Source organism: Gavia stellata, chromosome 3 (genome assembly GCF_030936135.1).
Source record: "Gavia stellata isolate bGavSte3 chromosome 3, bGavSte3.hap2, whole genome shotgun sequence".
Taxonomy (NCBI): domain Eukaryota; kingdom Metazoa; phylum Chordata; class Aves; order Gaviiformes; family Gaviidae; genus Gavia; species Gavia stellata.
Window position 1 is genome coordinate 103,405,475 of NC_082596.1, and position 141,876 is coordinate 103,547,350.

The 141,876-nt window shown below is 45.4% G+C and overlaps 4 protein-coding genes across 6 annotated transcripts; 2 read left to right on the forward strand and 2 right to left on the reverse strand.

Annotated features, from left to right (window-relative positions):
• The first annotated feature begins 1,864 nt into the window (after positions 1-1,864).
• Positions 1,865-10,782, forward strand: TXNL4A (thioredoxin like 4A). 2 transcript variants are annotated; one of them, XM_059815462.1, is made up of 4 exons: positions 1,865-1,903; positions 2,117-2,290; positions 9,450-9,553; positions 10,266-10,782. In XM_059815462.1, exons 2-4 carry the CDS (start codon positions 2,138-2,140, stop codon positions 10,435-10,437), a joined length of 429 nt encoding a protein of 142 aa, XP_059671445.1. In that variant the 5' UTR covers positions 1,865-1,903; positions 2,117-2,137; the 3' UTR covers positions 10,438-10,782. The 2 variants fall into 2 exon arrangements, with proteins under 2 accessions (XP_059671445.1, XP_059671446.1); XM_059815463.1 differs by lacking the exons at positions 1,865-1,903; positions 2,117-2,290 and adding an exon at positions 3,452-3,507.
• A 2,246-nt stretch (positions 10,783-13,028) lies between these two features.
• Positions 13,029-15,843, reverse strand: HSBP1L1 (heat shock factor binding protein 1 like 1). Its single transcript, XM_059815711.1, has 4 exons — positions 15,799-15,843; positions 15,458-15,524; positions 14,420-14,514; positions 13,029-13,398 (listed from the first exon to the last, which is right to left on the reverse strand). The coding sequence occupies exons 1-4, from the start codon at positions 15,841-15,843 to the stop codon at positions 13,393-13,395; spliced, it is 213 nt and encodes a 70-aa protein (XP_059671694.1). The 3' UTR covers positions 13,029-13,392.
• A 15,443-nt stretch (positions 15,844-31,286) lies between these two features.
• On the forward strand, positions 31,287-99,436 carry SLC66A2 (solute carrier family 66 member 2). 2 transcript variants are annotated; one of them, XM_059836304.1, is made up of 5 exons: positions 31,287-31,489; positions 41,215-41,348; positions 45,606-45,659; positions 75,736-75,952; positions 96,270-99,436. In XM_059836304.1, the coding sequence occupies exons 1-5, from the start codon at positions 31,287-31,289 to the stop codon at positions 96,475-96,477; spliced, it is 816 nt and encodes a 271-aa protein (XP_059692287.1). In that variant the 3' UTR covers positions 96,478-99,436. The 2 variants fall into 2 exon arrangements, with proteins under 2 accessions (XP_059692287.1, XP_059692288.1); XM_059836305.1 differs by lacking the exon at positions 45,606-45,659.
• Positions 99,437-105,111: 5,675 nt separating this feature from the next.
• KCNG2 (potassium voltage-gated channel modifier subfamily G member 2) lies at positions 105,112-130,595 on the reverse strand. Its single transcript, XM_059815512.1, has 2 exons — positions 129,840-130,595; positions 105,112-105,970 (listed from the first exon to the last, which is right to left on the reverse strand). The coding sequence occupies exons 1-2, from the start codon at positions 130,593-130,595 to the stop codon at positions 105,158-105,160; spliced, it is 1,569 nt and encodes a 522-aa protein (XP_059671495.1). The 3' UTR covers positions 105,112-105,157.
• Positions 130,596-141,876: the final 11,281 nt, after the last annotated feature.

Below are 141,876 nucleotides of genomic sequence, written 5' to 3' on the forward strand. Positions count from 1 at the left end.
TTGGAGAGCTCCGCAATTCTGGGGCAAAGCAATCCCAGGCAAATGTTCCCCGCAGCCCTAGCTCAAGCTGGTGTGGATTTTTTACAGTGGAAAATACACTTTTCTCCCTGTCTGCTGCAAGCTAACCTTTCAAATGACTGTACGGTGTGAAATCACATCTGTGCCTTTCAGGAAGCAAAAAGATTGGCCCGGGATGCCCTATTTCACTGGCCAGCTCGATTCTGAAACCTAACACTGAAGCGTCCTGGTTTCACTGCTCATCACTTCAACAGAAACGTCTATCTGCTGTGTTCAAGTACTGGCATTTTGGCTACGAGAGGTGAGGGAGTAACGGTACCAAAGTGCAACTTCTGCCAGCGCAGCTCCCACGGCCAGGGCAAGTGCTGGGTGCAGGGTGTATCGGAAAGAAACGTGTGTGTATCGGATGGACATGCAGTTGTCAGCCAGGTGGTCCAAACACACCTGTATTTTCATATAGCACTCAAGCCACAACTAGCACTAGCTTGAGCATGAAGATGTTCATTGCTGCGGCTTAATACATTGACAAAATCTTCCATAACCAAGGGGTGCATGCAGCTGTGCTCTCTGTTGCAGAATCACAGAAGGACAGAATGAGAGGGGTTGGAAGGGACCTCTGGAGATCACCTAGTCCAACCCCCGCCAGAGCAGGGTCCCCCAGAGCAGGTTGCACAGGAATGCGTCCCGGCGAGTGCTGAGTATCTCCAGAGAAGGAGACTCCACAGCCTCTCTGGGCAGCCTGTTCCAGGGCTCTGCCACCCTCAGAGGAAAGAAGTTCCTCCTCATGTGGAGATGGAACTTCCTATGACCAAGCTTGTGCCCATGATCTCTCGTCCTGTCACTGGGCACCACTGAAAAAAGACTGGCCCCATCCTCCTGGTGCCCACCCCTTCGGTATTTATAAGCATTGATAAGATCCCCCTCAGTCTTCTCTTCTCCAGACTACAAAGCCCCAAGTCCCTCAGCCCTTCCTCATAAGACAGATGTTCCAGTCCCCTCATCACCTTTGTAGCCCTTTGCTGTACCCTCTCCAGCAGTTCCCTGTCCTCCTTGGACCGGGGAGCCCAGAACTGGACCCAGCACTCCAGACGCGGCCTTTTACCAAGGTATCCCCTTGATCAAATCCAGTGGAGGCACAGGAAGTTTTTTAACATCTGTAGAGTGGTCAGCAGCAGAGATTCGGAGATTCAGGCTGCGGTGACCTCCGTTTCACCCTCCTGTGCCACCCAGCAGCACTGCTCAGGCTGGCTGTGCCGACCACCGCGGCACAGCTCCACGTCCCACTTGGGAAGGGAGATGCCCGTGGCCCTGGCCAGCAGAGTGGGAGCACAACCTGCCTGCCCAGTCGGGTGCGCCTGGCTCCTCGGGCAGCAGGGACACCCCCACAGGGCCACCTGCCATTTTGGTTGCCCTCTTGGCCGTGGCCCAGGAGCCAGGCCCCAGCCCAGGCCCCCTCGCTTGGGGCTGGCTCTGCAGCGGGTGGGATGGGGGCACAGAGACCCCTGAGAGCACAAGGTCTCTGTGGCCCTGGGCACGGCTGCCCGGCCCCTGCCCTGATGCAGGGGGCCCTCACAGGCCCCGCCATGTCACGCCTCGGCGACGAGCAGTGACATCCCAACCCGGCCTCGGCCACCTCGGCCCCTCTCCCCGCTTGGTACGGTCCAAGCCGTTCTTCCGCCCTTCCCCGCCCGCCTTCACACTTGGTATGGTCCAAGACGCCTCCCCCGCCCCTTCGGCGCCCCTGCCCCGCCCACTGAGGGAAGCCCCGCCCCCTCCGCGGGGCGGAAGCGCGTTTCCCGGCCGCGCGGACGTATTGCCTCACTTCCGCTCCCCCTCGCGCCGTCGCTGCGTCGCCCCGTTTTGCCGAGAGAAGGACGCCCACGGGGTACGGCGGGGACGGGGCGGGCTCGGGCAGGGGGGCTCGGCGGGTCGTCCCTGGTGCCCGCAAGGCCCCGGTGGCATCGCTGCGCCACGGCAGGCCGCGGCCGTTAGCGGCTTGGGCCTGCGGGGTGGGGCTGGCGGCGGAGGGGGGGGCTGGCGGCGCCGTGCGAAGGCAGGCCGGGCCCTCAGCTCCCGGGTGGTTGCTGTCGTCCCGCAGGCCCGCCACCCGCCCGTCAGGATGTCGTACATGCTGCCGCACTTGCACAACGGCTGGCAGGTGGACCAGGCCATCCTCTCGGAAGAGGACCGAGTCGTGGTCATCCGCTTTGGGCACGACTGGGACCCGACCTGCATGAAGATGGATGAAGTCTTGTACAGCATAGCCGAGAAGGTAGGCCGTGCCGTGAGACGGTCCCGGTCTGCACGCAGTGTTTCAGCTGGCTTACGCAAAGCCTTAGGCAGGTTGTAACTCAGTTTCTGAAGAGGTATTGCTGCTTTAGGAGGCAGCGAGAAAGCCGTTTGGTTCGCTTTCACGAGTGTCTCCTAAAGTCATCGGCGATGCTGATGTTTGCAGTGTTTAAGGGGGGGAAAAGAGTGTTGCAAGTTCTGAAATCAAATCGCTGCCTGTTGATAAACCATCATCTAACGAATGTCAGCGTTCAAGCAGAACCAAGTGCTTGGTAGTAGGACTGCTGTGGCTGTAGGTAGTGCAGCACTGTCACTTTACATTCAGAACGTATAGTAGCCTCAGATTGCCATTTGAATAACTCAAGAAGTTACTTTCATTTTGACTTTTAAAAATGGTAAGATCCTAAAATGTACAGGACGGTGTTGATTAACATATCTAATTTTCTGCTTGGAGACAGATAGCATTCCATTGAGTTGTGTGGCCTGAAGTAAATTGCAGGAGCCAAACGCTGAAGCGCTTTTTAGATGGAAACTGAATGCCTGCTGACAGCTGGTCACTCACTGAAGAAAGACAGATACTGAAAAAAAATTAGACTGTTAACAGATACAATCAGCTGTAATTTATCTTTTTATGTATTTGGTAAAGGTTTTGCATAGTGATAGATGTAGAAAATTGACAGCTCTTCTTCAGCTGAACCACAGAGAAAATGAAGCAAAAAAAATCTGAACCAGAAGTGGTAACTTGGGTAGCAAAAGGAGTCAGTTATCTTCATGTAAAATTGTATGCATACTGCATAACTTGATACAGAGGTCTTGGTGTGATCTTTCTCTTTTAATGTTATATTTAAATAAATGGACTTCCATCTCTAAAATCCCTCCAGTGAAAGATCTATACCTATAGCTATAGCCAAATGTTAAGAGGTAAAGAATACCATAAGGAATTGCGACATGGTGTAATTTAGTAATTTTGTGTTTAACTTGGTGGGAGTGTCTTATGCTCAGATACTGTTAGTATCGACTTTTGGCAGGATGCTTCGCAATTTGGCAGATGTATTGGCAGTTAGGGGTGACTGGGGAAAGAAAGAACAATGTAACTTCTTATTTAAAAATCTCCCTCTGCAGAAATGGCAGATTAAAGGGGGAGATCCTTCCTCATCCTCTTGCTTACAAGCCATGTTTGGATCTCTGCTGTTTTAAAGAGTGAGTAAAAGTTCCAATCGTATAGGTGTTTATACTAGAGAATAATACGGAATGTTAACATGCTGTAATTGCACGCTACATTTGAAGAAAATGTAGCTGTATTTTACATTTGATACCATGGTGCAATATTATTTTAGTCTGCAGCGTTTTTTTGGGTAGCAGTAATATTTATTTGTGCTTTATAATAGGAAAACAGGATTTTTTCGGTTTGAATCCTTTTGGGGGGAAAAAAGAAACTAGAACGCTATATGAAAATACAAAGCAGATTGTTGTCACTGAAATGTACTCCACTTACAGTTGACCCTTTTTTTTTCCCCAGTGTTACATGAACAAGAAGAAAGGTTTCACCGAGTTTCAAAACAAAAAATGATTCTAAGATGTTAGATTTTTTGCTTTGTAAGGGTTTCAACCAAACATCTAAGAATTGAGTTTCATAAAACTCCTCTGGAACACCTTTTTTAAAAATACACTTTTTTTTTTTTTAAAAGGAGGCTTACAATTATAAAACCCCATCCTCTGAAATACAGGGCTTTGGCTGCTATATGACTTTAATACCCCTTTTTAAAGAAATATTTTTAAACCATAATTTATTTAGGACTGATTACTGTAAATCAGATAACCTCTTGTGAAACCAGGTCACTTTAACCAATAGGTGTATTGGGTCAATGTGGGTGTAGGGAGGATTGTTCAAATGTTTTGCATTTATTTAACCATAATTAGAAGTGTGAATAGCTGTGGCTTTTGCTCAAATGTTAGTTGTGCCTCTGCCTTTCTGTTAAGGTTACATGAAAAGTGAGAGAGGAGAAGAAGGGGGGTGGGGGTGGGCAGGGAAAGAGGGAGCTGTAAAAAAACATACTGGTATTATAGTTACTGGTGTTTGTGATTAAAGTTGAGCAAAGCTCATCTATTTACTCCTGTCTATAGTTTTCAAAATTGTTAGCTGTAAGTATTGCTCTCAACAGTATGATGTCTTTCTCTTTTCCCCTATAAATTTAATCACCTAAACTTAGAGCATAATTAACAAGAAAAAAATTGAAATAAGCGTTGACAGCGCAGACCTTAAAGTTTGTCCTTGGCTGTGTTTGCAGCCTTTTCAGTTCAGTAATGCGAGTCTGCTAGCTGCCTTCAACTTGAATGATTTGTTGCAAAAGCTAGTCTCAGTTCCTGTTGTGTTTTTTTTTTTTTCCCCCTGGGATTTTCTTGTCCATAAAGACGTCTATAGATAAAAAACATTGTCTAGAAACTGGTTAGGAAGATGAGAAGATGGAATCTTAGGTCTTGTCTCAGATTGCCTTAGGTATTTGCTGTGTGCACTTTGGGCCATCAGGTAATGCGTGGCTGTGAGATTTGCTTCTTAAAGGGATCTGAAATCTTAACAAAAAAAAAAAAAAGAGTATTACTTACCCCTAACAGAAATTTAAAGAAACTTCGTGGTTATTGCCATTCTTCCTAGTCAACGACCATACTGCTGTGGCAATCTCATGTTGTAGGAGTGCATTAACTTTTTTTGACTGACATTGTTTATGAAGAAAGGCAGGAGGGAGAACATTGGAGGACAAATGAGATGTATTGCATCTGGCATACGATTTTTCCTACATCTGTGTTTCCTATTTACCAGCTAAGTGTGTGATTTTGATCAAGATAGGATACAGAATCTATATCTGATGGTATGTCCTCTGCTTTATATTCTTGAGCCGTTCCATTTAAAGATTTAACAGTAGTCCACCCAAGCGGATACAGTTGTGTGAAGAATTAAAATAGCCTGTAACTGTGGCTAGGCAATAACGTACTTCAGGTTTTTGCATATGCGTGTTGAGTAATGTAGACTAATCTGTGAAGCTACGGTAATTAAGAAGAAAAAAAACACCAAACCAAACCCAATCGAAATTGAAGCCCAACCCATGAAAATAAGTCTGATAAAATTTTGAATCCATGCTGCTGTTTTAGTTTCCTGCTCCATCTAGTCCCCATGGACAGCAGCTACAATGGCCTGGTAAAACAGAGAAAGTTTTGAACTGACAGGTGGATAAAGGAAGTCAGAGTGTCAGAAATAAATACATTCAAAAGTTAGTATCTGTCTTGTTCTTACGCTGAAATTGTTTTTATCTCCAGGTGTTGAGCAAGTGTGGAGCTCTCCAAAAGGAGGTCTATCACCAGAGGTTGGGGTTTTTCTCAGAAAGCAGCTGATTTACTGCAACAAATCTACTATATTTTAGTGTATGTTAGGAGGTTAAGTAGCACAGAATCACTAAGGTTGGAAAAGACCTGTAAGACCATCAAGTCCAACCATCAACCCAACACCACCATGCCCATTAAACCATGTCCCACAGTGCCACGTCCACACGTTCCTTCAATACCTTCAGTGATGGTGACTTCACCACCTCCCTGGGCAGCCTGTTCCAGTGCTTGACCAGTAGTACTTTCAGAATAAATTTGTGTTATTATGTGTTCAACTTCTAAAATCAACTTCTAAAATACCAGAAGGGGTTTTGCATATTGTCTGGATAGTAAAATTTTTGTTCACATTAACAACCTCAGTGTAGTCTCAATTGTTACAACTGCAACTGCCTTTAGTGTGGTTTTCTTGCTCAGAGTTGGTTTTAATTCTTGTTCTGAGGTCTCCATACTGTATCCCCAGTTACAACTCAAAAGTCAGAAAGAAAACTTCTTATCAACAACTGCCTTGAAGTGATAGCAAAGCTTGTTCTATATAGGAGTGTAGTTTTGAACAGACAACTGCCTGGGGGATGGATTCACGTCCCAATGGATAGGGATAGGTTAAGCTGTGGTTTGTCTCCGCAGACTTACTAGCTCAAGTACATAGATCAGCTCCTGCATCCGTACCAGCCTGAATCCAGAAATGCTTCAATTGCTTTTGCTTAAAATGAAGCCTAAGGTAAAGCCTTGTGAATTAGAGCTGGCTGTGTGTGAAGCCAGCTCAGATGCTGCTCTGTACTGCTGTGAAGCGGGCTCTGTACTGCTGTATCTTGGCTCCAATATTGTGTCTGAGCCAGTATGTGCTTCTTCAGGCTGTAAGACTGGTCAGTGCTGTGCAGAGAGAGACATTTGAGTAGTTCTGCAGGGCTTGTCTTGTGTTGAAATAAAATGCCTCTTGGTGCCAAGCCTGCCCAGCCTGGCATGGCCACTGAACGGTAGATATTATGGCCGCTGCAGTGCTTCTACATCACCCTTTCCGTATTTAGCCTCTTACCCGTGTTTTTATCTAGTTCATTCTTAGGCCTGAATCCCAGCCTCCTGCTGCTATGTATGTTGGAGTGTTGCATGGCAAGGCCCATGTCATGGGCAACCTTGGCAGCCAGTGTCCAAAGTCTGCAAAACACATCCTTATTCAATGCACTTGCAAGCTAAGTGGTTTTGGAGTGGTAATCTTGTCAGATTTGAAAGCAAGCAAGGGGGAAAGAACAGACCCGCTTTTAAAGTTCTGAATTCAAATTTGAGAGTCCATATCCACCTTTGAGGTCTGCCTTGGACTTCATACAAGCTTTTGAGCAGATGATTGTCATCAGTTTCACTTCTATAAAAGTAGGTAGCTGTGCATTTACTCCCATGTAGGAGAGAAGGAAGATTCAGTTAATGGCTGAGATACTTGGATTGCAGTGATAACTTGCATATATGCTGTGCAGAGGTGATTTGAATGATCCAGTCCATTTGAGTAAGATATGTGTAATAACTTATTTAAGACTTGAGTAGTATGTGAGTTTCAGAAGACAAGCTGATGCATTCATTAACTCTGGTTCTCTTTTCTAAAATCTTAGGCTGTTAATGTTCATTGCTAGTGACAAGCATTTCTTGTTCTGCAACAGCTCAACTAAATTAAATGTATATAATGTAAAACTAACTTTAAAAGTTTTGTTTTTCCAGTACTATGTGAACTACATAGTTCTTGGAAGTAAAATTTTGGTTTAGCAGTGCTTTTGTAGTGGTCTTCTGGTGCGGCATATAATCTCCTTGGACTAGTCTTTCAGTGAACAAAGCAGGTCCTAAGAATGTTGTATTAATGCTTGGTTTAACTTAAAATAATTTTCTAATCTCCAAATTAAATACTTGTTCAAAGATTATGTTTAGTTTGTTGGAATTGCCAAAGGTGGTGTAGAAATTTCCCCACACGGCGAAGCTGTGCTGCTGATGCTGAAAATGTCAGTAGGATGGAAGAAGAAATGATAGGAGAGAATGAAAATGGCTCTTCGGGTTTTGGTTTTGGTTTTTTTGGGTGTTTTGTTTTGTTTTTTTAAAAAAACCCAAACCAACAAACAACTGTCTTTTGCCTCCTAAGGCTAACCAGGGAGTAACTTCAGTCTCTTCTCAGCTAAATTGTTGACTCTGAACATCCCATTAAATTTCTTAGAACTCTTTCACATAAAATTGAAATGGGCACGAATGATCACTTCAGAGGGTGTTGAGAGTTTGATATTATGACTAATTTGGGTTTTCGAGGCTTTACATCTTGCCTATTTTGGAACATGGCTTAAATGGGATGTTTTCATTAGATTATTGACAGAGTCTAGGATTATAACTAGCTCCATAAAAGCACAGTAAAAACTATTCAAATGCTGTTTCACTCCAGAAGAGGTGTTACTTTCTTTGCTACTAATACTTATTTACGTCTTTGAATTGTGATTATTTTTTTATAATTTAGAAACTGTGTTGAAGCAGAAGTCCATCCAAATTTATTTACCATGTGCTTCTGTTTTATTGTAAACAAACCACCTCCATACTTTCCCAATTAAAGTGCCTGCTAGGATATTTAAGTACAGGGTACACCATATATAATATTTTTCTGGTACAGTCTAATCCTGTTCTATGGACTAAAATAAAACATCTTTACATCAAGCAGAAATTATACGTTTGATAGCAGAATTAACAAGTGGGAAGTACTGTGACAAACAGTAAGTTTGTCATAAACCTTAGACCACGTGTGACCTCAGACTGGTAATTTTGTATAGTCAAATGGGAAGGACCGAAATTGTATTTGTATGTAGGTAAAGATGGGGGGGCAAGGTTGTGTGTTCATGGTATAATGCATGAGTATTTGATAATATACCTTAAAGGTTTGTGTAATTTAGATGCCTACTGACTTATATTTTAATGCGCATGTGTGCGTGTTAATTTCTACTGTACATGTATGAGCTAAATTTAGAAACTAAAACTTCCCCTAATTCCACTTAAGGTTAAATATGCTACATCTAGGAAACAAAAATGTGACATGGTTTTCTTTCAGAAATGAAGACATTAACTATGACATTAAAGAGGAGGGATTCTTGTGCATTTAATTCAGTAACTCTGCAAAATGAAAGCCTATTTTACCAGAATTGCCCAGAGAATAGTTTCTCGTCAAGGTCTTTTTTTCATTATCGGTTAAATTTTTAAGCTCCTGTTTTACTTTACACCTCTCAAAAAGGCCGTCAGTTTTTATTACTAAATTAACAGATTTATTTTCATTTAACGAGCCTTGTTAAACAAATTAGATGGTTTAGAGGGCAAAAAATGCTTGGAGGCAGGTACCAGGGCCTTTTAGAGCGTTAATTTTCTTAAGTCCATAAGCAGCTGATGACAGAGGCAAAATGTGTCAGCTTGGCTTGCACAGAGCAGTTAGTCTGCTTGTTTGGAGCTGTGTGGGTCACTGTGAGGTCTCAGTTGTCTGTGAAGGGCATTTGTTTCTCTGGATGTTCATTTAGCGTAGTAACTTTCCAGTTGATGCTGGATGTGAAATGAGCGTCTTGGCTATATTTAAAAATACTGTCCATGTTAATTGGTCGTTGTGGTTAAAAATACTGGCAAGACTTTGATGTGATTTTAAGACTTAATATTTTGGAAAATAAATATTGCAATAATGAAAGCTTATGCCTTTTAATCGGTAAGACAAATAATCAAAGGCTTGGTAATATATATTGCTTTTATATTTCCTTTTTTTTTCTGTTTAGGTAAAAAACTTTGCTGTTATTTATCTCGTGGATATCACTGAAGTACCAGACTTCAACAAGATGTACGAGTTGTACGATCCCTGTACTGTCATGTTTTTCTTCAGGTACATGATGGTTCTAGAATGTAACTCAGTTAAATTTTTTGTGTGTCTCAGCAGCGTCTCAGTAGATCATTTCTAAATGCGTATCAGCATACTGATGCTTATATTTTCATTGCTCTACAAGAGAGTAAACTGATTAAATAGGGAAATGGCTTGTTTTCCAATTAGCCTAGTAACAGTGTTTTGATAATAGAGTACAAATTAGTGATAGTGAAAACTGGTTTTGCTATGCATTGTTTTTTAGTTTTAAATCTGAAACTCCCTGTATAGAATACTGCAGTAATGCGGCAGTCAAGCTTGTCAAACTTGCTTTAAAGATATACCTGAAGCATTAAGGTTTTTTGGAGCTAAGGCATCTACTTTGATGAGATAAAATGTGCTACTGACAAGCGTGGTACTCTTCTCTGGTGTTAGACAGTAGTGGGAAGGAAATATAAACAATGAGGAATACGCTGAAGGCTAATTGCACTGAGTAGCAATCTCGGGGGCATGTTTGCAGTCTGTGTTCTAGCTTTAGAAATAGGTGGTAGAATGTCAACTTGAGTGACAGGAGTGGATACTCTATCTTGGAGGCTTATTTTGCAAGCCTGCTTATGTTATAAGGGCTTCTTCAGAATCCTACAAAGCCTTGTTGTGGGGGATATAAAGTTTATTTCTGAATTATAATACCATATTAACTTGTCTGTTTGTTTTTTTTTTTTCTCTCCCTTTAAAGGAACAAACACATCATGATTGATTTAGGTACAGGTAATAACAACAAGATCAACTGGGCAATGGAAGATAAGCAAGAGATGATTGACATAATAGAAACTGTTTACAGAGGAGCCCGCAAAGGTCGAGGTTTGGTGGTATCGCCGAAAGATTATTCCACTAAATACAGATACTGACATTTCTTTGGGGCTGCCTTTTTTTTAACCCTGTGTCCACTTAAATTTATTCTTGTGTATGTGTGTACATATATATATATATTAAACGAGAAAGACCTACCAAGCCTTCAACTTTGAGTATATTTTGAATTATTTAAACAGTTTGGATTCCGTTTGGAAAAGTAAAAGACTCGAAGTCTGGAACTGTCCAACTGCAGTAATACTGTAGATGAATTTTGGATTGTTTTTTTATTTTTATTTTTTAAAGACTTTACGCTGTGTCATCCTTTGGGTATGATGTATTTTTGTACATAAAAAGCCTGTTTGCAGAAAAACACTTCAACTGTTATTGTTTGCTTTTGTTACAGAAATATGTGGGGAAACTATATTATAGCTTTTTTAAAAGAATAAAATGAGTTTCACTTATTTAGCTGAATTTTCTTTAGCTAATTAAATTTGAGAATGAAAATGAAAACAAATGTAATTGGATGCAAAGTCATAATTTTGAAGATGAAGGCTTATCACTTCTGTCAGGATTTCCTTGCACAGTATCTTGGTCTTCTGTGTCCACTAAAAATTGGAAGAAAGCACTAAGGTGCATTTATTCACATTTAGCAGAACTCGGAGAAAACATCTTCTATGACTTTCCTCCACCCTGACTTAATTGACTTGTGGTGATGGACTTCTTTTTCACGGTGATTATGCATACAGTAGTCAGCTTGACATACTTGGTAGATTCTGCAGTGCCAAAGGGTAATTGCAGTTCTGGAGCCGGTTGCATAGTCAGCAGCTGAAGAAAGGATGAGCTACGCTTTCTCTCATTTGACCTCCATTTTGTCTAATGGTATACTAAAATGCATATATACTCATGAAACTTGGATTGGGTTCCACTGTGGCCTGGCTTTTGAGGTTGCTGTTTGCATTTCTGATAACTTTTGTTCTGCAGTAATGGAACCAGGGTGGTGTGGGTTTTTTTGTTTTGTTTTTAAACTGATACACGCGTATTTACAGGATTAAGAAAAAACAAGCCAGACTATGCAGAAAGGAGATACCTGTCCTTTTGGTCTAGTTTGTTACAAGACAAAGCGGAATATGCTTTTTTTACCATCTGTGTGTTTTAGAGGATTTAGAATGAGTTGAGAAAGTAAAATTAAATTAACCTGGTTTACAGTGGTTATTAATTATGGAATCATTTCTGTTGGAAGGGACTACTGGAGGTCTAGTCCAACCTCCCAAAGTAGGTCCCGCTTGATCAGGTTGCCTAGGACTGCCCAGCGTTGAGTGTCTCTAGGGATAGTGAGTCTTCAACCTTTCTGCAAAGCCTGTTCTGCTTGAGCACCCTCATAGCTGAGGGTGCATCTAGCTGGAATTTCCTGTGTTCCAGCTTGTGTCTATTAACTTTCTTGTGTAGAACACCTGCAACAAGAGTCTGTCTGTTCTCCATGCTCAACCACGGGGTAGCTGTAGCCAGAAGGAAAGGCGTAGTCTCTTCTTAAGACTGAACTGCCAGAATTCTCTCAAACCCTCGTATGCTTTGTACTCTACAATATCTTGGTGGCTCTCTGTTTAACTGCCTCATAACAATATATTGCTTTGAGCTGGGGAGCACCAGAATTGACATAGTACTCTGGCTGTGGTCTCATAGGAGTTGAATAGAGGGGAATGACCCCCGGCTCTACTTGTGCTAACGCTGAGCAGAATGTGGCTGCAGCCCTTGTCACCGGGGCACCCTGCTGACTCTCCTTCCCCTTGTCCACCAAACCCCGCTCTGTCCCTGCAAAGCTGCACGCCAGCCAGCCCCCCACGGCTGCGCCGCGGCATAAGCTTACCCTGTCCCAGAGGTGAGGCTGGGCGCTTGCCTTTGGACTTTGTGAGGTTCCTGTTGGCCCAGTTCTCCAGCCTGTCCTCTAGCGAAGCAGCCTCTCCCCCCAGTTTGACGTTGCTTGCAGCGCTACATCGATTACAGCATTGATTGGAATGATTTCTTGATATCGATGAAGAATCTGTAAGAGATGGTGTTAACACCTGCCAAAGTTTTAAAAGGCGTATTCATCCTTCATTAGCTGCGGTATTCTACTTACCTGGTAATGCTTCAATTTCTGCATTCGTTGTGAGAGATTCCCGTAAAGTTTCAAAGTCTTTCCTGCCAGAAGTGCCAATGTTTTGGTGTACAAGAACCTTAAAGTTAGTGCACGTGTCCCGTTTTCTTTGACTCAGCCACGCTCAGGACCTGTTTGGTGACTAGAATTCCTGTCTATCTCAAAGTGTTTAGGCTCTTTCATTAAAACTGTTAATGTCAAAGAACCGAAACTGGCACAGCATGCAGACGTGGATGACATTATCTGTGCAGCTTTGGGCTTGTGGAAAGAGTAACTACTGCCCAGCTGTAATATCTGCAAACACTGCCATTTCTTTTGGTGCAGAACAGTTGATGTTCACTGGACCTACGAAGTTTTGCAAAGGCACCTTTGTAATAACATCAAATAAGGTAAGGTGCCTTTTGTAATGTAAAACATTGACAGCATCAAAATGGCATATGCAAATGGGGAAGTTTTGTCATAGAAGGATCTTGTTACTCTGAGAACTTTTAAGTTAAAAAGGCAACAAAGAAATATGATGAAGATTTTAATATTTTTAAAATAAATGAAATACATTTTCATACATTGGAAAAGTTTGTGACTGGGTAAGTTCACTGTATGGGATGTAGTTTTCTGTCCAAAATAGTGGTTTTGCCTCCCCTCAAACCAGCAATTCTTTCCCAGTTACAGGAGATAGTGTCCCATTTAGATGAATAAACCCAGCTTTCCACTTTTTTTCCTGGGGCAATAGTTAAGAAATAAAAACAGATTCTGTTGTGACATGATGCAAGCGTGTTTGTTTTCACTGGCGCTTTTTGTGACTAGTGATGCTGATGGTAAACTCCCAGGTTCGGTGTGGTGCTGTTCTCCCTTTATCTTTCTTGATCGCATCCTCGTTTCAGTGCTGCAAAGAAACAGTGAATAAGTAGGTTAGTGGTTTAATTATTCATGAATGTGATTCAGCGTAAAAATAGTAACATCTCTGTAGAGTTAAATACATCTTCATGGATTGTCTTTCTGTATTTCTGAAAACTAGCTTACCACAAAAAAGGCATCAGAACAAATAGATGCTTAAAGTACTTCAATATTACTTACAGACGTTCCTGTCTTTCAGCGGGTAAGCAGTCTCTAAGTGAAAAAAATAATTGATGTGTCTCAGTTTGAATCGGGAAAGCGTGTAACAACAGGAAGAAGACATCACCCACACCCACAGAACACGGAAGCAGCGCTGTCTTGTAAATACTAAGAACTCGTAAATACTAAGAACACCAACTAAGGCTCCCATCGGGGTGGGGGGGTGGCATTTGCAACAGAGCGCGATATAAAACCCTGCACACAATCCTGAACTGCAGCATGTTTTTATATTACAGAGTGTTTGACAATAACACTAAAGTCGTCCTTGCGCTTTCCATCCCCATCTCACTGCTGCGAGAACAAACAACTGCCGTGCTTGGGGCGAGTGTCTTTAAGAGGTGTGCTCTGAGCCACGCTGGGAAGTGGAAGCGGGTTGAAAAGCAGCTGTACGTAAATTTACACCAGCGCGAATCCTCAGTCAGCCAGGTGAGCATACGCAAGGGACAGGAATGGTGGGCACGGTGCTTTAAGCCGCACAGGTTTTACGACAAAGGTACAGCCTCAGTTTACGTATTTGAGGTAAGTTCGCATGACCCCCTCGTGTGTGGCGCTCGGCTGAAACAGCCACATCAAGCTACAGTTTCTCTGTTGAAAAAGTGGTAGCATTCTTTGGCTCTTGGCACAAAGAAATCCAAGGTCATTTTAAATACTTGAAAAAAAGAATCTCAGTATACTTTAAAATCGACAGACATGCAGGTATGATAAATATATAAACAATATTTTCACACTAGGTGCTGCCCATAGTTCAAAACTAAGTGCAAATACATAGAGTAAAAATTAAGTTTCTTTACTTTCAACTCGTTGTCAGTGTTTTCTATCCCAGCCTCTGTCATCAGGTCAGCAACATGCTTCTCGAGGTCATCAATGCGCTCGCCCATTTCTTCCAGTAAAAAGTTAAAGATAACTTATTTATAAATAATATAATTTGATAGGTTTTTTTCCTTCCGTGAGAGTAACAAGAAGCTTTCTTCCAGATGTCTCAGCCTCTTTCTTACTCATGTTTAACGCAAGATGAAGCATGCACAAAGTCCTACTGTTACAAGACAATCCCACGTTCTCTTGCGACAGAGAAGCATTCAGGGTCTAAATATTTTCAAATAAATACCTTCCTGCCTGCCCATGAGTGAACTGGAGTATTTTCTGTGCGAGATTGCTTTCTTTCTGAGGAACTATTTTAGGTGATACCCTACAGCCAACCTCCGCAATCAGAACATGAGCGCTGCCGCAACATTGTTCTTCTCTTACGCCAAAGCCTCCTGAAAGGGCGAGTTTCAGAAAAAATGGGAAGTGTAATAAATTCTCAAATTTAGAAAGTGGAGGTAGTTTCTGTAAATACCCCTTCAGCTCTTAATTTGTCTTTCTGAGGGCTCACCTTCCCACGCTCCGGAGGCTCACCGCTGCTTTTAAAGCAGCAACACGCAGCGGTACGCTGATTTAAGTGGCATTTTTGAAGGTGGTTGCTTTGGTAATGTACCTTCAGCATCTTTACACATAATTTGTTGCTTATTTTACGTGAAAGCACGAATTGCCGCACAGAGACTAGCTCGCTGGGAGTTGATACTTTTAGTAAAGCCTTTTCTAGGATTTCCTTCTTAGTAAAGGGGGAAATAAACGGGCTTGAGGGGCGCGGGGGGGGGCAATTCGGTTGTCTTTACATCACAGGCGTTTAACAACGTCAATCCTTAAGTTTAGCGGGATGTTTAGGAAGAAAGCGCGTCCCCGGGTTAACAAGCGAAGTCCCTCCCCGCAGGGGACACCGGGCCCGGCCCGGCCCGGCGGAGCAGGCCGCCTCTCCCGCGCAGCAGTCACCCGCGGTCGAAAGAGGATATTGCTCAGCGTTATCTTTTCAGTCAGGGCTTGAAAACTCTCCTGCAGCTGATGCAGCAGATTTTCCGCCTGGGGGGAGGGAAAAAAAAAAAAAAACACCAGAGAGAAAGCAGAGCGCGGGAGCCCCGGGCGGCGGCCCAGCGAGCCGCGGCGCAGGGCCCGGCCCCAGGCCCGCCTCCCCCCGCGCCCCTCCGCTCGGCACCACGGGGGGACCCTCCGGTGAGGCGGACCCGCTGCGGTCCCCCCGCTACCGGGCAGGCGGCCGCCCGGGCGGAGCCCCCCGCGGTCAGGGTGCCCCCGCTCCCCCCCCCCCCCCCCCCGCCGCAGCCAGCCCCGCGCTCACCAGCCGCGAGAGGTCCCCGGCGCCCGGCGGGCCCGCGGCCGCCATCGCCCCCGGCTCGGCGGGGCGGGCAGGGGAGGGCCCCGCCCGCTCTCCCGGAGCCGCCGGCTGTGAGGGGGGGGGCTCCGAGGGGAGGGGGTGCGCCGTTAGATGCCGTCCAGCGGTGGAACTCTTGGTTTTCCGAAGGCACTGTCGCCTGCAGGGCGGTAACTAGAAAGGGCTGTTGAGGTTTGGCCTTCAGGGGTCTTCCGACCTCGTAGGAGAGAAGCGACAAAGCGCCCGATGACAAATGCTTGTCTTCCGCCAAGGCCCAAGGGTTGGGTTTCTTCCTTTCTTAAGGTTTGCTTCCTTTTCCCCATGTAATTACTTTTGCAATACGGAGCGGTAAAAAATACCGAGCTCGTAGAAGTTCCTTGCACCAGGACGTCTCAACGGACAAGACGGAAGGCACTGGCAAGAATTGGGTGTTGCCTCTTGCAGTCGTGCTGGCGTGTAGCTCATCCCTGCGGCTTTCAGCTTTGTAGCACGAAAAGCTCCTGGTGCCTCTGTTGCAGAGGTGTCTTCTTGTCTCCGCAGATGTCCTGGGCGCTGTAACTGCTGCCTGGTGTATATGAAGACATTTCCTATTTACCGTGCCTCTACGGTTAGGAGAGTATCCCTGTTGGGCAATAGCTTTCCTTAGTCTATTCCTTTATAGATATGCCAAACACTAACAGTGCTTTCATCCATAACAAGTTTCTCTCCTGAGTTAGCAGTGACCTCAAATGCTGGCAAGATAATCGCTTGCAAGCCTACCACTTAGACTCTTTCTTAATAAACGTAATTGTTTTCCTTCTTCACCTTCCCCACCTCATTTAGGAAGGCGTGTTAATCTCCGTGGTGAGATTCTGGCATCAAAGCAAACCTCCGCGTTGCTGCCTGCTTCCCACAATTGTGGCTTCTCTGCGCATCCTTATCTTCCCACTCTTGCGGATTCTCCTCTTTGCCTTTCTCGGAGAAAGAAAAGTCAAGCAAGTTTTGCGGAGCGTGAGGGCTCTACCAGTGTTACTGCTCTAAAAAGCTTCTAGGTAGAACAATCTGAACAATAAGGTAAAACAATCTGAACAATAATAGGCATCTAGATATGCTTTGCATTTGTAGATAGCCACTAGCTTTTTCATTCTGTTGCATAAATAATAAGAAAGAACTGTTGCTTCTTACCTCTTTATTCATTGCTAATAAATCTCCTTTTCTTTAGGGCTGGGTAGTAGAGCTGTACTATTTTTGCATTTTTACTCCTGGTAACAGCCATTGTCTTCCTGGTTTTCCCTCCTGCCAGAACAGCTACATAAGCGTCCCTCTTAGGCAGCAGTATTTTCCCTGGAAGCCGCTGAAGTGGCTCTGTCTGCCTGTGTCCAGGTATCTTGACACAGGTATCAGTGTCCAGGACTCTATGACTTTTCATAGAGTTCTGTATTGGCAGGGAAGAGCTTGCGGGGGTAAAGAAACAGCTGGAAATGTGGAGGAGGAAGCATTGGGTGCCGTGATCATGAAATGATAGTTTTTGGCAGAAAAAGACCTGGGGGTATTGATCGACAGCCAGCTGAATATGAGACGGCAGTGTGCCCAGGTGGCCAAGAAGGCCAACGGCATCCTGGTCTGTATCAGAAATGGTGTGGGCAGCAGGAGTAGGGAGGTGATCGTGCCTCTGTACTCGGCTCTGGTGAGGCCGCACCTCGAATCCTGTGTTCAGTTTTGGGCCCCTCACTACAAGAAGGACATTGAGGTGCTGGAGCGTGTCCAGAGAAGGGCGACGGAGCTGGTGAGGGGTCTGGAGCACAAGTCTTGTGAGGAGTGGCTGAGGGAGCTGGGGTTGTTCAGTCTGGAGAAGAGGAGGCTGAGGGGAGACCTCATCGCTCTCTACAACTACCTGAAAGGGGGTTGTGGTGAGGTGGGTGTTTGTCTCTTCTCCCAAGTGATAAGTGATAGGACAAGAGGAAATGGCCTCAAGTTGCACCAGGGAAGGTTTGGATTGGATATTAGGAAAAACTTCTTCACTGAAAGGGTTGTCAAACCCTGGAAGGGGCTGCCCAGGGAGGTGGTGGAGTCACCATCCCTGGAGGTGTTTAAAAGACATGTGAATGAGGTGCTTAGGGACATGGTTTAGTGGTGGGCTTGGCAGTGTTAGGTCAACGGTTGGACTTGATGATCTTAAAGGTCTTTTCCAATCCAAACGGTTCTATCGTTCTATGATTATACAGCCAACGAGTTTGCAAGAATTGCACTAAATCTTTGTAGCGCTGCGTTTTAGCAATGGCCAGGTTAGAGTTCAACCGAAAACAAGCATGACTTGGTAAAGGCTTTTGGTAAATAGCTCCTCTTGTTTGCAAGGGGTCAGGACGAAAAAACACGGTATCCAGCTGGCCCAGCAATGGAGGAAGGGCAGTTAAAGTGTGAAGGAGACTGAAGGAAATATTTCACCATGCATTTCCTCCTCCAAAGGGCTAGTTCTTTTACTTTGTGGCCTCCACAGCTGATTTGAATGGCTCTCCCAGTTCAAATCTTGAGCTGAATTAGGCCCATAGTCCACAGCTGGGTTTATGGAGTAAAAATGGAAGTGTCTGTAAAGCCAAAAATGGTCATGGAAAAGCTCCAAAGTTCAGAAAACCTAAGAACAAACAGCAAGACCAAAAAGACTTTGTTTAACAATTAATTTATTTAAAATAGAACTGGCACTCTCGGCTTTGCCCTGCTGTCCTCTATTCTCTCCCTCCTCAGAGGGCTCGGTTTTTCAGAGTTGAGCCGTTACATACATTTCCAGGGTCTGAAATCTGGGGATGTAAGATGAGCCATATTTTAAAAGCAGTAATCCATGTTAGGCATGCATCCGTGGACTACGGGTAGCTGAGCAAAAATATTTTGGTGGTGGTGGTGGTTTCAAAAGCAGAGGTTTAGCTGAGAACCAGTAAACAACCAGTGCTACCAGTGCTCATGAGAGTATTTACTGCAATAAGTAAAGAATACTTCATTTACTAAAAGGGTATGAAGAAGTTCACGTTGGCAATGAATACAAAAACAGGTCTTGAGGGGGTTAGAGAGAGGAACAAAAGAGAAGGTTTGAAAACACAAATTCATTTTCCATGCTGAAATGTGCTCTGTGCTACTTTCTTTCAGTAAAAAGCTTAGACTTCAGTCACTTTCAAGTTAAGTATGTCCTCTTGCTGTGAAGCACATGAAGTAAAAATAAAAAATAGGGTGACCTAGAGGCTGGGGAGCCATCTGCTTCTATCCGATTTCAGAGTTGCAGGCCTGTGCTGTGAACTCTTCGCATTGCGTTTTGATGCTGAAATGGTATCCAAAGCGTGTTTCTCTTGCTCTTTCCTAGCAAAATTCCAGTCCCTCCAATGCTGGAAACAGAAGTCAGGGTAGCAGGATAGGAAATAAAAGCATGTTTAAACATTTATAGTCCTAAGCTCCAAGTTCAATGCCACTACTATACGATGCCATGCAGTAAAAGCCTGCGGCGCGGAGCGATAAAGGAATTGTTTTGCAGAAATGCATTACTCTTGTTGTTTGGATGTTACATAAAGTCCCTGCCCTCTCCTCTTTGCTGACAAACGAGTTTTTATATACCAGGGGTCAGGAATCCTCCGGTCATGTACTCCAAGCATGTTTGGCTCAGGGTCGCTTTTGGAATGGAGGCGAGGACAGAGAGAGGGCATCTCAAAAACAAAGCCGAATATTATGTGTGTGGTAAGAAAGAAAAGAGGAAATTTAGTCATGGCAGGAGACAAGAAGGCAAGTATTCCTGGGCCGCCATAGCAGCTTGTCTGGCTGTAGATCAGAAGGCAGGATGCAAGTCACACTGCAGATTTTTGGGTTTTGCTTTTTTTTTTTCCTTCCTGGCAGAGGCATGGTCAATTGTAAAAGTTTTCTCTGAAGAGAAAAGGGCTTGGTACAAGCTAGCTCTTGCACCACAGTCAGGGTATTTCTGCTACCAAATTGTAGGGTTGGGTCTCTGAGTCATGTGCTTGGTCTTTCCCTCTGTCTTAGGAAGCGTCTCTTGTGTCACTTTGCAGTCACTTTGCAGTCGTTGTTTAGAGTGACACAGTGTGCACAAAAAGCTGTCTGGCTTTGCTAGGTCATCAGCTTTTATATGCTGAAATCCTAAGTGGTGCTGATGTTTCTTGCAAGCAAACTATTAACATTTACCTGTTTCTCTTGACTCAGCATAGTGTAGTTCACTGAAAGCTTGTTCCACGGGAATACTTACTGGTGAAGACATCGCTTTTCTTTCATCTGGTAACATCAGTAGAAGTAGCAAGTGGCTGTTATTTAAAAGCATGGAAAGATGCGGTGAGTGAAATGCCAATGCTTCAGGCGTGGGGAAAAGGCAAAAGGCATTCGTGTCAATGGTGTCTGACAACTGCAGTGCTTCTTTGAAAGCCAAGTCATTTGAGGTGAATATTAAAAGCTTGGGTGTTTGTGCATGGTTCAAATTTCAGGCTCTGTATCTTTGAAGAGAAAAGGGTAATTCCAGCGGTCGGGAAACCTGATCCCTGATGGAGGTCTTCTGCCTTCAGGGAAAGCGTTGCTTTTTGGGACTGCTGCTCACAAATCCCCTTGTTGTGAAAGTCGTTCAGTCAGCCCCTTTCTGCAAGTTTCTCCAGAAAGAAAACCGACAGGGTTAAATACGTTCTTTGTCAGAAGTTCCCTGTGTGTCCTATGGACATCACGTATCACTACGTAGCTGTAACAGAGAGCAGGGTACAGTTTTCCCTGTAAGTGTTCTGTGTGTGGGATAAATGTAGGAGCAGCAGAAAGCCTGCTCCAGATGCTTTGACTACAGAGGCTGGCGTGGTGGCATCCTTTGGCTCTCTGAAGAGTCATCTGTAATTTCTGGCTGTGTGAAATTACCTGTCTAGCTGCTGTTGACTGAATTATGATGTGGCGATCCAGAAATCTCTATCTCTGTTTCCGAGGCATGGCTGGTAGGAGACGCTACTTCCCATGCTGCTTTCTGCTCCAGCCTTGTTCCTACTGTCTTCGGACAATGAGGGTGGAGGAGTGTTCATCCAGCAGTTCCTCTCCTGAAAGGCTGCAGGAGGGAGCTGAAGGTGCTTGTCCCGAGTGGAAAAGGGAGTGGGGTCCGTTTCTCCGGCCTCGTGGCCCACTGGTAGCACGCTTGACACTGGATCTGGAGGCTGCGTTCAAACCACCCCGCAGCCTTGCTCCTTACGCTGGGTGTCATACGTGCACAGTGGAGCTTTCTTGAAGAAGACGCAGCGTGGCTCTGCCAGCCTCCGCTGTGAGGGCAAGACACGGCAGCCTCTGCAGCACAAGGGCGGTGATCCAACCCCACGTGTTCAGATGCCGCAGCCTCGTGTGGCTCTCTTCCAGGTACCTCACGGTCCAGAGCAGCATGTGTGCTTTGTACACAGAGATTAAACGTGGCGGGAAGGGGCGGGTGATGGAAAGAGTACTTTTCTACAAAATTTGATAAAAGAACCTGTGCTGAAGAGGCTGGAAGCTGGGCGAAGGAGGGAATGGTTCTTCTCAAGACACACATTTTGCTTTTCCCAAAGCTGTAAAGAACCGTGGCTAAAGTTCCCTTTGAGCAAACTGCGGCTATGTTCATGCTTCCTTGCAGCTTCAGAGATAACTTATCCCAAAGAAGACAACTGGAGTGTTTTCCTGGTACAGGCAGTTTAAATTCCCCTTGAATTACTGGAAAGCACTTACTACGGCTGCAGAAAGCATGGGTGAGTTTGGGCAAATATGGGGAATAACACTGGGGAACATCAGGCGTTGGATAAACGATACGTACTCTAACAGTAAGGTTTGAATCAGTGAACAATGACGGTAATATAAAAACCAAAGGGTGGAAATCTGATTCTTTGGCTGGTTTTGATGGGAGAAAAAGCTTGCGCTTCCTTGTCTGAAACAAAGATCCTTTGCAAATGTGCTTTTAAGACTGAAACCTTTACTGACAGTGGCCTACTTGCTTTCTTCTGTGAGACATTTCACAGAATCACAGAATCATTAAGGTTGGAAAAGACCTGTAAGATCAACAAGTCCAACCATCAACCCAACACCACCATGCCCACTAAACCATGTCCCGCAGTGCCACGTCCACACGTTCCTTGAACACCTCCAGTGATGGTGACTCCACCACCTCCCTGGGCAGCCTGTTCCAGTGCTTCACCGCTCCCTCAGCAAAGAAATTTTTCCTAATATCCAGCCTGAACCTCCTCTGGCACAACTTGAGGCCATTTCCTCTTGTCTTATCACTTGTCACTTGGGAGAAGAGACAAACACCCACCTCTCTACAACTTCCTTTCAGGTAGCTGTAGAGAGTGATACAGTCTCCCCTCAGCCTCCTCCAGACTAAACAACCCCAGTTCTCTCAACTGCTCCTCATAAGTCTTGTTCCCCAGACCCCTCACCAGCTTCGTTGCTTTCTTTGGACACGCTCCAGCACCTCAATGTCCTTCTTGGAGTGAGGGGCCCAAAACTAAACCAGTGCCAAGTACAGGGGCACGATCTCCTCCCTACTCCTGATGCCCACACCATTTCTGATACAGGCCAGGATGGCGTTGGCCTTCTTGGCCACCTGGGCACACTGCTGGCTCATGTTCAGCTGGCTGCCGATCAACACCCCCAGGTCCTTTTCCGCCGGGCAGCTTTCCAGCCACTCATCCGCAAGCCTGGAGCGTTGCATGGGGTTGTTGTGACCCAAGTGCAGGACCCAGCGCTTGGCCTTGTTGAACCTCATACAATTTTTTTTCATCAGAGAGTAGGGTGCTAAGAGTAGGACAGGTATTTTATGCAGTTTGGCTGCTGTGGGAGGCCTTCCCAGCCCTACTCTGTTTCATGCTTCACGTGGCGTTTGCCAGCAGGAGTCTTGTGGGTGTGTGTTCCAAGCACGCCTGGCAAAAGGCGTCTGAAGTGTCAAGGACATAGAGGGACCGGAGCGTGCCAAGGGACGCTGCCAGCATAGACAGGAGAGTGCTGGAGGCTTGGCCCCCCATAGCCAGGGGAAGGGGCGCAGTGGCAGGGCCTCGTGGTGCATCAGCAGTGCGTCTGACTCCAGATCAGAAGGTTGGGGGTCCCCCGAGGCTGCTCCCGCTTTTGGTGCTGGCTGGAGGGGCTCAGAGGAGGTTCAGCTTCTCTCTGGGATAAATGTGTTATTCGAAAAGGAGCTATAACTGCAGCTCCTCGGGGTTTCAGAAAAATCAGACTGCAACTTGCCGGGTAAGGTTATGGAGAGGCTCATCTTGAGGGCGCTCACGGGACATGTGCAGGATACCCAAGGGATCAGGCCCAGCCAGCACGGGTTCATGAAAGGCAGGTCCTGCTTGACCAACCTGATCTTCTTCTATGACCAGGTGACCCGCCGAGTGGATGAGGGGAAGGCTGTTGATGTTGTCTACCTGGACTTCAGCAAAGCCTTTGACACTGTTCCCCACAGTATTCTCCTAAAGAAGCTGGCGGCCCGTGGTTTAGACAGGTACACTCTTCGCTGGGTAAAAAACTGGCTGGACGGCCGAGCCCAGAGAGTTGTAGTGAATGGGGTGAAATCCAGCTGGCGGCCGGTCACAAGCGGAGTCCCCCAGGGCTCAGTTTTGGGACCGGTCTTGTTTAATGTCTTTATTGATGATCTGGATGAGGGGATAGAGTGCTCCCTCAGCAAGTTTGCAGACGACACCAAGTTGGGAGGGAGTGTTGATCTGCTTGAGGGTAGGAAGGCTCTGCAGAGGGATCTGGACAGGCTGGATCGATGGGCTGAGGCCAATTGTATGAGGTTCAACAAGGCCAAGTGCCGGGTTCTACACTTTGGTCACAACAACCCCACGCAACGCTACAGGCTTGGGGACGAGTGGCTGGAAAGCTCCCCCGCAGAAAAGGACCTGGGGGTGTCGATCGACAGCCGGCTGAATATGAGCCAGCAGTGTGCCCAGGTGGCCAAGAAGGCCAACGGCATCCTGGCCTGTATCAGAAATGTGTGGGCAGCAGGAGTAGGGAGGTGATCATGCCTCTGTACTTGGCTCTGGTGAGGCCGCACCTCGAATGCTGTGTTCAGTTTTGGGCCCCTCACTACAAGAAGGACATTGAGGTGCTGGAGCGTGTCCAGAGAAGGGCGACAGAACTGGTGAGGGGTCTGGAGCACAAGTCTTGTGAGGAGTGGCTGAGGGAGCTGGGGTTGTTCAGTCTGGAGAAGAGGAGGCTGAGGGGAGACCTCATCGCTCTCTACAACTACCTGAAAGGGGGTTGTGGTGAGGTGGGTGTTGGTCTCTTCTCCCAAGTGACAAGCGACAGGACTAGAGGAAATGGCCTCAAGTTGCGCCAGGGGAGGTTCAGGCTGGATATTAGGAAAAAGTTCTTTACTGAGAGAGTAGTGAAACATTGGAATAGGCTGCCCAGGGAGGTGGTGGAGTCACCCTCCCTGGAGGTGTTCAAGGAGCGTGTGGATGTGGCATTGTGGGATGTAGCTTGATGGGCATGGTGCTGTGTGGTGTTGGGTGGGTTGGTTTTTGGTGTGTTGTGGTTTGTTGTTGTTGTGTGTGGGTTTTGTTTTTTTTTTTTTTAGGTTGGACTTGATGATCTTACAGGTCTTTTCCAACCGTAGTGATTCTGTGATTCTGTGATTCTGTCTGTCTCATCTAGATTATTGTCTTGGACTCAATTGTTACTCATGCAATAAAGTTGTTTTTTTGGGTTTTTTTCCCCTTGCTGCACTCTTTGCTCCTGCTAAGGGCAGTGTAAATTTGTTTTGTTCTGTTATGTGTAGAAGACATTCTTATGTGTAACACGGATGCTGAGCTTATCTCAAGAGAAGTGCGTAAATGCCACCAGAAGCACTTTGTCCTTGTCCTGCAACAGAGAAAGAAAAAATAGTTTGGGTGCTGTAATACTACTGACTCCAGACCACGTGGTGGTATTTTGAGTCATGCTGAAGCTATAGTTTCTCTGTCATTTTTATTTTCTCTCTCTGCTTCCAGGCTGCTCCACAGCTTCATCAAGAGGGAGAGAAAATGCGTCAGAGAAGGCTAGGGAGAGTTTTGGTGAGACTGAAGACACTGCACTTGCACCCTCACTCGTTCTTCAGAGAGAAAGCCAGTTCAAGGATTTCCCAAATTGCATTTCATTCCCAGTGCTGGATCTGGCTGGGATGGAGTTAACTTTCTCCATAGCCAGCCCATCTGGTGCCGTGTTTGATTTGTGACCAGAACAGTGGTGAGGATAGCACACCAGCGTTTCAGCTATCGCTGAACAGTGCTTGCACAGCTTCATGGCCTTCATGGATCCTCACTCTGCCCCCCCAGCAAATAGACGGGCTGGGCAAGGGGGTGAGAGGGGAAACAGCCAGAACAGCTGACCCCAACTGACCAAAGGGACATGTCAGACTGTGTAGCGTCATGCTCAGCAATAAAAACGGGCTGAGGGGGGGTTGTTTCTTCCAAAGTAGCTGTTGCTCGGAGACTGGCTGGGCATTGGTCTGCTGGTGGCTGCTGGTGAGTGATTGCCTTTGCATCACTTATTTTTGTTCTTTTTCTTCACTAAACTGACTTTATCTTGAACTGTGAGGTTTTTATTCTCAGTCTCACCCTTCTGATTCTCTCCCTCATTCTGCTGGGGGGGAGCGAGCAAGCGACTGGGTGGGGGCTTCGCTGCTGATTGGGGTCAACCTACCACACTCCCTCTTTCCCATCTCACTCCCTGGTATCAGCAGCTTCTTGCTGAACGCCATGATCCCGTAATTAGTAAGTATTCTGCCACGGGGAGGGGTGAAATGCGGGAGAGAAGGAGACGGCGCAGGGCTCTTCCTGCATCTCGACAAGAAAGGTCCAACGAAAAATCCAACAGAATAAAAAGAGGAATATCAATAGTGAGTAAACCTTATGTCCCTTCTGATGCTGGGCACCATGCATTGGTTCAGCACAGCACGGAGCCTGCATGGATTTTCCCATGGCACGCTGTGCAGATCCCGTCTGTGGAGATGTTCCTCGTTTCTGGTCCTTCGAGCTATTATATATTTTCTTGCGAGAAAACAACTCTACTCCTAAAGTCTGTTGACGTGAGAACTTCTGGCTGCGCTGTTGGACACGGGCAAGGACGCGCGGGTGGCACGGCAAGGGATGCCGAGCGGGAGCTGCCTGCAGCCACCTCTGCTGCAGCTGGCTGGCTGAGGTGGCCCTGCAGCCACAGGCCATGGTGTATGAAGAGCATGTGGGGAAGAAACGGTTGTAGTCAGCTGGACCTGTTTGACAGAAGAACAGGCTGTGGGTTAAGCAGTCCCAGTTCAACTTCTTGCCTGTGTGATATGTTGTTTATTTCTCCACTCACCTGAACTTTGCCCGTTGTTTCAAAGCTGTAATGGTTTGAAGAAGGGTTCACATATCTCTGCCAGCTGTCAGGTTAATTCCTGCTTCTCTGGCATGTTTGATTTGGGGCTTTTTCTTCATTCGTCTGTGGAGATGGAGCAGTCCAAGTACAGAGAGGAGTCCAATCAGCTCAGCTTGCCTGGTCCTGGTTCCCACTCCCCCAGTGCAGAGCGTGCCACCGCTCTCCAGAGATGGGCTTGCAGGCTGGGCACGTTTGTCAGAGGTCCCCTGTGGAAGAGGAGAGGGAGCTCCTTTGCATGCTGGTGGGTGCTCCACCCATGCTTACACCCACTGTTCTGTGGTTACCAAGACCAGTGCATAAGGAGAAAGAAGTGAAGATGTGCAATGAAACAGTGTCTCCTCTTTACGCTAGCGTGAGTCTGTCCATCAGTTGCAAAAACAGGGGCTCTTTAGTGTTTGAAGGGGCCAGGAGGTGGCTTTTGCCACCCGTTGCAGTGGGGTTGCTTTGGAAAATCAAGAGTGGATAGAAGAGGACAGCTGATTTAGTGAGAATACATCTTGGTAGGAATGGCCAATTTCAAGGTACTTAAGACCCATTTACTTGTTTTATGAACAGTACAGTGAATATTTTCTTAATCTCACCGTGACTATAGTTGTAGAATGAGATATAACGTGATAATCAAAGGGAATTTGGTTACTGTGGGAGTTCACATAATCCTTATGACAACATTTATTGTGCAGTGTGTTCAAGGAGTGACTTAGAGCTTATCTGCACCATGTCTTTAGCCTATGTCTTGCAGGGACTTCCTATGCTTGCTTGAGTGCAACAGTATTTCTCTAATGTAGAATATAAAATATTTTTAATACTCATCCTCCAAAATCAATTGACAGAACAACAGAAGTCTGGTTAGACTTGCAGCAATCTGCTATTTTTGCTACTGCAGTAACTACAAGTGAAGCACCAACAGCCCCCCTCCTCCTGTAAAAAGCTGCAAAGAAGTAGCTACGGCTTCAGTCTCGAAACTGGTCCAGCTGGGGTGGTTGATTCCTGTGTCCTGTTGTCCCTAGTGTCCTTCTGCTGGGAATATGGCTGCATGGAGCCAGTTGTAGAAACAAGCCTCTGCTTACTCTTCTAATTCAGTGAACCTATTTGCAAAACAAAACCTTATATCACAATTTTACCGCCTCTACCAATGTTAAAATCCCTTTGAAACCATCCCATGTCCGTTCACCACTTTCAGCTTGCTTCAACTCTATCCAAAGATACTATAGGAACATTTCTTAACAGGTATAATTTCCATCAGATTTCTTAATCAGGAATAAATCAAAGTTCTTGTTATGACTGGAGGTTTAGGGACTACGCTGTCACCAAAATGTTAACTGCTAGGAGCTAGTTCGTGAGTAGGTGGCTAGAGCTGCTCACGTACTCAATTTCAATTCTCGTACAGCAGTTGTCATAGAAAGATTAATGTTCGTCTCCAAAGACCTGCCTGGTGTGAAACGTGCTGCCTGCTTCTGTTTTCTGAATGGGAGATGCAGTTCTAGCACAGGGAGATTTTTTTTCAAAGGGGGAATTTTGCCAGTCTGTGGGGAAAAATGAAGGCACCTGTTCTTTTTCTCCTCACTCAAAACCAGAGGATTGCTGTCTGGCAGTGAAGTAGTACTGTTTCTATGGCAGGCTCTGCTTTTACAGCAAGGAAGCGGTCCTTTGAGCTCCCTCTCAGTTACTAACTACCAGCCAAAGAAAACTAGTTTGAGGTCGAGCCTCACCAGGCTGAGCATTCTCCGCTGGCCGTACTCAGACCTGCAGGTTGCGGAACTTTTCCTTGATGAGGCAAGGCTCTCTTCCATCGCCTGTTGTCTCCCGAGCAATTTTCTCCAGGGGACCATCTTACTGGAGTCTTGCTGGGTCTGTTGCGGTTGGATGTTCTGTGTGCTGGACTGTACATTACGCTGGAGTCAGGGAGCACGGAGGATGGCACCGCTGCCAAGGAAAGTTGCTTCCGGCTGCTGAGAGTATTTCGAGGCCTGACCGGTCCCTCCCTGGCACTGGCACAAGTTTTTTTGCCGCTAGGCTGAGGAGTTGAAGCCAACCTGTCCTTCCTCCCCCCCTGCCAGTGTCTGGCATCAGCAGGAGGTTTAGCTTACAGCAACGGATTAACTCCTGAACAAGTAGGACATTTTTCGGTGACCAAAACTGAACTACAGTCACACAGCAACGTGCTGTAATTCAGCCTTTGTACCCTTAGAATTTCAAGTAAGAGTAAACAACCTACGTTAAGGCAGCGGTCTGTTTCCAGTTGAGTACTTTAGAATCTTAATATTGTATGCAATTTGTTGTCACATAGACTTAAAAGTGTCCTGGAATTATTCCGGAAGCTAACCGGGAGAACTGGTGTCAGCCTGGGCAGTTTCTTCCATGTAGGTATCCGTTACTTCAAAATCCCTATTTTCTCAAGATAATTTCTCAATGTTTTCTCGAAACACTTGTATTTACACGAACAAAAGCTGGCTTCCTAATCTGGGCTACTCTTATTTTCAGCCTGAGGCTTGTTTAGACCTTTGTGCTCAAGGAAAAATAACGTGGCAAGGGCTCCCAAGAAAAGTTTGGGAAGAAGTTGGCCTAACTGCACGGTTGTAACAATGCACAAGTGATACGTGGAGTATGAGCCATTAAATAATAGCATATGTTTTAAATTATGTGGTTTATACATAATTTGATTGTTATACTCTCTCTGAATGAGTCAAATGCTCTGAAATCAAGAACTTCAGGCTCCTCATCCAAAAATCAGAACTGAAGACTTGCACTGTGTATTTTTAACTTTAACAATCAAACTTTCAGGCCTGTGGAATGAAGTAGAGCTTCATTTGAGTAGCAGAGCTGCTACTTCCCTGGAGGAAAGGGGAGTCCTGACGTCACCTCATCTATGTGGGAGAGTGTTTTGGATGTTTGTGTGATGGCACCCCAAAAATGGCCTTTGAAAAACACGCTCTGCAGTAACGTGCAGGTTCATGGGCGTGGAATGGTTGCAGTTGAGTAAGGTGTTGCTACACAGGAAATAAAGAAAAGGCTTCAGAAGCCCTGAAATCAACATTTCTTTCTATTTTTAATTCAGCTCCTTTCCATTCAAGACTCATGATAAACATTTACAGTTGCCAACACACGACATGAAATAGTACCTCGTTCATTTGCAGGAAAACCCAACTCATCTCTCACCTGATGGATGGTCAGCAGGCGCAGACGCAAGGAAGGAGGCAACATGTCCGTGACGGTGTTATGGGGAACCCATGGAACAAGTGTCGAAGACGGCTGTGCAGCCACTGGTAAGGTTAAACTGATGACCCATACTTTTTAGGATTGCTGAAGTTGGCCACCACCTCAAGCAGCTGTCTGAGGATGCAGTGTCACAGAAGGACAGAATGAGAGGGGCTGGAAGGGACCTCTGGAGATCACCTAGTCCAACCCCCGCCAGAGCAGGGTCCCCCAGAGCAGGTTGCACAGGAATGCGTCCCGGCGAGTGCTGAGTATCTCCAGAGAAGGAGACTCCACAGCCTCTCTGGGCAGCCTGTTCCAGGGCTCTGCCACCCTCAGAGGAAAGAAGTTCCTCCTCATGTTGAGATGCAACTTCCTATGACCAAGTTTGTGCCCGTGACCTCTCGTCCTGTCACTGGGCACCACTGAAAAAAGACTGGCCCCATCCTCCTGGCGCCCACCCCTTCATATTTATAAGTGTTGATAAGATCCCCCTCAGTCTTCTCTTCTCCAGACTACAAAGCCCCAAGTCCCTCAGCCTTTCTTCACAAGACAGATGTTCCAGTCCCCTCATCACCTTTGTAGCCCTTTGCTGTACCCTCTCCAGCAGTTCCCTGTCCTTCTTGGACCGGGGAGCCCAGAACTGGACCCAGCACTCCAGACGCGGCCTTTTCCCAAGGTATCTCCCTCATCAAATGAGGGTCATCTAGTTAAGGGGCGACTGTGACCCTGCGAGCCACTGAAACGTCATTGTCGTGAGGCGTGACGGAGCTTCTCGCAGCTCCTCGGGAAAGGCCCGAGGCGGGGGGCCGCCGGCGCCTGAGGACAGCGGCCGGAGAGGGAAGGGGCCGCCGGCGCCGCCTCTTTTCCGGAGGAGCTGAGCACCCTCCGCCCTCCCGGGGCGAGCGGGCCGCCCGCGTTGCCTGTGCGGAGAGCCGCAGCGCTCCCGCCGTCAGGCACTACCGCCCCAGGTAGCGGCGGCGGGGCCGGTACCGCCGGCGGGCAGCCTCCCCGGTGACACGGCGCCGGCAGCGCCTGGTCCGCGGGGCTTGGCAGAGCGACGGCCCCGCTCGCCGCCGCCTCCCGCCCCGCCGGGAGTGGGGGGAGGAGGGGGGCACCGCCGCCGCCTCCCGCCCCGCCGAATGCTGCGGGGCCGCGCGCGCGCTGGGACCCGGCGGCGGCGGCGGCGCCGCGCGCGCGGAATCGGCGGGGCGGCCCCGTCGCTCATTGGCGGAGGCGCGGCTGGTCATCGTGGCGTCACGGGCCGCCCGGGGCCCGCCGCTGCCGCCGGCCCGTGCCCCCAGTGGCGGAGCGGCGGCGGGCGGAGGGGGATGGCGGCGGCCGGAGCTCGGGAAGCAGGTGGGGAGGCGGGCGCGGCGGCGGGCAGACGGACGTGCCTGTTCGCGTGGCTGCGGATGCGCGGGGCGCGGCGGGGAGCCGCCGGCGGGTGAGGGAGGCAGGGCGGGCCGGCCCCTCCGAGAGGCGACCCGGCAGCCGGCGGGGCGCCCGGCGGCGGAGGGGCCGCGTGCCCGTGCCCTGCCTGCCCCCCGCGCCTCAGCCCGGCGCCCCGGCCTTTGGCGGCAGGTCTCCTCGGCGGGGGCGGCTGCCGCCTCCGGGCCGGGCCGGGGCCGGGGTTCCCCCTGCGTGAGGGCGGGGGCGGCCCGCGGCGGGGCGGCGGCTGAGGCGCGCGAGCGGGCGGCCGGCCGGGAGCGGGCGGAGCAGCCCGCGGCGGAGCCCGGCTGACGCCCCGTCCCCCCGTCCCCCCCTCACCAGGTGCCGGCCCTGCGAGAGAGGGCGCCGGCAGGCTGCCGCATCCCGCCCGCGGCTGAAGCCGCCCTCCGCCGGAGCCCTGCCGCGGCCGGCGAGCCCTCAGCGTGACCGCCCCCGGGGCAGCCTCCCCGCTCCCCGCCGTCATGGAGGCGGGTGGCTTGGAGTGGCTGCTGGGCCCGATGCAGCGGCTGGTGTCGTGGGGCGCCGCGGCGGCCATGGTGTTCGGCGGCGTGGTGCCCTACATCCCCCAGTACCGAGACATCCGGCGGACGCAGAACGCGGAGGGCTTTTCCACCTACGTCTGCCTGGTCTTGCTGGTGGCAAACATTTTGCGGATACTTTTTTGGTAAGTCGGTTTCGTGTCTGTGTGCGCGCGTCTGCCCAGTCCTCGAGGTGCTTGCTTGCTAGTCGTAAAGCTTTGATTCGGAGTATTTGAGGAAATAACGGGGTTTACATACTTCTTCCCCTCTCTGGAAGATCGAAGCGCTGTCTTCCCGTAAGCGAGGGAATCTGCGCTGAGTAAAATCAACCGGGCTCAGGAGCGCTGCCTGTTCCCCATCCAGATCTGGTTAGCAGTGCTGTGCTGTTCGAGATGCAACTTTTTAACCTGTAAAGAAAAGAGGTTTAGTCCAAGTCAGGTCTTTTTTCTTGCTGACTGTATTTTACGCTTCCCTTGCCTCTCTAGCTCCGTTCTCAGAGCGAAGGCCCCGGTCCCACACGCTTGTTGTACCATCTAGTTGATATTAACGTCATCGGGACACTTGCCGTATGTTCTTGCATTTTCCCGGGATGCCAACTGGCGTCAGAGGGGGTTCACTTCTAGAGCTCCATGCACGACTACAGACAAAAGTATTCATTCTTTGATAAGCAGGCAAAAGGTGGGCTATCTTCCAAAGCAAATTCTTTCTGTTTTCAACACCACTTTCAGTATTTAAAAGCAAGTTTGTTGCTATATTTAGGTCTTGCGCTGTTGGACAGAGAAAATGTTATTAGGGCGTGATTTCCGTGAATGAATTTTATTAACTTATATTCCTCGTTACTTCATATAATACAGATGCTACAACACTGGGAATGTGCTTGAGAAAAGATGAAATAGTCTGGGAAATTACTGCAACTAAGAACAGTTATCCTAATAATATTTTGACTACAAAATACTGCTTTGTGGTCCACAAAGAACTGATAGGTAACAGGCTACATCCTTTTGTTGGTTCCTGGTTTCTTTTTAAAGCTCCTCTGACTCTTTAAGGAGCTTTCTGGATTCTTCTACAGCAAAATGCAACACGTAAGTGCTGTGCTGGAGTGAAGAAAACAGGGGACCCTCTCTTGGGACCACGGCTGGCAGTCAGACTGAGGGGTCATCACTAGATCAGAGCTACTTGTTGCATTGGACCTATGTTTTCCTGGAGAGAAGAATGTGGAGCCAGCTGTTGGAGAAAGCAGAGAGCGGAAGGGAAGTAGAGGAACTGGTGGTGGTCGGGAAGAAGTGAAAAGCCCAAGTTGACAGTTTGAGAACTAGAAATTGTCTAAATTTTTGTTTCACTGGAGGAAGTTGAAATACACAAATCATTTGCACCTGAATGGAGATGCTGGCAGTTTCTAGGTAATCCAGGCGAGTGCATCTGTTAAATGAGACTTGGGCTATCAAAGAACTGAAAGGTCTTTAATTTGAATTGATTTTAAGTATATCTAGTTAAGAGATGCGTAAAAGAATAAATACTACAAGTAATGAAAAGTTATAATGTATGTCAATGTTAAAAGATTCGTCAACACTTCAAAAGAGAGAGAATGCAGTTATATTGATAAGATTATGTAATTTTTTACTGTGAGTTTTCAGGCCACATAATAGCATCCCTCCCTGACACATAGTAGCTCTGTGTAGGCTCTGGTCATCTTGGAGCTCGGTGATGGCATGGAATGGCGTCACACAGCCCGCGCGTAAGTGTATCTGGCTAGAGGGGGAGTGTAAGGCACGCTGCTGGCTTGTGGGAAAGCCGCTGCTACGGGGAAGTGTTGCAGGCATGAGCCTGCAGAAACCTTTCTGTCTCTGCTTAGAATGAATCGTCTCTTTCTAGTTCTATTGAACCAAAAGACAGAAAAGAAGACTTGCATAATGATAATTCAGTGTTCCCTGACCGAGAATGTTTTGCTTCTCTACCTGTAAAGATCAAGCATCCCTGGTAGTTCGTTACAAACACCAGTAAGTCATGAAAGCAGCATTGAGGGTGGACATTATCACTGGGCATATGGATGGTTAAAGGAAGACAGCAGAGCAAGAGCCTCTGATTTCTGTGAACGTCTTTAAAATGCACCCATAGAGCAGCCTGGCAATTCAATTTTTGCGTTAGTTGTTTAATGTCACCTATGGCTGATGTATCATCTGGGACACAGCACGCTGGATAATTTGACATACACAATTAAACCAATTCTGCTGTTTATGTAATATTCATTGGAGGGAATTAGATGGTTTTTGTTTATTTTGTTTTAAACTTATTAAATAATTTGATCCATTCTTGTGCCAGAACAGAACTGTACCTACAAGTAACTTTGTTTTGTGTATAATTTTACCCCAGTATGACTTTCAAAGTACCAGTTGATAAGATTACTGCTCCTTCCCTTTAGCAAACCACTCTAGATTTTATCCAAGTCTCTCTTCTGAAAACTTTACTGACATGTAGCTGCTGTTTCCAATTGCTTTTTGTTTCTCTTCATTACCCCTAGTTATTAAGCGTATGATTTGTGCCAGATTCAGCCCTCCTGACTTCCCCTCCACCCTGATCCAAAAAATAAGTACTTAAAGTGGTAGGCCTTAAAAACTTTCAAGTTCTAATAGTGTTGCTTTTCGGGCCTTTATTATTTCTTAGGTAGGCTTGTGGTGGAATTTTTTTTTTTTTTTAAAACTTCAAGGACATTTCTGTAATTAATTTCTGGTGTTACTTCCAGATTTTCCCCGAATTTCATATATTCTTGAACTTGAGGCTCACAGAATGGAATGTTACGTATTTCAGATGCGTAGGCAGCAGGAGCAAGACGGTTCCTGACTCTTACGCCATGTTTCTTCTGTATTTTCACTCTTGAGTAGTGCTGGTCTTTCTGTATCTCTGTTGCTCGTAACAGACCCAGTCCCACCTTTCCCCTGTGGCTCTACTATACTTCGTTCGTCTCAGCTGTGGGGGCAATTCCCTCATTTCCTATTTGTGAATTGGCAGATTCCACATGTTCCTAGACCTGTCCTTAGTTATCTCAGAGTATTTTTTGGGTTTTGCAGTGGGTGAAGTTTGACCTTTCGTCTCTGCTCCAAATAGAATATTTGCTTCCTAATCTGCTTGGCATGTTTTATGTGTCAACAGAGTTGCAGCTGGTGTATTTGCACTGTGACAGTAGCCAATGAATGCGGTACTACTGAGATCAAGGATAACGATCCTGTTTCCAGTTACCTGTTTTCACAATTTCTCTCCCTCCAATTACGCTGTCTCCAATGGTATGCCATCTTTTAAAGTCAAGAGGACTCAGTGCAATGCCTCTCCTCCTTGTCTTCCTCCCACCTAAGCCCTTAGTTTCAGGGTGTGCTCAGAGAACTTCTGTTCACCAGTGATGACAGTAACACATTATCCATTAAGTCATTTTTCGTGCTTCTCTGTTTCACAATGTCTCAAAATGTCATCTTTAAAGAGACATTTCTGCTTTCACTTATGCGTGTTTGGCCTTGCTGTGTTCCAACAATGAGTTATATGCCAGAACTTTGTGGAAAAGCAGCGGGAGAGGACTGGTCTGCAAGAATGAAAGCTGTGTATGGATAGCAATGGGCATGATTCCACTTCGCTTTGCTTATGCATGCATGGCTTTTGTTTAGGAAAAAGAAAGTGGAAGTTTGACTGTGCAAACTTATGGTTCGGTGTGTTGACTGTATGTGAAGTCTTCGGTGCTTTTAAAGAGGATTCTGAAAAAAAAATTTTTGAAAAGTAGACAGTCTGTGCTCACAGCATCACACAATGCGGTCTCCATTTACCAGTGTGAAAAGTAGATTTCTGTGCTGTGACTGGAGTTGATAGCAAGTTAGCTTTATTTTTAATAATAATATATCATTATAATTTTATATAATGCTTCAAAGCAGCGTTTATTTTGGGGTGCCAGCGTAGCTGCTGGTCGTGACTTACGATTGGTATCAGCTACTCCTTTGTTCCAGTCCTTCTGCCATTGTCAGTACTGCTTGTGCTGCCTGTCTTCTCCAGACCCCGCAGGTCATTGTTTCTCGCTCTCTGCTCAGTTCAACTTCTAGACTGGTCAGCCTGGAGAAGGTCTGTGCAGTGGGTAAAGAGGAAGAGGCGGTGCAAAACTCAACGCATTTGTAATTCTGGTACATATGAAGATGTATGGCATGCTCCAAAAAATCTGATACCAATTTTTTTCCCCTCTGCATTTTTTAATAAAACACTTCATTACCACTTTTGTTAGCTCATGGCTTACTGTGCTTGCTAGAGTTAGCTCTGATTTCTTGTTCAAGACTGGTTGTTAAAACATCCAAGGGGTACCCCAAGTCTTACTGCTGCTTGAGCTTTGGTGTGGTTAATCACCTCGTTAAGCTGTCCTAGGCTGTTTTGACGTTGCGGGCTGGCTTCAGAGCGCACCGTGGCACTTGAACCCAGTTGTGACCAAGACGGACACATCTTCATTCACGTGGCCTGCAGTCTGCCAGCTGATTAGCTTTGCATTGTCATGATCAAGAATAGGAACAAGAAGGTGGGCGAGAGTTGTGTAATCATTTGGGGGTGGAGGATGCAGAAAAACTTACTTGTGAGCTCTCCCTCTCTTCCCCCTCTCTCTCTTCCCCTTTTCTTTTTCTAGAACAGAGCTTATGATGAGATAAATTATGGGGTTTTTTAATATTAAATTCAGAATAAATAACTAGAGGAAAGGGAACTGCAGATTTCTTAGAAGTCATCAGTAGGCATTTTTGTTTGTATCTTGAGTAAGTTCAGCCAAAAGTACTTATGCTCCCTGCTATTCCCAGAGGTTTTTGGACTTTTTTTCAGTTTTGCAGTCCATAAAATGTTTTATGTAGTAGTATAATATGGTTTGTATATTTTCCAGGGAGACAATATTCTTTCCAAAGGTTTTGAGATGCAATTCTGTGGGCCACTGGCCTAAACCTCATACAGCAACACCGTAGAAATCCAGACAACAGAAAATAAAACCGTCCAATTTTGGAGTTATTCTCACAAAATAGTTGCCTCTAAGACAAACTGTGGAAACAAGTTCTGACAGTCAGGGAAAAGATGAAAACTATGGAGTGTGTTGTTTTTGAGCAAAGGTGACCCTCTACCCATTCCACATCAGTTCACCTGAAACAAAGCAGGTTCTGAAAACTGTAACGTTGGTAGAACTGGGTGGGAATTCTCAGTGCTGGACCGAGCCAGTGGAATAAGCTTCCTATTATGAGTAGAGGTTTACCGAGACGCGTATGCAGCTGGATGTCATTTATAAGCAAATGTTGGACTTGCTGTTTTCTGGGGTAGATTCCTACGTATTTATTTATTCTGCTGTAACACCTACAGTGCTACTTGTGGATCAGGTCCCTGCTGTCAGGTGTTGCTTTGGCTTCAGATAGTGGGCCAGTGATGTCTGTTTGTAGGACTTGCTGTGAGAAGGAGAAACTTTTGCTTTTGAGAGTTCTGTTACTAAAATGAATCTTGCCAGCTTTTACCATGTGGGGAAGGTGGGATGATGCTATAAACCAAGCTGACAGAGTGACTACAACTTTGAAAGATTGCGTTACATATGGCCTGCTGGTGGAATCTTGCTCAGACATTGAGAGCAGAAGTGTTATGCAATTCCTCCTCCTGTTTATAAATGCCGGAGAGCAAGGATAAAACGCCCCGCTCTTTTGTACAAAAAGAAAAGGTAAAGTAGGATTTTCTTATGCCCACGTGAGAAGCTTGTTTTGGGTGCTCCATAAAGTCCTGGAAGACTTTATGTCAAGGAGAAACTCATATCAAGAGATCCTGTTGTAAAACGAGTTTGTTTCTTGTTCTTCCTGCTGATGAAATTCTGTAATTGTATGGGCTGTCTTTCAATCCAGCTGCCGTGTTGCTACCCCAGGCTGTCTGTCATGGCCCTGGTGGGGCGTGCAGCAGCCCGCGGGCTTTCCATCTTGCCTAGAATCTGTAACTTCCCAAAGAACTGGAAGAGTCGACCCAGAGCGGCGAGGCCTGTGGTAACCTTGGTGGTTTCCGCTCTTGCGGTGAGCGGAACCGCCTCTGTGAGCCGAGGCGGTGCCGTGTTGGGTCTGCCCGTGGAGGGGCGAGCGCCCTGGGCCAGCAGCCAGCGGGTGGAAGCTGAAACGGCCTCCAGGAGTGAGGGGGAAACAGGGCGGCCAGGGCGATGGTCGTTGGGTTGCACCAACAGCAGTTGGTTTCTTTTCAGAGACATCTTAGGAAAGGAGATAAGCAAACCTTTTGTGTTTGGGCTTCTTTTACACAATTGGCATTTGCTGTTTTGAGTAGGCCCGGGACTGGAATAGCAGGATTATTGCAGCAGGATTGAGTCATACTGATGGAATTACCTAGTTTTCTCCATGACTGGTTAGTCTCTGCTCTGGCTTGAATGTTCACCTCTCTTGTCTTCATGACCCTGAACATGCATTAATAGTTTTAAGGCTGTTGAGATACTAATAAAATGTAAGCCCCCCCCATCGCCCTTTATTTGCATGTTTGACTCATAGAGGAAAAAAGAGTTCTTTTGTTTTTACAGTATTAAGTAAACAGTGAAAAACTCTTTCTCTCTTTGTAGTCTGCATATGAAGTCTGAGTTCCCTGAATACTCCAACTGTCACGGTTGTTCACTTTGTCACATAGCATCGCAGTCGGGGGGTGGAAATGCAGAGTAATGATGGTGACTCCCTCATCCTCAGGACTTCAGAGTTGCTCTTTTCTATGAACCCGTTCTAGTATACTAAGGCTCTTCATCTTTCTCTAATAATCTACTTTAATGTTCCTCCCCTCCCGGCTCCTGCTTTGGCAAAGATAGGAATCACCTCTGCAAGGCAGCAGGTAAACAGAAGACAGAACAGCACGCTCTCCCTGCAGGGCTTGTGGCTTGCAGTGCTCCTAGCCCAAGCTGGCATGAGGAGTCTTAAACTGGCTTAGTGTTGCTTTGGCAGGCCCTAATATCGATGTGACGTAGAGTAAGCAGCTTGGAGTGGTGTTTGTTTCCGTGATCCTGAGCAAAATGAGTGTTCTGGCTTTAATCTAAAGCTTCAAGAACCCGACAGCGGTCCTTGACACTGGTATTCCCTTCAGTCTTGTTGTCACGGCAGTGTGGTGTAGGCCCTGTCCTGTTTGCTCTGCCTGTTGGTCTCTGTGGCAGCTGTTCCGTTCCCTGTAGATGTCACCTAGCTTAGAGGGTTGTGTTGCCTGTGAGACTCAGTTTGGGGACATGTATTCCACGTGAGTACTTATGTTGCGTAACCCTTGTCTTTGGCTGGAGGGTCGTAAAAAAACAAACAACAAAAAAAAAATCTACGGGTGTTGTGCATTGTTTGAAGTCCCTATAAGAATTTTTAAATTTCCAGTTTACCTCCCTTGTGTGTTGTGAGTTCTGTTTTATTTTTTTTCTCTGATTTTTAAGGGGTAGAGGATCTGCAGCCATGCTTCCAGTCTCATTTCCAGTAGGGTTGTGGTGAGGGCACACTGTTATGATCAGAGAGCAGGTGGCTATGCTTATGTGTGTGTAGTGGGTGGATGTTTATACTGCAAGCAATACTTTTGTGAGGCGCCCATTACTGAATGGCCAATAATCTCATCAGCAGGGAGAAACTAACCTTGCAGCGACCTGTGCTGGATTTACCATCGTAATAGCTTCTGGTTTACTGTGCTGCTAGCTCAGCCTCTCTTAAATGCATTACTATATTTTTACACGCAAATGCGTTTGTAATTGGAGATGGTTTTTCTAAGCCTGGCTTAAACAGTTTCAACTGTTCTGCAAATCTAAGTAAGTCTTTCCCATTTGTGTGTTTTCTCATTCCCTGAATAAGAGACAAATATAACAGCAGTGAATTCCAGTAGTTCAGGGGAACTTGGCCACAGTCAGCAACACAGGCTGAATGAGCTTTGGGATCATGAGCATGGGGCATAGGCTGCGCCCAACTTTTGTTCTTCTCCCCTGCATTTTTTCCTAGTGCAGTGAAAGCCTTATCCAGAGAGCACTCTGCCTGTGATTACATGCATCAGTTGTGTTCCTTATTTCCTTCCTCACAGCATCCTCCAAATTTCTTACGATAATAGCTCTAGTGTGGCCCACCACAAATCCATCGATGGTAGAAAGAAGGGGGGGACTAAGATACACGCAACTGCTCTTCTTCCAGTAGCTACTGGTGGTGGCTCTGGCAGTGGTGTGGAGGCTCAAGGTGTTGTCGTACTTTTCCTTAGCTGTGTGCCATTAGGCAGGAGATACTTGGCCATTTTCATTGGTGTGGGCTGCTTGGCTGTTCTGCACAAGAAGATTTCCAAGGAAGCTAGTCAAGGACTTCCCAATCTCTCTCCTGTTCCTTATATGTTGACTCATAAGAAAAGATCTCTCTCTGGTGAAATGGCTATAGTGGAAATGCAGTATTGTGTGAGAGAGCGTGACGGTGAACCTAGTTGGTTTTTACTAACGCGGAGCTCTGCTATGAAAGTAGCTGAAGCATAAGAAACTATATTTTGCCAGGGTGCTGTAAAACAGGAGCTGTCAAGAAGAGGGCAGTGGTTGCCATGCCTGTGAGGCTGAGGTCTCCAGCAGCACTGAGAATGTGCTGTGCTCTGAGAATGGCCTTAGTAACTGTGCTGTGGGGGAATTTCGAAAGCCTGTGTGCCTCACGGTGCAAGCTGAAGGAGTTAGGGAGCATAGCAATGTGTTTTCACCAAACCCCTTCTTCAGCATCTCTGGTCTTCAAGGGATAAAACGTGGCAGAACTAAGCACAGAGAAGCATCTCACTGATGTCGGAGCCTTCCTATTGTAAATCTAATGTACTTTGAGGGCTGCATACGAAAAGCGTCCACCCTTTACCCCTAATGCGCTTACTGAGAGCGTCTGGTGGGGCTTGCTGAGCTTCCATCAAGTAATGCAGGAAGAGGAGCTTGGAGCATCACCGGCCTTCACTGAAGGGTCTCATTTTCCTGTGGCAGAACCTTGTGCCATCACGTAAGAGTAAGCTCTTCAGTCAAGATGGGCTGCAATCCAAGGCCACCTCTCTGTGTCACGTGCAGGAAGGGCTCAGTAGTCCCCACCAAGCATCATCTGGGAGCAAGCAAAAATTAAATTGGGGGAAGGGGAGAGGGTGGGAGAGGATGAATTATGTATGTTCGGTTTCCGCATCTTTTGGACTTCCTTACTTCCCCCAGCCTTGGTACAAATTGGGTACAAATTGATGAATTGATTGGTGTGTTCTGCAGACCTGGTCTTTCCACTCAGGTGTCTAGAGGCAGACAAGGCATACAAAGCATAATACCTTTTTCCCCCCCCTTCTTTTTTCCTGTAGGAAGATGTTACATTAAACCTGGCAAGCTAATAGCTGTGGGTATCTATTTCTTTATAGGGCAAGTGCTATAGGTCTTTATGACTTCTCTCTCAATTCTTCGTTTTTAAGGTGGTAAGTTTTGCACAGAAGTCCTTGTGAAATCTACGGAGTGTGTATGTGGAGAGCACACGTAGCTGGTGTTAATGCAGCATAACTCTATGGTCTCTGTACTGCCTTGAGCGCTCAATGAATCTGCTTCTCCTTTCACAATAATAGGTTTGCTGCTGGCTTTGGAAACAAAGACTTAAGCTTCTGGTTTCAGAATTTCTAGGATCAATCCACAGGGATGTTGTAATAAGGTTCTCAGATACTCCTGCAAGGGGATTGTGACTCTGAGCTACTGTATGTGCATCTAGAATTGGCTGGTGACTTTCTCTTCCTCAGCCTTTCATACTTGTTACTGTTAGGATTTCCTTTCTCAGGTGCTTAGATAGGATCAAAGAATGAAAATAACTGAGTACAACACTTGTCATCTTTGAGATGTTTTATTAATTTTATTTTCTTGGTTCTTTTTCAGGTTTGGAAGGCGTTTTGAATCCCCTCTTTTGTGGCAAAGCATTATCATGATCATCACTATGTTACTGATGCTGAAACTGTGCACTGAAGTACGTGTGTCCAACGAGCTGAACATAAAACGCCGCTCTTTTGCAGGTTAGTGACACAAACTGGCTTTTGCAGGGTAAATATTTTTGAAAGCATGGTGCGCTGTATTTTGGACAAGAGTTCTGTCTGAATTGCAATCCAGTCTCCTTTCTTGATAATTCAGCGTAGCACTTCCTGAACTTCTTTTTTTGAAACTGCTTTTTTTCCCAGCTAAATATGTAAAGCTGTAATTTTATTTCAGATGAGTCTTCATTCAGTCTGGAAAACAGAGTTCTTAATATTTCACACCATGCCCTGAATATAGAGCTGGCTGTTATGCCATTGTGCTAGCCTGGATTTTTTTTAAGATCTTGGCCAGAATAAGAAGTTATTTTCTTCAGCTGTACTTCCTACCAAGTTCTTTGGTATGATCATATGCTATTATCTGAAATTTTATTTTGCAATTGCAAACAGTTGCTTTTCTACATAACTTATTTTCTACTTACTGAGTTATTTGCTGTCAAAATAGGAGGTGCTGTCATACCATAGTTGCAAAACGATGTCTTTTTGTATACCATTTCCTTGGGCTTTAATGTGGGATTAGTTGGGATTTATGGGAATTTTCACATATTTTTTATTTTGGTTAATTGTGTATTTTTAGGCATTGATAATTTCAGTTGGGGCCAGGATATCATTCTTCATTTACTGAAATGTACAAGCTTTGTGGAAAGTGCCTGCTATTTTTCCCAGATCAGAAATGTGAGACGGGTAGTTTTTGTGTTTCTCTGTGTTGACTTTGACTTACAACATTTTATGTTACAGCTTGTTACCAACAAGAACAGAATTAATGCTGTCAGCTTTTTGTCAGTTGTTTTGCCAATATGGATGTATAATTTATTCTCTCCATCTGTTCTCTTCCCTCACTCCCTAATAATTGAGGGTCTGATGCAGTTCCAGATCTCCACAGCCATCATTAGAAGGCAGCAGCTACTGGCTGTGTGGTAGGGTAATTTATCTAATAGCTATGGAAGCAACTTCCATTCCCGCTCATTGTGGCGTGTAGTGTGAAACTATTCAGGGAAGTGAATTCACGTGGAAGAGGAGCTGCACACAAGCTGCTGTGTTCACAAGGGTTGTTAGTCTGGCAGGATGAGTGACTTAAAAACTACTTTCAGCCAGATTTAGCAGCAGTTAAAATCCAGGAAGCATTTGGGAGAGGCTTGTATGCTTTCTCCCTCCTTTGCTCTCTGTGCTAGCGTTTTGTGAAGTGGCAGAAAGGTTTCTCTGTTTGCCCTTTCTGAGAGGAAGTTATCCTCTTGCACATTTACACGCACCCCCTTGCAGGCTCCTTTGGTAACCTTTGGACAAAAAGGGACGCTATTCAGTTTAGTATATAGCCCTCTTTAAACAACTCTCCCTGAAAGACATACAGTCTCCTAAGGGATAATCAGTCCTTCCCTTGCCAGGCAATGGAAACTCCTCAAGATTGCATTGTGTCATTTGATCCTTTTTCCTGAAACTCAGCTTGTCGTGTGTTTAATTAGCTAGAGAGATTGATTTTACCTGCTTGTGGAGCTTAATTATTTGTTTTCATCAAAAGGCTTGCATCCTCCCGCAAACTTTGAGAACAGCTAAAATCTTTTTCTTACTTGTGATTTGGTTTTTAGTAAGGCCAACTAAAATGCGATGGCTCAGAATAAACATATAAAAGCATACAAAGCTTATTTCAAGCGAGGCAGAAAGATAGGTTTGTATTTCAAGCACAATGTGAGTAGGAGCGAGATCCACGTTTCTAATCCTACGCCTAATCTTATCTCTTAAGTTTTATGGTGATCTGGGCAAGCTGATAGATCTGTGTACTTACTTTCTTTCCTCATAGCTTACTGGGGCAGTGAAAAGCTAGGTTTGAAGTCAGTGTTTTTGATTAACTTTGCAGAATCCTGAGGGGAAGGTGCACATTTTCTGTGTAATAATATGATTTATTATTTTTCACATGGCTGGTCTTCAGTTGAAACTTTTTTCTTCTTTAATTTCTCTCCTCCCTCTGAATGTTTCTGCAAAATAATCCAAAATATTTAGAAAGTGAATAGAATAGAATATTTCAGTGGAAGGGAGTTTGCTGTTTTCTTCCATTACTGTTAAATGCGGTATTTTCCCCGCAGTCACATTAGTATATGTTTACCAGTGTTTTGAATTATGTGGGAGTTGCCTTTTTTTCCTTTTGTTTATATTATTCTCACAGATAAGGTCCCTTAAGTAATAACTAGTTCAGAAGGAATCTACTTAAAATTTCTTGAAGCATTAAGGACCAGTCTCTCCTAATCCTGACAAGCTTGTTCTGTATGCTGTAGCCTGTTTTGTGGTGTTACGGGGTTAAAATACGTAGTAATAGCAATTCAGAACATAGACATAAAGCCATTCAGTTAAAACGCTTGTACTTTTCATTTAGAGGGTAACTATCATAGCATGAAAAATACAGTCTCCCTGGAGTCTTTCCAGTAATGTCTGATTATTTCTTGTAGGCTCTCTATATAGAACTTATTAGGAGAACTCACGTAATCTTCTATTTTTTTCTCTCAGTTACTTCTCAATTATGGGATTCCTCCCCCACCCTTTTTAGTCTTGCAAAGTGACAGTAAGTTGAAAGTGGTGGAGCCCATCTTGTGCTGCTGCTGCCTTCTCTGACTTTTTGTTCTGGATACATAAACTTTATCCTTCAGTTATATGTGTTGATTGAAGACAGAGTAAGTCCTCTTTATGTATCCATCTCTTTTATTATTTTTTAAACTTGGACTGTATAGCCTGTTTTTAACTGTTCTGAACTGGGAAAAAAGCCCAAAACAAATAACCAAGAAAACAACAAAAAAACTCCAACTTTATTTTAAAACCTGCGATGATAGGACAGTTCTCTCCTGCATATGAATACTTTGAAAGCTTTGTGAAGGTATTGTCAGATGCAATCAGCAGGCATGAACAATACATGAGTACCTCCTCATCTTTTATCCTTTGTTTAACACCACTTTAATTGCATCTTGACTGCTTTAATGTAGATTTCCTGGTACCATTGTTGTGGTAACAAAAGCTCTCCTTATTCATTGCCCACTTTTAAATTGGTGTCTGCGCAGCCATACAGATGCTGTCTTGTTGGCTCAGTACAGAAAAGCTCAAGGTTCAGTGGTAGTTTCTTCTGTTACAGTTGTTTAAAGCGCTGTAGTTTCTGGGGCATGATGGTGTTGCCATGCTAGAGAGTTAAGTATTGAAAAGCAAAATGTGCATGTGCCATGTCTTGACTCGAGAATCAAGAGGAGGCTGAAGCAAGGTGCTCACAGATACAGACAGCTAAAAACATCTGGTCACTCTTGAAAACGTTGGCAGGCCGGAGCAGTATTCTTGGAGAGATAGACACTCTACGAAGAACCCACTTTTTCTTTCCCCAAATAAGCCTTCCATCTCTCTCCAATAAATAAGCAATTTCAGTTATGCCCAAGACAGTGTGACAGATTTTGAGCACCCTGAATGTATGAACTATACTGAAAACCAGCGTTTGTTAAAAACGGGCTCTTAGACATCTCTTCTTATTATAGTACAGCCTGGGCTCCTGAAGTAGAACGTGGGCTCTTGTGTTTTTACATGAAGATGATTTGCTCTGGTCATTCATCCAGTTTTGTCTTCCTTCCAACTGCTGGTTGTCTTAACCTGCTTTATAACTTGTATCTTATTATAGCACTCTGATCCCTTGAAGAGCTCTGGTTTTGGCACTGGAAAGCACTCTTGTGTAATACATGGCTTTCAACTGGCAGAGGAAGGCTAGATTTAGCATGCAGAATGGTTGCAGATGGGGTCTACGCTGTCCCTCTTGATATGATTGTCTTAAGTTCAGGTTTCTTGAGACTATTTTAGAACAGCATTTTCCACAGGAGTCAAGGCAACTGTATTATACATACATATCTACACACTCAATGTTGCTGAGGTAACAACTTGTTTTCTCTGATCATGAAAAGTATATAAAGTAAGAGTTAAGCTGTCTGTTTTACTGTTTTTAAGTCTTCATTTTCTCCCACTAGGTACATTGCTGTTGGGTTGTGCATTGAGACTTTTCTGGGACCTCTACTGCTTGACCCTATCTTAACATCATGGGGTGGGAGCCTTATAGAAAGCATGGAGACTAAAATTTCTGGCATGTTTTGTTTTGGCTATTATTTTTTTTGTAAGCAAAATGTACTAACTGACTAAACTGTAACTAAAAGACCCACTGTTGCATTTAATCATACAAGTCTGTTTGTCTTTCCTTCCTTTTTTTTTTTCCCTCAACTGTTTTTTGTCTAGCTGCAGATAGTAAGGATGAAGAAATCAAAGCACCTCCCAAGAGATCCTATCTGGGTATGTACTGTACAAACCCATTCTGCATGAAATTGTCCTCTCAACTACGTATTTCATGCTTTGCTACTTTTTGTAACCATTTTTAGAAATGATTGCATGATCATTTCTATAGAGAATGTTTGCATTACCTTTTCTTGACGTACTAAAACCTGGTGCATGATTTTTTTTTTTTAATTTTCCCCTCCCCACTTTTAACTTTCATAGAGGAAAAGATGCTTTCAGCTCTATTTCAGAAACCAGTTTTCTGAAGACAGTTGAATTCACCGCATTGTATGTCTCAATGATATCTTCCTTTTTCCTTCCCCAAGCTAGACAAGCAAAATATTACATGATACAGGGATCCATCTCTTCAGACTCATATTCCTCCTCTTCCAGCTCTGACTCTGGAGAAAACTATGAAAAATACAGGAGTATCTTTCAGCATTGTTCAGAATGCTAGATAAGAAATTTCCCACAACACTTCACATTCAAGAAAAATGCCTGCATCCTTATGAAACTTTCTGGCTTGTTGGTCTCTTTCATTAGAACAGCCTCAAAATTGTTATTTGGGAATTAGTAACACTTAAGGTGAGAGCTTCCAATCTTCAGTTTCAGAGCTGGAATCTGTGTATTTAATTTGCCTAAGGAAGAGGAAATATTAGGTGCAAACCAGCTTTGCAGTATTTTCAACTCTTAGTAGTTTGGAAAGACATTTTTAGTCAAGTCATGGTAATTTTGTTTTAAATTAGTTGGGGTATCGCAGTAAGGAAGTTATACCGACTAGAGAGACAGAAGTTCCCCAAAGTCAACTTTTAGAGTGATTTTAACTGAACTGATTCAGAATCTCACATTGACACTAGTTATGTTCTGTTGCAATTCTCAAGTTAGTAAGGGGTCAACTGAAATCATAATCATTTACATAATCATTTACAGGGTAAAGAAGAATATTACTGGTGCAAAAGGAGAGTCTCTACTTCTATGTTTGTCAACACACACAGTTAATTACACTGGAGTTACCTCTGAGAAACACTGCCAAAGAGTAATATTAACCTGAGCGCTTTCTTGAAGCCACAAGACCATTCCTGCTAAGGTTAAATAGACTCTCTTTTAATGATTCATCTCTGGATTTCCCCTTTCAGATTTAGGGGCAAAATGCACGCTTTGGGAAATTTACCTTTTTTGGTCTGATACCAGTATTTTGCAAAGCACCTTTTCCTTTTGTGTTTTCAAAACATTTTTTTCCGGACTTGGTATCAAACTATTTTGTTTTTCTGTTTGTCTTTAATTCTAGGTTGTAGTCATTCTCGCTGGCTTGCAACACTAACCAGTGGAATGTAAACTTCAAGCAGTCCTATCTTCCTTGTGCCTATATTCCTGTTGTCTTACTAGTATTCAGCAATGCTTTATTTACAGTGTCAGGGCTAGAAACAGCTGTCCGTGCTCATAGTTATGATGAGTGGATTGTTTAAAAATGCTTCAAGTGGTTAAAATTAAACAGGAATAAGTAATTTAATGTGACCTTTTACTCACTTCAGATTTTTTTTCCTTGTTTTTTTTTTTTTGGTTAAAAAGTCATTTGCTTGGCAGTTTAGCTTAAAAAGTTGAGGTTTGTAGAAAAAAAGCACCATACCTCTTAATCCAGCTGATTTAAGTCTGAAACATTTGGTTAACAAATGTTACTTGAAAATAATTTTGGAATTGCTTAGCAAAATGGGATGAATCGAATTATCACTAAGGAACAGGACAGTCTTACACTACTGCTCAGAAGTTTGAAGACTGGGGCGGGGGGGGCAAGTCTGTTGAAATGTGGTAATTCTTACTGGTGTAAACAAGTTAGAAACGTTTTGAGGTGTTTGTGTGTAGTATACAGGCAGAGGTATGTCCTGGTGGTTTAAAGAGTGGGATGCATGGTACTTTACGTCGCAGCGTAAGTCATACTTCAATTTACAGAGGGCTTAACTGAGCTATGTCCTGCAGTGCTGTGTTCTGCTACAGCTCTGGGGAAGCTCACTTAGAGGTTAGGTGAGGGGAGTATTTGCCATATGTTCACGTGGCAGTGCATTCTCACAGCATCTTTCAATGAGGTTTGATTAAACCTTTGTTCAAGAAGAAGTTTTTAGGCTTCAGAAACCCATTATATTACTTCCTTTTTCCAGTTACGTAGCAAACACTCTGTATATTGCATTTGTAATTGAAGATTTGCTATCCGTGAACACTATTTTGTCGTAGAACTGTTGAACCATTGATCTGAAAACATACTGGTCTGCCAATGAATTTCAGGTGAACTTGTTAGATAAATACCGAGGCATTTGTTTGATGCCTCTCTTTGAATAGGAACTGAGCTCCTGCTGTGCTCCCTGGGATTGCCTTTAGGTATGTTTTATTGTCAGTAATCCAACAAACCACTTAATGCTACTGTTTTTCTACACGTTATCTGAAAAAGCCTTTATCTGGCACGTGACTCTGAAAACTGACTTTCTAGCAGTCAGTGCTGAGGGGAGTTGAGGGTGCGGGGAAATGTTGCTGCAGTTCCACGGACATAAATAAAATATAATTTAGAGTATGGTTGGGTCCCAGACTGTAGGGTTTCCTGATTTCATATGGAAATAACATTATTCCCCTCTTTTTCTAGGTAAAGGAAAGATTAAAAAAGATTAAGTAGCTCCAGTTGTGAAGCAATAATGCTTTATTTCTGTTGTTTTCTAATGCAAGTATCTAGTTCTACCTAGTGCCCGCTAGCACTTGATGGCTACCGCTGAGGCTGAGCAAAGCTGCAGTTGAGTGATGTTTTTTTTTTGTACTTGATGAGGTGTATTAGAACAAATGTGGATAAATGTCTTAATCTGTTACACTGAAATACAAGTTTCCTATATATATATTTTGAGCTCTGTGAGTGTTGGAAATTGTTGGGGCAGAAGTAACAAAACACTAAACACGGCACTGCTCCAAAGAGGGTGTATCTTTTGAAGTGGTATAGAGTGGTCTCACTGGTGTGGCAGGCGAGTCTGAAAGTGAATGTGACTTGTTTGATATATTGGTTTGTTTTTTTTCCAAGTAGATGTTTAAACATTTTGAAGGACACCTCTGGTAGATCACAAGGGTTTTCCTTCCTTCTCTGAAGTTGGTTTTGAAACTTGTCGTGTTACTGAACCCTGAACCTTGCTTTTAGCCCAAACAAAAAGTTTCCCAAGTAACATTAAGTTTTAGAACTGTAGTAATAAAATGACAAAAACTTAGATTCACCAAATACCTGTTGCAAAAGTATTTAAAACTACCTTTTTTTTCAGACGTGTAAAATGTCTGTGTCGTTAACTTCACAGCGTTCATATCTGCATAATAATGAAGAGAAAATAGTAATGTGAATTAAGCAGGTGCAGTCATCTGCTACATGGTTTCCACTGGCAGTGTGACAGCCTGGTAAATAACTCGCACTTTCACCTCTTTTGTCCTCGCTCTTTACTTAACTCAGGGCATCCGCTGGTTTGTGATGAATTAAGTGTTGGCATACTCTAGAACAGCACTAATACATTACATGTGCTGTGAAGGATGTAAACTTTATTTAATCGGCTCTCTGGCTCCCTCTGTTCAGAGAGTTTGGGCTGTTTGGGTTCAGCAGGGGCATCCGGCTTGCAAACATGCAGGCGTGCGTGCTGTGATTTTCCACGGGTGCTCCGTAAATAATGTGCACAATGTGCTTCTCTGTCCAGGCCTCGACACCCTGAGCAGAGCCGAAGGCAGAGGAGAGACACAGTCTCCCTTGGCCGGTTGTGGGCAGCACTTTGGTTTCACTGAAAGTACGTGACACTCACACCATGCTCTCTCGTAGTTGAATTCCCTGTACCGCTGCTGTGCGGTTAAATAGATAGCAGAAGCACAGTTGTTGCTGGGGTGCAGCTGCCGCCACCTCTGTCTGTGCATAACTGCGCGTGGATGTGAAGGGGTTTAGATCCCTTCTCCCCAGGGTTATATGTGTCCTTCTTAAACTAATTTCAAAGTGCTTTTGTTGATCTTTTGGGGAGGGTGTCCAGGAGAGGGGGTTATAATGGTGTGTCTGTGTGAAACTAGGATGCCAAAAGGATTTAATGGAGTTCTAGTTGTCAAGGAATTTGCATCTGCTTTGCCTGAGGAAATGGCACCTGGCTGCATCCACACGTTAGTGGTAGTTCTGTGTGTGGTGGGAACAGTTATTTCTCCTTGTCTTTCTCTGCATCAATATTTAGACCTTTTCAGGAGACAAAATAAGAAATGGAGAGTCTAAGGACGAAGTGGCAATTTTTAATTTGTTCTAAGTAAATACTTAAGTTGACAACTGTACAATCCTTGAGGTTTTTTTTATTACATAATTTTGGTTTCTTCTTAGTTGATGTTGCAGATGAAACAAACAGAAGTCTGAAAGATAATTTGTCTATCCATGTATGGGTCTGTGTTGGAGGTCTAAGTTACTATACAGGCATTTCTGAATAATTCAGTCCAAATAGAACACTATTGATTTTTTTTTTAAAGGAACTTACACATCTTTTGCCTGCTGAATGGGTAACTTTTTTTTTTAACTACAGATGCAGAAAGAGAGAGGGAATAGTTTCATTAAAAAGGTTGTCCTTTTATTTTCATTGGGAATTTACATTTCCTGAACCACTGCAAAACCAAGACTAAAATACTTTTCTTTCGGAAAACTTGGGAAAAATGGATTTGGGCCAGTTTGTTTTCTAGGGCCAATGTTATGTTTCTCAGTAGACACTCTCTCTCAAGCTTCAAAGTTCCATTTAGTATAAATCTTTCTTCAGCTCCTCAGGCTAATGGGCCTCGAAGGAAAAGTCGTACTGTGGCCTTTTCTGTCCTGTTGAAAAGTGCTGGAAGTTATTCAGGAGGAGGGCATACCTTTTTGCAGGTGTATCTAGTGTTATTCAGAAGTTATAAAAGGAAAGAATACGTTTATCTACTTAAATTCTATATGCCAGAGAGACATTGTCCTTTTAGGAGAGACAGCTGGGAAGGGAGGAACTTAAATAATAGTTTGTGATTGTTGAGGCCTCTGTGCAGCTGTGATTCCCCCCCTCCGGTAGTTTGCCGTTTCCTTAAGGTGAGAGATGCAGAAACACGCACACCCCACAGCGAGGTGGTGGGACGAGGCCGCTGTGTTTGCTGCATGCCTGTGTGCTTGTTCCAGAGTGGAACACAGAGCTCCATGTGAAAGCACGTTCCTGGCCGCAGTGTAGTATTGGCTTTTCTTTTATCCCCTGATTTCCCCATGCCGGCAGCAGCCGGGCCACGTGGTTGTGTGTGGGAGCAAGGAGGGGAGAGGGAGACTTGTAATAAATCTGTCCACAGGCTTAGAGATGTTGTGGTGAGGGATCCAGGTGGGCAGGTCTCTCTGGGAATGCATGGCATGTAGCAGGTTTATACGTGAGAGACAAGTGGTGAGATGGATGAGAGTAAAGGTGATCACCAGCGTTTCTTTTCATGGGAGACATGGATGAACTCAGCAGTGGAAGGGGAAGAGACTGACATTACCTGCATGAGTGATACATAAAGTATGAGGCAATAGCTTCCAAGTCTTAAGCCGATTTCAAATGTATTGCTCTGTTCATGAACTACAGATGTAACATCAGTAGTTGTAGTAAAGCCACAGGGAATAACACGCCTGTCCCTGTGTTGTGGGCTTACCCTGGTAGGCAGCTCAGCCCCACACAGCTGCTCGCGTACTCCCCCTCAGTGGGATGGAGAGGAGAATCGGAAGGGTAAAAGTGAGAAAACTCATGGGTTGAGATAAAGAGAGTTCAGTAGGTGAAGCAGAAGCTGCGTGTACAGGCAAAGCAAAATAAGGAATTCATTCACTACTTCCCATTGGCAGGCAAATGTTCAGCCATTTCCAGGAAAGCAGGGCTTCACTGTAACAGTTACTTGGGAAGACCAACTCCACAAATCCAAACATCCCCCCTTCCTCCTCCTGAGCATGCTGCTTACGCTTTTTGTGATCACTTGATGAACATCTGCAGAAAGGCCATTTTTCTAGACTGATTAAATACCAATATTACGCTGAGTAGTCATTTTTTAGACATCCAGGAATTCTTGCCTCAAATGGTTTGTCTTGAGTTTCCCCTTGGAGAAAGGTAAGGTGATGGAATGTGGTTTATGTCCAAAGAAAAGCTGGTTCTTTCCAGAGACCAAGAAATGCCAAGGACTCCTGTCTTCACCCTGCTTTCTGGTTTATTAGTATGTGTGGTCTATGGAGAGCCTGTTACTTCATGCCAGCACATGGGTCCTTCTTTTCAAGCTGCAGTCTTACATTGTTTGTCAGCACAGTCCTTGCTGACTTCATACGGGGTCTGACTGTTATCCAAAAGTGGAATGACATGTATCTGCCAGATAAATAGCTCTTTTGACTGCTGACCTGCTGTTCTCTTTGTGTAGGTAACATAATTCAGGGAGGAGAGGGGTCTTGTTTGGGTGGTAGCGCTTAATCCTATTTCCAGAAGTTTGATGAGCACAGTGATGGTTGAACAGGTTCCTGCTGACTTCAGGCTTTGGATTGGAACGTACATACTTTATCTTCTTTTAAGATGAGACTAAGATTGGTAGGCAGAGAGGTAATGTCCTTCAACAGACTACTTGGGGAAAAAATGTTTTCAGCTGTGCAAGCTGTTGTGCAGGTCTGAAACAGAAGCAGTGAGTTTCAAGCTCCATTCAGTTTGGAAGCTACTTTTCTCCAAGTTTAACTGGTTTATTTTATCAGTTAGGCCAGTTAAGTGGGAAGAGTAGTTGTCACCTGTCAGGTCATTGTCCCCTGTGGAATGGAGAATGGGATAAACACCTGCCATGGAGTGTGGATGGGTCAGTTGCATTTCAGGTAATATTTTTAGCATGCAACAAAGCCAACAGTTCTAGAGTTTCTATAATTTTTGATAACCATTGATGAATTCTAGTTTCTAGGCTTGTCATTTGCCAACTTGACAGAAAAAATTTCTTCCTTGAAGCTTCCACTCAGAGATCAGAGATGGCAGCTTTGACAATGAAAACCTTATTTGGCTGGTAAGGTTTCTCTCCTTTGAGTTTGTATGTGGGAGTTGGTGTATAGTGGTTGTTTCATATTAGCCACAAGTTTTCCACCAGGCCATTTGATATACTGAATGAAATATTTTACATTCGGTGATAAGTGTAATTAGCATCCCTGGACTTTGAGGTCATTGTAAAATGTTCTTTTCAAAAGGCTTGGAAAAACTGGAGCTGCCACCCACAACTTCTTTTGGTTCGTAAACCGAAACCTCCAAAGCCTTAAGGGCTGAAGGGGTTATTCTTATCTCATGCATAATGTGGGCAATAACATTTTGCTGATACGTTATTGTGGTGCACACAGTAACTGGTAGTCAAACTGGTTCATCATCATAGTTTAAAAATCTACCCATTCTTGATCTGAAAGGGCCAAAGTACCACTTGGTAAAGTGAAATGTCCTCCGATTTTGAATTTTAACGGGTTAGCTTTGAACAGGAGACTGGACTAGATGTCCTGCATAGGGCTCTTCCAATCCAAGCTACTGTGGGATTGTAAGTAAAATACTCTGCCAATGGTTTACTGTGAGACCACCACATGCAATTTGGAAAGACAGTCCTTCTGTTCCTTTTACTCACTTTTCCATTTCAGAATAGGATATATATTATATTAGCTAATGAAGAATACTTCTACAATAGTCAGAAATACGCGTATGTTCTTAATTTTGTCAGCTGTATCAGCTTTGTAACGTTTTGCATCGCACATGTTAATTAATCTGGCTCCTGTCATTGGTGGTAGTCAAACAATATACATCATCTCTCTCCCTAAAACAGGGAGTTGAGAAGGAGGTGTTACACGTGTTTACTAGTGATCAGGGTGGGGAACTTGGAGGATGGTGTTACATTTTGGGGGCTACCACATTTTAAAATTATTTAGCTCCCTTAAAGTTTTCAGGCTGCAGGCAGTAGGAAAAACAACCAGCCAGAGACTTGTAAAATCTCTACTGAGCCAGAATGGTTTCAGTAAGACGTTATTTGGTGGTAGAGCAGTATGTTCAGACCTGAGTTAGGGGCCTTCTAACCCCTCCTTTTGCACCAGCCTTGCTCCTGCTTTTGAATGGCTTCAACATGAAAATGGAAGCAGGTCATTCTTTTTATTTACTGCTAATGCAGTTTACAGTGCTTGTGTTTCTAATTTGAAATGATCTGCCAGGTTGAGTGTAGCATGTGCAGGGCCCATGCCTATTCTGAAAGCCTACTTGCTACAAGGAGAAAGAGCTGGGAGAAGGTGGTTGGATGGGGATGGACAGGCAGGGCATGGATGCAGGTTAGGTGGAGCGAGCGAGGCTTGTACAGCGAGGAGGCCTTTCCTTTGCCATGCAGCATGAAGCGCACGCTGCTGTGCTTGGGGGAGCTGGGAAGGAGGAGTGTTCCCTCAGCCTCTCCCTATTAAAAAAAGGTGGGCAGGGAACAGAAAAAGTCCTTATCTGCTATCAGGAAATTCTAGTTTTATCTTAAATGGAGGGAAAAAAGCCCTTTAATGCTGGGAGAAGAGAGGGAGGTGGTAAAGGTGGCTCTCCAGCTTGGCATGAGCAGTAGCACCAAGAGGTGTGACAGGAGGCAAGGCTCAGCGCTGTGTTTCTGGAGAGTGCTGCTCGGGGTTCTCAGTGGCTCTGACTGCTGGTGCCCCTGCCCAGCCCTTTGGCAGTCGCTGTGAGACCTGTCACCCAGCTGTAGTCTTGTGGAAAGAAGATGACTTAGGTTCTGTTGGAAGAACTGTGTGGTGGCAGAAATATTCCTTCTGGCACGAATACCGATTCTAGTCGGTAGTGTGGTGGGGAAATAAACCGGTGAATAAAATGTGAATTTTGCGTGTATTTTAACTGGAGGAAGGAGAGCTCATTGCAACATCTAGCCACATGAGGGTGCTCCTGGGTTTCCATATCTTGCCTGCTGAGCAACTCAACTGGAACCTGGGAGAGGAGTCCGATACTGCTTTTAGGGCTCCCGTGGTAACTGTAGAAATAACGGATAAACAGAGATGTTGAAAAAAATCTTTTCCTTCGTGGTGGGAGCCAGAATAATGAGTTGCTTTAATAACATCAGTGGTGAAATATCTAAATGTTCAAATCGATTTGTCTGCCCATCCTGCAGATCAGACATGTATTCAGCAAAGCTGCTGCTGCAGTTTGGTAGATGTGAGAAGCTTTTGCAGTTGCCTACTTCTTGAGCATGCCATATGCCGTTGTATGCTCGGTCATGTCTAGACCCACATGGTGAGATTTGTTCTTTAAACAAGGTCAAGGAATAATTTGGCTTGGAAGGGACCTCTGAGGTTATTTGGTCCATTTCTCTGCTTGAAGCAGGTCCAATTAGATGAGGTTGCTCAGGGCCATGTCCAGGTGAGTTGTGAGTGTCTCCAAAGATGGAGATTCCACAACCTCTCTGGCACCTGTGCCAGTATGTGATCATCCTCATGGTGATAAAGTTTTTCTTCCATCTAACTGGAATTTCCCTTGTTGTAACTCATGTCTGTTTCCTCCTGTCCTGTCATCATGTGCGTTCAAGAAGACCCTGCCTCCATCTTCTCTATGCTCTCACCTTAGATAGCTGTAGGCAGCAAGAAGCCTTTGCTTCTTAAAGCTGAACAAACTTGGTTCTCTTCGCCTCTTCATGTATGCCCTGTAGCCCTTTAATCATCCTGTTGGCCCACCAGTGGGCTCGTTCCAGTAGGTCAATGTCTTTCTTGAACTTGGGAGCCCTAAACTGAACACCTGCACTGCTCCAGGCTTGGGGACAAGTGGCTGGGAAGCTGCCCGGCAGAAAAGGACCTGGGGGTGTCGATTGACAGCCGGCTGAAGATGAGCCAGCAGTGTGCCCAGGTGGCCAAGAAGGCCAATGGCATCCTGGCCTGTATCAGAAACAGTGTGACCATCAGGAGTAGGGAGGGGATCGTGCCCCTGTACTCGGCACTGGTGAGGCTGCACCTCGAATGCTGTGTTCAGTTTTGGGCCCCTCACTACAAGAAGGACATTGAGGTGCTGGAGCGTGTCCAGAGAGGGGCAACGAAGCTGGTGAGGGGTCTGGAGCACAAGTCTTGTGAGGAACGGCTGAGGGAGCTGGGGTTGTTCAGTCTGGAGAAGAGGAGGCTGAGGGGAGACCTCATCGCTCTCTACCACTACCTGAAAGGGGGTTGTGGGGAGGTGGGTGTTGGTCTCTTCTCCCAAGTGACTAGCGATAGGACAAGAGGGAATGGCCTCAAGTTGCGCCAGGGGAGGTTTAGGCTGGATAATAGGAAAAATGTCTTTCCTGAGAGAGTGGTGAAGCACTGGAAGAGGCTGCCCAGGGAGGTGGTGGAGTCACCATCCCTGGAGGTGTTCAAGGAACGTGTGGACGTGGCGCTGCGGGACATGGTTTAGTGGGCATGGTGGGGTTGGGTTGGTGGTTGGACTTGTTGATCTTACAGGTCTTTTCCAACCTTAACGATCCTCTGATTCTGTGACCTGACTCCAGGTACAGTCTTGCGGGTATGGAATAGAGAGGAATAAAGACTTCCCTCCATCTGCTGGCCACAGGTTTGCTCAACTGTACAGCCCAGTAAGTGATCGGCTGCCTTTGCTGGGAGGATGCACCGCTGACTTGTGCTCAAATTGTCTGCCAGGCTACCCTCCACTGGTCTACAAAGCGGCTCTCTAGGGAGTCAGCCCCCTGCACCCATACTGTGATCTGGGGTTACTCCTTCCCAGCTGTGTGATAACCCTGAACTTCATGGTATTCGTGTCAGCCCATGTCTCCAGACTAAGATCCCTTTGAATAGCAGTGCTGTCCCTCGGTTTATCATGCAGTCACCCTAATTTGGTATCATTCATGTTAAAGTGTTGGGCTTAGTAGTGATCACTGTAGGCTGCCTTGTAACTGGTCATAAATTGTATGTTTTTTCTTTGAGAGGAAAAATTCTTTGAGCCTGGTGATCCAGCCAATTTTCTACCCTTTTTATTGTCCACTTACCAGCTGATATTTTGCTAATAAAGATACTGTAAGAGACTGTCAACAGCCTTGCTAAAGGCACTGTAAACAGTATCCACTGCTCTCCTCTTGTCCTTAAAGCCAGTCATCTCATAATAGAAGGCAATCAGGTTGGTCCGGTGCAGTTTGCCCTTGGTAAATCTGTGCCGGCTGTTCCTAGTCACTTCTTGTCCTTCATGGCTTGGAAATTACTTCCACGATGACTTCTTCCATAACCATCCCAGGGATGAGGTTAGGCTGGCTGGCCTGTAGTTCCCTGAATCCTCCTCCTTGAAAATAGGTGCGATCTGTTTTTTTTCTTTTTTTTTCTTTTTTTTTTCCTTTTCTTCCCCCACTCCCAGTCATAGAGAACGTCTCCCAGTCACTGTGACCTTTCAGAGATGATAGAGCAGCTTTGCAAAGACATCAGCCTGCACCCGCAACAGCCTCTTCCCATCTGTGTCCCATGACTTGCATAAATCCATCCATTTAGGTGCTCCCAAACTCACCTTCCTGTTCTGTGGGTGTTGCGTCACTCCCTCGACTTCGCTAGCAGGGCAGGCAGACCTTGCCAACGAAAGCACGTTACGGCATTATTAATGCAAGAAGGCAATGGATAAGTTTAAAGCCATGGTGAGAATTAGTTGTCTAGCTTTCATCGTGATACCCTATTTTGCTGCTTGTCTGATGTCTTTTAGATTCTGTAAGCAAAACAGGTGAGAAAAGAAACGATTTTCTAGATGATGGCCAAGTTGCAAAAGCTGTAAGTAATGAGACATTTAAAAGGTAACTCAACTCCCCACAGACTTCAGAATAAACTTTCAAGCTGAGGCGGTTTTGGTTGTTAGTACAGATGCATTGATAGTTCACTTTTAAGTGGTTTGTAACTCTGGATGACATGGTGTGTGCTTAAAGAAGCACTGTTGCCCAGTGCTGCCTGCTCAGACATAATGAATTGTCTAGACAGCTTGCTAGGGAAAAAAATTCTGGCTGCAGCACATTTTTAGGATCTTGTTATAGATTCTGGCACATCCACATTTTGTAGATTAGATGTGTTTTTAAAGAATGTTATCTTTGCACTTATGTAAGTGGTGTAGAATGAACAGTTCAACACCTGAATCCATCATCAGAGTCAACGTATCGAGAGTTATGTCCTGTACAGGAGATGGGGGCATAGCTTGCACCTAGTTTCTGCTGCTGACTCTTGTGCGTGGACTCTATATGACAGACAAACGTGCTGTCACTCTGGAAAGCTGCTCCTTTCATACGTTGAGGCCCTGCGGGCATCATTTGCTCAGGACTTTAGCTTCTGTTTACAGTTTGGTTTAGTCTGTTGGAAATGAGCCTACTGAGATAACCATACCCACTGCAGGATACAGACTGGGAGGAATGGACAATGAGGTGACCCAGAGTCTAATACTCAGAAGTGCTGAGCTGGGTGGCAGCTCTCACTTGGTCCCAATTAAAACGGCGTTACAAGGGGCTGGTGTGACAGTAGGGTGTCTGAGCTGACATAATATGTTCTGTGAACTCTATCTGGAGGTGATGCTCAAGGTAGAACCTGACTGTTGCACTCAGCCAGATTTATTTTTTCACTATGTTTTATGTCCTATATGTTTTATTAACTTTCTTTTATTTAAAGTGCACTGGGAATATGAAGTTACTAGTTTCTACTAAGCTAGAAATAGGGAATATATTTAATAAGTCTATGTTTCTGAAGCTGTTATTTGTAACTAATGACATGTTAACAAGACATTTCCTTATGCTGGCTATTGAAAGGCACTTATCACTGGAGCATCAGTGCTTTGCCATTTTCATTGCTGTATCAAGGGAAAACAAAATAAAACCTTTTCTCTTTAGAAGCAAATGTCATGCTTTTAACCTGTAATGCACTACGCTGACCATCCTTGACTAAAACCCATTAGGGATAGCTTTATTTTACTGAAAGATTCCCACCTTCCCCCCACTCCACACTCCCGCTTTGCAAGCAGCGGTGCACCAAAGGTACATGTATTGGAACGCAGTTTGCAAGCCCTAGATGGACGTTTCAAGTGGGAAAGAAGAAAGATCTTTGCTACGCTCCAGTTAGCCTGTCTCCCTGGGCTGTTCGCTTTTGGGAGATGACACAGGAAATTCCATTTTATATCCCAGCTCTGAAGCAGGAAAGCGAAGCAGTGGAACCTAGGGGCTCCATATCTGTATCCCATGGGAGTGCTGAGCAAGGATGAATCAGGGCAGGGGGCTTTGGTGCTCCTGCTTTCCTGTATGTTCTTGATCCCCTGTTGCCGTCACAGAAAGGATGCACGCACTCGGCTCTGTTTTGCCCTCACCCCCCATTTCGTTTGTGTCTGCCTCTGCCCCTGAACGCTTTTATCCTTGTAAAGACTGGAGTGGAAGCAGCCCAGTTATATGGGCTATAAGCCGGTGTCATGGCGCTCACATGGGATATGAGAGGCTGAGGTGGAGGTTCCTGCTCACGCAGGTGATTCGGAGTGTATCAGTCTGAGCAAAGCGGCTCTGATGGCCCCCCGGGATGCCAGGCTGCGGATGCCCGGCTGCGGGCAGGAGAGAGGGGCCCCGGTGGGAGCCTGAAGCAAGCACGCTAGCCCTTAGGCTCTTTAGGTGCTCAGGTTCTGTCTTTGAATACGCATATCTGAAAGAGTGCGATTTCCTCCTGACTTGGAATGGAGAAACGTCTGAAATCGCGGTGTTTCCCATAAAAGAAAAAGACTTCTGGTCTGGTTCTGCCCTTGACTCCCTGAGTTGTCCACAGAAGCTGAAGGCAGACCGGTCCCTCTCCAGCGATTGCAGTGGGATTGAGTCCCTGGCTCAGGCTGGGGGATCGCACTGGAGAGTCTGGTGAGATGAGTACTTCTCCCTGTGGTGGTGAGGTCAGCGCTGTATCGTGGAAAACTTCGCTCTGCCTTACTAAGTTTTACTTACTAATTTTCTTTTGTGACAGTAAGTTCAGAGTTGCCTTTATTTATGTTTATTTTTTGAGCCATTTTTTATGAACCCGCAGGCGCAAGGCATGCTGAAGAACAAAAGCCAAACCAAGCACCCCTCTGCTGTGCATGCCAAATTGTCGCTTCTGATGTTTGGCAGTTGTCAGGTGCCCAAAGAACGACTTACAAATGCTGAAGAGAAGAAATTTATTTATGAATTATTTGTTGGTTCTGTTGCTGTGTGTTGGGAAGACGGGCATCGTTACGGAGAACGGCGTAGACCTTGGCATTTAGTGCGGAGGCTATTTGATGGGAATGCTGCAGTAGCACAGGCTTGGCCTAGGTATAGAAGGTAATAACCGAACACTCCTGCTCTGTTGTACTTTTGACAATATAAGAAATTTATTTCTTCTGAACATGGTGTTTTATGTGTCTTTCTCCTGTGCCCATACTCTATCTCATCTTCGCCGAGGCATGATAATCAACTTTCAAAGATTGGCAGTACATCACTTTTCCCCCTCCCCTTGCTTGACACTTTTTAACATTGCGTGAACCCTAAATCCATTGTTTCAGAAGAGGTGATTACGTTAGATATTGGGGCAAATTATTTAGACATTTAGTGGTGCGACAGCGCGGAGTGTTCAGCAGCGCTGGCTTACAGCCGCATTCCAGATCGCAGCCTGGACTGCTGGAGGGTCATACAGCACATTGCGTCAAGGGAGAGGCAGGATTAAGGTGGAAGGATTTTTTTTGTGAGCCATATCGGTTCCTGAATTCACTTCAGAGTCTTGTCCCACAAACAGTTGTTCCTGCTTTAAGGCCCAAGCCATCTCCCTTTGACTTTCGAAGACTCTAGTTCATTGAAGCTGGGATGAGGAAGTCTTATATTGTAAAAGATTTTTTCCTTTTTCTTTGTGAGGGCGGTTGGGTTTGGAGCTGCCTTTGCCAATCATGATTTAAGTTATCAAGCAAGAAATATGGGAATAAAACGAGTTATTTTATATCTTTCATTTACTTTACTACAGAAAGCTTGGTTCACATGGTGATGTATGTAGCAATATAGTCATTATGCTGAAGTAGGTTTTGTTGCTGATGAAGGAAATGTAATACCCATACATTTTAGTACTGATACACCATAATGTGTGATCCATTCAAATTACATTTTTTTTATCATGTTAAAAATACATTAAATGGTCATGTATTAGATTGCTTTTACTTGTAACTTATATCAAGCTGGTTTTGGTTGAAAATTGATTTCAAATAGAAATGTGGAATAACTTATTTAAATTTAAAAAATGTAAATAAACTGCAGTGTTTGTACTGAATGTCCATTTTGCAGAAACATGCTTTTTAAACAAACCAAATAAAGCAGGTATTATTTTTAGATAGATTTTTAGTAAAATTCATTTACTCGTTTTTCCCCTGGTCATCTCATCCTTTTATTTTTGCAGTCATTATTCAAAGACACAGAACAAAGCAGGTGTTACTCAGCTCCCACTGAGTTTCTCATTGTTTGAATAAAAGAGATGTTTTTACTTTTTCAGTTTCGCTTAATAAAAAATTGTTCTTGCAGAAGCAGACAAAAAGCTTTCTAAGCTCTGGTTCCAGTGCGTCAGTGAGTAATTCTTTACATCTAGTATTTGACTCGTTAAAGCTATGCAGTAGATGCTCAGTGATTTAAATTATATTAATAGATTGACAAGCATAGGCCTCATTAGAAGTGCGCATAATCACATTTTAAAATTTTAATTTGTTTTATTTTTCAGAGTAAATGCTTTTAACTTCAAAACTTTATCTTGTTAATAAAACAATTATATACTGTCTCTGTCTACATGAGGAGATAACAGTACTGAGCGAGGTTGGGGAAGAAAGGATGTAACTTAGCTGTTCATGAGAAGGTGCTTCTGTATCCTCTTGGATCAACAGCAGAAAAGGTGCGATTTTTCATTGAATCCTAAATTTACAGTGAGGGTCAGGGTGTACGCAGTCTCCCGCCAGACACTCACATAGCTAGTAATGACCGTGTTAACTACCTTGTGGAGGGACCTATACCACCAGTGTTCCTGAAGTTACGAACGTCTCCTTTCATATGCGTTTATTATGTGCCCTACTTTCTCTTTGCTCTGCTCTGTGATCAGTATGCATTACATCTACTGCGTCGGGATCCTATGTTCCCTCCCATGGGTAGGGGAAAAAAATCCAAACCCCAGAATTCAGTTCTGGCAGATTTTTTACTTGCATTGTACATTTAAAAAAAACGGGTCTTGTTCATCCTGGATGATTCCATGGAGACGTAGAAACTAGTGAAAGGAAGACAGATCCTGAGTGTTTCAGGGAAACATTTTTTTATTTTTAATAGCTGCTTAAAGCTGTCTTTTTTACTATTACTCATTGCAACTCAAAAGCCTGATGAGAACCTGGGAGATGCAACATTTTAAATATTCAGAAGATGGCTGTTTCTTTGCTTAAGGTATATGAGTTTCAGGATTTTTTTCCCATCAAAATCAGGACCAATACTGCTGTTTCTAAAATACATAGGCTGCTTTGGTTTTTGTGCACACTTCAGTAGCCTTTGCAAGCTTGCTGCATTTTTTGTGTGTGCATGTGCGCGTAGTTAATCTTTAAAATTTGAAGTCTATCTTTATATTTGTGATAATAAAAATTCTGCCATTCCCTCCTTACTTAATGGACTTTTGAATAGGTTGCTTTGTAAATGTCACAAACTGTGCAGTTGTTGCTAAGTAAATTTTTTTTCCCCCTCCTTATGTGTAGCCTTTGAAAAGAAGCGGTTGCTGATCTTGAAAGTCTCTGCTTCCTCTTGCCCACATTTTTTTGTCCATTTATACAAACCACCAAAAACTTGGAATGACTCCTTGCTTGCATTAAGGTTTTACACTGCTGCCCTTTCTTGTCTTTGCACCCCATGGCATGCAAAATTCAGGAGCAGTTATTTCAGAAAATTTCTTTTGCCTTAAATTTTTGACTGTGTCTTCAGAGACACATTTACTCCCTCGTGCCTTTCTTCACCCCCTGTTGGGAACAGGTTGTAGTAGAAGAACAAGTAACTGTGTACTCGGGGAATAGAGCAAACTTAGTATCAAAATGGCCTAAAATAATCTTATTCACAAGTTCCTCATTAAATTTCTGTGTGCAGTGGATGTCAAAGAACTGCTCAGTCTTTGAAGAAGTTTACTATTTCTGCACAGAAGAACACAGATTTAATGAGGAATTTGTGGATAGGACTGTTGTTGGGGAGTGCGTTGTTTATGGTTCCCCTGTCATCGTTCTCCGCTTCTGAGCACGGGATGCGTAAGGGACGCAGCAATGGAGGGCAAACCCCTCTATCACTCGGCCACGAAAAAAAGGACCGTACCCTGTAGTGGCAAGGTCATCTCGCTGCTGGACGCTGCCGGCACACTGTTCTGCCTCTTTTGGTGCAGAGTTTTTTTGTCGTCCTTTTTAAAACTGATTATAAAGGGGCATAACAGCCAAAGTCTTCTGCCTCCAGCAGCAGCTGGGTGCCAGGGTGTTCGGCAGCAATGCCAGCCGAAGATATTCCCAATCATCTTTTTTTCCCCCACTCATTCTTGCCCCCTCCATTGTACTGACAGAATGGTCTGTGGGATTATGTTTTGAAGCGAATAAGGGAACAGATCTGGCTTAAAATGCAGGCTTGTTCTTTTTTTTTGTGTAAAATCTTAAAAAAAAAAAGAAAAGCCCACGTTTTGTGGCTTCAATGAGAAATGCTTCAGGGAGCTAAACATTTGTCCTGCTGTAGCTTGAGGGGGATGAGAGGGGCTTAAACTTCTATTGGGAAGTGTGAACAATTTGTGAATGCATACCTGTGTCACCGCCAAACTCTTCATGACAGAGCAACTTACTTAAATCTGCTACCATGACGTTTCTTTCCAGATTTTGAAGAGACGTTGTCTATGGAGCATTAAACTGCAGACACAAGGGGTTCAGAAACTCTGTGGTGTTCAGAACTGCGTCTTCCATAACGACCACTGCTTGTGTCGAAGCGGGGATTTATCTGTGGTCAAACTAAACAGCTGGGAAGTTGAAGGGGAAATTCTGTTTCAGGGTAGCTCTGTCTTGCTTGGCTCCTCCAGTTACAAGTGCCGTAATCAGTAAGGCAGTCTGCGAGCACTCAAGTGAAACTCTGTACTAGTCTCACTCCCTATAAATTCTTCCTGCTAATGCAATGAAGTCATTTGTGTGGAAATTCCTCTGGTTTGGTCACCGTATACAGTAATTTAGATCTGTGCAGACGTGTAAGTAGAGTGAGTTTTGGTTTAAAGGTTGTGAGAGAACACTGCAGGCATGCAGGATCTGGAAAACCTTCTGCTACCAGAAGTCCTTTTATTTTCCCTTTCCCTAGAAAGTCATATGGAGATTGAAATTATTCCCAGCTTCATCAACCTACATTTTTTAAAAAAAAGTGGATGAATTTCCATAGTTAACTTTACAAATGCCAGTGTGCTTAAATGATGTTTAGGGTAGCTAATGAGACGTTATAAGTTGAGATTTTTCTGCTACGACTGGCCAGAAATTTGTGAATTGTTTGTTGGGGATAAGGGTTGTTACTGGTGAATGGTCACATCTTCACAAACACAGACACATAAATTATTTCAATGAATTTTTTTGATCAAAATTGTTCGTCTGGAAAGGGCAGAATTTATGCTGAGAGGAGATGCTTCCTGACCTGACTGGGCAATAGCCTCGTGACTGGGTGCTCCCTCAGGACATGGAGAAACCTAGGTGGCAGGTCCTTAATTCAAATCAGAGATGTTAAAAATTTGAACCTACTTCCCAAATCCCATCTGCATGTTTGCCTCTCTCTTCATCCTCCCCCAGATTTTCCAAAGTGTTGCTTTTGTTCCAGCATAGAACAAAAACCCAGAAATACCAATTTCTATTTTTTTTTTTTCAAAACAGGATTCTTGTTCACCAGCTTCCCCTATTATTCTGAACTACAATAGATACTTGAAAGGAAGCCCTATGAAATAGAGTAGATTGTGCAGTCATTTTGAGATATTAGCATCTTTGTAACGCAGTTCAGATAGTTAAAGAAAACACGTCTGACGTCTTCGTGTGTGTAGCAGGGACTGGGCAGATGAGAGAGGCAAATGAAAAAAAGAGCAGAAAGCTTCCTACAATTTCCTACATGCTTGTGATGATTTTGAAGCATTAAACCATCGATACTAAACCAGGTCGTTCTGAGGTTAACTGAGGCAATTGCCAAAAGGTGTTTAGCAGGCCACATGACATTATTTTAGCAAAGGAGGCAGCTGCGCCAGGTGTTATTCTGTTTGGATGCTAAATTAGTAGGGCCAGTTTGGGGGCTAGAATTTGTCTTGGCTGGTGGTGGGTTACCTAGGAAACAAGGATTAAACTTTCCCCCAAAATATCCTAAATGAGGAGAGGAGTTTCTATTTTAGGAAGAGTGTTTAGCTTTGTGTTGTATACGTGCTTACACATGCATGTATGCGTGCCTGACTTCAGTATCTGGGGAAAAAAAAATAATCACATAAATGCTTTCTTTTTGTGCTGTCTTCGCAATAGAGGCAATAAGGTCTCAGGTACGTCAAGCTCAGAGAATGCTGAAAAGGAGGGGGATCATTTATCTTTAGGTAAGTTACTGGCTATTCAGCATTTTCTGCAGAGATCTGCAGTTCAAAAGGAGGGGTGAAGTATTACCTGACGGTTACTTCCAGAGTTTCTGGGAGTAACTTGCTGTCTTATAGGTGCGCCCTGGCATTGCAATACCTGGCATGGTGGTGTGTGAGGTAGCCTGCATCTGAGCTAATGCACAGCTTGGTTTTGTAATATTTAGAAGAACTTTAATTGCAGTCTTCGAATGAGGAAGAGTATGGTAAGTGCATATTGTTTCTAATGCTGTAGTAGTCTTAATATGTTCTGAGACTTAAGCTTCAAAGAATAAGTTTCAGTACTATTCAACATAAATTCAACTGTTTTCCTAGAGAGTCTATAACTCCAACTACAAGAATCTGGAGCCACGGCTGCTTGCTCTGCAGTGCTTTACTTACTCCATTTTAGTCTTTTGTCTGGAGGCCTTTGTGTACTGCCTGGTAAGGCTGTGGGTGATAGCTTAGATAAACCATGCTGAGGATAGTGTAAAATATTGTTAAAACCATTGTAAAAATAGTAACTTGGTACTACGCGTTCTTCTTGCTGTGACATTCTCATCATCCCTGCTTAGCTTGCTGTCAGAAGAAGAAGTCTCTTTCTATCGTTAGCGTAGGAAGGCGTATCTAGCCAAAAGAAGAGCGAGCTTGGCTCTAATCTGCCGCCTCCATCATTAGCGCAGTTGGGAGCAAAGGCCGTACTTCAGAGCTGTGCTTGCCGGTGAAGGGTTAGAGGATTTATTTCTTTAGTTTGACTTGCTTTGGGATTTTTGATGCTCTTGGCATAGGAGGTGAGCAGAGTCGGGAGTGTTTGTAGTGAAAGCGTTGGCTGCCCAGAGTCATCAAAACTGTGCTGTGGCACTCCCTGGGCTTCCCATTTCACTCCCGTGCTGCTCCTTGGGAGGAGGGCTTCCTCCTGAAGTCGTGCTCTCTCTGTCTCACGTGGTTTCTAAAGCTGTTTATGCAGCTCACACTCCACCTTTCAAACACATAGCTTATTTTCCGTAGCACTAATTCCTTTGGGCCACAGCTGCCTCATTCCAGTGGCTTTCCTAGCCCCGTGATCTGCCTAGTCATTAGGCTGTTCTCCTTCATCTGTCATCTTGTAGGTCAGCTAGTAGCTGCTTTTGCCAGCTGTTGAGACAATCTCATGGAGACAGTGACTAAGAAGAATGGTCAATACATTGGAATAGAAAGAGGAGAGACTTCTGTACTGAACAGGCAGAAGTAGAGAATTTCAGTAGGGCTGTTACTGAGGACGCCAATCTTCACAGAGGAAATACAGTCCCGTAACTACATTGATTTAGATACAGCTAGGCTTAAGTGCCTTGTCCTAGGAGCAATATTGGTATGTATCTGTGGTGGTGGGTGTCTGTCTTTTTTCTTCTGCTAATCTTAATGGCCTGCTCTAGGAGTACAGGCCTGGTGTTTTCTCTCAGCTGGACTTGGGAAGAAAACAAGAGTTTGGATGGCACACATTGCACAAGGTAAATTGGTAGGGGGTTGCAGGTGTACCCCCTGCGAGATTGCCTTGAAAGCGTCTACTGCCTGGAGAACTCCGAGAAATGTCCTTTCTTTGGAAGAGACTAATCCAGAGTACGCTTCTGCAGGCTTTTTTTTTGGTGGGGGGAGCGGGGAAGGAGTTTGCTTCTGGCTCACCCAAAATTAGTTCTGCAGTAGCATGCAGAGGTGGCTGGGCTGCTCCGCGTGGATTTCCCAGCTCAGCCGGCATTCGCCAGCAGCCTCTGAGCCCAACAGTGGGAGCCTTGTTCACAGATACCATACTTGCTAAAACTTCCTCTGTATTAGAACAAAACCCCTTTGTTCTCCCCTGCTTTTGCAATTTTCCTTTCTTTTTAACGCTTGTAACGTTAGCAGATGTACTGTGAGGAAGAGGTATGTATGTGCATGCAAGCATATTTAGGTGTATGTATAAACACACACACAAATTAAAATTTTGGCAGGGGCTGGTAGCAGAGCAGTGCAAGTGATGTAAACAATTCTGCGTCCTTTTGTAAGACAATGGAAAATGCCAAAGATGAGTTGAAGGTCAACCTAATTTTGTGGGTTTATATAACTGCATTTTTCTCTAAAATGTTTTTTTGTCTTTACTGGGAGACTCCCATAAACTGAAGCTGTGTCCAAAGCAAATTACACTGCGGATAGCACAGCAAAGGCTGTCAGCTGCACAGGAGGTGCCCAGGGTATGAATATTTTGGTTTAGGTTTTCATTCTTAACTTGTCCCGTGTATTGTTAGCAGCAGGGGTAAAACTTCCAGACTAAGTGTAACTTTTTAATTGCTGTTCTTTAAGGTTCACAAAATGGTCAATAGAGCTGTTATTGCTAATTAGCTGTGGTCAAGACCACTGTGCTACGTGGTATTCAAAGGTTTCCCTTAAACTGAAGGCTGTAAAATCAGGAAAGTAGCAAATTAATGGGAAGGGCAGGGTGTTACGAAATAGAGTGTGGATTGTTTGACTTTTTTGTGTATATCAGTGCATTTCTGTGTGATTTTTTTTTTTTTTTTTTTTAAGTAGTTGTAACTAACATGTGTCTTTCAACCTCACAATTACTGATTCCCTTTGGTGAGGAGGTAGAGTGGACCTCATAGGACCTGGAGGGCAGAGCAGTTGCTGATGCTTGGAGGTATGTTGTGCTGGGGGACGGTATGGAAGATGAGTGAGAAGCCCTGAGGCAGGGACAGTGCTGGAAAAATTTCAGCCCACTTACGTATAATTTTTTTAAGGAGGAGGAAGAAGAGTGGGTAATAACCCTGATGGTGGGGAACTTGATGTGGCAAAACAGAGACCCAGCAGAAGAGATTTTAGAAGCTGGTGACACCACATAAGATGAGACAAAGAAAACCGAGGCAAGTACTTGCCTTCAAACTAGAGGAGATGGCTGAGGGAGACAGGGATAATGTTGATGTAGAGGAGGTCTCATCAGACTTGAGCTTCTAATCTCAGGTGTTCAACAGTCCTTCACCAAGTACCAAAACCTCCAGTGAGCTTTTAAAAACAAAGGTTCTTTGTATGAATCTTCAAGGTTTATTTGGGTCAGGCTTTCAGCCCTTTTCTCTGCAATTAAGATGTGACATTTTTCCTCCCTCACGCGAAAATCTACTGGTTACTTTTCGTTAATTAAAGGACTTTGTGCTGGGACTTTAAGGAGAGTCAAATACTAAGAAGATTGGCTCTATCGAAACTCTGACAGCAGTCTAGATGTGGCTGAGAACGACACTGTCTGGGCCAAAGGATGTAAAATACAGGTTTAATTAAATGACAGTAATTTGTTTAGTATAGGCTGGGTGGTAGTTTCAGAAGGTTCAAGACCCTCTGGAATATTTATTCCCATTTTAGACGTGCTAGGAAGGAAGAAGTGACAGTGTTTGGGTTCTACCCAGCGTGAAGGCCAGATGACAATGGGCTGTAGACGGGAATGTTTTAAGGTAAAGGCACATGGAGGGGTGCTCAGGTACTGTGGTGACAGGGCTGTGCAGGTAGTTAAAAGCACACAGAGTTGCAGAAATTCCTAGGTCACAGGCCTGAAGGAATGGAGGCGAGAACGGTGATATTAGTATCTTCATAGAGACTATGCAAGGTGGTGGATGCCTTCCTTTTTTTTTCAAAAGAAGAGTGGTTTGGATCAGAGCCAGAAGTTTTTGGTGCTAAGCTCTCATTTCTTCTCTTGTACCATGAGTGAAACATAACAAGTCTCTTTTCACTCCCAGTGAGTGTAAAAGAAATGCTGGCTTCAGACAGCGTTTTACAGGTTTCTATCACTTAAAAAAGGAAGAAAGAAAATCTAAATGTATCAGTTCTCACTCACTGTCTCTAATGCTGCTTCCTTCTTTCCAGAAGGAAAGAAGAAAGTGCCTGGCTGGATATGTAGTTGATGAGAGTGAGAGAAGAAGTTATGGATCGCCCAGTAACAGGCATGCAGAGCCTTCCTGCTCTTGTCACCCCAGTTATTTCACGGGTGCCCTGTGGGGTACGCAGGAATTTCAGAGCAGAGGATGGGAGAAACCTACTTGCTGGCTGGGAGCTGCTCAGAACGGGCGAGGTGGGGACTGCCAGCCAGCGTGCTTCCCTGTAATCACAGAATCATTAAGGTTGGAAAAGATCTGTAAGGTCGTCAAGATCATCAACCAACACCACCATGCCCATTAAACCATGTCCCACAATGCCTCGTCCACACGTTCCTTAAATGCCGCTGCTGTCTTGAGATGAGGTATCTGAAATCAAGATTGCCAGGGAGACAGGTAATGCCTGAGGCGAATGCCTGAGGATTTGTCGCAGCTGGAGGACTGTGAGTGTAAAAGTCTCCTTTTCAGACTCCGCTGCCTGGGCCCTGCCTCCCGCGGCAGATGCCTCCCAAGTCCTCTTCAGAGGACGTGGTAGAATTTATTTGTTTTAAGATGCCACTGCTGAGTGCAGTGCCTGTGCGTAGCTTAGCGCGCTCACTCAGAGGTGTGAGAGGTCTGAGCTCATTTCTCTTGTCAGCCTGGGGATACAAGCCTGCGTCTTCCAACTGTCCAAAGAGTTGCCCTTGTTGCCAGGCTGGGTTGAGGAGGGGTATCGTATTTGCCTGCTGCTCGGACCTGAGCCCCTTTTGCAGCAGCGACCACGAGCTTCTTGAGACAAGCAAAAGAGCGAGTGAGGGGGAGCCTGCTGCACCGTAGCCCAGCGGTTAAGACCCACAGGCAGGGCAGAGAGTTGTAGGTTCCAGCTCCTGCGTCCTTGAACTGCGTGTACGTTTTACAGTAAACAGACCACGGATAACAACCTGAAATAATTCCCAACCATGACTGCCTTTTGTAACTGTTCCAGGTTGGCTGACTTACCATTATCAGGCTCTTTCACAGCATCTAAGCCCTCAGGTTTTGGATTCCACTGTTGTTAAGGGAGGCGTTGGACATCTGACTGCTCGGGCTGGACTCCTTTGATCGTGTGCGGAAGTAGGCTGTGATAGCAACAGCCAGGTCAGGTGGGCAGGCACTGTGGTCCGGGGTTAAATGATGGAAATTGGAGGTTCTTTGAACAGCAGTCTCCCAAAGCACAAGACTAACCTGGTAGGAGGAGGATTAACTACCCAGGCATCTGTTTAGAAAAGCACTCAGGAGTAGAGACTGTCCAGCACGCTCTTAGAATGAGTTAGTGAGCAGTGTTTCTCATACAGGAGGTCAAGGGTTTGATTATGGGAGGCAGTTTGGGAGACTGGCTATGAATTGATGGTGTTTATAAGGAGCAGGAGGGTGCACAGTAAAATAAAACCAGTAGCCTTCATAAGAAGGAAAGAGTTTGTGTCCTTGGTGAAGCTATACAAAGGGCTCAGATGCAAACTCTCCTGCCCCGCAAAGACAGGGAATGTAAACTGCAAGCTCTTCGTTGACCTCAAATGCAAGAAGGAACCAAACACAAAGTGGGAACTGGGTCAAATGGCTAAAGACAAGTATAAGTGAATGTAGCACAAGGATGTAGGAACAGAATTAGAAAGGTCAAGGCACAAAATGAGATGCAACTAGCAAGAGAAATTGAGAGCTCCAGTAAATAATTTTTAGGATGTCAAAGTCTTTGCTTCACTTTCCCAAAAGGAACTAACATGGTAGCTGACTTGGTATAAAATGCTTCTTGACTAAAAATAATGTAACCGTTCGGGCCTCTGTGTCATCCTTCAGTGAAAGTTGATACTGTGGACTCTTCTTTGTGTCACTTGGCATCTATCCCACACCAGAATCTTGAATTTTCTACTTGCATTTTGGCCTGACTAGTGCTAACCATGGTTATTTGTAATGCCGTCTCTGCCTGCTTTACATTTTTTATATCTGACACGCAATGTGCCTCCCAGAGGAGGTCTTTTAGTCTCATCTTTCTTCACCCTCAAGCTGTGTAGACTTTTCTCCAGTCAGTGCACAAAGAACCTACTGAGCTGCTCCTTCCCCCAGCATCAATAGGATTTTCCAACGTAAATCTCTAATCTATCAATGGATTAACATGTTTAAAATGCAACTCACTGAGTGGATTAAAGAGCTCAGGCACGGGTAATAAGATATAGTACCTTTCGCTGCAGTAATGCCCGTTCAGCTCAATCCAGGATAGTTAGTGACTGGGAGTTACCATTGGAACTGCATCAACTGAGTACGGTTAGAAATTCGTGTCATGAATTTCTCTCTGGGCAGGGTGGGGGGCTAGTGAATGGAGTGAGCTGTGTAAGCAGTGCCTTCCCATTTCAGGGAACAGCAAGATATGCATCCAGATTTGACTTGGACAGATTTTAAGACGTTTGATAGAAATAAACCGTGGTGCAGTGGGATTTCTTGTTTCGTCCTTTTAAAGAAAAGGGGTGATGTTTGCTGGGGGGGGCAAAAATCCCCATATCGTCTTTATTAGTCATAATTTTCTTCAACTGTGAAAAACGTCTGCAATAATATTTATAACTTTGTTCAGTTCTGCGCCTCAGATGACACGGCCCAGGGCACTGGTTGGTGTCCTCTGATTATCTTCTTGGGACAGTTGAGGCTATGTCTGCCTCTCCCCTCTGCTGCAGGTTGCTCTGTGTGGAGGGGGACGGGACTGGTCTGCACACACTTGTGGATTTTGTTCTGTTTCTAAAACTCCTTTTTTTTTTCTTTTTGAAGGGATAGATCCCTTTAGGTTTTAAGCATTTAAAAGTCTTTTTTGCATATACCTGTCACAGTATTCAGCACAACCAATGTTTTTTTCTTTGAAAGTATATAGCTCCTATTACAGAACTACTGTGTTTGGACCCCCTTGAGAAGGGACCCACTTGGAAAAATGAGTCATAGTTTATTTCCAAACCTTGAAGTGATGGGTATGTGATTTTTTTTTCCCTCTGAATTTTTCAAACCATTTGTCAGAGAAGATAAGCTTCAGCCTTGGTTAAAAAGAAGCAATCATGTGGCAAAACAGTTTAGCAGTTCAAGTAAGGGTCAGAGAAACTACGACCGGTATGAAAGGTCAGGTATGCTGTTCTCTACCTTTTTTTTTTTTTCTTTTTTTTTTTTTTCAGTTCAGTCATTCTTTTACTTCTTCCTGGATGTAGTTGGTAATGCAGAGTTTGGTGATGTGTAGTGTCCTAAAATAGACTTCTGCATTTCAAAAATACATCTGTTAAGTAGAGCAATTAGTGATTATGTATTGGGTTGTTTTTAAGAGAATTCAGATGTTTTTCTGTAAGGTATTACCAAGGTTACAATTGTTCTTACCTCATTTTGTCTTTCTTTCTTTCAGGAAAACATTACCAAGCAAAATTTATAGCAGAAACTAGAACTTACTCATAAGCTAGTATAGTGAAATGGAGACTATATAGCATCATGATAGTTGTGAGCAAAAGAGAATCTCAGTCTCTTCCCTGTGCTAGTAATTAACTCTCCTGCTTCAGCTGAAGTCCTCTTTCACATGATAGTTTTCTCATCCGTGTATGTTGTTATAATAGAAACAATACTTAAGATTTTCAGACAAAAGCTGATGAGTAAATTACCATCATTACTAGATTTCTTGGCTGCCTAATACTAGGTTTGGGGACGTTAGTACTTATGTGAATGGAAATGGACTTCAGCGCAGCAGTACTGAATACGCACATGAACAGCTGGCGTAGCAGGAGGTAATTGCGTGTTTAAGTGTTTGCGTAGGTCCCTGGATTTTGTAGTTGGCCTAACAGTAGCTGTGCAAACATTGACTTTTTTTGTTCCATGAACTTCCAAAACTTCCACACCCCCAGGTAGATTTAGTTCTTTTATTTCTATTATGAAAATGAACTTGGGGAACTAAGGATTTGGTGTACAGGGATGGATATTTTAAAAAGGATCCTTGAGCACGTGGGGAATGCAGGAGGCGAAACACAGTGTATGCAGGGCAGCCCTGACAGCTGCTGGGAGGATTTAATGAGTGAGGGGCCAAGGGTCCTGCGTGCCCGAGGCAGCACGGCAACCAAATCCAGACTAACGCTGGCAAGTCCAGCATTCGAGGTGCAATGACTATATAGCTACCTTGAGAGCCAAGAGGGTCTCTTCTAGGGCTGGAACTGTCTGGAAGAGTGTGCTTCATGTGTTCTTGTGTACGGCTGCCACCAGCTGCCAGTTTTCAGGTATTGTTCTGAGACAGTATCTGTTGAACACTGTATCCAAGTTGAATGACCCTTGCTGGAAAGTAAATGCAAGTTTTCCACCCAGCATGTTTGAATGCGAGAGCTCTGAATTAAAATGCAACACTTGACTTTTTAAGGGTTGAAAGCCACTGTCTATGAAGAAACTAAAGGCTGTGTGAGAACATCTCGGAATCAAGGTTTAAAGAAATAATCTGGTAGAAGTAGCAGTTACATCTTACTCAAAAGCCATCAGTAGCTCTCCTTTTCCAGAATGGAGGTTGCTTTTTTAAATGGCCTGTAGCCTCACCAACTCTACCTTTCTCTTCATCCTCTTTTCGTCTGCTGTTCATTATTCTGTCCCCACTGTAAGCCCAAATGCCTCTGTCCCAGAGAGCATCTCTTGTGAGCACAACAGTTGCGTAGTGTCAGATTTGTTGTGTTGGTTAAGGTCATTTGCTTGGTACTGCTCATGAAGCTGGCAAAATTAGTGTGAATTTGCTGTTATGCCTCTTGCTATTTTATGTTATGCAGATGTAGGTCAGGCAAAGTGAAAGGAATGGGAGTTTTGGGTGTCTCTTATTCCTTCTACCTTGTCAGCCGTTCTCGTTGACTCTGCTCCTCTCCAGAAAATGCAATAGAGAGAAATTAAAATGGATAATGTTTTTCCTGTCGTTGTGGTTGTCTTGTCCCTTCTTTTTTCTGCTTCATTCTGTTCCGTCCTTCCTTTGTCTCCACAAAGGCAGGCCTTCACAAAGCTCCAGAAATGCGTCATGCTCACATGCTGTGTGGGCTGTACCAGCACTGGGTCTACCCTTTATTTAGTCTTGTGTCCCTGAATTCTGAGGCTGAGGAGCCACTGCCATTACATACTGAAGGTCAACATTACATTGACAGTGGTTTTGCCACAGATTATTTAATTTAGTCCTGGGTGATGGCTGACCATGGGTCAGGCTGGGTATGGCTCCTGGCCAGCTTTGCCTTCCTCTTTGTGTGGCAAAGTAAAATGATTCAGCTGGATGCAGTCAGTAGTTGTCTTGAGGCATGGGTTTGCCGAGTATGAAGAAGGGGAGACTAGTTAATAAAGAATGAGGGCCAGACTGATAATGATATGAAAGTGTGAAAAGATGCAGAAAATGAAACTATTATTTGGCATGGATATGTTTGCTTAGGCAGCTAAGTGCCTGTACAGATTTATTCCTATTTCGCTGGATTTGTTGGTAGTGATAGTCAACGTCTTCCTTGCCTGAGTTAACAGCAGGACTTTTTTGTAGCATTCTGTACTTCCACTGAGGAGGCAATGACAGAAATCTTGTAGTGATGTGCTGGTGTGTTGCACGTATTTGGGCTGTTAGAACAATGGTTCATCGTCTTGATAATTAACAGAATCCAGTTGGTCTGACGTAGGTACTTTTAACTTCAAGTGCTTTTAAGAAAGGAAGACATGAACAGCATCTGCTAATGAGCAGTTATTTCAGAGTTCTTATTCAAAATTACGTTGCTATTTTGCTATACAGTCAATGGTAATGGGGTTGTATATTTTATTATTCATCAACAAGATAGCTACATATCTTCCAGCGGTACGCTGTTAATGTGCCAAGCAAATGGCGTGGTTGGTTTGTTCTTTCCCTCATTCTCTCAAGATAGGGTATTGTGTTTTGTGGTATAGCGTTTTGTTCTGGTGGATGTAGAAGTGGGTGTGCACCCTGCACTCGTTGGCGCTGGCAAAGGCAAGAGCGTTTTGCCCTTGGAGTGAAAAGCGGTGATGTCTGTGGGAGGTGTTGTTCCAGGGGGGGATTCTCGTCACAGTCTTGCACCTCTCTATTGCACCCAGTCTGCACATGGCTGCTCGCCCTTCACCGCAGGCAGCTGCACTGCACCAGGGAACAGAGCTGTGGACTTCAGGTGACCTTCTAAGCAGCTTGGATTGAGACAATTTGAAGGTAGAGATAATGACGTAAGAGAGAGAGCACTTGCATTGGTGTGCTTGGGGCTTGTACTTAGTATTGTGAAGTTTTTTGTGAAACACTTCCTATGCCAACTCAGCTAGAGTCATATTCAGAGTTCGTCATGTTTGATACCTGAAGGTCGATGCTTTCTCTTTAAAAGAGACAACTTTGTAAATATTTTGGTAGTTTGGAAGGCTTTGTTTTATTGTTTCTTTATTGAACACCCCCCCCGCCAAAAAATGTTTTCCAAATCAAGACTCCTATTTTTTATTTTTCTTGTTAGTTTTGACTTTGGTGGGTTGGTTTGTTTGTTTTTATTTTTTTATTCCATTGTTTTCCACCTTCCCCTACCCGCAAAGACTGACAGTGGCTCCCTCATGCTTCTCAATTCCACCCTGATTAACCTTGATTCCGGTTGGGAAAATATTTTATTCTTATTCCATTCCTATTCTATTGCAGATTTTGACTTAAACTATTTTTGGCATTGGAGCAAGTTTACAGACTACGTGCAGTGTGTCCTGACCTTCAGTGGTGTGACCGGTTACATCACTTACCTCTGGCTTGACTCATCTCTCTTTGTGGAAACGCTGGGCTTCCTTGCAGTGTTCACCGAGGCTATGTTAGGCGTTCCCCAGCTCTACCGTAACTACCAGAACAGGTCTACAGAAGGAATGAGGTATGGTGTTTGTCTTACGTAAAACAAGTAACTGTGCGCGTGTGCCTGTAGGTAAATCTTTGTGTAGTGTGGGAATACTTTTCTAGGCAAGACAATGTCATCTTTCTAAATTTTACTTGAAAATACAACTGCTGTTGGAGTAGATTCTCTGGCAGTAGGAGCTGGTGCAGCACTGCTGAAGGCAGCGGGGGCTTCGATAACACCTCTTAAGGTCTGACCCATTGTCCAAGTCCAGCTGGACAGTTCCAAGGTGAAACATGTTTTAGTAAAATAAACGTAAAACTACTGCTGTTGCCATTGGCAACATATTGTAGTTCCACTCAAGCTGTTTTACACTGGCCATTAGAAATGGGCTAAAGAGATCTTGCATATCAAAAGTAATAAAGAGGAAGAAAATATTAGACTCTGACAATCTAAGTCACATGGTAGCTCATCACTTTTTCTCACGTACCTACTCATCACTTTTTCGTAATATGTTATTATGTATGTAGCAAATTACATAAATATTTATTTATGTGTAGAAGCTTGTAACTGACATTTAAAAAAGCTCAAATGAGACGTTTAGAGTCATGACTGGGAAACCCTCTGTAAACAAGTGTGGGACAGAAAACTTTAATCTTGTGCCCACTGTTGGGGCATTGAACTAGATTATCTTTTCATACTGTTTACTGGATATCTCAATCATAACACTAAGATTGCCAAATTGCAAAGGCAACTTGTAAAGCTTTTTAAGAGAGAAAACATTGACTGTGGTGCATCAGTGCACTGGTTTGTAGAAACAGTACAGCAGCAAATTCAGTTCACGGACTGCTGTGATCATTTGTGACTCTAACTGTCTTCTCTATCTTTGTTTTGAAATGACTTCCCTTTCATTGCTTATGAACTTGCTGGGATAATTTTTAGTTTGATCAAAACAAATAACCACTCCCCACCATCCCCAAACCAAAGCAAATCTGTCTGTTGTTTGTTGACGTTGTCAACAAACTTTACTTGTTTGGCTTGAAGACACTTCTACTAGGTAGTTTAAATTCTTTTCTAGCTTGAAATGTTGTTGAGGGAATGTTGAGAAATTTGCTTTGATGCTTAAGGCATTTTTTGATTGGGAGCCCCTTTGGTACAGAGTGAGTCAGGATTTACTTCCAAAATATTGGGGTGTTTTTCATGCACACACTGCCTCGGAAAATTCTGTACCTGTGATATCGAGAAGGCAATTTACCTAGTAGACCTTCTTTATGCTCTGGTTTGACTTTTGCCTTTATGTTTTCTATCTGTGAATCATAAGGTCATAATGCCACATTATGATAGCCGCTGCCAGATAGTGTTTTGCTTTTCCTTAGCTCCTCTCCAGGGGGACCTGAGTTTCCAATTTCCTGTATATGCTATTTAGCAAAAAGAGAAAAAAACCCTTTGTCCTTCATGGCCACACTTTCTTTGTAGAACATTAAGCACAGAATTGCAGAATTCTCATCTAAAGCTGCTTGGCAAGAGAGTGCAGTTTAGTCAAGAGAGAATAGCATAAAAGCTCTCGTTCCCTTGCCATCAAACAGAACCAGGTCCAGCGATAGCCACCCTCCTTATCGGCTGTGGCCACAGGTTTTCCAGAATGCATTCCGCTCTCTGGCTCTACTCTTGAAGCCGTACGTTGCATGGCCTCGGGCATCGATGGGTCTGGGGACTGATGAGACAATATACAGCTTATGCTGCTTTACTGCAGTTGGGAGTATGTTCGTGCAAATGCACGTGTTAGTCCTCTTTCTTTTTTCAGGTGTTACTGCAGTTTTATACGTGTTGCAGGTACCACGTATACTTTTTAGCACCATGCAATCCTGACTTGACTTGATGGTCTCTTAAGCGTTACCGGGCTGTTGCTGCTGTGAGAGTGACTTGCACTGGCGTATTACCTTCTGTTGGAGGAGCTGTTGGAAATATTTCCTCTGAACCTCCGTTCCTGTGCCTGCTTCTCTGTCTAAAAGCGCGTCAGAGAAGAGGCCCTAGTCCTGGAAGCACTGAAGGGAGCATGTAACAGTCCAGCCAGGCTACTCATAGGACTACGTTTATGAACTTGCACGGGTATTTACCAGAGGGGGGCTAGTTGATGCCCACTGCTCTGCACAGTTATTTACTGCTAGTGCAGAAATAACACGCATGTGGATGGTTACACTGTCAGAAGCAATTGAACTGGTGATCCTCTGCCCGTCAGCTGGGCCATAATGGCTGGCTGCCAGACACGCTCTTAGCAAGTCTCAGTGGCAAAGTAAAATAGATGTTTCAAGTGTCTTTGTGGCTTTAAGCTTAATGGGAGAGCACTGAGAATTAAGCTGTTCTATCTACTGACCTTTTGGACAATTATCACATCCTGGTTGGAGGTGATAACTTCTTAAACCACAGTAGTTCTGTCAGCTGTGGTGCATGAGAGGAGCCCATGTCCCTGATAAACATCACAGCCTTTACTACTGCCAGAGGAGGGGTTGTTTGGAGGTCTTCATGGCTTGGCTGAGAAAAGCAGCAACGTGCACCTGTCTCAGTGGTGAAACGCTCAGTGGTGAAACCTGTTTCAGTGGTGAAACACTGGAAGAGGCTGCCCAGGGAGGTGGTGGAGTCACCATCCCTGGAGGTGTTTAAGGAAGGAACGTGTGGACGCGGCACTGCGGGACATGGTTTAGTGGGCATGGTGGGGTTGGGTTGGTGGTTGGACTTGGTGATCTTACAGGTCTTTTCCAACCTTAATGATTCTGTGATTCTGTGTCTCTGAATTGGGGCAGAACGGGACACAGCAGCTGATACGTTAAGTCTATTTCTACTTTAGCAAATAATTCCTTTCCTAAATGTACACTGACAAGATAGAAATGGAGAATAAGGTTAAAGTATGTGGCCGCATCTGATCAAGGTATCCTGCCGGACTCCTCAAGCATTGTGTTGTTTCTGAAAATAGGCGGCAAACAAATAACCCTACAGCCCTCCCACCCCGATCACCCCTTTCTGTTTAAACGAGAAGTTGAGGATGTCTCATGCTTGAGGTAGCAGTCATCTCCTGATAAACAAACTCAGAGACTAGAGGCCGTGAGAGAGGTAAATGGGACAGGTGGCTGTGGTGGCAGGCAGGATAGGTTCAGGCTGGATATTAGGAAAAATTCCGTTACTGAGAGAGTGGTGAGACACTGGAATAAGCTGCCCAGGGAAGTGGTGGAGTCACCATCTCTGGAGGTGTTCAAGGAACATGTGGACGAGGTACTGCGGGACATGGTTTAGTGGGCATGGTGGTGCTGGTTGATGGTTGGACTTGATGATCTTACAGGTCATTTCCAACCGTAGTGATTCTGTGTGTGATACCCTTTGGGAGTCTGTTGTGAAAAGGGTCCCATCATCTCACCTCTGTATTTCAATCTGCTACTGCCAGAAAAATCCCCTGCTGAAGATGCGCTCACTGTCTGAGGTAAACATCCAGAGGACGTCTGCAGCCAAGTTAGTTATGTTTATTGTAACAGGGCATGGCTGGAGTGAAAGAATCACAGCTATGTGTATTGCAGTACTCCTGAGAATGAGTCTTCCAGTTCTTTGGTATCTCTATTCTGCTGGATAGAGCTCCTCAATTCTTATTTTTATTTAGGTCTTCATTTCTCCCCACTTCTCTCATTTTCCTTCTTTCTGTAGCAATATCACTACTAGGGCCTGTAGTTTCCTCCTCTGTTCTCAGAGAGCAGAGACCAAAGGAGAAGTTGGAAAGAGATGGAAACTTTATAATAAAAGCAGAAAGGAGGCGCATGCTGAAGAACAGCTTTTGTGGAGGAAAGATAGCGTAGTATGTCCTGGTGGGCTGATGATTGAAAGGTGGAAATTTTCCCATAATTAAGTAAACAGAACTAAGCCAGTCAAAGGAACAGAAATTTTCATGATGTTGTCTTTGACAATTCATCTGAGTCCTTTTGGAATTAGTACTTTATAGAAACTTAGAGCTCTGTTCAAGCATTTTAAGTACTTTTGAATAGTTGCAACCCTGAATAGTATGGTCATAGTTCTATTAATTACGGTACTAACCTTGACAGAAGTGCTTTTTGAATGAACTGTGGTACAAGTTAATACCTATCAAGGAAATAATCACTTAATTTAATCTCCATTCAGTTCAAGAACTATACTAGTTCCGTCCTGTCACCTAGTAAAAGAGTAATTTAATGACATTAATTGTTATCGGGATGGTCTAGAATCATGAGTATGATTATGTTTGCATTGGTTAGAAAAAGGAGGAAGGCAAGCTCAAAACTTAAGAGCTTTGGAATATAGGAGGCATCCCGTTATATGCGAAAAAAAGCATTATGAGGTTAAAAGATTGCTCATCACTTGTGATTTTTTTTTTAATTAATATAATATTTGTATTTGATATCAAAAGCACCCTTCTGCCATCTTTCAGGAGGCGGACATTCTGACTCTGCTGCAGTCGGGGTCTGATGCTCCTTATACTCCTAACTGCTTTTTGTGACAAAAACCAAACAGACAAGAACTTCCTCTGTCGTTTATCTTTGTGTCCCTGCTCCTGCTGAGATACTTGCCTCCCAGTCGCTTTCCCCTTCTAGTAAACTGCAGTCACGAGAAAAGGTAGTGATCAACGTGAGGTGGTGGCGATGGAGGGAAGGTTGGCTCTGGATCTGGCAGCAGCGCTGCTGCACGCAGAGGTAGGGACCTGCTGGCCAGTTCACTGGGAGAATCGCATCCTTGCGGGGACAACAGCTTTTGTGCAGCTCCTGCAGCGGGTAAGCGTGCGCTTTCACGTAGGGGTGGGCAGAGCCTCGTCTCTGTGGGAGGCACGGGCTCACGCAGGCACTGGTGTTATTATGCGCCCTTCATAATCCCATCAGACCTCCCTCTACCAAAGGAGGATGGTGGAGGGTGTTCCTCTATCTGTGACAAAGCGGTGGGCGTGCTGTTGTACACAGGGACGTGTTAACCCTGGGACTGCACGAGGGTGGATTTGCTCCAGGGCAGCCTGTTGTATTGCATTCCTGTCTGTTGCCCTGCCCTGCTCTGCTCTGGGAAAAAAGCCTGCCTTTTGTTGGAAGTGTTTTCACAAAAGCTCATCAAAATCACCTGGCAGTGACCCTTTTTGACTGTCAGCTGCTGCTCCAACCCCAGGAGGCAACGGTTTCTTTTCGTCAGTGCTCGGAGTTCAGAGCCGCTGGATGGCAGAATCTCCCCAGCTCCAAGAAGGAGGTGTGGCAGCAGGGCTGAGCTGGGCTGCGTTATCTTGAAGGCTCACAAGCCGCACTCCAGGTGATACTCAAATGTGCCCATTGGTGGTTTGCTTGGAAGCATGTGGGTCCAAAAAGCAAGGTCCTTTTGCAGCGGTTGTTGAGCTCCTGGTGCACCCTGTTGCCTCTTCCCCGGCTGCATGCTGGGTGCGAGGCAGCACGTGCTGCGCCTGGCTCGGGGCCGCGCGCGCAGCTGCAGGGTCGGAGCGGCAGAACCAGGCAAGGGCTGTGTCCTCCCTCTGCGAGCTGTTTCCCGGGTCTCTCTTCTAGCCCGTGGTCTGTTTTCAGTCTGCTTGAAAGGAACCTCCTTTCTGCACGTCCTCTGCCTGTTGCGTTTGGCTGACGTTGGGTCAAAGGCTCAAATGCCACCCAGAGACAGCTGGCATGATCAGTTACCCTGCTTATGTGTTGAGATGAGCCTCTCGTGAGAAATCGGGCCTGAAAAGGCTGAATGAGGAAAATCTCAGTGTTGCATTCAATCGGATTATTGTGCGAGGAAATAAAGAAAATGTTAATTTAGTCCCTCCTGTGGCAGTACTGGGTCGATCACTGTGATTATCCTGTTTTAAAACCCACAAGTCACTGAAGGAGAAACAGCATTTATTGTCTTAGAAGCTGCTGGAGCCACAAGTTGCAAATTTTAAGAATGCTTTTCCATTCAGAAGTGTTTTATGAGGTGCGCTGCAGCTGTGAGCTAGTTACGAGCAGGCGTTTATCTGAAATGTAGCCAGTGAAATAAGTGCAGTGTAAAGAGGTATGAAGGAAAGAAATTATATTAAATGTATATCCTGAGATATTATTTCCTCTTTTCCCCTGTAGATAATATTAAAAATACTACAAGACAGTATTTCTTGGGAAGGTAAAATTTTGTTGTGGGGTGCTTTTATTTATCATTGCTCTATAGCTTTTTCCATTATGACACATGCAGCTCTTTATATCATTTTTTAAGAGGCGCTTTTGACTTCTGAGGGCAGCGTTTGTCCCAGAGACAAATCCCACCTTTATTCAAACTCTGTGAAGATTAATGCCAGCAGCTAGATTTTTCTGCCTGTGTTGGATTAGCCAGGTGCTGTGATGAACAGATGTAGAAGGCTTTATTCGGGACTGGCTAACCGATGTCTGGCCACCTCCTCTGGTGAGACTGGAGATTTAAGGAGATTGGGTAAGTGTTCTAAAAATGCCATTGCTGTGGTTTCTTGGGATTTTTTAGCCTGAGGGAATTTTTGAATAGTGAATAGGTAAAACGGCTCCGGTGAGTTACTTCCTTTGGAGTTCTGCTGTTTACAAGAAAACAAAACCCTAAGCTAGAAAGAAGTAGCAAGAGTTGTGGATGTTTCTGCTCGGGCATTAACTATGCATTAGCTTCTTAACTAAAGAGTAAATTTAGTTCCATTGAAAAGAGATGTTAGATGCAATCAATATCTGTTAGAGCAACTTTGTTACATACCAGTCCTTCTTTGGGGAGGTTCAGTAAGGAAGAAAGAGAAATTAACTGGAAAAGGGCTTAAAAAATGTTAAAAAGAAGGAAAGTTAAAAGAGGAGGATGCAGGCAATGGCAGTATTGTTTGTTTGTTTGTTTGTTTTTCCCCATCTCCTGTTTCTCACTGACAGAAATTGCATGGATGAGAGCAAAATCAAAGACACAGCAGTAGGGATAATGGATGCCTACATGAGAGATTTCCCTTTCTGAGTATGCCATATACATGAAGGAGACACTGGCCAGTACAGTGGTGACCAGAGTTGTTAGTGCATTGTGTCCGCTCCGGGACTAACACCAAGGAAGCTGCTGAAGAGAGAGAGCTGTTGCTCTCGGGCTTTGGAATTGCAGCTTCCAGATGCTGATGTAGCAGCGTCTGCTCTTATTCTTAAAATAATAGCTGCTTTATATATTAGAAGTCAAAACAGAGAAGGTGAAAGAGGGGTATGGGAAGTGGGGGCCATTTAGATTAAAAAAAAAAAAAAAAAAAGGCAGAATGGCTTTGTGGATTCAAATCATCTGCCCCAACCGAGAAGCAGTTTCTCATTACAGAAAGCATTGTATAGACAATCATAAGGGACTAAGTTATGAACGTGGTTTTTAAGAGAATGATTAGGCACTAAAAGGTAAATCTGGGGCCCTGGCAAATGGAGAAATCAGGATCTTAAGTGTGAGCCAGAAATACATTGGGTAAATGCAAAATTATTAGCACTACTTAAAAGTGGTTTGTACTTAATGTTATACAGGCCATTCCTTAGTTTCACTGCCTTTCCTATTGCACTAAATTAATCAAAACTGTCTGTTAGTGTGCTTACAAATTGCCTATTTTAAACTATTCTTATCGTTCACTGTAGTTCTGTGATTGTATTAATTTGGCTCCCTAAATGCTCTTTCTTTGTGCTCAGATCTTTAGTTTCCTCGGTGCGTCTGCACAAATTGTTGTCATTGCTGCTGAGGCTCCAGCCAGCATTCATACAATTTTCTGGGGAAGTTTTACTTGTTTCATTGTTTTGCTTTGGTGACATTTTGTCTTTCACCACTGTGGCACTGATCAGCTGGTTACTGTTGTCCTTTATGGTGGCCTTTATATAAAATAGCCTGGGGTTTCTCATTTTTGGACTTTGCATACCCATCCAGGTTTGCAGGAGTTTGGGAAGTAGTCAGTAAACAATTTTCATGACTGGATGGACCAGGTTTTGGTACAACTGTAAGGCTTACCACTTAGAGCTTCTCTTCTCTCTTTCCCTTTTCATTTGTGGTTCTAATAGATATCAGGAACCTCTTTTCAGTTACAGCAGTGATCTCTCTGCCTTTCATCCCATGTTCTTTCCCTTCTCTGTTCGGGGCTCCCGGTTCAAGGACCTGCACTTTCTGCTTGACTCTCCTGCGGACGTGTGGCCTGTGGGTTGCTGTGCTGGGGTCAGCACCGTATTCACCTCTGTGCTTGCCTGCTGTGTCTCCCCAGAGCTGTTCTCTCAAGGCTTGCAGCAGCAAAATATGAAGCTCCGAAGACAGTTCTTTGTACCCTGTGCACTCAACACATCTGAGAATTTCAGGACCTGAAGGAAGAGGCAGGTGGAAAAACCCAGGAGGGAGTGGGAGACGTTCCTTCCCTCACCCTCCCAGCACTTCTGACAGTGTGAGCAGCAATATCCTCTTCCCTTAAGCATTGTCCAGATTGTAGCACAGTGTGGACTGCTAAAGCTCTTGGACATATTGAACCTCTTTCTCATTTCTCTTCCCCTGGCGCCTCATCCAATCAGTTCAAAAAGTAAATTCAAAGCAAATGACTTCAAACCAAAGGCATTCGTCTTTTACAAAGAGTTCAAGGCTTCCTTACAGTAATAGGAATAAAGCACTGCTGGCATGTCTAATCAGTGCTCCCTTCAGTCGGTGCTTTTCTCTGTCTCCTGAAAATTTGAAATACAAGAGAAAATGTATTGTACTTCTGTTACAAAAACATTCTGTTAAGTTTGGGCACTCTGTTTTCTGCTGGCAAGGAAATGTCATGCAAAGTATTTTGCATAGTTCAGGTCAGGTCTTGCCAAGTCACAGAAGGTCAGAGTTGAGCTTACCATGAAGGCACCTGAGAGATGAAAGTTTTCTAAAAATGTCTTTTTCCTCTGTTACCTAATGACTTTGGGAACAAAACTGCCTTGATTCTTGAAATTCCAGCACCTGCATTGTTTTGCTAGAGTTCACCGCAGGCAGCTGGGCAAGTGGGATAGGTTATCTACCTACATGGTTGCAGAATTGTTTCCCTCAGTGCAGTAGGACTGAGAGGGATTAGAAATATGGAAGGGAAGTAAAATGAGATTTGGGTTTGGAGAAACGTAGATTGAGATGCAAGGATACAAATATCCATAATGGTGATACTGACTGTGATGAAGATCTGTAAAGTGAGCAGAGTGGTGAGTAATTTAAGTGGTTAATAGATGAGCTAGAACAGCAGGAAAAAGAGGTTGGTGGAACTTAGGCTGGGAAGTGACTTTGCAGGATGGTCCAGAAAGACAGGAGATGTTCTGTTACAAGTTGACCTGCAGTGGTGTGTTTGGTCCCCTGCTCCTCAGACACAGAGGGACAAGCAAAGAGAAGAAGAGTGGGAAGTGCAGTGACTGACATGCTGGATGATCTGCCTGAAAACTGAAATGGGGAGGGAGTGCTTGTAGCAGTCTTGCACGGGATTTAGAGAGAAACTCAACAAAGCTCAAAGGTAGGGTTTTAATTTGTTCCAGGGAGGATGGCTGGGAATGATATATGTCCACATAGGGGAATGAAATTATATGCCAAGCAAGATGTCCTGGCATTGTCAGGTAAGCGTTCAGGGTAGTGGGGGAAGCCCTGTCCCTTCAGATACTAAATCTTGTATTAGAGACTTTCCTGAAACAAGATTCATAGTGTGCAAAGGGGCAGAAGGCAAGAGTTTGGGAATGAGGATAGGCTAGGGTATATCTGACCTTTCTGAACCGCAGAGACCCTACTGGGGCTGAAATTTTAAGATTTGTGTCATGCTACTGTGTGTGGGATGTGATTGTGACGCTTTTATTTCCTCCCTACGGCATTCAGTTCTGTCCTCAGCAGGGCTTTAAAGCACCGCTCTGCAGCCACTGTGGGTCAGTGGTAATGCTGCACGTGGGAGGTGGCTCAGAAGGCGTTGGTTTGTGGTGGCACCTTCTGACAAAGCACAGCCTTCCCGCTGGGCTTTGCTTTGAGAAACAGCACCCAGGTGTCCGGTGCGTCGCTGTCGCCATGAACTTTACTTCTGTACCTCTGTGCGTGGATGTGGAAGGAAAGGGGAAGACCTGGCATTTCATATGCAGACTTAGGTGCATCATCTAGAGCTTGCAAAGGGTTATTTCCTTATAATGGTAAAGCATTTTTGAGAAGAATGTGAGCTTTGGTTCTTGTGAAAATCTTACCTTATTTCCAGGCAGTAAGCTGATTGGAAGGTAGGACTTTGTCCCTGTGTGATCACTCTTACTTTACACACTGCTGTGTTTGGGGTTTTCTTTTCTCCAGTGTTTTCTTAGAATGTGAGAAGTGTTTTACTAGCTGAAAGATGTGATTAATTCATGAAAAGTAATGACTGTAGTATCATTAGATTTTGTCCTCGGGGGCACTGGCGTTGGAGACAATCACTGGATGCTAGTCCTCTAGAACAAGGTAAGCACTGGAGCTAGGGCTATTATCTTGTGTTTGTTGACTGAAGTGATAATTGCAGTTATTGAATTGGAATACTAAAAGCACACGCAGGCTACGTACTGGTTAGCATATGAAGATGAAGGGAAAAACGTGCTCAAATTACTTCAAGTTAAATTGGATGAAGAGTCTGATGATTTCTTTGTTGTCCAGGGCAGGAAGAAAGGAAGATTTAAAAGCGTTACAATTTGAGCCTTGGGATACACAGCTGTGCTGAAGCAAAGCTCTACTCCCTCCCGTCTTTTTATTACCTTTCCAACTGAATGTGTCCCAAGTTATTTAGAACTAGAGAAGGAAATACACTGAATGGTGTTACAGAGGGACATTATTTTGGCATCTCTTAGCACTGGCCCTGCAGGGCGTAGCGGTGGTGTCCCTTGGGGCAGCAGGCAGGCTGCAGCAGCCGGGGTGGGGGGGCCCAGTTCGCTCTGCAGGGAGGCGAGCCTTGGGAAGGAGTGCCTCTTCCTGGGATTTGCTCTGTTGAGCAGGAGGTGAGAGACAGGGAAAGAGGAACAGATACTCAAGAACAACTTCATGAGTGAGGTGCTGAAGGGCGGTGTAATTTAGGTGTGCTACATTAAGCTGACACTCCCCTGTGCGCTGGCGGCTGACTGTATTACTGCCAGCAGTGCAGGGCGTGATTTGCTGCCTGGCACCTGAGGAAAGCCACTCCTTGTCATGGCAGCAGGTCTCGAAGCTTCCAAATCGGCCAGCAGCAGAAGCAGAGCCCGTCTCCTATGTGTTCGTACCACATGTCTGAACAGACCTGAGCTTTGCAGTCTGGCCAGCATCCATTTGTGTCTCCTGGCAGGAAGGGCAGTGGTGTGAATTGTGGTTCAAGTCTTTCCTCTGATCCGTGGAAGAGATTTATTTTCACACCTGCTGCACAGACTTACAGTGTTTGAGGCTGTTAAGACCTGCTGCTCTTCTTTCTGCAGCACAAGTTGTAGAGTACTAGAAATATTTCGTAGCATTTAAGGGTTACCAGTTTCTGGACCTGTACAGACTAAACTTTAGACGTAGCTGCTTGAAATAGCCAGAGGCCATACCAGTGATCCTGGACTAGCCACCAACCCCAGCCCTGTGTTGCATGTCTTGTAGCTTCTTCTTGACTCTCCTTTGACAGACGTGTTCTAACAAATACCAGCTTTTGGGTGGGTGTGCTAAGCGGGGTCAAACTGCCTGACACCCTGCTGCTCTTGGGAGTTTAGAAAACGGATGTTCATAAGGAAAAATAATTGACAAATACCTGTTTACCCTGTATTTCCATAAAACTTTGTTGTTTATTTGTGAGTCTGAATAAAATGCATATATTAAAAAAGAAGCCACCTGCAAACAATCACTTTAGACGTCATCGTTCTGGGTTTGTTTGCCTGATGGTGTTCCAGAGTGAAATCTGCCATTTCATCTTTCCTCACTGACGTGTACAGTCCTTGAAAATCACAGGAGCTTTCAGATAGTTTGCTCTTGTCTTGCAGCCTTTGTGCTATCCATTGCACATGGACGCAGCTTTAACTCAACTGCTTTAGCTCAGTTCCAGAGATCCAAAATAAATGCTGGATCTCTCTTGCTGCATGCTCCTCTTAGCTCCTGCTAGCATTGCGGGGCTGGACAAACGGCTCCCTCTTGAGATGGTCAGTGCTGCTCCAGCCTCAGAGGAATTGTTGAGAAGTGAGGTAAGGCGCTCTCACCAAGGCAGAGCACGTAGGACTGGGGAACAGTTCCGTGCTTGGATTCCCAGCTGGCTGTGCAGTATCTAAAACCAAGATCTATGCTTGCTCACACAGAAGGACCTGTCTTAGGGCATGCATGTTTAGTTTCCAGATTTTCAAACTTCAGACACTTTGGATGTCTGATCCCAATGTTTTCTTCTTATATTTCTTTTCTTTTTTTCCTTTTAATAATTTTTGGCAGGCTAAACAATTTGGTTAGCACCAGGAGAACTCCTTTTTTGTTAAGCCGTATGGCTTTTTGTTAGGAACAAATGCTCTATTTATTAATTTTTGTTTGGTTTGTGCAGTGTTAAAAATACCATGGCATTTGGGTCTCATGTTTTCTGGTCTGTGTTTCACTATTGAAGGCAGGCCAGCCTCTGATTGAAGTGCAGTGTTACGGATGCTTTCTGTCTTCTCTAAGTAGACTATTTTGGAGCTGCAAATGGGAGCTGAAAGTTTTCCAAAGTCAGGATGTTATAACTGAATCTGCTTTCTCTTCCAGACATTCCCATGCAAATGGCTTGTGGGAGGTAACAGCTTAAAAGGTTGCAGGAGGGATACCTTCTGTACCCTCTTCCTCGCTTCCCAAAACCAAACGCAGTGTTCAAAATACTCGTCGACAGGCTGTTTCGATATGGACCTCATTCCTGAAGGAAATACTAGTCAGCTCTTAAATGATTTTATTCTGCTTTTATATCCCCAGTCGTTTAAAGAACTGTCACCATTTTATAACATATATGAAAGTCAAGTGCTAATATATGAAGAAATGTCTGAAACTGTGGCAATCTAAAAAGTCAGATTTTTGAATCCGGCATCACCTGTGTCTTGGTCTAGCACTTGGCCATGATGTAGGGAAGTTGTGGTCAGCTTCCACTGATTCTTGAACAAAAAAACTCCAGGCTAATTCTCCTTTTTTTAGTTCCAGTTGCCTAGGATAGAAAGAAAAAAAAAAAAAAGAAAAAGCACCTTTCAAAGTTGATAAATGTCAATAAATTGTAGTCATATTTCTGTTATTGAAAATAACTTAAGATTTTTGAGTTCATCGACTGTCTGAGCACAATTAGCACTAAGTTTGTGACTGTAGCAGGATGTAATTACATCAGGGCAACACGTACCTCCTGTTGCTATTTGTGCTGAAATGTCTGGTCAAACCACTACAGAATTTCTCAACGGAAGTCACTGTCTAATGTCTGATTCTCTTTGTGTCTTTCAGCTTGCAGGGTATTTTTGGGTTTGTGTGTTAAGCTACAAACATGCAGAGTCATAACATTGATGTGAGAAAATCTACAGTGCAAACGGAAGCGAGTACTGCCGTGTCTTTCTTTTTGTGTAGGTTCTGTGCGAAGTACCAGCCCGTGTTCTGCAGATTGCTGCTCTGCAGCTCTGCTAATGTACTACTGTTTGTAAGTTGTTTTGATGGATGGTTGCAGCTAGTCCTAAGGCAGACTGGTTTACCAGGGAGGAGGAGGAAGAGGGGGCTTCACATCTCATGGTTTTTTTACAAGATCGGTTTTTTTGGTAGATTTTGCTCTTTCAGATGAAGGAAGAAGAAAGGTGTAATGACCAAGAAGTGACTAATGTTGAGCAAAGCATGCAAAGGCTCCAGTGGAAAACCAGAGAGTAGAGGCTGTCGCAACCAGGTTTCGAGCAGAAGGAATGAAGATGCTGAAAAGCTTTGATTCGAGTAGCATTAGTCCTGGATAAGGTGGGGTTGAGCCTAAATATCTGGCTGATCTCATTGTTCTGTAAGTTACTCAGCCTCTAGTACAGTTCCTCAAAGACAAGCAACAGAAAGTTTTTGGTTTTTTTTTTTTTTTCCTTTTCAATGCACTTTACAAGCTCTTTCCACATCTCGGTAATTTCAGGAGTATTCTGTAAAAATTACAGTTTGTTGGCTGGCTGCAGATATTAGGTGTACTAATAGGTGTTTTTTACCTCTAGTTGCTGTCACTTCAGAATTAATACACAATATACAAGGAACCTGAATGAAGCAAGCTGTTCCTTGAGAAAAGTGAATGCTGTTTTCCAGCATGCCATTTATTTACATAGCAAATGAAGATTGGTACTGTGTCTTTATGAAATCTACTATCAGGGGTAGAGAACAGCAGCGCTGTAGGGCATTTTTATATTACCGTATTAAAAAATAGCATTTAACAACCCAACCCGAGTCAGGTGTCTGAGCAGAAGTGATGGTGTCCTTCTCAGAATAATTCCAACAGCGGAATAAATAAGTGCTCTTTCAGATTTTAAGAGCAGTTGAAAAATACCGGCTTTTCCTCTTTGTGGTCAGGTGCAACTCACACAGACTTGACACTGACTGTTACTACAGCAGCAACTCCTTGTAACGAGCTCAGCTATAAGGAAGGCGCTTGCTTTTAGGAGGTTTGTTGTCACTGGATACTGCAGTACTGATTTACATTACTGGGAAGTGCTATTTTTACCGCAAGTCTGCTTCAGCCTCTGGCAATACCAGCTATTTCAGCGCAGTTCCTGCCTCCTGCCCCTCCAGTTGGCATCTCTGTTGTCACACAACCAAATGCTGCTGTTTGTTTATTTTTGCCTCCCCAAATTGCTCTGTGGCACTGCTCACCCCTAACCCGCTCAGTCAGTCGTGCTAAGAGCAGTTGCACTGTCCTACTAGACCGTACCCTCCGTATCAACAAGGTGAGCATTTCCTTCCATGGCTCCCCAGCTTAGCTTTGGGCTATTTCAGGAAAGAGATCAGTTTACTTACTCCTAAATCCTGCTTTGCTTTGTAGCCCGTGCTGCGCAGTACAGCTTCGCTCACGTGGCTTTGCAGATGTCGGTAAGATACAGCGCAAAGTTGGTCTTTGTGAGATAGGATGGGAAATTTTTGCTGCATGCAGCCTCCTTGTGCTGTGCTGTCCAGTCTCGGGCAGTGTTGATGGTGGGCCCTGACTGCCTCTTGCGGCAAAGCCTCGTCTGCGTTAACGGCGCAGGGTTTTCTCTTGCACCGTGAAGGCCGGGGCCAGATGTACATCAACGGGCTGGGATCTACCAGCCAGCAGCACCCGGCACATGGCATTGCAAAGGAGCAGAGCCACGCAGAGGGCTTGTTCACCACCGTTGGCAGCCTGCGTTGGAGCCGCTGCTGCGTTATGTGGCTCTCTGGGAGACTCGCGCTGTTGCTGCGATCCCACAGATTCTCCGTCACGTGGCATGCTGAGTCCTGCAGGGGATGAAAGCTGAGACTAGAGGGTTGCCCCCTTTGGTGTATTGGTAGCTTGTTAAAAATGAGCCTCACACGTCTTACGGGAAGGGACTGGAGCTTCATTCAGCAAATGGAGGTTACAGCAGAGCACTGGAAGAAGGGCTTGGGTGTGCTCTCCCCTTTTCCCTCTTCCTTCCCCACAGCCACTGAAAACTCCATTTCTTTTGGGCAATAAAATCCTCCCATTCTGCACAGACACTGCTTTTTTCTCCTCTGGGGCAGGTCAGAGGCAGCTATCTGCCCAAGATAGGTTGGTTTCTTTCTTCTCTACCCCAAAAGTAAGAATAAATACAAGAATTACCTCTCTTCCCCAAGTGAGTGGGCGAAGTTGAGAAGCTGCAGACAAAAACGGGCATTTCTATCCCGTGTGGCGTCCTGAAGTGACATGATAGCTGCAAGTATGAGAGCAGTGATGGTGTAGCCATGCGATCACTCACGCATAGTCATGCACGCACAGTCATGCACGCACCATTGCATTATTGCGAATGGCATCTGCGTATGCAGCGAGGACAAGGCAATCGTACAGCCCAAAGAAGGGGGGAGGACCATTACTATTGTACTCGAATGTCTGGAAATTAGGACATAGAAGAAGTGTTAGGACGTAGAAGCTGTGTTGATGATGTAAACTTCACTCAGCCCCTCTCCCAGCCTCCTGAAGCATGGCCCTGCGATGTGGTAGTGGGGCAGGGGCAGCTCTGTTCCCCCCCAAGATGCTACGCAGACACTCAATGGGTTTCTCAGCAAGCTGAAGCTTTCAGGCTGTGTGGGCAAACGGGTGCTGGTTGAGATGGAGGAGAGCCGACAGCAGTTGTAGCTTTTCCCCTCCCTAGGGCAGGCACTGGAGGAGAGAGACATGTACTTAATCGGAGAGGGTGCTGGGGGCATTCAGGGATGCTTGCAGACATTGCAATGATGAGACAGGGGTCCTGGCATAGTGCGCAGCTCTTCTGCTCATTCCCTAGCTTCACCCTTGCGGTGGGTTCACCTTAACTAGTTGCCAGGTGCCCACCAAGCCGCTCTATCACTCCCCCTCCTCAACTGAACAGGAGCAGAGAAAAATATAACAAAAGGCTCATGGGTTGAGATCAGGACAGGGACATCACTCACCAGTTACCGTCATGGGCAAAACAGACTTGACTCAAGGAAATTAATTTAATTTATTGGCAATCAAAATCCGAGTAGGGTAATGAGAAATAAAATCAAATCTTAAAAACACCTTGCCCCCACCCCTCCCTTCTTCCCAGGCTCAACTTCACTCCCAATTTCTCTACCTCCTCCCCCCGAGCGGTGCAGGGGGACGGGGAATGGGGGTTGCAGTGAGTTCATCACATGCTATCTCTGCTGCTCCTTCTTCCTCACACTCTTCCACTGTTCCAGCGTGGGGTCCCTCCCACGGGAGACAGTCCTCCACAAACTTCTCCAACGTGGGTCCTTCCCATGGGCTGCAGTTCTTCACAAACTGCTCCAGCGTGGGTCCTTTCCACGGGGTGCAGTCCTTCAGGAACAGACTGCTCCAGCGTGGGTCCCCCGCGGGGTCCCAAGTCTTGCCAGAAAACTTGCTCCAGTATGGGCTCCTCTTCATGGGGTCACAGCTCCTGCCAGGAGCCTGCTCCAGCGCGGGCTTCCCACGGGGTCACAGCCTCCTTTGGGCAAGCCCCTGCTCCACCGTGGACCTCCATGGGCTTCAGGAGGATATCTGCTCCACTGTGGACCTCCATGGGGACAGTCTGCCTCACCATGGTCTTCACCACGGGCTGTAGGGGAATCTCTGCTCCAGCACCTGGAGCACCTTCTCCCTGTCCTTCTTCACTGACCTTGGTGTCTGCAGGGTTGTTTCTCTCTCAGATTCTCACTCCTCTCTTCTCCGGCTGCCGTCATGCAGTTGTTTTTCCCCCTTCTTAAATATGTTATCCCAGATGCGCTACCACCGCTGCTGATGGGCTTGGCCTTGGCCAGCGGTGGGTCTGTCTTGGAGCCGGCTGGCATTGGCTTTGTCGGACATGGGGGAAGCTTCTAGCAGCTTCTCACAGAAGCCCTCCCTGCAGCCCCCCCGCTACAAATCTTTGCTACGCAAACCCGGTACAACCCTGAACACCCTTGTCCCAGCCTGTACTCCAGCTGTCCACCCCAAATTTAGGTTGTTTCCAAGGTCTTGTGTCCCAAGTTCCCAGTTCTTTTCTGTTCCTGTCATTCCCTGTCCTGCTCCAGCCTCTTTTTCCTACCCCCTTCTCAACTGACTGACCTCTCTGCTCCTCTAATGTCTCCTCAGCTTTCCTCTGGGGCTCTTCATTGTCTTTTCTCACTTCTTGTGTGACACTGTCCCCGTTTCCTTGCCAAGCTGTTTTCGGTTACCCCACGCACCTTTAGGTCTGTGCTGGACGTGCTCCTTTTGTCCAGCCCCAGCCTCTCCTCTGGAGAGCAGCTGGCACTCCCACAGTCACTGCTTTGCATTAACCCCAGGCTCTTGAGAACCTCCGTACGGCTGCAGAACTACGGTTTTATTGAACATCATGTTGTGTCTATTTTTATTTTGCATTTTTATAGGACCTTGGTGATTTGCATGTTTTCTCTGCTGTTTTGTCCAAGCTACTGGACAGAGGAGGATGTACATTTTTTGATTCAGTGACAGACTGGTGGTGTTAGCTCTTTAAACTATCTGTTACATTTTTTTAAATCATTCTTGCCCAGGACAAGTTGAGATTTTCCTTTATATAGAGCATTGTCATGTCCTAGTGAGAACCCCAGGCATGATGCTGATTTCCTTCAGCGTCTGATGGATGAGCTGACAAGCGGGGCTCCGGAACATGCAAAGGCTATCGGAGCATGCACCAAATTACCCGGTCGCTATTGCAGGCTGTTGAGTTCACAGGTGCCTTCCTAACAAAACCCAGAATTGCATTGGCAAACTCAGCACAGCATGTGACACAGCTAGAGGTGTGCTTCTAGTGCTTGGCTCCTGCAGCGCTGCTGAGCTGCCTGTGTCCGGAAAGTTTCCCCCAGCGATTATTCTTCCTTTGGGGGAGTAAACTCTTTTGTAGGCTGTACCTCTTCTGCCAGTGTATATTTTCTCCTCCACATCTGCACTGTACCATGGGGTCACTTTGAAAACCCAGTTAGCTTTCTCCATGGGGAATATGTGACAAATATCCTTTGCCTGTTAAATTCCTATTCAGATATTTCGTGGCATCCCTGAATTGCCTTTCTATCAACAGCGAGCGGTTAGTTTGACCTGCCAGGTTTAGCATGTGCTCTTAGTGAGGGTCCCCAGCCATGCCAGGACAGATTCACAATTACATTGCGATCAGTTGCCCAGCAAACACTGATAAGCTTAAAATAAGAGGAGGAGGAATTTTGGCTGCCTGCAAGCAAGGTGCCAGTTTTATTACCCTCAGAGTTTATTGCCCTTCCTAATTAAAATCCCCAACAATCCCCACCACCGCCTGGTCTGTAAACCTCCCGTACGTGTGACGTAAGGTGACTCAGTGTGCCTGGGAACATGCACAAGGCAGATGGTGCGGGCTGTTTGCACCGAGCACAAATGACACTGTGGGTTCGGCAGTTGTTTTCCTTCTCCGATTATTTATTTACATTTTTAGAATGACCTTGGGTGGGGGGAATGACTGCTGACTCAACCCCATGTCCTTGCTTGCACTTCCACGCAGAGACTCTCTTTGGAAGGTCCATAGGGTCGTAGACCTGTTTTACGCTCTCAGCCGCGTGATGCGAGTTACAAAAAGGCTTGTGTTTCCGTAGGGCAATGGGGCAGCATACGCTGATGCTCTTGGCCACCCTTCCCCTATGGGGAGAGAGCGGGCTGCAGCATTTGGCTTGCCACAGCATTGTGTACTTGTGTCCAAAATACAAATTGTGCTAGCTCCCTGCCTGAATGTTTGAGAAACGAACATTAAGTCCTACCCTGCTGCATGGACCTGGCTGCGTTTGATGAATTGGAGTCAGTTCTTGCGAAACGTAATTGCTCATAATTATGACAAATCATGCGCAATGCTCATACTGTGAACTACAAAGCTTTTGTCCACTACCGCTTCTCCAGCTGCTTAAAAAGCTCTCCTGTTAAAGTGCATGAAGCTCAGAAACAGCCTTCAGGATCTGATTGTTCACATTTTGTTGCGGGCACTGAAAAAAATTTGGTCTGTTTGAAGCACTTGCTTCTGTTCCCCAGAGTTTCTCCTGATGTGGGGGAGCAGGAGCTGGACTGCAGGACAGGGGATGGCTCAGCAGTAGAGCAAGATGAAAGCAACTATGGCTATTAAAAGGAAGTCTGAGCATCGCTCTTGATCTGTGTCCTTGATAAAAATCCCTAGTGATGTTCATCCTTCCAGTAACAGCTGCAGGCATGTCGTTTCCCCTCCTTCTGTATTACTGGACAATCTGTCTTTCTGGGTTTTTTTTTGTTTTGTATTTTCTTTAATAAGAAATGGTTTCTTGTACCTATCAGAAGTATTCAGCAGATGCTAAAAAAGCGGGCATGCATGAGAGAGCACTCTATGTGTTACTTCACCTTGCGCGAGCACAAAATCGCACGCCCAAGAAGTAACCTCTGGGATGAATTGCCTTTCTTTCCCATGCACTGTATTACTTTGCTTTATGGTCAGTGCTGTCAGCGTGTGGCAGTCACGTTTACAGAGCACCGCTGAGTCAAATATCCTAGCTGGATATTTTAAAATGTTGGATACCTTCATAGCCACAGGCATTTGGAGCTGTAATGGCTGAGATAAGAATGCTGCAGTTTGTGGGGTAGAGAATTTGATCCTCCCTTCCAAGCATAGGGCTGCACACTTGGCTAGGCACGCTGTCTGCCCTTGTCGAGGGCAGTCCCAACCCGCTGTTGAGTATAAACCTGCGCTGAAGTAGGTGGGATCCTCTGGCACGGCAGGTCTAATCACAAGCCAAGTTCTTCTCAGTAGCTACTCTTCCCTTCTTTTCTGTCTTTTAGTGTCAAGATGGTGCTGATGTGGACCAGTGGGGACACGTTCAAGACTGTTTACTTCATCCTGAATCAGGCCCCTTTCCAGTTCTCCATCTGCGGACTCCTGCAGGTTTTTGTGGACATCGCTATCCTGTTGCAGGTTTACTTGTACAGCTACTACCCTCAGAAGCCCGTGTCCCACCCTGCACACCCAGCCAGCACCAAGGCCCTGTGAGGCACTGAGCTGGACAGGGTGCAGGGCAAGGGCGCCGCGGAGTCAGCCATGGCAGCTCCTCTTCCGCTTGTAAATACTCCCGTGTTGCTGAGCTGAAAGCAGAAATGAGAACAAGGATTGGAAATCTGGCTGCACTTCCAGCTCGGGAGGTTTTATTTTAAATAACTTGCTCTCTCCGTTTTCAGACTCAGCTGTACAGAACGGTTTCTTGGTGGGGGGAAGGGCACTTTATTTTTGCATCTGTACCTACGAGCCTTATCAATTCACAAATGTTTGTATATTTAATCACAAGGGCTGGATGGTTTGTGTTTTTAATGCTATTTAAAAATGTTACACCACAGAAATTATAGGATATTTTGTCTGAAACTTTTACCTATTTATATAATATAAAGTCTGTATATTGGCAGGAAGTTTGCGGCATATGCTAGCATTCAGTATCTCCACGATGTAGGAAGAAGTACTGAAGAGCAAATGCAGGAGCTTTCTCTTTTCTTTAAGAAGGGTGTCTGGTGAGCAGAGAAGCTGAGGGCAGGAGGCCCCGCAAAGAGGTGAGCAGCCAGAAATGAACCAGTCGCACACAGCGTGAAGCATCAACGTGCTGAAGAGTGAGTGGCAGGCGTTCAGCCCCGCTGCGGGATCAGCGTGGCAGGCGGACACATCGAGGAGATGATGACGGTGGTCTGAGCACGGGCAATGCTGCAGCCGTGTTTAGAGCAGGCACAGCCAGCCAAGCGGTCAGCCAAAAGGAGGAGTTAACGGGAGACTGCGGGTGACTTAGGTAGTTGTGCTTTGAAACCACGGGGTTTGGGAACAGCCCGCCCTGCTCTGCGGGGGGAACGCTGCTCCTGCAGCTGTGCACAGGGCACAGCTGGGCCGCAGGACGTCTTTCACAAACCGAGGGGCCAGCAGATGCGTGTTGCCAGTATTGCCAGGCAAGTGTTTCTAGATGGTGATCAAGCCACAAAGGTAGAACTCCACTTCCGTTGCCTCAGAAGGGGAAGTGAAAAAGTTTGAGACAGAGAAAAAGCCATATCCTGTGGAGTAGGACTAGCATCCGACAGCTTGATTTGTTGAGGCTGAGATTCATGTTCATGTTGTTTAATGCCAAACAAGAACCAGTTTATGTTTTGGGGTGTTTCTTGCATTGACCCAACAAAGGAGGAGTCCACGTTTTTCTGTTGCTTAAGATCTAGGCTCTTAGAAGAATCAGGAGCCTGTACTTAGACAGAGGGACTGAGAAAGTTGAAATAGCGGAGAGTTTATTTATAAATGTAATGTTGTCTATGATGGCTGTTTGCCAGCCTAGGTCACCGTGCCCCTTCCCAGAACTGCACGTGTCTAGCAGCTGCAGGTGCTGTGGCCCCGCAGAGGGCTGTGACCGAGCCCTGGGGCTTCTGCCAGTTGCCGTCATGAAACCGCCCTGCTTGGCGTGAGGCAGCCGCAGCAAGACGCTTACTCCCCGGAACAGCTATGCCTGCGCTGCTGCTGCCGTGTGAATCCCGTCTGACCACAGGCAAGGTCTTAGAGCTGGGACGGATTTTTTGAGAATCATTTTTTCTCCAAGATTAGCCCAAGAGCTTATGTTTTCTTACCGATGGCAGCAAGTTTGAGGTTTAATAACTTCAGTGTGTAAATCAGATACTTCCCCTACCCTGTTTTATTTGGTAACCTCATGATTTGCATCTGGACTGCCTTTATTGGTGGCAAACTGTCCTCCGGAGGGGAAGTGTCAGCAGGCTGCAGCAGTGGTTGCGTGACGCTCGGTTGGGAATGTCCGTCATGAGACAGGGAAGAGTGGGCTGTCCCCATGCTGCTTTACAGACTTGTGCCCCTCTTGCTCCCCAGGTTGACTGCGGGGCTCCCACCACACGTACCGTTCGGTTTTGGAGCTGATGTGTTGGTGGCGGAGGGCTGGGGCCCAAACCTGCGGGCAGAAGTCCTGCCCTGGGGCCAAGCCGTCCTGCCGCTGCTGGAGGTGGCAGGAAGGGCGTCCTCGGGAAGTCCCTCCTGCCCCGGCAGATCCAGTTGGATCTGCGCGAGTAAAGCAGAGCCGAGGAGAGCTGCTGTTTCCAAGGGCTGAGCACACAACACTCTGCCCAAACACTGACTCTACGCTCTTGTTTGATACCGTACTCTTCTAGGCCTGAAGTGACCTTACAAAGACGATGTACCCGGCGTGGCAGAATATGAATGTTTTGTTCCTCTCTTTTCTCCACTGTTCTGATTGTGTTACAGGAACATCTGGGCTTTTGGTTTTTCTAATTGAAAACTTACTTAACAACTGGCTTCTCCGGTATGCTGCTTTAATGAGGATTGTATTTCTACTGTATGCAAACAAACACCTTCTTGTGTGTTTTAACGGTCTGAAGGGGTTTTTTTAATAACTTGTAATGATAAGATTTTTGTATATAGTGGTCTTTTTCTAATATTCTATGAAATGGGGATATAAGAAATAAATGGCTCTTAAGAAATATACTTCTGTATGTTATAGCTTCACCTGGGAGTGCACACTTTTGGCCACCTCTTTGGCTTTGAACTACAGGTATTACTGAGGATAAAACAACTGTTGTTTTTTCCTTTTGGGACTCTTCCCTGGGCAGATTCTTGAGTCTGTCATCAGTACCCAAACCAGCGAGCTCTGCAGACCAGTCTCTTTCACACCACAGCTGCAAATGCTGGGAGAGAAGCCAGTGACACCGTGTCTGAAGTCATCTTCTGTATGTGGCATTTAGCAAGGCAGGACTCTTGGCCAGGAACTCTTGAACTTCATCTTGCAAGATACTTTAGGGGCAAAATGTTACAGAACTTTGGTTTTGTTCTTTAATTGTCAGGAAGTATCTGTGTCAATGATCACCTCAGAGAATAAGAAATCAATTACTTTAAATACATCTCTTTGAATGTACGGCACATTTCATGGAGTTTATTTTCGCTGTCAGTTCCAATGTTTTTTTAAAATAAAAATTACGTATTATATATAAATTGCAGTGTTGCTTTGTTTTGTTCAGATATCAGATGCGTGCTTCTTAATTTTAACTATAACTCATCTTGTCTAGAGCATTGTCCGTAGGAATAATTAACATGCTTTTTCCTCCTTATGGGTGGGTAAGCACAAGGCATAAATTATCCTGAGGTTGTGAATGCATGACAGGGATTCTGGATTTCTGTCCCCTGCTCTTCCATACATCCTGTCCTAAACTTACCCTCAATACCACTTAACTCTTTTATGCTTGTGATGCTCACAGTGAAAACAAATTACTAACAGATTATTATATAGCTTTAAAAAAACCCCTGTGTCATGCAATCCGCATAATGAGGTCAAAGATGGGACGCAGCTGAGGGCCATGCTCTTCGCAGCCTCTGCACCAAAGATGGGGAAACTGAGTGTGTCATCGCATGGCCAGCTGCTGCGCCAAGAGGAGTCTTCACCTCCCTCCCTGTTGATTCAGGACATGAAAACAAGCCAAGACAGTCAGGACCAGCCTTGCGGCCGACGTGCGGCTCCTGCGCCCCGCCGGGCTGCTGTTGCAGGCTGTTCAGCTGCTCCGGCGCGGGAAGATGGTTTGCTGTTGCGTGCAGCGGCTGCGGAAGCTGGAGAAGGGGAGTCGGGGAGGAGAGAGGGTCAGGAAGGGCAGGAGGAGAGAGGTGGGAGAGACTGAGCTTGCTCAAATAAGGGGCTGACTGGAGAGACTCCTGGAGGGGAGGGAATGAAGGAAAACGAAGACGTGGAAGGGCAAAGGTAAGTAAATCGGTGAAATGGGGGTAAAGGAGGAGGAAAACAAGGGTGGGGAGTAAAACCTGCCTGCTCTGTTGCAGTCTGTGGGCAACGGAGACCAGGGAGGGCAATGACCCAAGCAGCTCCCGCAACAGCCGAGCCTGCTCGTTGCTGACGGTGGTTGCACCATCTATCCCAAACAGCACTGGTGTTACCGGCTGCTGCTCTGGCACTCACTGAGGGGAAGCTAATGGTGGGACTGGCCCTAAACAAAACAACGGGGAGCCCCTGCAGTAGACAGGAGCTCTCACAGCCGCCTCTGGACGCTGCAGCGGCCCGGGCGGCCGCAGGGCCCTCGTGCTGCTGGCGGGTGCAGCCCTGGCTGCGCTGGCCCTGGCCTCGGGGCGAAGCTCTCCCTCGTGCAGGGCAGGCAGGGCTCTGTGCCGCGGCTCCATAAAGACACGGGTTTCATGGTTAGATGTATGGGTACGTATGTAGTTGGATGCAATTAAAAACATTTTAAGACAAAAAGCTCAAATTTGGCACTGGGCAGTAAAGTGAAAACTGGCACACAGATGCTGTTTGTTAAATTTGGTTGTGATCCTAGCTTAGGTTTGAGTACCAAGAAGGCTTCAAGGACCTGACTGACAGCTGTAGCTTTGTTGGTGGCTTTCTATATCAGAAAGAAGACATTAATGTGTAACGTACCTGCTGGAGGGCAGGAAGGCTCTGCAGAGGGATCTGGACAGGCTGGATGGATGGGCCCAGGCCAATTGTATGAGGTTCAACAAGGCCAAGTGCCGGGTCCTGCACTTGGGTCACAACAACCCCACGCAACGCTCCAGGCTTGGGGACAAGTGGCTGGAAACCTGCCCGTTGGAAAAGGACCTGGGGGTGTCGATCGACAGCCGGCTGAAGATGAGCCAGCAGTGTGCCCAGGTGGCCAAGAAGGCCAACGGCATCCTGGCCTGTATCAGAAATGGTGTGGGCAGCAGGAGTAGGGAGGGGATCGTGCCCCTGTACTCGGCGCTGGTGAGGCCGCACCTCGAATGCTGTGTTCAGTTTTGGGCCCCCCATGACAAGAAGGACATTGAGGTGCTGGAGCGTGTCCAGAGAAGGGCAACGGAGCTGGTGAGGGGTCTGGAGCACAAGTCTGATGAGGAGCGGCTGAGGGAGCTGGGGTTGTTCAGTCTGGAGAAGAGGAGGCTGAGGGGAGACCTCATCGCTCCCTACAACTGCCTGAAAGGGGGTTGTAGAGAGGTGGGTGTTGGTCTCTTCTCCCAAGTGACAAGCGACAGGACAAGAGGGAATGGCCTCAAGTTGTGCCAGGGGAGGTTCAGGCTGGATAATAGGAAAAATGTCTTTCCTGAGAGAGTGGTGAAGCATTGGAACAGGCTGCCCAGGGAGGTGGTGGAGTCACCATCGCTGGAGGTGTTCAAGGAACGTGTGGACGTGGCACTGCGGGACATGGTTTAGTGGGCATGGTGGGGTTGGGTTGATGGTTGGACTTGATGATCTTACAGGTCTTTTCCAACCTTATGATTCTGTGATTCTGTGATTCTGAAGTCAACAATCTGCCGATAAAGAAACACACCGCCTGGATACCTGTGCCAACAGCAGTAAATAAGAGACATGGACTAGAACAAAAGGCGGGGTGTGCCCTGGGGCAGGGGCAGGTCTCCCTGCAAACAGCTTTGTAAAGCCAGCGGGTCCCAAGTGGACGTCAGCATCTAGAAATGCCCCGACAGAAAACACAGACTTGGGACTTCAGACCCCCATCCTGCCCCTTCTGTGTCCCAGTTTAGATAGATTTGGCTCTTGTAGGGGCTTGCTTATCTCTGCTGGGAGACTGAGGGGCTTTGCTCAGCCTCAGATGGGCATAACTACCTGCTGGCACCGGTGAGCATGCAGACAGCAGTGCAGCATTTATTATAGAGATAAATGGCCTTAAATCGTGTGTGTGCGGTGCGAAAACAAAAAACAACCACCATCATACACAACCAAACCAACACTTCTCCAGCGGCTGATCAAAAGTAATCCGCACCACCCATAACAACAGCTACGCTGGGTGAAACTCGCTCTCCTCTGGGTGCCTTTCACGTCTGGCAATGTGTGCATCACAACTTTATACAGCTTCCAAAAATAATTTGTTTAAAAGGTTCCTGGTTTATATTTGTTTCCTCATCTGCCATCTCAATAGATAAAATGAAACTTTATTAAAAGCCAGGCCTTGACTAACAGACGTAATGAGTGGGTTTTCTCGCTTTATTAAAACTCTGTGTGTGCTGGAATTAATTATATGCCATTTGAAAAATATAAAGAGCTCACTATTGTAGGACAATAGCGACTTGATGGAGCACAGCAGTAATACGGTGGGTGTCATCACTCTGTTTTTCCACACAGCTGCTGAGCTGCAGTTAGCCATCCCGGCGCTGGTTTTTTCATGCTGCAGGGCCAAACGCGGTATTCATTCATGGTTATTTGCTAGCACCGCAAGCGTGAAACTCTTCATTCTGCGAGGATTTCTACTCTAACATGGCTCTTCTAAGAGAAAGCTAACGCTGCTGATCATTCCTGGGCTTCCCCGCCATGAGGAGATGCACCCTGCACCCTCCGTGCGCACCGGCCGCAATCACTGACTTCACACCACCTGATGTGCGTGAACCAACGTACCGTGAAAGGTGAACTCATGGGTTCACCTGGTGAATCTGTCGGGTCCCACCTGAACACTGAGCACCCAAATACCACCATAAAATGCACCGCCGCCCCTCGGCACCATGCCACGCTTTGCCCCCATGCAACTGCTCGCTTTGCTGGGTTGCACTTAGCCGGCTGCAAAGCTGTATCCCTGATGCCAAACCTTAATAAGCCTTAACGCAAGAAATGCCTCCATCAGGATTAAGAAAAATAATAGAATTAAAATCTCTCATGAGTCACAGCAACCCCAGTGCTGGTATTGCTTTGCCAGGAGTCTGAGTCAGCCCAGGCACTATCCACCAGCCCTTGGCCCTCCTCGCCCGGCACAAGGGGTGGATGCGGTCCCGGTGGTGGTGGGTTGTGAACGACGGGCAGAGCTCTGGCGCGTGCGGCTGCGTTCGGTTTGCTTGTAGTTCAACGCAGCTGGGGGTTTGGAGACCCAGAAGCAGCCTGCGGGGTAGGGCGGCTCAGTTTTGCTGCCTCCGCCTCTTGCAGCACTCACCAGCCAGCTGTGCGTGTAACATGCCCGCTGCTCCGAGCTGTGCGACCTGGCCCAGTGACGCCTGGTGCTGCTCAGGGCTCTCGGGCCTGGCTACGGCTGCGAAGGAGCAGGACCGGGGCTGCCATGGGCCGAAGAGGGCCAGTGGCACGGGACCCTGGCTGGAGCACCAGCGCTCCATGGCTTTACATCAGTGCGGCAAAACACCGCCTCCCCCCGCACCTGAATCATCAGAGGCGAGCATTCAGCGACAAAGGTTCTGATTTTTATTAAAATAAAGTGTAATCTTTTATTTTCCCTTGCTCCATTCCTATAAGGAATGGCTTAATACGGGAGTTTGCTAACGTAGGGTCGGTGTTACACCATATGCTGTGGCAAAAAAACCCCAAACCAGACAAATCCCATCTTTGATACATCAGCCTTCGCTCCCCCCCTGGCAGGAGGAGGATATGGAGGGCGACACTGCGCGGCTTGAACCCAAATGGGAGTGTAGGTGCAAGAGGCAGTTGTGCTCCATTTCCCTCCATCCCCTCATCGCATCCCACCCGCAGGAGCACCGCAAGACCCCCGCAGCGCCCCGACGTGGGCTCAGCTCCTCCAGGGCGGGGGCCAGAGAGCTGACTGGGCTGGCATCAGGGAATAAACATCCCGGTGCCACCATGATTCTTTTTTCCCTTTAAATTAACTTAAATCTTTTGAGACTTAGGAAGAAGAGCCGGAATAATAATTCTAATTTTCAAATGACAGGATTGTCTTCTTCTTAGTAGGGGAAAAAAAAAAAGACTACCCCTAACGTAGAGCCCGCTGGAGGCATCTCATTGACTTCACCGGGTTTGGACTACTCCTGTTTGCACGTGACTGCAGTCAACGCAGCCACTTCACCTCCAAGGAAGAGTATGCAGAGCTGGGAGTCGCTGCTGGTTTAACATCACCCTCCCCTTCTTGGGCTGCGTGTAGTTCAGGTTTAGTCGTCTGTTAAACACATTTTTTTGATACAGAAAACAGAAAGTGGAGAAATGGTGTTATTTGTAAAGATATTTGTTATATTCAACTGTTAGCGAAGGAAAAAAGCCAAGTTAACATTCAGTAGCGCAGTCAGGAAGATTGTCTATGTGTATTTCTGTCATGGGGCTAAGATACAAAGCTTAGGGTGGTAAATACGCGTATTTACTAAATAATGCACACTGCGCTAGCGCACAAGTCAGAGCTGGCAGCCCAGGCTGCACTGCCCGATCTGTACAACAGACAAAACCAAACCCCCGGGAAAGCTGAAGGGCGGTTTCTGCCCTTCTCTTGCCCTCAGACCTTGGCTTGTCTGAGCTTTGTGTTCCTCGGCGGAGCTGCCAAAACAACCCCCCTGCGCATGGGGCGTCGCAGCACGGGGAGCCCCCTCGTTCAGCCCCTCGCCCGCGGAGCGTCACCGAGCAGGGAGGCAGCGGCACGCCGGCTGCTCCGCCGAATGGCACCCCGGCACAGGCTGTGCTTCACCTTACGTTCTCCTGGCTGGCTATGTTCAACGGCTGCTCCTTGGGGGTTGCCAAGAATTCTTGTTCAACAGAAAAGCAAAGCCCTACGAAAAGCGATGGAGCAGAGCTGTACTTGGTAGAGTTTCTAGGGGCACTTCGCAGAGGGCCCTTACTGTTGGAAGTTGGTCTTTATAGAGACAACCTGTGTGTGTCTGCCCCTCCTTCAGGAGGTTCTTCTTGCAGAACTGACCCCCCCCATGTCCACCGCTTCTTGTGCTGTGAACACACGTCTTCAGCTGCTCAGAGTCAACAACTTCTCTTGGCCTCCCGGTCCATGGCGGGCTGACCCTCCTGCCCGGCGGCATCCGGCGGGAGCGTGACGCTGAGCCCCTGTGTGCTGTCACCACCTGGGAGTTTGGTGCTCTCTTCCAGCTGGCGCATCTGCCTACTCGCTGCTCGTTGCTGCTGCTCCTTCAGCTCACTGTAGGAACGGGAGAAAGTATGAAAGATGGACGTGACAGGGAAAGCCATCAGCAAAATCCCACTCAAGATACTGCTCAGGGCTACCACCTGCCCGGGGATGCTACGAGGCACCATGTCCCCGTAGCCAACAGTTGTCATGGAGATGACAGCCCACCAGTAACTGGTGGGGACGCTTGTGAATTCTTGCTTGGCTCCCAGTTCGCTCTCAGCCAAGTACACCAGCGGCGAGAAGAGGGCCATGGCGACGCAGAGGAAGAGCAAGAGGAGCCCGAACTCCCTGGTGCACCGGCGCACGGTGAGCCCCAGCGTCTGCAGCCCCAGCGAGTGCCGTGCCAACCTCATCACGTACAGGATACGCAGAGCCCGCAGGAAGCGCAGCACCAGGCCCACTCGTTCCAGGTACTTGTTCCCAGCTCCCCCACCGGGCTTGCTGCTGTTTTTCGTGGAGACCATATCCACGATGAGAGAGATATAGAAAGGCAAGATGGCCAGAATGTCGATGATGTTGAGCGGGGTCTTCAGGAAAGCACACTTGTTCTCTGCCTGGATGGACCGCAGCAGGAACTCAAAGGAAAACCAGGCCACGCACACCGTCTCCAGCACAAAGATGTCATAGCACTTCCGTGAGCATTCGCCCTGGGGAGAAGAGGAGCGGGAAATACAGAAAAGGGGGAAGAAAAGGATTTAGCCAGGGAGCGAACCAAAGAACCAGAGAGTGGCAGTTCTTAGAGGAAAGCACCACGTGAAATCGATACGAATTGCGAGGTACCGAAGCAAAAATCATCGCTTCTAAGGGCAGCTGGAATGCACAACTACAGCCAGAGCTCCTAGCCACGTGTTTGGCTTCAGGACAGGTCAACGACACTCAGGAGTATCCCCAGGCTGCCAAGAATTTGGTGTGGTGGTATCAGCTGTCGGCCAGACAGCCCGCTACTGAAAGGCCAGTGGCTCGCACCTCATTTCTAACCAAGCCTTTAATACCCTTTAGAAAGGATTAGTACAGGATTCATGGATTTTAATAAATGGGTGATCCCTCCCTCCCTCTCTTCCTGATCAATAATAAATCGCTTATAAATGGCTCATAAACACCTACAGCATTTTATGTCATGTTCTTGGAGTCATCTATAATCTGTTATTCACAGAACGTAGAATATTTTTTATATTCCAGTGAACATTTATTAACACACTAGCCCTACAGTCAAAAGCTTATATGAAGTACTGGTAAATGTAGGTATTTCTGAAAGAAAAAGTATCACATGAATAGAGATAGGTCCAGAGAGATAAGCATTTTTAATTATCTCACCTGTAACAACTAATGAGCACGATGCCCTCCCCAAGCTTTCTGAGGCACTGGGAGAGGTGTTCTTCCCTGCAGGCTCGCTTAGCGGAAAAGGAAGAGAACTCTGGTTCTTTAGTTACGCCGCCTGTGAACAAGCCAGCCTTAGCGCATTGGAACAGCAGCAAACAATGATGGTGATGGCTGCTCTTTGATTGTTAATTCAACAGCACAAATACTACGGCAATTCTCTGCTACGTCACTGTTAGTAACTCCAGCTGAATAATAAGAAGCTTCTCTAAATAAAGAGATTTTGATGTGGACAATTACAGGGCTAGTGCTGTTTCCTCTGCAAATGCTCATATAAAAGCGTTAATGCTCTGGGAGCTTTGAGCAGAAGGCAAGTGTGTATTTATTTAAGGGAAATGTATATTTATGTGGTGAGCCAGTTTGGACAGTTCATGAAACCTCTTGTAAGCATGTAGGAGTCCATCCCTGCTAGCGGGGTGCGTGACTCCCAGGGGATGCAACAGGTACCGGTACCAACGTAAAGCCTCCTTTTGCTCGCCTGTGCTAAATTAGAGGAATAAAATACCACTCAGGAGTGGCGAGGCTGCGTCAGGCTGGTCCCCATTTCACCACTGGAGAAGCTGAGAACCTGGCTCATCTATAAACAGTTCTGCCCACATGCTCACCACAGCTGTCTTTCGCTAGGCAGAGCCGAGGAAATTTTTACTGCGCAGCACCACATCCTAACTTCATCCCTCTCTAAGTGTTCATGCGCAGTTTTTCTCCCTGTTGTGAAAGAAAACAGCAAAGGAGGGATGAGATTTTGCCCTCTTCGCCAACTACAGCATTCCCCAAAATGTTGGGGGGTGACCGGATACACGTTTCAAGCGCTGCCGCGAGCAAGAGCAGAGTCATCTCACCAAGCGTAAAGCCTTGCGTTACCTCAATATGACAACCAAAATGCCAAGGCACCCTCCCCATTTCACGCTTAAGAAGAGATTGAGACAATGACTAAAGAGATATCAACAGGGAAAAAAAATGTGAACAGGAATCCTCAGAGCTGGTGTTTATGGTCCTTGCATTAAACAGGATGAAAGGTTGTAGTGCCTTGTATTTATAGATTTTTTTTTTTTTTGTATTCTGCTTTCGACTGGCATATGATGTACCGCCCACTGCTTCCCAGGGGGTCATGCTGATATGGAGAGAAAAATTACTTGTCCCATTGGAATTGCTGTCAAGATTTTAAGCATATTGCAGGGAGGAAGGATAATCTTGTTTTACTAGTGTAGTAGCTCAGATAGCCTGTCTTTAACTTCCTAATCTTGATAGGTGTGAAGACTAGAAGGACCTTAATTTATATCTGCCTCACCAAACTAATTTGGTGATAAATAAGTATTATTTAAGTATTAGTATAAGTATTATTTATTATAATTGTCACAATTATAACATGTCTGAGAAAATCATTTTGGTTTTAGGGGCTTCGCTCCTATCACAGCATAATTAAGCGGTCAGGCTGGCCCATCAGATAGCAGAGGAGTTTCAGGCTGGATAGTAGGAAAAATTTATTTCCTGAGAGAGTGGTGAAGCACTGGAATAAACTGCCCAGGGAAGTGGTGGAGTCACCATCACTGGAGGTGTTCAAGGAACGTGTGGACATGGCACTGCGGGACATGGTTTAGTGGGCATGGTGGGGTTGGGTTGATGGTTGGACTTGATGATCTTACAGGTGTTTTCCAACCTTATGATTCTGTGATTCTGTGAAACCCCAATGTGCAAATTTGCTTTCTCTGAAAGGTACATCACTACTTGGACCACCGTGTATGGGAACCAAGATGTAGCTTGCCTTAAGAGACCTATCTGGCAGGAAGCGTTCTGGATTCTGATGAGCACGTATATAATTTTTGTGCCCCTAAAAGTTTAAGGAAATCAGTGAAGCCTATGGAGAATTTAGCCTTGGACTAGACTTACAAAGACATTAAGGCGTTTAATTGCTAATTGAGCACCTAATTCCCCCCGGCACTCTCTGTTCAGTGCATAACGAAAGGAAAGTCTCCGAAGCCCTTCTGTGTATGGGTTTTGGTGTGGGAGCAAATGGGAGTGAAAATTGTTCCTCATTAACGGACTACCAGTGGAGATGACTTTCAGAAGACTCTATCTGCCCTCCCACACTCTGACATGTTTATCCTGTGTAGGTTCACAAACCTACAGCTTTGCTATTTATGTCTCCAATCTTCCTGCAGAACTACATCTAAAAACGCAAGCGCGGGAGCAGCCTGGCAACCTTCGCTCAGCTGAGCACCAGAGGCTTGGCAGTATCTCAAGCTTGGGTCGCCCAACACAGAAGAACCAAGCTGGCATCTTCGCCCATCACGGTAATGAAACGTACTCCCTCCAGAGCTGAGGGTGGGCTCTGGCTTTTCTCCGCTCTTCCCACTATCCACAGCTGACAGCTAACATTGTGAACGCCGAAATGTTTACTTTCAGTAGAGTGGAGCGATAATGCTCTGCTACACAGAGTTCATTTTAATGGGATGAAACAATCCCCTCTGTTAGCTAATGCATAATTATCTTCAGTGAAGTGCTAGTCTTCCTCGGTATCGTTATTAACCTATTGCAATCCGAACAGGCCAGGCGCTGTCCGAAGGCTGTCCTGAGAATAAGAGGGTCTGAACAGGCTTTTAGAAAACAGGCCTGTGTGTCAATTAACCTGCCAGAGGCCTTTTTTCACTAATTAAATGTCTTCCTGTCCTCTGGACCATGTTTCATTATCATCTAGGTATGACCTATTATTATCCCCACATGAAATCAAAAACAGTAACAGCAAAAACATGTTTCATGCTCTTTGTGCTTTGTTTCTTTCAGCTGCAGCTGCTTTTCCTTGGAGTTTTTTCCCCTTGATTACACCATTGTAAAAAAAAAAAAGCAATTTTTCTCTTTCTAAAACTTTTAACTATGTATTTGAGTCCAACCGGATGCTGTAACTCTGCTTAGGGTTTTGAGGTTTTTTCCATTCAAGAAAACAAAACAAAAATGCACAGAAAGACACACACACAGATGGAAAAAAAGCAATCAAGAATTAATCAGCCATTGGAATAAGAGAAAAACAAGTCGTAACAGAACATCCTGCCCAAAATAGAATCATAGAACGATAGAATCATAGAACCATTTAGGTTGGAAAAGACCTTTAAGCTCATCAAGTCTAACCATAAACCTAACACTGCCAAACCCACCACTAAACCATGTCCCTAAGCACCTCATCCACATATCTTTGAAATACCTCCAGGGATGGTGACTCCACCTCCTCCCTGGGCAGCCTCTTCCAAAGTCTGACAACCTTTTCAGTGAAGAAATTTTTCCTCATATCCAGCCTGAACCTCCCCTGGTGCAACTTGAAGCCATTTTCTCTCATTCTATCGCTAGTTACATGGGAGAAGAGACCAACACCCACCTCTCCACAACCCCCTTTCAGGCAGTTGCAGAGAGCGATGAGGTCTCCCCTCAGCCTCCTCTTCTCCAGACTGAACAACCCCAGCTCCCTCAGCCGCTCCTCACAAGACTTGTGCTCCAGACCCCTCACCAGCTTCATCACCCTTCTCTGGACACGCTCCAGCACCTCAATGTCCTTCTTGGAGTGAGGGGCCCAAAACTGAACACAGCATTCGAGGTGCGGCCTCACCAGCGCCAAGTACAGGGGCACGATCCCCTCCCTACTCCTGCTGCCCACACCATTTCTGATACAGGCCAGGATGGCGTTGGCCTTCTTGGCCACCTGGGCACACTGCTGGCTCATCTTCAGCCGGCTCTCAAACAGCACCCCAGGTCCTTTTCCACCAGGCAGCTTTCACATTCACTCATTTGCAAGCCTGTAGTGTTGCATGGGGTTGTTGTGACCCAAGGGCAGGACCCGGCACTTGGCCTTGTTGAACCTCATACAATTGGCCTGGGCCCATCCATCCAACCTGTCCAGATCCCTCTGCAGAGCCTTCCTGCCCTCAAACAGGTCTGTTTCAAATCTGTATGTTCTCAAAAAAGATCAAGCTATACCGACTCATGACCATAGATGTATACATTAACAACTACATTCTGTTTTTTACTTTTTATAAGCAAAATAGCTCTCTCGCATACTAACCAGATTTCTTCATCTTGTAAGCTAATGGATACATTTTTATACCTAGCTATATGAAACTGGGCCACAGGAAAGCTTTTTTTTAGTTTTCATAACAATTTGATTTCTTTTTGTCTTTTAGAGGTCTAAACAAAAAGTAGCATGAGTGGCAATCACAAAGGACCCCCCCCATTGCACTTCTCTAGTATTGAAAGACTAACATCATTTTTTTTTAACGTGCATATAACCATGCCATTAAATAAACAGTATCTTAGGATTTTGATTACAAAAAGCAGTGGTATAATAAAAATATATGGAAACAGTTGTTCTTTGCAAGATATATGCTTGTTTAAGTGTGTACATGTGTTTCTTTCAAACAGCAAGTAGATTTTTTTTTTCCTGTGCAGAAATTACTTGAGTATGGGGAAATATCCGCAGTTGCACAGGATTTTGGGACCATATACTGATGTCATCTCAGGGCACAAGAAAAGAAATGAAGGAAGGTCTCGGTGAGTAATTCTTTGCGGTCAAATTAAAGTGAGTCTCCTTCACTAGGATTTACAGAAATTTGCTGTCAAAAAGCCAACCGCAGCATCTTTCTTCTGGAGAAACAATTTCTTTGCCAAAGGTTTCTTTGGCAAAAGGAAAATTACAAAAAGAAATGCCGGTGTCACTGGAGTTCAAATCCAGCTGTACTCATCGCTCTCTATGGTCTGGCTAAAAATCGCAGGCATCTTTCAGAAACGTTTCGGTTTGGCTTGCAGGGTCCCTTTCCCGGGTACGTCCCTGTACTGCGCCTCAGGAAAAGTCTCCACGGTGTGTTGTGGGACTTCTTGACCCTGCCTTTGTCCTCTGGTCTCCTGAGAAGAAATTCTGACTCTCCTCTAGATTCTTGCAGGCTTTGACGCCATCTCCCCCCTCCGGCATGAGAAGATGTCAAAAGCCAGATCACCTCTAACCGCCCCAGTTCTTGGGTTGCTTTGCGCACGCATTTTTTGTATGGTCAGCAGCTCCACAGTACTTCCAAGGAAGAAGTTTGAATGCTGCCCACTACCCCCCCATAATGAAGCTCTCCCTCCCTGTCAAATGTATGTGTTAAGAAAAAAAACCCAACTGCAAACGTGAAAGGCATTGCATACAAAAACACTTATATAAGCTTTAAAATCATGACATTTCTAAAACGACATTTTTGTTCTCTTCCACGTGCCCCTTGTTACTTGAGCCTTTTGGGTCACTTGAAGTGTTTCTCTGTGCACATCAGGTCAAACTCTTTTTTAACAAAAATGTGGAACTTGAAATTCTAACGTAACCGAGGTCTCAGCACCAGAGCTCGGCGTTAAGGGACCTGCAAAGTCCCTGAGCTCTGCCCACCGCCTGCACACACAGCTGCAGAGAGCGAGACAGTCCCCAGCCCCGCGGCTTACGGTGTCCTCTTCGGATTTGGGCTTGTTTCAGTGAACATCTGCAGAGAGATTCAGAGGACGGACATCCCCCCCGCCCCTTTCCAATTATTCAGTAGCCCAACACTTGGAGCACTTGCCAGGCTCGGGAGAGACCCAGCTCCTGCTCGGAAGCAGGCAGGGTGGAAGCCTGCACCTGGCTCCGTCCCAGCCTGCAGCAGCGCCTGGAGCACCGGGTGCTGGGTCACCGCCCGTGCTTGTCCCAGCTGTCGCTGCGAAATGAAGAAGCCTTTCGTGAGCAAAATTCCAGCAGAACAGCAACGTTCCCAGAAACGTGCCTCCCCAACAAAAAAAAAAAAAACCCAAAGATTTTGCTCACACTGGCACTTTCTGATGAAAAGCAATTTTCTGATGAAAAGTGATTTTCTGATGAAAGCATCCAGCCAATTTTCACAGTAAGGATGAGTGCACGTCTCCTGCGATGTGACCCGCTCTTGGAAGGGCAGCGTCACACCCTGCCCTTGGGTGCAGGCGCGCTCCCCTCGCCACTGACCACCTACAGTCGTGGTGATTGGAATTCAGCACGTCAGCCATCAAAGCTAGGGTCAGGCTGAACTTGCAGCCAGCCTGTTCTGGGCATTTCTTGTGCTCCTGAGCAAAGATGATTCAGCTGCTGCACAGACTGTCCTCAAAGCTGGCTGGCTGTGAATTCAAAGCAATGGTTTCTGTTTTTAAAGTCGCCAAGGGGCCATGGAAGAGCCCTCTGCTTCTTGCTGTACACACTTTGTTCTGCAACTAGAGCTTAGTTCGTGGTTCACCTTCAGCCCAGCTGCCAGAAAAGGTAACCAGAGCCTTGCCTTCAGCAGGGAGGGCTGTCACTAGCGGTTTGCAGTCATATTACGGACACGAGATAGCTCTTGTACAATTGTTCCTCTGCAACCTGTCTTTGTTGAAGAGAAAGGGCAAGGAGGTGAGCAGGAGCTATACCTACTTGAGACTTACCTCTCTGGATTTCTTTTGATCCCGGGACAGCATAGCCCCAAATCACCACTTTTCAAAACCTCTCAGCCTGTCATTTTTATTCTGCCGGTGAAGCTGCAAATAAACATGGAACACCGGCGGGAACGAGGGAGATGCCAAAAGACTATGGCAACTGCTAGAAGGTAACTTCAGGGCGTGCTAAAATCCACAGCCAGAGTCCAATCAGCTTGTAAAATTACATGCCGTGCTATTCAGTTGCAGTCATGTAGCCAAGGGATTACTGAGCTACAGCTACCTGCACGTGCCTTGCATTTCTGTCTCAAAGTGCTCTTCTGGCATGCAACTACAAAGTCAAATGGCTATCTTCATGGGAAGCTCAGAAAAGGGTCTGGGAGTCAATGGGAGGGAAGAGAAGACCGTGTGCATGGGGAGGTTACCTGGGCACTGTGGTACCCTACGACCACCCCGACAGACTACGTACGCAGGAGGCATAGATGGCACGCATGACGCAGGAGGCTGCACAGGGAATCAGCCGTGTCTCCTCGAGTTACTCTGCCCAATCCACGAGCAGCCCGCTGCTTTGGGCCATCTCAGCCCTAACCTGCACAACCAAAATTGGATACTGTAGGTAGGACATGGGTTTCTGAGACATAAATATTGAGCCTTGAGACCTGCTTAGCTGTTACCTTTTTCCCTGCAAATGCTGTCAGTGTCTTAACAGCTGTATACTGGCTGCATGGATTTGGCATATACATCTGAATCACAGAGAAAGACACAGACACAGGGGACTTGATCACCCACCTACCAGACAAGACTGTTGTTGCGATCCTATGGTTGTCCTCCATTTCCCTGCCTCCTTCACTTACTGTCCCTGCCACATACAGATATGTTCTTCAGTCCACTGTCCTGCTTCTTTTTGCCCCAGTAGAGTTGCTGGGAAGAATGGGAAGCAGGTAAGCAGTACTACAGATGCACAAAACGCCCTCTCATTATTATCATCTTCTCAACCAGCTTTTCTCACACCTGCATCCACTTTTACAGAATCACAGAATCACTAAGGCTGGAAAAGACCTGTAAGATCATCAAGTCCAACCACCAACCCAACCCCACCATGCTCACTAAACCATGTCCCGCAGTGCCACGTCCACACGTTCCTTGAACACCTCCAGGGATGGTGACTCCACCACTTCCCTGGGCAGCCTCTTCCAATGCTTCACCACTCTCTCAGGAAAGACATTTTTCCTAATATCCAGCCTGAACCTCCCCTGGCGCAACTTGAGGCCATTTCCTCTTGTCCTGTCGCTTGTCACTTGGGAGAAGAGACCAACACCCACCTCACCACAACCCCCTTTCAGGTAGTTGCAGACAGTGATGAGGTCTCCCCTCAGCCTCCTCTTCTCCAGACTGAACAACCCCAGCTCCCTCAGCCGCTCCTCACAAGACTTGTGCTCCAGAAATGATGTGCTTGATGCTGCTGGAGCTGGGCCTTGGGGGGGTCTGAGATTCCTACCTGCCTTGGCCACAGCTTTTGTCTGTGCATGTGTGCAAGATGTTAAGTAGGCTCTAAATAATAGAGAATTACAATCTATATGTACAAGAATAGGTTTACTGCTATTTGTTTGAATATTCTGAGTCAGAACACTGGTTAGTTGTATGTGGGGTCTGCTCTGGCAATTTAACAATATCTCAGTGCCATTTGGAAATTGTCTGAAGATAAAGAGTTACACAAGAAGACACAGGTCCACGAGAACCAGATACTGTATTTCAAACTCATGAACTCCCGCAGCATTGGAGGCAGGATTTCACAGGCCACTGCCCATACGTCTTGCTTTCCAGCAGCTTTGCCCTGCAGCAGACCCACTCTGTGGGAAGCACCCACGGGTGACACAGTGGTCCAGGTGTGTCCACGGCTCCCCCACAGCCTGCTGTGCTTGGACCAGCACGACCTGCACAGCCTGAGCTCAGGGGCTGCTCAGCGCAGGGGATTTGTTTGTCAGAGTCACTGCCGCGGACAGAGGCAGTAATGCAGAAAAAGAACGATGCTTTTCGCCGAGCAATGGTGTCCTCCAAAGAACAGCTTCACTTTAGAAACACTGATGTTCTTAGTGTTTCTGAGTAAAAATTACCTTGGAATTTTCTATTTCCAGGTTTCCAGAATGTTTTTCTTGGTTTTGGCCCACTTTTTCACTGAAATGGAAAGTAAAAAAAACCCAAGAGAATAATTAAACACCAGAAGCCTCCCTGCTGACAAGTGTCCCCTTCTCCCCCTGATTTCACATGAACTAGAAATCTTCCTCCTCAGTCCACTCTCTTTTCTAGCTCTGATAGAGGCATCATATCCCCTGAGGCCTGGAAATGACGTTTTATAAATCCATTCTCTGTAAACCTAAGCAAAAGCTTGATCCTGAGCTTTTACATGAAGAAACCCGGTCACCTTGCAAATCAGCAAATCTCCTGATTTCTGGAGAATGGTCCTAGCTTGTATTTTCTATCCCAGTGCTCTGAAAACAAGACAGACTCGGTTCTTGCTTGAATAAACTTGAGCGATGGCACTTGGCACTTACAGCACACCTGCTTCTCATAGATATGGCAGGACTGCAAAAATAAAGGTGGGGGTTCTCTCCTGTAAGTGGCAGCATAAACCAAAACACTGCAGAACCAAAGTGGGGCCAAGTCCTCAGCAAGGGCACTTCTGTGTGGTTTGACCAGTTTCCCCAGGGAATGACACCACCTGGACCCAACACTTCCCTCTGGAAGGACCAGCCCAAGAGAGACTGGGCTGTGTTGCAAAGCAGCGGCATTCCCAACGCTGTCACACCTACCCAACACCTGGGAAAAGATGATGCTGCGCTGGCACCTGGCTGTGCTCAGATACATGCAGCTATACAGTGCCTAGAACTGTGGTCTTCCTAAATCCAGCATCCGCTTTTCTCCTTCTTCTTCTTCTCCTTCTTCTTCTTCTTCCTCTTCTTCTCCTCCTTCTTCTTCTTCTCCTTCTCCTTCTTCTTCCTCTTCTTCTTCTCATTCTTCTTCCTCTTCCTCATCTTCTTTTTCTTCTTACTCTTCTTCTTTCTCTTCTTCTCCTTCTTCTTCTTCTTCTTCTTCTTCTTCTTCTTCTTCTTCTTCTTCTTCTTCTTCTTTCTTCTTCCTTGTCTTCTTTTTCTTCGTCCTCTTCTTCTTCGTCTTCTCCTTCTTCTTCTTCCTCTTCCTCGTCTTCTTTTTCTTTTTCTCCTTCTTCTTCTCCTCAAGCTTATCTCACACTAATAAAGAATCTCAGTCTTGTTCTCTCTGTAATTGTATTAAAAAGAACAATGGATTCTTAACAGCATTTTAAAGCTTATTTTCCCACTTATTTCCCCCAGTTTTCCCCTTCTTTCAATCCCTGTTTTAGAGGCTCTTCTCCTCCTCCTGCCTCCCACTCATTGCTGGTTTTATTTTACTGACCCACATTAGTTTTTACTGGTTCCTGTAACCTGCTATAAAAGTTGGGGGGTGTCTGTTTTTTCCCTTGGAGGGAAGGAAGACAGAGTCAAGCTTACTCTTTTCCATTTTTTTCCAAACCTGTTTTTTCCCCCCTCTCTTCCCCTTTATCCTATTATCTGAGAGGAAGTGCCTATGATGTTGCCTATGCCTATGATGTTGCCTGTGGGTAGATTTGTTCTCCTGCTGGTAGTGGCTCAGCCGCAGCTGGCAGCATGCTACTGCATTGCCCTTGCACCGAAATGCTGTCACTCTACTCCTGCACTTGCAAAATGGATGAATTTCTGAAGGCGGATCTGACCACTGCGAAACCCCGCGCTCTCTATACCCTCTCCTTCTGCCCAAGGCAACAGTAACAGTGTTTTCCGTGACAGCAGTGCAGAATACAAGAATTGCGTGACTTTTACTTTCAATTAGCTGGTATTTCTACTGTGCATGAAGGCAACTAGCTGTGGACTGGGAGAAAATATCCACAGCTTCTGCCCACAGACACTCAGTGCGTGGACCTTTCAGGAGGGAGCTGCAACTTCCATTCTGTCATCGTCTCCACCCAGCACATCGTGTTCCAGGTTCCCAACATGGCTCAGGACGTACGGGATGGCTGGGACCTTCACGCTATTCTCTGTATTTCCTATTTGTATCCAGGCTCAGAAAATGAGCTGGAGCAGAGGGAAAGGGAGCGTGTGTGTGCCTGCCTGCACGGGAAGGCAAGGGTACGAGGGCCTGAGCGACCCACAAGCTCACATCTGAACAGCAGCTAACTCTGGGACTAAGCCCCGCCAGTAACATGTCCCAGCCCCTGTAGCACCCGCCGCAAACACAGTCGGTGCTGGACACGCTCCCTTGGTGAGGATCCTGCCTTCACGGGGCCACACTCATGCCATGTCACTCCTCTTCAGAAAGCTTCCAGGCTTCTGAGGTTTTCTGGCTGCCCTCGCCTTTAATCACAATTACGAACTGCCGCTGCTCATTTCATCTTACTGATGACTTCAGGTCTGCATATACATGAGGGCCAAGGAAGCCCCAGACGTACAGCGTCCTTGCTGGCACCTCCGGCACTGGGGGACAGCGCTCCTGCATGAGCAGGTCGGGGACAGATGGCAATTGCTCACTGACCTGTAAGGCTAGAAGGGGCTCTTGAGTTAATCCCCTGCAGAGCAGAGGCTCTCGCATGGTTTCACCTCAGCTGAAATATAATATTTAGAAGGACCGACAGAATGCATTTAAAAACTATATGAGATGTACTTAAGCATGTTGTTCAGCCTGGAGAAGAGAAGGCTCCAGGAAGACCTTCTAGCAGCCTTGCAGTACCTGAAGGGGCCTTCAAGAAAGCTGGAGAGGGACTTCTTACAAGAGCACGTAGTGATAGGACAAGGGGTAATGGCTTTAAAGTGAGAGAGGGTAGATTTAGATTAGATGTTAGGAAGAAACTCTTCTTTGTGAGAGTGGTGAGGCACTGGCACAGGTTGGCCAGAGAAGTTGTGGATGCCCCATCCCTGGAGGTGTTCAAGGCCAGGTTGGACGGGGCTTTGAGCAACCTGGTCTAGCAGACGGTGTCCCTGTCCATGGCGGGGGGTGTTGGAACTAGGTGACCTTTAAGGTCCCTTCCAACCCAAATCATTCTGTGATTCTATGATTCAATGATCTCTAGATAAACGGTTTCCACTGTTAATTACCCACGCCGTAATACACCTCATTTAGAGCATGAGTTTGTCTAGCTGCAGGTCCAGTTATTGTTCGCTGTCATCCACAGGCATTCTCTTATTCTGCTGTTTACTGCATTAAAAACTCTTTTAGTGTCTCACTATAAAGCAGAATATTCAGATTTTAAATAACTCTCTTAATTTTTTTTTTCAACTTACCGGCTTAATGGATACCAATCTGGGCACAGTATCTCAAGCCTCATGCTTTGCCTCTTAACCAGCATGTCAGATGAGAAATTGTGTACAGCTGATAGTCACCAGGGTCTCTAAATCCTTTCTGAGTCCCCACTTGCCAAAAAAGCCTTTTGTCCTGGGCTCTATGTGCTCTTGACACTGACAGGTTGCACTCTCTGCTGATGAACATGCAGTTACCTGCCGATCTTCAAATCAGCTCAGCTTCCTGTGCCAGACACTAATTCAAGTACCTTACAGAAGTGTAAGAACCTACATCAGAAGTTATTTTTTTCAGAAAACTTTATAACCTCATAAAAATTATACTAAGTTTGACTCATGAGTGGTGTTCTATGTAGACTAAAATGAATTATGCTGTTGTCCTCAAAAACGTTGCCGATTGCACTCAGTACCATGTTTTTCATGGTTTTACTTGGAACTAATTATCATGCTTACCTTCAGAAAATCCAACCACCTTACAGTTTTCTCCTGGTCCTTTCTTAAGCCTTTGTTCAAAACCTATTGCAAAAACTTTTTTATCCTTTTTTTTTTTTCCCCATTTGCATACCACTCTTCTATCTTAATTTGCCTTGAATCTAAATGTCTCCACAGACATTGCAAAAAGTCCCCAGTTTCAAAAACTTATGTATTTCATCTCAATCACCACATTTAAGCAATGAAAATGTAAGCATTTATAAAGTTAAATGATTTAATGCAATATTTCTAAGTGCTGTCCACATGAATCAGCTCATTACCTCAGCCTAGCTGTATGAGGTCTAGCCAAACATAAATCTGGTTGCTTTCTTTCATTCCAAACCTCCAGAATTGATAGCAACATATCCTGGAGCTCTGAGATGAAATTTCCAGATGATATTTTTTATTAAAAATAGCCAAAAGATTTCTCTCTTTCAGAAGATTAGGACAGTACTCAATAAGCCCATACAGCACAAGCTCTCTTGCAAAAGGCAGTGGAGGAATCTATGGAGTAAAGAAGCTACGCTGTACGCTCAGGATATTACAGAGCAGGCTGTACTGGGTAGCTATAGTAATTTTACAAACATTGACTGGAGGCCAAGCAACGACTACCATGAGATTGCTTCAGAGACTCCCTGGATGATTTACCTGGAAGTCAGGAGAATAAACCCACTGGCAGGTGTAGATAGTTATGGGGACAGGACCAGAGAAATATTAAAAGAAATTAAATACGGAGCATATTTTGCTAGGGGAGCCACATTGCACCAAATATAAACCAGTTAACAACGTGACAAAGTTACCAATGCTTTTATGAAGAGTCTTAGCTGTTTAATTATTTATCACTAATGTTATATTGCAGTGTATTTATTCAATATTTAAAAGAAGACCTGAGCCTGCTATTTATTCATGAGAAGATATCCTGTAGACAGAAAGAGTTGATTAGCACAGCACAAAGTTACTAACAAGTCAACAGGAATTTCATCTTACTCAACTCTTGCCTCATCCCCAAGAGAAGAGTGCAGAGGAATACTCCCTCCATTTTTTGACTTCTAAGCCTAAAACACTGAAGAGATTCTCAGGTGGTTCCCAAAGTCTATATTGTGACCTACGATCCTCAAAATCTTCTTTGGGAAAAGCAACTCAGGAAAAGACGCTGCATTGAGACCCGAAGCTGGTAAGAGCCGCAGCACGAACAGCTCAGGCAGTAACTTTGCTGAGGTGGGGAATTTTGAGCAGAGGCTCTGCAGGCTCACTGTGGGACTCTGTGCAAACCTGTTCCACAGTCCCATGTCCCCACTCCCCAATCTAAAGGCAACTCTTAGCGAAAGAAAATACAGCATTCCTCCTAACCCTCCTGATACAACAGAGAAAGATTTTCTTACTGGGACCATGTTTCCTTCATCTTCTCTTGAAGGAGTTGCCATGACAGAACAACCAGGTATTTCTGCTGAAATTTAAATAGCTTCAATCAAGCAGGAAGGCTGGATTTCTTTTTTTCAGGGGAGGGGGGACTGCAGAAAGTAAAATTATTTTCTTCCCCCCCCCCGTAACAGGAGCAAGGAGAAGAAATGGTGAGAGCTCTCCAAGAGTAGTCATGACTAAATACAACTAGTTGTTATCCAGTGCTCTGTCCACACAACCAATATCAAGAATAACCAATCATTCCTTCAAACATTTTCTATTCATTAGCAGCTTCAGGTAGCCTTGCAACGGGGAAGGGCTATCTCTGAAAAGAGTTGGCGAAGCTGGTGTGTGGCGAGCTATTTGAGCAGGGGCTTTCCAGGCAGCTGGAGTCCTGGGCGGCGGCGGGCAGAGCGGGTGCAGTGGGCAGCGTGCTGTGCAATGGCGATGCAAAGGACTCACAGCACCAAATGTGTTCCCTAGTGTGTGAATACAACAATCCTGAACTCGGTAAAATAAACTGATACCGAGAAATGCTCTAACACTAACAGCTGGATTTGGACAACCAGTAAAGGTAAGATTTAGATTCAGAGCCATGAAGGAAAAATTAATACATGTATTTCTTTTACATTAAGGACTGTATCATTCAGACGGTTCACAGACAAGCACTGTTCCCAGTAAAATGATCAAAGGATATGACCATCACTTCTTGATATTTGCAAAGAACATTTTGCCATTAATCTTATATTTGCAAATTCCATGGGAGTCAGATAAAAGATGCACACCACTCAAAAAACCCACACAACTCAACATTTCAGGTTTAGATTGAGCAGTGCAAAGGTTCTCGACTCCTTGATTTTAAAGCTCTGTGTGTGACCCACAGAAGCAACATCACTTTTATCTTTCAAACCTCATCACTTTCAACTGCTTTCAGGCAAACCTGAGCTGTCTGAAAGGCAACACACACAGCAAATTTCTCTGACCATCAGACAGGAGCTGGGAGACTTCACTACGATGACTCAGACTTGCAGTGCAGAACTTTGCAGCTACTCCTCAGTTTTGGACACTAAGGATATCACACGGTAATTGCATCTTGCATGAGCTAAGTTGGTCTCACTTACGAAAAGAAAAATAGTCCTTGCTCAGAAACCTAGCTCGCAACCTGAGGCACGAGGAGGGATCTTATCAACGCCTATAAATACCGAAGGGGTGGGCGCCAGGAGGATGGGGCCAGCCTTTTTTCAGTGGTGCCCAGTGACAGGATGAGAGGTCACGGGCACAAACTTGGTCATAGGAAGTTCCATCTCCACATGAGGAGGAACTTCTTTCCTTTGAGGGTGGCAGAGCCCTGGAACAGGCTGCCCAGAGAGGCTGTGGAGTCTCCTTCTCTGGAGATACTCAGCACTCGCCTGGACGCATTCCTGTGCAACCTGCTCTGGGGGACCCTGCTCTGGCGGGGGTTGGACTAGGTGATCTCCAGAGGTCCCTTCCAACCCCTCTCGTTCTGTCGTTCTGTGATTCTGTGTAGCTGAAGAGTGGTGTAGACATAATTTTTACTTCTGTTATGATGATGGTCATAGACAATGTGTTTAAGGCATTCTGTCCCAAAGCATTCACAATCTAAGCACAAGACTACATAGAACAGGTGATGAAACTACACGAGGCAGATTGAGCACATAAAAACAAAGCAAACTTTTGCTTATTGATGATGACTAAAGCTGTGGGTAAAGGATGCTCTCAAAGCTTGTCATTTGGACTGCGTGTCACCATTTAAGTATGATCTGAGCAGAAAACCTTCTTCAAGCTTATGAAAGAAAAAAATGAGAAACACCTTACTTTTAGTTAAAATACAGCTCTGCAGTGCTGTGAGCCCTACATCCTGTAAGCAAAGACATATGAATGTGAAAGCTGCCTGTCGGAAAAGGACCTGGGGGTGTCAATCGACAGCCGGCTGAAGATGAGCCATCAGTGTGCCCAGGTGGCCAAGAGGGCCAACGGCATCCTGGCCTGTATCAGAAATGGTGTGGGCAGCAGGAGCAGGGAGGGGATCGTGCCCCTGTACTCGGCGCTGGTGAGGCCGCACCTCGAATGCTGTGTTCAGTTTTGGGCCCCTCACTCCAAGAAGGACATTGAGGTGCTGGAGCGTGTCCAGAGAAGGGCGACGAAGCTGGTGAGGGGTCTGGAGCACAAGTCTTGTGAGGAGCGGCTGAGGGAGCTGGGGTTGTTCAGTCTGGAGAAGAGGAGGCTGAGGGGAGACCTCATCGCTCTCCACAACTACCTGAAAGGGGGTTGTGGTGAGGTGGGTGTTGGTCTCTTCTCCCAAGTGACAAGTGACAGGACAAGAGGAGATGGCCTCAAGTTGCACCAGGGGAGGTTTAGGCTGGATATTAGGAAAAATGTCTTTCCTGAGAGAGTGGTGAAGCATTGGAACAGGCTGCCCAGGGAGGTGGTGGAGTCACCATCACTGGAGGTGTTCAAGGAACGTGTGGACATGGCACTGCGGGACATGGTTTAGTGGGCATGGTGGGGTTGGGTTGGTGGTTGGACTTGATGATCTTACAGGTCTTTTCCAACCTTAGTGATTCTGTGAAAGTGAACATGAATTTCATGTGTCGACAGGAACTTCCTTGTGCACAGTGTTGCAGAAAAGGCAGGTGACAACTGTTACTGAGTGATTTGGTCTCTCCCTGGCCTCCAGGCAGCTGTGGCCTGAACTGCCCAGAGCAAAGACAAAATGCAAACCAGCAACATAGGGGACGAGTACATCAGTAGATCAGTTCAGATGCTTTAACTGGTGATACTGTTACAGCTCATGGTTGTCACATTTAAACAGCAGACCTGAGAGAATGGTATAATGAATTCTCAGATCATCCCCAGGGAAATTAGTTAGTCCAATTCCCCAAGATTCTTTTTATAAAAAGTCACCCTCTGTGCCTATATACTATAAATAGTTATCTGTAATACCAGCAGGGAGGTTTTTTTAAATACATCTGTTATGTTGACTGTGTTGTAATTTCTAGATCAGTTTATTCCACAAAGAAAGGAAAAACACAAGCTGCAATTTTATTAAGACTTTCATTCATGAAAACAAACCATCTATGCATCACATAAACATGTGGCTCTAAGTTAAGATCAACAAGGTCTCAGTATCACATGCAGAAGAACAGCTGAACAGTCACAAAAGAGAGAAAGTGCTAAAAACGAGCTCTCCAGTAATGAAAAGCTTCCTTCCAGAGTCTCAAGCAGAGTGCCATCTTAGGATAGAAAGCACCAACAATAACAACTGTTTTACTCCTTTACGTTACTTTCACTGAAAGAAGTAAATGATTTAATGTAAAAATGACAGTTTTCCCCACCCAGAAGTACCTCAAACTGCAGGAGTTTTGAGACAAGATGATATCATTCATTCAACAAAATATCTGGCATTTCTGACACTCTGAGGCCCTGAATACTTCTATTTCTTCCTATTTAGCTACCTATTTAGATTACAAACCTAGACAAATCAATAGTTACAACCACAGAATCACAGACTGGTTAGGGTTGGATGGGACCTCTGGAGGTCATTGATCCAGCCCCCTCCACCTGCTCAGACAGGGCCACCGAGTTGCCCAGGACCATGTCCAAACAGCTTCTGAGTGTTTCCAAAGGTGGAGATGCCAAGACCACCCTGGGGCAACCTGTGCCAGCGCTCAGACACCCTCACAGTGAAAAAGTGTTTCCTGATGTTCAGAGGGAACCTCCTGTGTTTTGGTTTGCACCCACTGCCTCGGGTCCTGTCACTGGGCAACACTGAGAAGAGCCTGGCTCAGCCTTTCCACCCTCCCTCCAGGTATTTATAGACATTAATAGGATCCTCCCTGAGCCTTGTCTTCTCCAGGCTGAGCAGTCCCAGCTCTCTCAGACTTTCTTCGTATGTGAGATGCTCCAGTCCACCATCTTCGTGGCCCTCTCTTGGACCTTCTCCAGTATGCCCATATCTCTCTTGTACTGGGGAGCCCAGAACTGGACACAGCACTCCAGGTATGGCCTCACCAGTGCTGAGCAGAGGGGATGGAGCACCTCCCTCAACTCACTGGCAATACGTTGACTAACGCAGCCCAGGATACTGGTAGCCTTCTGTGGGCAAGGGCACGTCGCTGGCTCATGTTCAACCTGGTGTCCACCAGGACCCCCAGGTCCTCTTCTGCCAAGCTGCTTTCCAGCTGGGTGGCCCCCAGCACGTACTGGTGTGTGGGGTTGTGCCTCACTGGGTGCAGGGTTTTGCACCACTGCCTGTTGAACTTCGAGGTTCTTGTCAGCCCGTTTCTCCAGCCTATCGAGATCATTCAGGATGGCAGCATGACCCTCTGGCCTATCAGTCACTCGTCCAAAGTTTGTGTCACCAGCAGACTTGCTGAGGATACACTCTGCTCCATCGTGCAGATCACTAATGAAGATGTTGAACAGGACTGGACCCAGTATGGACCCCCAGGGTACACCGCTAGTTATGGGCCTCCAACTAGACTTCGTATCACTGATCACCACCCTCGGGGCCTGGCCATTCAGCCAGTTTTCAACCGACCTCACTGCTCATCCAGCCCCTCGGGCAACAGTTTGCCTATGAAAAGCTGTTGAGAATCACTATACAAAACTCTCTTAACTTTGTCTGAAATTACTTTTGTGTGTACCTTTGTGAAATGAAATCTTTAGTCACGAGATTGTTTAAAACGCTCATTCACAATTTATCTATTCCCCATCCTCACCAATATGAAAGTTGAAGCACAGTGTGTAAATTAAGCTTAGAAGGTTAAATAGTTTCAGGCTTCTTCATGAGCTATTATTAACTTCATTATTTATAAGTCTCTCTCTCTTTGTTGTAACTTTCTTCAGCTGAAGGTTATTGAACTGTAACTTCCTATCACAGCATCTTTAATTAGCTTAGCTTTCCCCAATATGTTAGAAAGCACGGTGAAGAAGGAAGTACTCTGATCTTCTCCTGTTCTACACTGTGGTACTACAAATGATTGAGCGCAGTGGGACTGAGGCCTCTAAATGCTTTTGTGAATCAGGACAAAACGATTGATGTTAATTTCTGAGTTCACCACCTTTTTTCTGTGATGAGGAAGACTGTCTAACAAAAGAAAGGGGCTTTCTTCTTCAGATAGAAATGGTCGACGTTTCTGTTTTCACCAAGAAAAAAATGAAGAGTCTAGTATGATGACCATCGAAGCTCTCAACGTCTTTTGGTTGTTCAGCTCTTACTGTGTTGTTAAAGCTTTTGCTGTAATGTATCCCCAACTGGTTTAAGACTCCTGTGATGGATTAGCTGCTTTCCTTGAGTCACTCGATACCTGCCATTTGTTTAGAGAGTTGAGAAGCCCACTTAAAGATATCATATGCCTAAAATGCCTTAAGGATACTCTATGCCTCTGGCTATTTTTATGTCTTGGAGATGATTTTTGTGGTGGTCTTGAAAGAACTCAGTGCCTGAGGGCTCCTGCTACGATTTTGTCTCAGCAGTATTTTGCCTTAAGAGGGGACTTTCCACCATTAGATCTAGATCTTGCATAGAATTCTCCCATGCTGAAAATTCTGAAATTAAAAATTAATTATTACTTTGTTACCTTACAGGGAAGAACCTGACTCTTTTCACAGGTTTGTTTTCTTTATACATTGGAAGTGTCCCTTTCCTGAAATTTCCAGAAACAGCTATTGTGTGCATTACTGGATTGGTGGGTTTTATTTCATTTAATCAGTAAATAAAAGCTAAATGAGAACAAAAATTGATGAGATAAAATATATGTCCTGGTTTGGTAAGTAAAAAGTAGCTTAGGATCTGATTCTGTTAGCTTTATTTCATAATTGTGCAGCATCTGAAATACATAATGCTACTTCCAAAAAAGAGTAATGCTCAAGATGAATTGGGGTGACCATTAGTAAGAACAAGACAGCTACAGTGCATGGGAACACCATCCGTCCCACTGCTAAACCACCAGGGATTGCCACTGTCACCTAGCACCTCTGGAGCAGTTAATAAAGTTAAAAAAACGTATGATTGATTCCTCTTCTGTATTTTACAAGAGATAGGCAGGCACCTAAAATAATTTCCTCACCCGGCTGCTAATGACTTCTAACTGTTAAGGTCCCACACTTCCATCGGCGAGAGGTCGCTTACACCTCTGCAGGACATCACTGGGTGTAACAGCTGCTCCATTCAGATGAGATTAAAGGATCGGGGCATGGAAAATTGCTCTCCAGCACGGTTTTTTTCACGATTGGTTCCTCTCTCTTTCCCTGAAGCAGTAACAGGACAGATAGGTGGCACACAAAGTTTTCGTCTTCTGGAAAATGCCAGCTCAAGGAAAAGACCACAGCCAGAGTATCTACGACAGCTCCGACACAGGACCCTAAAAACAGCAACGCCAGGCAGATAGCCTGGAAAACGTACACACCGAGTACGCTGTGTCCTTGAAATAATATTTACTGTTTATTTGTTCCTTAGCCAGGAGGGATGCACATACATTTTCTGCTTGTTAAGAGACCGCAAAATCAGACCAAAAAGCTATCCCTGGGCACGAATTTTAAACTAGGTACTAGGGATACAGCTCAGGATGATTAATGTGACTTTGAATTCGCGTAAGCTCACTTCTCTCCACACCTGTTATTTGATGAGCTGCATTGGCTTGCTAAGCCATGAGCAGATGACACGCAAGGGGTTTGCAACCTAGGTCTCCGATCCTACAGGCAATTCCATGTGGGCAGAGGCCTGACTCCTTGCCCAGCCTTACTGAGGCTGAAAAGATCTGCATGGGTATTTACACCCATTTGGCAGGACCAAGATCAGCCAGCGTGTCTGACTCCTGGCACAACTAATGAAATGTCAAGTAGAGTGCTGACCTGCGTTGGTTCAGTAGCCGGCGAGGAGGAACGTTGGGGATGAAGCAAGCTCTGTAAGAAGTGATCCTTCACCTGTCCTGTGCTAGAGAACCACCTTTGTCTCAAACAAAAGAACCATTTCCACACCGTCCACAGACCTTCCCGGTGCAAAGGGCAGAACAAAGCCTATCGGCAGGAGCTCTGTGCTTTTAGAATTCAAGGGCACAGAAAAACATCAGATCATTTCTTCTGCTCTCCTCTGTATTGCAAGCATTTCACCTTTGTGACTTCCACTGAAATCAGTAATTTACTTTTGATTGAAGTAGAGTGTGTTTAACTGAAGGCTACCTTCCAGAAGGGCACTGGGCTTTGAACCGAGAACATCAAAAAATACAAAATCCACTAATTCTGTTCCTAGGCTGCCCCAGTAATTAATCACCGTGGTATTAAATATTGGCACCTAGTTTCCCATATGAATTTTTCAGGATTCAGCTTTTAGCCATGCATCCTCTCCCTGCTTAATTTAAATGTCTTTTAGATGATACAGTTCTCCTCCCCCCATAAAACCCACTTATTTGCTTAATTCACTCACCTTTCTTTTGATAATCTAAATACACCGAAATGTTCAAGTTCCTTATTGTACGGCATTTTCTCCAGGTGTCCAATAGTTATAGGTTTTTTCACCCCTCTCGAAACACCATTTAAAAACATGAACATGAGAACTGACTGCAGTATTCTAGTGTCAGTCTCACTGATGCCGCATACAGGCACAAAATCATCTTCCAGCTTCTAATCGCTATTCCCCAGCTTAGATATTCAAGGATCACATTAACCCTTCCGACTTTATGCTGCAACAGGAACTTACATTCAGTTGCCTGTACCCTAAATCCTATTTAGATTCCTACTGGGAACCAGACTCTCTGCTTTTGCAAGAGCAAGTCTCCGTTCACCTTTATTGAACAATTTTGCATTTGACTGTGAAAACATGCTCCTTTTAATGGCCCCAGCTTACCAAGAAATCCAGGCTTCTCTCATACACTTGCTCTAGCCTCATTATTACCCTGCTCCACCTAAAAAATATTATTAGCCTATTCTTATGAGTCCCTATTTATGTTCAGATCATTATTAAAAATATAAGGTGCCTAAACTCTGGTAATTCTGAAAGCAATTGTTCAGCTCTCACTTAAATCCAGGAACACATCAACACTAAATACATCTCAGCTTTCAACACTCAAATACCCCTTGTGCTTCAAATTCCAGCATACTGGAGCACTGTTGGTTAACTACAGTAAAAGGCATGTGTTTTGGAAATGATTTTTTTTTAAATTATTAGGGCAATATAGTTTTACCTAGTACCCCGTACTAGTATCCTCAAATTTTAGATCATAAAAAGCCTTTAAAACAAAGATCTTATAATAAATCGAATATCAAACAACATACCAAACGTTTCGTCTTTTTTCCTGGCTGCTACCGAATGAGTCTGATTCCAAACCAAAGAAGGCAGTTGATGTCTAACTTGAGCATACCTCGCAAGCAAAGGGGGGGTTTGACTGCGCATGGGGTACTCGGGCAAACGCAGGGGTCTCTCTGGAGTTGCTGGACCCATTTTCCATCAGCGTGCTTTCTACTTTTCAACACTACAGAACAGTAAATGCCCCCTGCCAGGTCAGGAGCGCTCTCTTTTCTGCTAGCGGCAGCGAGCGATGAGCAGCCGGCTGATGGCACACGAGGAGGGTTCTGCTTTCAGGAGAGCTTAGCCTTCAGCTGAGAGGCAGAATTTGACGGGGTGAAGTACGGTCTCAGTAGCTGAAGTTCACAATCACATTTAATGACCACGGGGCAGGGAAATAAGCCCAAACATTGAGCAGCAAGCTTGGATTTGAGTAAAACTAAAGAGGCCATGAACTCTTCGAGAAGTTCCCACCCCGCAAACCCCTTAGATTGCATATATTCAATGAAAACCTGAATGTCCTCCTCTATCGATCTTCAGATGAGTTCTCGTTGGCCTACATACAGCTGATCCTAGGAAACGGCACTGTTTGCACAAATAAGGAACTAAAGAATAAACAAAATATCCGTAAGACTTGATTTTCAAGGGCATGAAACATCCACAGCTTACACTTGAGAATACTAAGCGTGTCTGAAAATCGGGACATTTGCTTTGTTTGTGCTGTTAAATTGCTGCCTCAGCTTCCCTGACCTTTACCTCACCTCTAGCATCAAAGTATTTTAGATGTGATTTTTACAGCGGGGTACTGAGAGTTCATTCGAAGCGGTATGTTAAAGTACCTTTAAGGAAAACAGATCTGTTAGCTCTTAACCTAACTTCAAAACATCAAGCCTCAAGCAAGGCTGATTTTTTATACCCACAATAGCTAGTCTGTCATCTGGTGAGAGATGTCCGAAAACAAATCTGTTGGGCACAGACGTCCGTTGGTGTGAACTGGCAAAGCTGTGCTGGCAAGGCAGCGTTTGGCCCAGTCTTCCCTCAGTATTAAGTGACACAACGCTTTCTGTGCTCTAGCCCAGCCAGCCCTCCACATCATAAATATACAATACCTGCATGATTGCTGGAGTGACTTTGCCCGTCACCTTCCCTGAGGAGACAACAATGCAAAACACACTTCACTCTCAGAAAAGCTGCACTCACCCGATCTTCTTCTTCTCTGACATCTGGCATGGTGCTGATGCAGAGGCTGACTGCAGTGATGGCAACAAAAGAGACTGAAATACAAGCAAAGATCTTCCCCGGGATCCCTGAATGGGGGTTCTCCACCATGTCCCTGAGCTTTCGCATGCACAAATTCAACCGGCTATTGTCCTGGAAGGCACATTGCGTAGTTTCGCTAAATACCATCTCCCCTTCATACAGCTTGGCCTCAGCTGCCTCCTCCTCCTTCTGTCGCAACCTCTTTTTACAGCACCACTCCAGGTGGTCCTCTTCTATCCCCCAGTACACAAGCTCCTCCTGAAAAGAAAGAGCGCACATCTCCCTGAGAAGCCTCAGCTTCCCGGCTGTCAGGAAAGTCATGATCGTCCTGAAGGCACTAGGATTACGGTCAAAAAAAAATTCATTGCAGCTAACATCATAATCATCGCAGATGTTCATGATCTCATCATAATTGTTGCAAGATTTTAGCTTCCCAAGCCTAGTCAAGGGGCAGTTCTCCAAGGTGGTCCATGGAACTTTGTATTTAATACCACCTACGTTGATGATCACAAACCTGGTCCGGTCATCCAGGCGGGCTAAGCAGCACAAGTCTTCCCCGGGGTGCAGAAGCTTGGCCTTTTTGTAGAAGAAACCTTTCTTGGTTTGCACTTCACAGAGGTTTTCCAAGTTATTGAAGGAGTAGGAGCTGAAGTCAGGATCTGCATTCCCTGTGAGCAATGCCATTTCGTGATACATTTGTTGAGTCCATAGGGACGTCGAGGCTACTCAAACAAACGCATCTGGAGCTTGACTGGAGAGTCAATCTGTAAAACAGAATTTTAAAATTACAATAAAATTAGGGCATTGCCAGATGAGAAACAATCCTATCCTCTCAATACCAAGAAACTCTTCTCCATGGCATTATTTTCCCCCCTATTATTTTAGGACTATCTTTGCCCGATAGTTGCTTGGGGAAAAAAACTGCAGTAAGGTCAGAAACCATGTTGATACTTCTAGAGGGTTTAGTCAGTGAATGAATGGAAACAAAACCAGTGCATTATCATTTTCAGAAATTTCTTTCCTAGAGGGTCGAGCTATATCCTGGACATCAACGGATATTGGAAGGGAAAACGGGTCTTTTGGATAAATAGCAATCTACATTTTAGCAACTTAGTACAGAAACTTAGTTGCAAATGTTTTTTTGATTATTTTGGCCCATCTACATAATGTTTCTATTACAAAATGCCTGTAGTGGGAGGTTAGTTGATGGTTGGACTTGATGATCTTACAGGTCTTTTCCAGCCTTAGTGATTCTGTGATTCTGTGATCAAATGGATACCTGCAGTACAGTCAGAAATGTGATTGCAGCAATACTGGCAATTCCCAGTTTAAATTCACCAAGCTTCGGTACCAACAGCAATGAATACTTGGGAGCTGAGAATCCAGCCTGCAGCCAGCACCCAAGCAGGTTCGGGTGCTTGAGCCCAAAGTGTGTGCTACCGAGATTCACTTGCCACTGGTAACCCATTAAAGCTATACTGGGCATTTCTACCTGAACAGCCCCACTTCTAAAGGGTAGAAAAGCTTTTGTTCTCGTGCTGGGGTGCCTGCCGTCCCGTGTGCATCCCTCTGAGCGGAGACCAGAGCTCGCCCGGGAGCCCGGAGCTGCTGGAAGCTCTGCTGCAGTTTTCACTGTGGGAGGTGGACAGGGTGCCCAGCAGCCTGGCAGCAGCTCTGAGACAGGAGATCCAACGTAAGAACGAAGCAGAGCTGGAAACAACCCGCTTTCTGCTCTTACTTCTGGATAACGCAGAACCCAGTTGGTCACGTTTAGCAGGGATTGTGCACATTACGCATAATTCCAGGGTTTAATTTGTGCCTTCTGCTTACCCCTCCTTTACCACACCACAAGCCACAGATCTCCTGAACACATTTTTTCACCTGCCACATTGCTTCCTCACTTTCTCTAGAGCTCTCCACCCAGGTCCTCCACAGCTGTCTCTCCAAAGCAGTCCTAGGATGTCTTGAAATGCTACTATGCAATCGCACTACTGAATCACCCAAAACATCCTGAATTGCTCTAATACGAAGTAGGAAAGAAGAAATCGGTGTAGGACTGTTGGGACTCCACACAAAAGACCTGGATTGAGAATGGATGCAGTGACGAGGAACAATCTTAAGCAGGGGATGTAGAAACCTCACAAGTTGACAAAAGACAGGAGGAAAAGCTGAGTTGTGAAGGAGAGTCTGACGTTATTGATGACAGGACGGTAACCATGAGGCAGTAACTCAGTAATTTATAAGCAACGTTCTGCAATTCCCTTTGAATCTCATGCCGCAGCCCGGAGAGAACACCGAACACGTGGGTGCTAGGAAAAAGTGGGGAGCACACATATTCAAACACATTCCCAGAGTAGCATCTTCCTTTATCCATAATCAACTCACTAACTCTTAACTCATTAGACTTAGTCAAAACAATCTCCAACACAAAGTGGCGAACGCTTGCTACCCACAGCCCTGAGTCACCCCCTAAATATTCTTACCAACCACACTCAAACAGCTGGATCACAGCAACAGCAGCGGTACTCCTGCTTCTACATTCCTGTGAGGATCCGGCCACGGAATTTTAGAAAGGCATTTACGTTGGATATTTGTAAAAAGTCAGAGAAAGGCTGGATTACATACAAAAAACCTCAAGTCACCTAAAGATACTTTTCGGCACTGTGAAAATTTCAGAAGAACTAACGATGCCCAAATCTCTCCAATTTCACTTTGGGCGAAAAAATTGTTTGGATGTCCATTTATATGGGGCAACAGGAACAACAGGGAAAAGCTCCTTCGTCTGGCTGAGGGCCAGGAAGGGGTAAGAGGCAGCACCATGCGTTCTGAGAAATGGGCGCCGTTACAGCACAGGCTTGAGCGCAGCCGGGACTGCAAATACCATTACTGTCACAACGAGAGCACGCTGCCAGCACGGCATAGGCTTTAAGGATTCAGACTCTTCTTCCTTTTTCTAGGTAAGATAAAATATTCACCGCCACTACTCAGGGCACTGCGCTTTTGTTTTCATGCCTCACTTGATACACAAGTCAACATCCAAAAAGTAGTTTTACATTGTTTTGACATCAAGGCCAGGATTTGCTTTTCTCCTCTCCCCTGTGTAGCAGGTTGTTGCATAAAGGGGCCAGATACATTTCACTGAATTATTCGAATCTAGTCTTGTATGCCTTCTTCCTTCTTCCAAGAAGCAGCTAACTCAATGTGAAAATCTGTAAACATGTTGTTGATTACAAAATCTCTGAATTACGGAGGGTTAGTCTTTCATTTTGTGGATATAAAATTATGTTGATTAAAGGTAAAGCTTAAGGAAGCAGCTATTCTTTTTTTTTGTGTCATCAGTGGATAAATAGAAAGTGATAACAGAAGTCATTACAGATAGTATCACCTGTGGTTTAACAGGTTGATTCTGGACAGTACTGGTAGCATCAGATGCTGGAATTTAGTTACTAAAGTGCATTTTCTGGCCTCACGCTTCAAGATCCCAGAATCCATAATATTATACATTATTAGTTGGCAGCATTTGTTTGGAAAATCTCAGCTGAAAAGATAAGCATGTGAAGAGAGTTGTACGTATCATTCTCCTTGGCACCTCTGTGAGGTGGTTGCCCTAGACCAGGGCTCAGATGTCAGTGGAACAGCATGGAAAAAGCTTGTTGTGCCACTTTAACTGCCCTAGAGCAAAACAGAATACATCCCTGTGGGCTCCCAATTTGGCATCTATCCTGAGAAGCAAAATAAGCCTGGAAGGTCTGTTTCTGATCTTATGTGCATGGAATGTATCATGACCTTCACTGAATATTAAAGGGTGTTTCAAAATTATGTGGGTCTTAAAATACTCTCTGCAGGCCAAGGTTATCTAATGTATGCACATGCCTACAGTAAAGCATCCCATTGAAGATTAACTTTAAAAGCCAATACTTCCAGAAGTGATACTACATTATCATCCACTTGGCATTTCTACCATTTAAACTGACACACAGGTGCAAGAAAGACTATGAAAACACAGTCCATAGTAAGATGCCCATTGCAGGGACACAGGACAGAATTTAACTCTATATTTGTTGTTCTTAGTTTTAAAATGCTGTGGGAGAAATGCTGTATAAATGTTTCAGTTTGATGATCATACACAGGGTGGGTCATACATATTGTGGATTCTTTTCTTTTTTAAGTAGAGTCAAACAATTTTTATTCACTAAGAAGTACCTTCTCTGGCCATCTATGTATGTGCGTGTCTACACACACACACAAAAGCTCAGCCAAATTCTGTCAACAGCAGACAGTTGAGATCTTCAAAATACAGGTATTTCTCATCAAAGATTTTAAAGATTAAATAAATGTCAGAAGCATACAACTGCTTCATATCCTCCTTTTTGCTGAACTATTTTCTCAATGGAAGGGGGGGCTATTTCCCTACTTTCTGCCTTTTCACCTTGCCTGCTCCAACTACCGTTCTTCACACAAACATCCTTCATCAGCCCATTCTACCCGTATTCTTGCATCTAAGTCATACAAGGGTTTGCATGTGGCTCCACTGGGCTCAAGTTGCCTTGAATAAGAGTGAAAAATGGGGCCAAAGCATCCCTGCCAACAGGCTGGCCAGCCTGGTGAGGAGCGCGTTAAACTAGTGACGATGGGGAGGAAGCGGCGGAGCAAAGGGTGCAGGGTGACGTGGCCAGGAGAGACCTCGTGATCAGCAGAGGGCTGAAGGGTGACCACATCAATGAGGGTACGCCTACAGGAAGGTGTCACGGGCAGAGCGCTCATACCTCTTCCGGGAAATCATCGTGAGTCGGTGCCTCTGAAGAGCCTGGACACCAAGGCGTGCAGCCAGGGGAGCCAACAGGAAGAATTCAGAGGTCTGTGTGCAGCTGCACAGAAGAAACTGGTACCATGAGGGTGGTCAAACACTGGAACAGGATGCCAAGAGAGGTTGTGCAGTCTCCACCCTTAGGGATATTCAAAACCCACCTGGACACAGTCCTGAGTAACTTGCTTCAGCTGATGCCACTTTGAGCAGTGGGGGTTAAACTAGATGAACTTCGGAGGTCCCTTCCTACCTCAACTACTCTGTCGTTTTGCTAACAGGCTCTTTTTAACCGCTGCTGTAAGTTACAAAGTACTAAAGGTTTACAACTGTACTACAGTAGCAAGAGGAAGCCATGAGGTTTTTTGGTAATTAATGTTTTAAGATCTTCCTTGTGAAATGAAACACACTTTGACAGAGAACAGGTTATTGTGTCATAATTTAAAGCCACAGACATGAAACATAGATTAGTGTGACCATAAGATGTTTCCTCTCAAGTCCAGCAAGAGTTGAGTCAGTGAATCCATTCTGCAGTGCTCAGCCATTTCCAGCCAGAGACATGCTGGAACCTGACATTGCCACCTAGGACCAAAGCAAATCCCACTCCTTACTGTGACCTGATTTATAATTTAGAATGCACGCAATTATTTTAATAGTAAAGCTTACAAGTGCAATTGACCATACATTTGGTGGTTTTACAGCTAACGCTTTGGACGAAGAGGTTCAGGAGACCCAGGTTACTCTTGTACTTACTACATTTTGGTAGAACCTGGACTTCCAGTTATGAGTCCCTGCCAGGCACTGTGGAAACCTGGAGAGAGGAGAGCACCTGCCCTTGGGGCTTACAAAATACAGAACAGATGGGGTGCAACCAATACACAGATTTAAAAAAACAAAAAAGGAAAAGGAGACTGGGAGGATAGGGGAACAATAAAACAGACACAGCTTAGCAAGAAGGCAGACTCTTCACCTGATTCGGCGGAATTAGCTCCTGAGTTTGTCCACACTGAACAGGAATATGGCTCCCTACATACTCATTGTCATAGAATCATAGAATCATTCAGGTTGGAAAAGACCTTTAAGATCATCGACTCCAACCATTAACCTAACACTGCCAAGTTCACCACTAAACCATGTCCCTAAGCACCTCATCCACACGTCTTTGAAATACCTCCAGGGATGGTGACTCCACCACTTCCCTGCGCAGCCTCTTCCAGTGCCTCACCACTCTCTCAGGAAAGACATTTTTCCTAATATCCAGCCTGAACCTCCCCTGGTGCAACTTGAGGCCATTTCCTCTTGTCCTGTCGCTTGTCACTTGGGAGAAGAGACCAACACCCACCTCACCACAACCCCCTTTCAGGTAATTGTAGAGAGCGATAACGTCTCCCCTCAGCCTCCTCTTCTCCAGACTGAACAACCCCAGTTCCCTCAGCCGCTCCTCATCAGACTTGTGTTCCAGACCCCTCACCAGCTTCGTCGCCCTTCTCTGGACACGCTCCAGCACCTCAATGTCCTTCTTGGAGTGAGGGGCCCAAAACTGAACACAGCATTCGAGGTGCGGCCTCACCAGTGCCGAGTACAGGGGCACGATCCCCTCCCTGCTCCTGCTGGCCACACAAAAAAGCAGGCTGTGCTAGTCCAGTTCGGGCACCACAGTATCCAACTCTACTGCTTCTTGCCCTCCAGTTAACACATTTAGACCTGACATGGGCATCTTTGCATGGCCTCATGCTTTTCCATGCAGACAGAGCACTCATAACTTTAAGGGCTGCAATACGCTACTCATGGCAACCACGTCATGTCTATATTCAAATTCTCTTGCTAAGGGAACCATTCAACACGCGTCCAAGTAGAACCAAAGCACACCCCAAGACGTACGCAGTGAGGTTGGCAGGGGACTACAGCTTGGACACAAAATTGGGAAGAGGTCAACCACAGCTATACAGATGCAAGACTTTCTACCTCAGTGCTCCAATCTATCTTAAAGCATCATTATAGAAAGATATGGACAGTATTTCTCATACTCTCCTTCAAATTTTTGTTTCAAGTTTTCCAAGCATAGTTGTACCCCACCAAACACAACAGGGGTCCAAACTCCATTGCTTTGCTACTTTTATGTCATGAAAGTGTTGTTTCATAAGGAATGGAAGTGAGACTAAGTAACATCAGTTAGACCAAAAGCATCAAAGTATTCCTCTGCAAGCTTTCTGAAATAAAGGAATCAGTGCTGAAAGCAATTTTGAAAAGAGGCTAGGTTTTAAAAATCATGAAGACATGTAATACAACTTGTTTGCTACAGATGTTGCCAGCTTCACTCTCAAAATGTTCAGAAAAAAAACCCCCAACAAGTGAAAATTAGAACAGAGTAAAACTGTTGTAATTTATAAAAGGATATACTGCAAAGGACAAAGGGGAGTCAGGCTGATTTCAGAGTATTTTCTATGTTAACCCCAAAAAGTTGATTTTTACGTATTTCTGTATCTATTATCAGTGAACTTTAATATCCCTAACCTCTTAAGCCACCACCATTCCCGCTTAGAAAAGGCAATAGTCCAAGAAATTGAAAAGGTACGAGAATTTTGAACAGTCCTTTATTTTGTCCATTTCTTCACCAGAATGACAGGAGGCGGGGAGGTAATCCTACACACCTAGCTGAGATGTCCCCGTCTAACAGAGAAAGGCAGGCTCCTCGTGTAGTAGTGGAGCAGAATAGCTAAGATAGGCTTCTCCAGAGAGTAGTTTGGGGCTACGAGGAGGACGCCGCATCGGCCAGTCCAACAAGAAGCCCAGGAAGAGTCACACCGTAACGGAGATTGCAAAATTCAGCATGTGAAGCTGGACATTGTTTGCATACTCTGAGTGCACATTTTCCATAATAGTTTCATTAATTTAGTGAAGGAAAAAAGGAATAGTTTTTTCTCTGAAGATCCCTCATCGCATTCGTGCCACGCCATGTAATTAGCTGAAACAATTCAATTTGTTAAATGAAATCAAATTAACTTGACTCAACACTAATTATTCTGACATGCGTCCATAGCTATTTGTCTCCATTAGACAGATTATGAGTTTTCCAGTGTTACTGCACTTGCCAGAGCTGTACAGTGAACATATTAACACTGTGACATCTTTAAGAAATCACAGATTTGGTCCAACTAACTACCTGAAGGTATGGGATCCTTACCTGTATCTTCATAGCACAAAACAACCCTTTTCTGCGCTTCCTCAGGCTTTCAGTGCCAATTTATCTTTGTGCCCTAAACAGAGACTGGAGAGCGGTGAAGCACTGGAAGAGGCTGCCCAGGGAGGTGGTGGTCACCATCCCTGGAGGTGTTCAAGGAACGTGTGGACGAGGCATTGTGGGACATGGTTTAGTGGGCATGGTGGGGTTGGGTTGGTGGTTGGACTTGATGATCTTACAGGTCTTTTCCAACCTTAGTGATTCTGTGATTCTGTGAATTTAACTATTGTTTCTCTGAAGCCATCTGCACACTTCAACTGCACGGCAGACGAAGGCAGCCGTGCTAGATAAAGGACAGACAGAGGAAGCACCGCTTGCTTTTGCATTCTCCCCAGAATTACAGAGTTCTGTTCAGGCTAGCCAGCTTCAAGATTTCACAAATGTCCTAAAATACAGAGTGCTTCCACAGTGTATTTCACTAAATGGAACTATCTCTATCCTGAGCAATAAAAAACTAGCAGAGCCTGCACGGTTTAGGCAGATCCTACAAAGATAAGGCAGAAAAGCTTTTCCCCATAGAATTATTATTACTTACAATAAAAAAAGAGCATCATGTTCAAACGATGCTTTATTTCTTTAGGTGTATTAACCCTCATTTAGTTACAAGGAAAATGCATGTTTCTAAAATGTGCTTTGATCATCAGTTGTTATTTTCTGAATATCTGCACAGAAACACCAAATACGCCCAAAGCCAGACGCTCAAAAGTGACGAGACTTTAGACCAGGAGCTGTACTTCAACCAGAGTCTGAGGAGACGAGATTGCACGTGGAGATGTGTTTGATCCGGTTCCTCTTAACTGCAACCATGGGTTAAGTATACAGTCTCAAGAGCCTAAAATTAAAACGTGTTCTGTCTGCACTTGCTCGGTCAGTGGTTGAACCCTGTGAACAGGGTACCCTTGACCCCAAATACTGGCAGCCACTGGATGGTGAAGTTTCTACCCTTCCATGAATCATACACAAGTTTATTTTAGGAGCCTTAACGATTAATCCTTTTAGTATCCTGTTTAATCAACCAGTCTAAGAGACTCAGATACGCTACTAAACTTCGCTACTTATGATGGTGTTAGTTGCCAATCTGAAATACTTCTTTCCCTGTCCTTAGATTGCTGTATTCCAGAACAACCAATCATCAAAATCCAGTTTTTACAGTATCTGCTCCACTCACGATTACGCACCCAGAGCTGGCCTAAGGTGCAACGTGAATGGCACTGTCAAACGCAAAAGTGACAGACTGTGTAGTACGTTAGAACAGCATTGTTTATTCCTCTCACCCAGGAAACTAAACAGATTGTCTCGTTTCTGTTGCCAAAATTCGGGAAGCGTGAAAAACCAAACGAGTTATGGTGTCTTTGCAAATCGCAGAATTACCATTCAGGTGTTCCAGTGGATCTGCAGATCTCTGCAAGGGGGGAAAGCAGTTTTTAGCATGAGCCCTGCTCCCTCTCTAACACTGATACCAGTATCTTTTATTTCTGATCTGTCCTACTGACTTTTGCAATTCTATACTTAGCAGCTTCCCACCCAGATGATTAATATGCTCGATTTAGTACAAAATGTAGCAACTAGATTTCTGACTGGAAATACGAAGGTTTGACTGTGTGATGCCACTTGTGGCCCAGTTTCACATTCAGATGTTCATGATGATTTACTGGAGCACTTTTTCTAATAAATGGATGGGTTTACCTGTTCTTTTGTCTCTTTCGGGGCCATTCAGAGGTTTGTGTGAACGGTTGTTAGATATACATGCTTGAATATGATAGTAGGAGAGGAAACCGCCTCAAGTTGCACCAAGGGAAGTTTAGATTGGATATTAGGAAAAACTTCTTCACTGAAAAGGTTGTCAGACACTGCAATGGGCTGCCCAGGGAGATGGTGGAGTCACCATCACTGGAGGTGTTTGAAAGACGTGTGGATGAGGCACTTAGGGACATGATTTAGTGGTGGACTTGGCAGTGTTAGGTTAACGGTTGGACTTGATGATCTTAAAGGTCTTTTCCAACCTAAATGATTCTGTGATTTTATGAAAAAAATGCTTTTATCAAGTGTTCATAGGTTTTATATGTAGATCTAGGCTTTTTAACTTCTACACGGAATCCTTTGCAGAGAAGGTAAGTTGTATTTGTACGCAGATGCATCTTGCTTCTTTTGTTAGCTTTAATTAGTTACCACTGGATTTTATGCATCTTCACTGGTTTTTTTCAGATGACGGTCTTGCTCTCACATGTGTTTCGTAAGTCGGTTGTGCATTGACCTAAAAAATATTCCCATCTCTGTTTAAACACAAGTCTACCTTTGAATTCAACATGATTTTAGTTAATTATTAACATCATTGCACAGAATACCTTTTAATTTTAGACTCTTAAGACTGTATACTCAATCCATGGTTGCAGTTAAGAGGAACTGGATCAAACAAAACTCCGCGTGCAATCTCATCTCCTCAGACTCTGGTTGAAAAGGGGAGAGAAGTGGAGATCCATGAGGCAAAGGGACTGCAATCCTACTGCTCTCCTTTCTCTAACCCCTCCTAATGCAGAGGAGCACAGACAACACAGAACACAGGCCAGAGAAAAGACAGTGAAAAGAGTGGGATGGAAGAGAAATACCACATACAATACAAGCATAGATGAGATGGAAAAGAAACACATAAAGTAAAACAAAACCAAAGGTGATCAGGGTAAGTCTTCATTTTGATGTCGAGACATTACAATATACAAATGGCTTCTACTGTCACACGGAGGTATTTCAGCCACGTATTTCAGTAGCCTAATATTAGAGCGATCGGTTTTCATGCAGTCAGTGAGAAGCAAACTCTCAGCTTACGGTTCAGAAACTTGATTTTGGGGAAGTCACTGTCCAACCACTGCCTCCATGGCTTGGCCTGCGTTCTTAATTCTGACTCCTACATTAAATGCCTACAGCTATACAGCATAAGGATCCTGCTGAGAACTTGTCCTATTAGCCTCAGCTTTTCATTCAAGCCCAGTTACAGACAACTTATATTATGGACACCACAAAAAGGAACACGGTAAATCAAGAGATCTAGTCCTGCAGCAGAAATCATTCAGCATCAGGGGACCAAAGGCTACCACCAAAATAGTTTCCATTCTTCCAGCTATAGTCAGTAGGTTCAAGAGACGAGGTGGGCTCTGTCAGAGGGGAAGAGAAAGCAGAAACGGGGGAGGAAAAAAGATAACCTGAAGCCTTGGGAAAACACCTGATATTTGACGTTTCTGCCACTGGGGTCCTACTGAAGCAGCCCATTCACATCAGCGCTCTGTTTTGCTGAATGACAACTCGCTACGGAAGTGATCACATCTGTCTGAGATACCCAGACCCCAGGGACTTTGAACCCACTCTTCTGGGCCAGCACTCCAGTGCCTCTGATACAGACATCATGCACTCGCTGCAGCCTCTGGATGCATGCTTCCAAAATGCTGGGTCTCGATTCCCTGGCCAGAAGCACTAGGTTTGACTTACATCAGGGCTAGGAAGAAGTCAGGACTGGAAGAAGGCTCCCAGACCCAAATGTTCTTAGGTAGAAGGATGAGATGCTTTGAAATGGTAAGCCCTTCCCTCCTCCAAATCCTGGCTGAAAGAGCAGGGAACCTTAGAACACATTTTTAAAAAAGGGAAGAAGGAAGAAAGGAGCAGATGAGCAGATAAACTATCCAGAAAGTACGTGCGCTCAAAGTCCTATGCTGTTTGGGGAGCTGGAAGGGAATTCAAACAGCTTCAGGTGGGCAGGACCTGCCAGATCCCAGTCCACAAGGAAAAGAAGCTGGAGCTGAGACGTGAGCTCTTCCACTTGCCCTAACTCATCCACGTGTCGACCCTGTCTTACGTCCTTGACCTGAATGAAGCTTTCCCAGTTTTTCTACTCTGTCTTCCCCTTCATCCCATCTCTGTTTATCCTCTTCGCTGTACCAATC

Bases quoted from the DNA above. Each gene is read 5' to 3' on its own strand.
- TXNL4A (XM_059815462.1), top strand. From the start codon at position 2,138: ATGTCGTACATGCTGCCGCACTTGCACAACGGCTGGCAGGTGGACCAG. The intron at 2,291-9,449 runs GTAGGCCGTGCC...TTTTCTGTTTAG, and splicing joins TGTACAGCATAGCCGAGAAG to GTAAAAAACTTTGCTGTTAT. The intron at 9,554-10,265 runs GTACATGATGGT...CTCCCTTTAAAG, and splicing joins ACTGTCATGTTTTTCTTCAG to GAACAAACACATCATGATTG.
- HSBP1L1 (XM_059815711.1), bottom strand. From the start codon at position 15,843: ATGGCGGCCGCGGGCCCGCCGGGCGCCGGGGACCTCTCGCGGCTG. The intron at 15,525-15,798 runs GTGAGCGCGGGG...CCCTCCCCCCAG, and splicing joins CCGGGGACCTCTCGCGGCTG to GCGGAAAATCTGCTGCATCA. The intron at 14,515-15,457 runs ATATCCTCTTTC...TTAACTTTTTAC, and splicing joins TGAAAAGATAACGCTGAGCA to TGGAAGAAATGGGCGAGCGC.
- SLC66A2 (XM_059836304.1), top strand. From the start codon at position 31,287: ATGGAGGCGGGTGGCTTGGAGTGGCTGCTGGGCCCGATGCAGCGGCTG. The intron at 31,490-41,214 runs GTAAGTCGGTTT...GTTCTTTTTCAG, and splicing joins ATTTTGCGGATACTTTTTTG to GTTTGGAAGGCGTTTTGAAT. The intron at 45,660-75,735 runs GTATGTACTGTA...ATTCTATTGCAG, and splicing joins TCCCAAGAGATCCTATCTGG to ATTTTGACTTAAACTATTTT.
- KCNG2 (XM_059815512.1), bottom strand. From the start codon at position 130,595: ATGTATCACGAAATGGCATTGCTCACAGGGAATGCAGATCCTGACTTC. The intron at 105,971-129,839 runs GTGAGTGCAGCT...TCTTCTCCCCAG, and splicing joins TCAGAGAAGAAGAAGATCGG to GGCGAATGCTCACGGAAGTG.